The sequence below is a fragment of the Rousettus aegyptiacus genome, unplaced genomic scaffold, assembly GCF_014176215.1.
Source record: "Rousettus aegyptiacus isolate mRouAeg1 unplaced genomic scaffold, mRouAeg1.p scaffold_m13_p_2, whole genome shotgun sequence".
NCBI classification, from domain to species: domain Eukaryota; kingdom Metazoa; phylum Chordata; class Mammalia; order Chiroptera; family Pteropodidae; genus Rousettus; species Rousettus aegyptiacus.
Genome location: NW_023416295.1, coordinates 132,813,670 through 132,957,848, shown reverse-complemented (window position 1 = coordinate 132,957,848; position 144,179 = coordinate 132,813,670). Strand labels below are relative to the sequence as shown.

The following is a 144,179-nucleotide window of genomic DNA, read 5'->3' as shown; positions in this document are numbered from 1 at the left end:
GAGCTCAGTTAAGTTTAGGGGAGTTCCTACTCTGACATAGTAAGGGGGTTTTGAGGTTAAGGCACAATCAGCAATCTTGTCCTATCTTTCTGGTTCTGGTTGTGGCTGGTCAAATGCTTGGGTTAAAGAGGAAAAGAGGAAAAAACAGAAGGTTATACTTATGCACACTTGAGTCTTAGTCTTAAGGGCCTGTCTTCTTGAGCTGTCCACTCTTGTGCTGCCTTCACATGGGAGTGATGAATCTATGGTGGAATGCCGTCTACTTTAACTGCAGTGGGCGTCATCAGATAGACAGTGACGGGTCATTTCCATTTGGGTTCTAGTTTCTTGGAAGTGAACTTCTGGATCCACACAGAGTCCCCAGTCTGAAACTGATGGGGAAGTCCGTCCCCCGGAGCTGAGTGGACAGCACAAACCCAGAACCAAATCTCCTTCTGTGCACTTTGATGGGCCTGTAAAGACTCAAGTAAGACAAGGTCACGCAGTTCTGCATTTTTCTCATCTTCTATTCTAGGTATTAAAGGTGGAAGTTTTCCAAAGAAAATTTCAAATGGGTGAATCTATTAATATATGGAGTACACCTGGCTCAGAGAATAGCAAAGGGGAGAAGTTCTACCCAGGTCCCACCAGTTTCTAATTCTAACTTGACTAATGTCTCTTTTAGGGTCTGAATTATTCGCTCTACTTGGCCTGAACTTTGGGGCTGGTAGGTGCAGTGGAGTTTTCATTGCAAATTTAGGTAGCTAGCCAATTGCTGTAATACCTTTGCTACAAAGGCTGGCCCATTATCTGACCCTAAGGTTCTGGGGAGACCAAATCAAGGGAGGATTTCTTGTAGTAGTTTCTTAGTAACTACTAAGACAGTCTCTTTCCTGGTAGGGAAAGCCTCTACCCATCCTGAAAAGGTATCTGTAAAAACAAGTAAATATTCGTAGCCCCCCACAGTCGGGGTTACCTCAGTGAATTCGACTTCCCAGTGGCCAGTTTGAATCAAGGAGAAAGAGAAAAGAAAATGTCATTTTAAAGAAGTGAAGATTTGCATGATTATATTTCCTTTGTTTTTACTGCGTGGAAAAAAAAAAGTGGTGCTATAATAAGTCACAAATTCCTAACTGGGCAGGGTGTGATGGGTAGTTATATCCCAAGCATATGACTTCCTTAGTAAAAGTCTTGTCTTTGCCCTAAGGAAACTGTATCCATTGTTTGTTTCTGCGTATCTAGGTTAACATACCTTTGAAATGCCTCTTTTCAGATCCCTCCTTCTAAAGCGGACTACCCTCAAGACAGCACATAATCTTAACTATCCCGTAATCCAATCTCCACCTTGCTTTCTCTTACCTTCATGTAATTTTCCTTATTTACCCTCCTTAACCTCAAACGCATAAAAGAAACTTCAAACTGATATTCTTCCGAGCATTTCAGATCTTACTCCCCGGCAAATGTCATCACTTTGGCTCAAACAAACTTATAAAACTTCTCCATAAATTTGGACGTTTCTTATGTTGACAGCTATCTTTGGGATTATTGGTGGTTTTGTTCTGGGTAAATGAGTTTTAACCGTAGGTCATTAATTTTTTTATCTTCTTATTTCTATTATAGATACGTTTAAGTCTATTAATACCCAAATACTACTTTAACTATATTTCATAAATTTGACAGCTGTTTATCAGCGACGACTGCAAATCCTCTGACTCAGAAACATATATGTGTCTTTGAGTGTCAGCGAGGAAAGCAATTGGACTAGACTCCAGACAATGGGATCAGAGAGGAAAAGGGTAAGATCATGCAGGGGGTTGTAGGCCATTGCAAGGACTTTGTTATTCTGATGGGAAGGTACGAAAGGATTTCGAACAGTGAAAAGACATGATCTCATGCACTTTAACAGGATCACTAAGAATGTGTTAATTCTGTATATGAATTTTATTATAAAAACTAATAAAGATAGGGAAAAAGTGCCTCTGCCATTTTGTCAAATAGACTCAGAACTTTCAAAATCAAGTGAAAGGGGCTAAGACAACTGACTTAGGAACATGCAAGGTGATGATTCATGATCTTCTTGGAAATGCATAGCTTAGGCCAAAGATGGTCTAGGTGACAATAAGGCAGATTAATGTAATAGAAAAACACCAGCTTTCCAGGTAGGTAGATCTGAATCCTGGCTCCTCCATCTCTAGCTGTGTGTGTCTCTGTTCCTTCATATACCTCAATTAAAATTCAAATGAGATAAAATATGCAAATTATCTGAATATTAGGTACATAACAAAAATGTAGCTGGCATTATTTATTATTGCATGAAAGCAAAAGTTCTAGCATAAATTAAAACTATTTACATGGAATATATAAACTTTTAATACTCATCGTAGTATTTTTTATTTTATCATACAAAATAATTCTATCGACGTAAACAATTATCATAATATGGGCTTTATTTGCACATATTAGCATGGGGTGGTGTACTGTTAATGTGAAAATGCATTCCACTCCTGCCATTGCTGAGAAATTGGATTATCACTGGCCCTTTCTGCTCTGTTTCACTTTCCAAACAAGAAAATATTTTATATGCATGTGTGTTAAAGGAAATATTCTTTCTTTCTTTGAACAATGAAATATTTAGGAAAAATGTATTCCTATAATTTTAAAAAAAATATCAGAATGCTCTCATTAGTTTTAAATTATTTTTGCTGGAGTGGGTCATAAATCAGCTTTCTTGCTACAAGGCTTTATTAAAACAGTATGAAATTGATGTCTGATTATCAAGTAATTCAGTCACTTTAGACACCTTAAAAATAGCATAACATTTAGTGACTTAAACAGGGCCAGTTTTTTTAGCTTCATCTTGTTGGGTGACAATTCTCCATGAATCTTAAGTCTGCTAGATAGTCTCTCAATGACTGCACACCTTGCAAACAGAGGCATTGATTGCCTTTTGTTACAAACTCTTTTCAAAGATGTCTGTATAGAGGAAAATCCTTGAAAGATAAAGATGTTCCCCATTGCAGCAAAAGACAGGCATATCAGCTATGCAGTATAATAAATATAATATCTCTCTTTGGAACAAAAAACAGGTGTGCTAGCTGTTCATTATAAAAAAATTCAAGCCAGAGCTCCTCTCCTGCAGCACAACCCACTGTACGCGCAGGTATCATCTGGCCTTTTCCTGTTGCCCCTTGGAGTTGGGTTTTAAGGAACTGGTGTACAAACGCTAACATTCTGGCTACTACTGTTCCTATATATAATAAACTTCCTTTTGTCTCTGAACAGAAGACTTGTGTCTTCTAACAGTATCAATGAGACTATGGCAGGGAAAGCAGTTAGCTTGCAGGCTGGTAAAATCTTAGGCCCTTTACCATTCTTGATACATATCTGAAACTTTTATTTGATCACTAACAGAAAGGACTAAGAAAAGGCACATAGTCTAATTAAGTGAGTGGGAAACTTGGGAAGTTCTTTTATTAGTTTTGCTAAGTTCTCATGGAAAAACATGTCTCAATTATTTCTATCTCTATAATATTAAAGACTCTGTAAGAGGGCAAAAAGAATGAGAAATTCGTTGTAAAGGAGAAAACCTTTGTTAAAAAGATCTTTGCACTTCAAACAAGGAATTTCAGCTCCTTGGATTCAAATCCTAACTCTGTCAGTAGAGCTTTGCACAAGTCACTGAGCCTCTCAGAGGTCAAGTAAAGTCACCTCTAAGGTTCCTTTTCAAGTTCTAAAGTCTATGATCATCTATTCTGAAAGCTGTCATGATGCCTTTAAAAGAAATTTTAGCCACACGATTTCAACTTTGTGGAAAGCTATGTCTCTATTAGTTGCAGTTATGGTACCTAAATTGTTACAATGCCCTGTATTGGATATCAGACTTTGCTACTTACACAATGCCAATTACTAGGAACCCTTTTGGTGACCTGAAAATAATCTATGCCCTCAGTATGAAGCCATGCTCAGAGTTAGGTACTAAACTACCCCAGTAGTCGGTAATAATGAGATTTGGAAAAAACCTTCTTTGCTGAAGGGTAGTATAGTTTAGTGGTTAAGAATACACACATTCTAAAGTAAAACCATAGGGCTCCCTAACTTGGCTTTGGCTTGGCAATCTTGGGCAAATTATCTAACCTCCCTGCGCTTTCATTTCCTCATAGATAAAGTGGAGATGATATTCCAGGTAACTCGCATAAAGCATCAAGAACAGGTCCTGGTACAAAGTAATGGTTGAATTAGCATTAGTTATTTTTATGAGATCATGTTCATGTCATAGGAAATAATTAGTCCTAAAATCTTAAGGGAAATAAAGACACAAATCAATAATTGTATTGTGGTAAACCATTGATCCACTGATCACCTTCTCAATAGCTGATGAGCCTAAGGGGATGAAGAAATAAACATTTTCTTCAGCCTCATCTGTAGCTGGTGGAGTGGGAGAGAGGGATGAGACCCTGACTTGCTACCAAGTCTGACCTCTTCCTTTCTCACTTTGCCAACCACCTTACATAGGTAGAGGCAAAGTTAAATCTGGGAAATCTTAAAGAGCACTGAAAATAAAACCCTTATACTGAATCAAGAGATTCAGTAAGTGCCTTTCCTCTCCCATCTAAAATGCGCCCGCCAAGTGGTTTTTCAGAGCAGTAGAGTGAGGTTGCCACCCTCTCATGTTCTGTCAATCATTATGCCTTAGGGTCACATAGGATGTGGGACCATCTCCTAGACCCACTACAGTGTGATAATACTACCTAGCATGGCTGGTTTGCAAAGCTCTTTCACATGTTTCACATTTGAGCCTCACAACAACACTGTGAGGGCAGGAGGTAGAAAGAGCACAGGACTTGAAGTTAAAATTCGCTTGTTTGATAATTCACCAAATGTCATAAGTACTCACCATGTGCCAGGGATCTCCCAGGGGCCTCAGCAATTTGACTCTGAGTTAAGGCTCATCATAAGCAAGCCTGTCTTGTTTCTAATCCTTTTTTGTCCGAATAGCTTTGTTTGAGAGGAGATTGAGGATTGGGTGGTTACAAGTATGGTAGGACTGGGAGTTTCTGTAGCATTCTGCTTACAATACTTTCTTGCTGGACTTTTATATTAGCAATCCGAGTGGATAAAGATGCATAACTCAATGACACACATTCTAGCATGCCTAGAGCAGACCAGTAAAGAGTGTGACAATTTGTAAAGTTGTGTGTGTGTGTGCATAATCAATTATACATTTTTAGAAACAAGAGGAGTGCTTAACATCTCTAGAATATGAAATTTTTCTGAAACTTGGTATTGAGAGAGATAACACTTCATATCAACTCTTACAAATTCAAAGATATCAAAACTGTAGTAAATGATGTTTAGACAAATAATAACCATAATGTTATACCTGAAAACACATGAGAGACAATAATAGCTATAAGCAAACAAATAACATGGAGGATTGGCTCTCAAATCAGCTCATAAAGTGAAAATCACATGTAGTAAAAATGTATCTTGCAAATACCTGTAATTACCCATATAGCATACTGATCATACTGACTTTTTGAAACAAATAATGTATTTCATTGTTTTGTCAATGGTTGAGAAAACTTTAAAATCATTCCCATGTTCTTTCCCTGGGTTTCAGAATTCCTGCAGACAATTTTTTGACTTGACTATATCCACTGTGTGTGTCATAGTATTGGTAACCTTGAGGAATGTCCACTTAAGGATTTTCGGTTAAAAAACTTTAAATGTATGCATGAGATATTTTCATTGTACCCTTAAAGACTTTCATTATTAAACACGAGAAGATAAAAAACAAGCCTATGGATAGAATTTAACGAACAGCAACAAAACAAACTTAAGGAAAGGAGGAACAAGAAAACAATAAGGCTAAAGAGAGATATTAATTAGAAAACAGAAAATAGTTGATTTAGTAAATCCAAGAGGCGGCTTCTGAAATAATACAATAAAGTGAAAAAAATCCCTAGAACTCTCAAATTAACTAGAATGTAAGCCTGGCATATAATGGACACATAATAAAGATTGTTTAAATAAATGAATGGATTAGAAAACAAGATATTGGAAAACAATTTTGGGGTGTGTGTGTGTGTGTGTGTGTGTGTGTGTGTGTGTTTGACATTTTCATATTCTTGGAATGAATAGAGGAGAAAGAGGGAATGAGAACCAGTGGACTATCTAAGGGCCAAGAATAATGGTGGCGTATATCATTTCTGTCCATATTCCAGAAGCCAAAGCTGTTACTCGATTCTTCCTAGAAGCAGCTGGGGGCTGGGAAAGGCAGTCTCCTGCATCCAGGAAGAAATTGAAATGGTTTGGTTTCTGTGCAGTAAACAATGCTTGAAAATCATCTTCTCTCCCTCCTAACTCTGAACATAGTCCATCCCTCTATTAGGCTTTTTACCACTCAATGTTGTGTGGATCTTTTTTTTTCATGGCCTATCTTTCTCAACCAGAAGGTAAATCCAGGAGAAGAGAAATTCTTGCCCTAAACAACACCCAGCATGAAGCCCTATGTGCTCAAAAATTCCTCACTTCTACAGAGTACATTTCAATTTACAGGATATTTTCACAGATTTGTCTCACTGTTGATTATCGAAGTGGAGGACCAGTATTTCTGACTTTATGAGATGCAAACGTTTGGATGAGCTGCAGAAGATTGAGCAAAGCAAATGTTTCCATTCCATCCCATTCAAGCAGGCCCAAATAACCCCTCTCTTTCACTACGAAAATAACCTCTACTGGGGCGTGCTGTATTTTTCTTTGATTACTGCTGGCATTCTATTTAAATCTTTGTATCTACATTCATAAGTGAGAAGGTGGTTTCCTTTTTGTGTGTTCTTTTCTATGTTTTGTTTCAGGGTTATACCAGTTGGAAATAAATGACTCTAGATGGGAAAGCCACACATAAGAGTCGCCATCTCTGAGTGTCTGCTTGGAGAACAGCTGCCGGAAGAGCTGCCTGGCCCAAACTGGACTGTGACATGAGAGAGAAATAAGCTTCCATTTTGGTAAACCACTGAAATTTGGGGGTCCTTGTCATAACAGCAAGCATTGCTTTTCCTGATTCATACAACCTTTTTATTCCAGGTCTTGACATCAAAGGTGACTTCTTTGTCCACATGGATGACCCTCATAACCTCATTAACCTTTATAACCCCATTTCCTTTATTGCCATTCATTGACAGCCCTAGACCTTATCACTCCCTAGAACTTTTATTCCTCAACAATTAAAATTTCCAAGAGCCACTCTCTACCACACCGCCTTTCCCACAGCGTAGCCGCTCCCTTGTTCTTTTACCCCCCTCAAGATCTTACACCTTTCTGCCTTCACTCCCTTCCCTACCCATCTATGTTAGTCAGCTCAGGCTGCCATAACAATATACAGTAGACCAGGTGGCTTAAGCAACAGAAATTTTATTTTTCATGGTTCTGAAGGCTAAAGGCAAAGGTCAAGGTCATTCAGTTTCTGATAAGAGCTTTCGTTTTAGCTTGTGGACAGCCACCTTCTCACTATGTCTTCACATGGCCTTTCCATATGAGTAGAAAGAGGGAGAACTCTGGTGTCTCTTCCTATAAGGAAACTTATCTTATCAGATCAGGGCCCCACCCTAATGACCTCATTAAATCTAAACTGCTTCCTTAGAGGCCCCATCTCCAAATACAACTACATCGGGTGTTAGGGCTTCACATATGGATTTTAGGGTAGCACAAACATTCATTCCATAACACCATCTTATTCTCAGTCACTCTTGGGCTAACTAGTGCTCTGACTTCCCTGGCCACTTGTCTTTCCATCATACGTGTTTGTTCTTCCATCATATCAGTATCCTGCTGGGTATTGTGGTGGGGGGAGGGGGGAGGTCAGGAAATTCACACGAATGTGTAGATCTTCACCTCGAAAGCCCTTTCCATTTCGCTAGTCATCCCTTTCTCTTATTTCCCATGAAGGGGTCCAGAATATGCCACTGTGGCATAAAATGTATTTTTAACTGAAGGAATTTGAGAATCAGCAGATGCAGAAAGAGGTTTTTTTTCTTAACTCATTATCTGCTTAAAAGCAGAGCCTCCCAAAAGGACTTAACTGCTTCAGATCCCATTCCCAGGATAGAATTGACTCCTATCACTGGAGAAAAATGGCACCAGGATAAAAGATCACCTATAAAGATGTTGCCACAGAACTACCATATCTCCCATCTATTCTCCTAAGGGTTCATTTATCTTCCTTAAAAGTCATTTGTTTTCCCATAAATGCCCTTCTCCACCTCCCTTCCCCTGTAAAGATGGCATAGAGGCTCCAAATTCTGATCACCTCCTTGAATCACATTTTTCTGTAAATGTCTGAGAATTTTCTGTGAACCAGTCTCCCCCACCCCCTGTACCCATTGATTTCCTCCCTCCCTCTCTCCTTACCTTCTTCCCTCTCTTCCTTCCTTTTGTTTCTTACCTTTGCTTCATTCTTTATGCCTTTTCTTAGCTAGATCTTCCTTCTCTCCTCTACTGGCTTATCCACCCCTGCATTTAAATATGCCCAAACTGTCTGAATTTCAACAGCTCTCTCTTGACTCTACATTCTCCCAGCATAGTTCAGGCTCTATCTTTTCTTTACCTCCCTCACATCCATGCTTCTTGAAAGAGATGGCTCCCTGTCCTTATTTCTCATGCATTCCTAAACCTGCAGTCATAGGTCTTCCTGCTCCACTTAACTATTTGTGCCAAGGTCACCTGCTTCTAAGTCCAGTGAATGTTTGCAGGCTTTCTCTTCCTTGATCTGACACATTTGGCCCTGCTAGACGTCTCTTCTTTCTCATTTGGCTTCTGTGATTCTATCCTCCTCCTCTGCTTTGGCTCTTTCTTCTTCAGTGCCTCCTTTTCTGGATCCTGCTCTTCTAACTACTTAAATACTACTGTTTCCTGTTCTGCCCTCTTCTCATCTCTTGCTACACATAGTCTCTGATTTATTTTATCTACTCCCATTGTCACTGTTGGGAGCAGTCTAAGTCCGTTGCTGCCTCAGTGGCACTGGGTGGGACTCAGTTCTTTCCGCCAATGCAGTAAAGAATTACAGATCAGCCAAAATTAGGAAAAGATTTATTTAAGTGTCTTTCAAGAGAGAAATAGGCTACACTAGAGAGGGCTGTAGCTTTGTAGAGGTGGGGAGGTCTGTCTTATATCCGGGCTGTGATAGGAGGTTACAAAGGTGGTGCTACCTGACTGATGTATGAAGCCATTTTGACTGACGGTTGGCTGTTTTATAACCTATTGTCAACTGCACATAAACCTTCCCAGAATTCAGTCTGTTATAATTAAATTCATGAACTTTCGGGCATATGCATGACATTATAACGATGGTATAATGAAGCTGAGGTGAAAAGAAGGTCAGAGTATTCCTTACTGCACAAACGTTTGTGGCTGTCCTTAACTGGTTGCTATGCTATGGTCAATTACGTTATTGCCTTGTACTCCAGGATGTAGGGGTATTGTTAATTGAAAAATGACTTTTTTTCTGGGAGGTCCTAGGAACGGCCTTTTGAGTTGGGCTGTCAGTGTTATCATTTCTATGGTTACAGAGCTGGGCCTTTGCTCCTGTCACTCATGGTTACCTGTCTAACAGCATGGCTTGAACTACTAACTAAATGCTGACTAACCAACAAAATCTAAATCCTTGACTCAGCTCTTTCTTCTTAGCTCCAGGCATCTTCGTCCATCTTTGTATTAGATGTTTCTTTTTTGATGCCACATAAAATACCCAAACTCAGCAAGTCCAAATGAAATTCGTTTTCTTCTCCCTCTAACATATTCCCCATCTAGAGAATGACACCATCCTTTATTGTACCACCCAGATTATAAATCAGGAAGTAAGTCTTCATGCTCTCCTCTCTTCTACCTTCCTCTATCTGACCAGATAATAACCTGTCAATCCCAGCATTTTAACATCTCCTAACTATATCGCCTTCCCCATCTTCATTAGGGTATCTCAGTTCTGATCTTCATCATCTCTTTCTTGGATTACTCATACAGTACCCTAACTTGTCTACTACTCCTCGTTGTTGTTAGAAATTTCTTTCTAAATTACGTAGGAGGAAAAAAATTATTTTCCCTCTACCCATCTTTTAGGTTCATTGCCTGGGGCCCTGCAAATTAGAGTAACAGAAGACAGATGAGCAAGAGAAAAACAAACAAAAGCGAATTAACATGTGCAGCCTGCACACGCATGGGAGTACTCAGCGATGGGTAACTCAAAGGGGTGGTTAGAATTCGAGCTTGTATAGCATTTTGATAAAAGAACAATACATTTTTAGAGAAGTTACAAGATAAGGGAAAAGGACTTACTTAGTTTCTAGGGCAACAAATTGTGAGAAGGGAGAACTAATGAGACATCAGGACTAGTTAGTAAAGTTTGTTATGTAAATTCTTCTGGGGCTGTCTTTGGGCTGATAAGACCCATAGTTGTCTCTGGCAATTTACTTCTGTCTTTCTGGGTAGAAAGGGAAAAGGGAACGCCTTACAAATTTATGTCCTGTTTTTAGGCACACTGGGAAGGGCAGAGAGCTTTTCTGATATCTGCTTCTTCTCAATTGCCTTCAGCTCAAACTAATCCTTATGCCAAAATGGAAATTTAGGGGTGGCATATGTGCAACCTCGATTGCAAATCTGTTCATATCACTCCAGCTGCTGAAATCATTTACAGGCCGATCTCATAACTCTCAGAATAAGGTTGAAATGACTTGGGGTGGCACACAGGACCCTTCATGATCTGACTTTCCAGCTTTCCTTCTGTAGAGTTTCTGGCTCTACCCATCCTCTACCATAGTTCTGGCAAAACCAAATTGCTTGCCATTTACTGGATGCACCACATTCTCTCTAGTCTCTCAGCCTTTACCCATATTACTCCCTCAGACCAGACTGGAATTGCCTTCCTCCAAGTCCATTTCACCTTAGAAGCCCATTATTTCAGGTTTGTCTTGGGCTATTATAACCTTAGGAAAAGCTTTTCTGGACATTTAGCATCACCACTTTTCTTTGTTTTCCTCTAATGCTTTGTGCATATCTTTATTAATACCATTATGTGAGCCTGAAATGATTTATCTGTCAATCGGTGCAGACCTAATCAATGCAATGTGCTTCTTTAATCTAAAAGCCTATCCTACTCTTGCTACTGGGCCACTGTAAAGGCCTCTATTTTGTTTCCCTGCTTCTATTCCTGCCTTCTCCACATACCTAACTCATTTCAATGTCTCACTATCAGGAGGATCACCTTCAAATGCAAATTCAATTAATATCCTTGCCTTGCTAAAGAAGGATTTTTTAAAATTAAGTTTATTGGGGTAGCATTGGTTAATACAATTATATAATTTTCAGGTGTACATTATAATTTGACATCTGTATATTCTATTGTGTGTTTACCACCCAAAGTCCAGTTTCCTTCAGCTACCATATATTTGATCCCCTTTACCCACTTCACCTTCCCCATACCCCCTTATATTTGACCCCCTTTGCCCTGTCTAACTTCCCTCTCCTCCCCTACCTCTGGTAACCACTAGTCTATAGTCCATGTCTATGAGTCTCTGTTTGTCCTTTGTTGCTTTTAGGTTTATATCCCATATATAAGTGGTATCATGTGATTTTCAACTTTTTCTGTCTGGCTTATTTCACTTAGTATAATTATTTCAAGGTCCATCCATATTGTTGCAAATGGCAGTATTTCGCCTCCTCTTATGGTTGAGTAATATTCCATTGTATATATGTACCACAGCTTCTTTAGACAATCATCTATCTTTGGTTACTTCCATGTCCTGGCCACTGTGAATAATGCTGCTATGAATATTGGTATGCAAATATCTTTATGGATATGAGTTTTCAAGTCTTGGGGTTAAATACCCAGTAGAGGGATTGCTGGATCATATGGTAGATCAATTTTTAGTTTTTTGAGGAATCTCCATACTGTTTTCTATAGTGGCCGTACCAATTTGCAGTCCCACCTGCAGAGTATGAGGGTTCTTATTTCTCCATATCCTTCCCAGCATTTGTTATTACTTGTCCTGTTGATTATAGCTATTCTAATGACTTCAAATTATACTACAAAGTGACAGTAATCAAAATGGCATGGTATAGGCAGCAAAACAGACACATGGACCAGTGGAATAGAATCGAGAGTCCAGAAGTGAACCCATATTTATATGGGCAAATAATTTTTGGCAAAAAAAGTCAAAAACATACAGTGGAGAAAAGAAAGCCTCTTCAATAAATGGTGCTGAGAAAACTGGAAAGCCACCTGAAAAAGAATGAAATTAGACTCTTGTCTATCACCACACACCAAAATTAACTCAAAATGGATTAAGAACCTGAATATAAAACCTGAAACAATAAAATGTATAGAAGAAAACATAGGAACTAAACTCAAGGACACTGGACTTAAAGAGGATTTTATGAATTTGACCTCAAAGGCAAGAGAAGTAAAAGAAAAAATAAGTAATTGGGACTAAATCAAACTAAAAAGATTCTGCTCAGCAAAAGAAACCATTAACAAGGTAAAGAGACAGCCATCAGAATGGGAAAATATATTTGCAAGCAATACCTCCAATAAGGGCCTAATATCAAAAATATACAAAGAACTCATATGACTCAATAACAACAACAAAAAACAAACAATCCAATCAAAAAATGGGCAGAAGACCTGAAAAGACACTTCTACCTAGAGGAGTGAAAAGATACTAAACATTGCTAGCTATTAGGAAAATGCAAATCAAAACCACAATGAGATATCATCTCATACCTGTTAGAATAGCTATAACCAACAGAAGGATTTTTTTAAGGAGGGCTTAAATGAGAACTGTTTCAGAAAATAATCTGAATAAATGAATGAGGTCAAAGATGGTTTCATAAAAGTGGGATTTTTGTTAGTTTTTTAAGGATCTATAGATTATCAGTCTATAGATCCTAAAATTGCTAGCGAGAACATTCGACTGCCTCTTTAAGGACACTGAGTAGGCCAAATTGGAATGCACTGTGTAGACAGAAGAATTGTGGTAGTAAACACTGGAAAAATTGCCTGGAGCCAGTGCAAGGAGAATTTTGACTGCAGCACTAAATGTGTTTTATGCAAGACAAAATTGAGTTCTGCATCTAATTTCCCTACTTCAGACTAACACAGTTCCCTAACACAGCTTAGGGAACTTAAATGTAATGCGAAAGGAATTATGTTTAATTATGATTATTAGGTGACAGGTTATGCACAGGGTCCCCAAAGACTGAAAATTCAATGTCACAGTGATGCCAAAGAAAAGCCTTAAGAGCTGAAAGGGCAGATAGAAATAATTTTAAGAGCTGCAATTTTAATATCCTGATCTGAAAATTACTGAGATATAGACTGACCTAGGAAATATTTTTGGAAAGAAAACCAGTAGTTGCTGTAATATTTCACTAAAGCCAGTGCCTGTTTAAATGCTTAATGTTTAAATGTATATCAATGCTATTTTAGATAATCATATTCTCAAAAAGTAATTTAACCAATATTTTAAAATGTTAAATGCCATAATTTAAAATGAAAAAAAAAACAACTCTATAAAAGCTTTTTGTCTTCAGAGAAAGCAATAGATTGTTTAAAAGAATATTCTGTTGTGTAAAATCTTGTTTATCAAATTCAAATGCTTTGGAGAAAGATTCTTATTCTGTGTACCACAAAACCAATAGTTTGCATTAGGGAAAGGTGCCTCTTAATGGTATGGATCATCTTTGATTGGCTAATAATTAAACTAGGGATTTTTAATTTTTTTAAACTACTTTAAGACTGGGAAAGATTGAATTAATGTAGTTTCTGTTATTATTTTTAAAGGCTTTTTAAAACTATGGATTGAGAATGGGAACACCTGGATTAAATGCCTAGACCTATGACGGTGGAAGAACTTCCTGCTGTTGCATTATGTCAGTCAGACGACAAATATTCTTGCCATTAAAAAAAAAAAAATCTGAGTAACAATGTGCTGCTAATGATCTATATATTTTGCAAACCTAGTTTAAGGTCATACAGTTATTTCTCAGGAACATATTAACTATTAGCTATCATAATTCTGAATGTGAGTTATAATTATATTATGGGATTTTTTAAATTATGCCTAAAGGAACATTTAAGGTTAGATAAAATGGAGGTTGGGTGAATTGAATGTGATTATCTCCTTCCTCCTCTTGTTAAGATGACATTTACTGAAATGGCATTAGCTTTAGGAGTAACACAGAAAGGTATCCCTACTGAATATATACCACTTAAGAAAGACTGATATTAGCAGTGAGGTAAATCTAATGTCAGAAATTGAGCTGAATGAGAAAACATGTTTTTAGACTACAAATGGCACATACTAGCAGACTTCAAACTATGAGATTCTAAAGAATATGTTATTCTATGAGAGTGATACTAAAGCTTTTCTCGACTAGAACTAAAATTATTATAAAACAGTTAATAATTTAATTAAAAAAGAAAAGAGAAAGAAAAAGTGAGAGAGAGAGACAGTTGAGAGGGAGAAAGAGAAAAAAAGGAGGGAAGAAAAAAGAGACATAGGAAAAGAAGAGAAAAAATTTAAAAGAACTACTTAATACTTGGTGCCAAATTCAGTGGGGTTTTTTTTCCCATGAGAACAAAACCAAACACTACACTATAAACATGAGTAATATGAATGAACACAAATTTTGTAATCGCTGTCAAAATGATAATGCTGTTCCTATTTTCAGAAATATTTTTATTGAACACATTCTGTTAATTTTATCCAGCTGTCAGTAAATACTTTCTGGCAGTTGCCAGAAAGTAGGTTGAATGTGAACATTTAAAATGATGGATAAATAATCATAATACATTCGTAAGGAAAAAGAGCCTGTGGGCCATAAAACTTTAGTGTGTCTACTTTTTGGCATCAGTTTCAAGGTGCTGCTAGACCTGACATGTGTAGGCTATGCTCTCAAAATTGTTTTTCCAACAGAAATGTTAGATTTATGATGAATATCTTCAATCGTAAAGGGTCTTCCTAGTGGCTAAGAGTAGCATCTTTTCCTGAGATGGCTGGCTAGGACCAGAGAACCTGCTGTCTGTGATAAATTGATTCGGACAAGCTCAGGTAGGGACTGGGCTATTGAGGTCACATCCCTCAAGTTCACCAATGAAATGACAAGTATTCTTAATTTTTTTATTATAAGGGGGGGGTGCAGGAATGGTGCGACTAAATTGTCTAGGTATCTGGCAGCACGTTGCCTTTGTACTGACCACTGGTAGAGAGAAGATAGAAGGCCAACCAAGCACAGGCTTTGGATCAAGAGACATGGAATCACATCTCATCTGGGCTACCTACTAGCTGTGTTATGTAATCTCAGGAATTTTTTTCCCACCTGAAAATATATCTGTCAATGCCTAACTGACAGGGGTGGAATACCTCTTTGAGATTATGTAAGCCACGCTCTGGGACTGTGCCAAGCACACAGACCACAGTCGCCAGGGCCCACAGCAGTCGCTCTTTGCAATTCTAACGTGCCACTGCTCAGATTTTGATGATCGACTTTTTTTTTTTCTAATGGCGTTAAAAATTATACCATCTTTATCTAACACTTAGTGATATCTGGACGCCTACTTCCAGCATAGGTTATGGTAATTAATACCAAATTTAGAATATTAATAATGAATTTAAAAATGTGGGCTTGACCCAAGAAGCCCATTAAAGTATAGCCAAGGGCTTTGAAAGCAGACAAACTTAGGTTCTGATATGAATATCTTACTTAATAGCCACATGGCCTTAGATGACTTATTAATTTATTTCAATTTCCTCCTATGTAAAATGGAACAACAATACTTACTTCAGTGTGTTTTTGTCTAGACTAACTGATACAATGTATATGAATACCGGCTCTGCTACTGACCCGCCGAATAACCTTGGGCCAGTTTCTAAATCTCTCAGTGCTTCTATTTGCTCAAGGGTCGAGTGCCTTTCACAGAGATCCCTACCTCAGAGGTTGTCATGAGGATTAGCTCATGGAGAGCCCTTAAAACAGTGGCTGGCACCTGGTAAGTGCTCAAAAAATTTTAGCTATTTATTTTTCATTGTCAATTCTTATTCATCAATGTTATTATTAATAGCCGGAAATTAGGTTCATGAGATAACAATCAAACAGATCTAAAAAAAAAAAAAAAGATTTACAATAGAGAACATAATATGGCAAGAGCAGTAACCTACTGAAAACAGAGTTTACCCTGTTCTCTCTCTGGTTTAGCACTGCACAGATTCTCAATGGAAAGGAAAGAGGGGTCCCAATAGAGGAGAGGAACAGTAGTTGTTCTGGAAAACACTGATGGAGGTGAGAGGGCCACTCAGCAGGTGTGACCCATCTGTGAACCACTGAAACGGCCTAGTTGTCATTTTTTTTTCCAGCTTCATTGAAATATAACAATTAGTTGCTTGTATTTACATTGTACAATTCAGTAAGTTTTTTTTTTTTTTTCAGTTGTAGTTGGCATACAATAATATACCAGTTTCAGTTGTATGGGATAGTGATCAGAGATCCACATAACTATCGTCTTGCATTTCACAGTTCATAACAGCTCTTCACATCCAATGTTACGTACTTGACTCTCACTCACCTGGAGTAGGCAGATATTCTGAGTGGCCAACCCTTATGTTATGTACCCCACTCACTTTGGATTTTTTCTTTTGCCTGGTTTTCTTCATGGTAATGTAATTTTCAATTCATAGCAGGAAATAATTCAGAAAATACATTGCCATGGAAGTTGCTGGAAGTTTCTATGTATTGACAAGAAGCACAGCTAATTGGCCTGTCAGACCACAGGACCTCTACAGAGGTCATCTTTGACTGCACTCAGATGTCTCTGAGTAAACACAGCATCTCTGTCATTTATCCCCTAAAGCAGTCAGAATTTCTCCTGACAGAACTAGATTCCAAAAAACCTAGTCCAAAGGTAGGAGACAGCTTATTAGATTTGTGTCAGGCCTACTGCCTAATACCTTTTAAGACCATTCTGATTCTTTTCAGGCCCTTGACATACGCTAATTGGCATTACTCTGTTAGCAGATGCTTAGAGGAGACACGCAGGCTCCCTTCCTGCTTCTCGAGTACTCAGCATGACATCTTTTCATAAATATCAAACAGGAGGCCTTAAACAAGTGAGAAATATATGAGAAATGGGCACTTAGATGTACTTCTACAGTTTATTCACCACCAAATATGGCCATACCATACCTGTGTCATTTTCAGGGGTGAAGACCAGCATCGCAAACCATGGGACAAAGCAGAAAATGTGCCACATGGAAATCAGCCATATCGTCAACAGTATGTGCCTGTGGTCGCCTTTCCTCACACCAGAGTTCATTACAGTGGGCAGTCCTCCAGCTCCTTCCCGAGCAAGTATCATTCACTAGATAAATATTTACTTGCTAGGCCAGGTTCTGTTCTCAGCACTAGGAATACAACACCAAACAAAACTGATAAACATTCCTGCCCTAGTGGAACTTCCCTAGTAAGTAAAATATATAGGGTATCAGATGGTGATAAAGGAGATGAAGAAAAATAAAACAGAAAGGGAGATAGGGAAGGCGAACTTTGGATGGGACCTGGGAATGTTTTTGAAATCTCCACATGTGCCTCCAGAGAGTAGTCAGGGGTCGAGAGACACTGAGTCTGACGGTTTTAACCAGATGAAGGGCAGGAGCTGGCTTATGAATAGGGTCATGGTGGCTGCAGTTCTAAGAATAGACCCTGGGAGGGCCAGGGTGGCAGCAGGGAGATGAGCGAGGCCACTGCAGTACTGTGGTGAGGGCTGCTGGTGGCTTGGATGAGGATGGGGTGCAAGTGGTGAGAAGTGGTCAGACATGGGATGTATTTTTTTTTTTTCCGAGAAGAGGAAGGAAAGTCATTTATTGACTAGGAAAGGGGCTGGGAGGCTAGGGGAAGGCTGTCGGGAGAGAAAGTGTGGGCTGTACAGTTAAAGGATGGAAGGGCAAAGGTAGGAGAATCTATAGGTGAGGAGGAAGCAATTCTGAAGAGTATATCAGAGTTTCTGGAGAGGATAGACATATTAGGGGCTCAGGACTCTTCTGGAGACACTGGGAAGGAGTGTGAAAGGCTTGGGGAAGTCTCGAGCTTTATGGGGAGAGTCTTGGGATAGGAGTTGGTATGGAAGATGTAGAAGGGATGTGAACACAGAGGGTCCCAGGAGGAATAATGTCTGGAGACTCATTGTTTCAGTGGGGGGGGGGGGGGGGGAACTGCCCTAGCCAGAGCAAGTGGCTTGGAGGTTCAGAGCTGTCCAGGAGGCTCTGAGATTGGGGTGGAGGAGTCTTCTGAGACTGTGAGGGCAGCGGGTTCAAAAATAGCTAAGAGAGTCAAACTGGGGGGAGGAGGAGCAGGGAGAGAGGCAAAAGGAGAATCAAGGAGGTGTCGAGAGAGCCTAAGGGACTGAGAGCTGGTGAGGGGCTGTCGAAAGGTCTGAAGGTCGGCCAAGAGATGTGTGAAGGGGTTCAGAGGGGCTCAGATGGTTCTGAGACTTGGGGAAATGTCTTCTGGAGATCTCTGAGGGGTCCAGGAAAGGTGCGGGTGAGGTTGTTCAGAGGAGACCAGGAGGAAGTTTTTAAGGGTCTGGGATGACTTAGAGAAGCAGGGTGGGGTTTGTAGAGATCTGGAGTCTTCTGAGGATCTGGGGACGGCCAGAAGAAGGAAATGTTTTCAGAGAAGTGTAGGACATTCAGGATTGGGGTTAGAGGCTTCGAAGAGACTGGGAGGCCGAGAGAGACCAGGAGGGGCTGGGATGGGCCAGGGGATTCTGAGGATTGAGATGGGAACCTCCTGAGGGTCTGGGAGCATGTGGGGAGGGGAGAGGGATGGAGGCTCTGACAGCATGCCCGCCCTGGTGGCCGGCGACGAGCAGGGGTCCTTGAAGCATGCCCACGCACGGGGCTGCCAGTGGTGCCACCACGTGCCACCCACTCCGTCCACATACCGTATGTATTTTGAAAGTAGAGCAAAGGGAATTTTCCCACAGATCAGATATGGGATGTGACACCAAAGTTTTGGGCCTGAGCAATTAGAAGGATAGAGTTGCCATCTGACCGAGATGAGAAAGGCCATGGGAAGAACCATGTTTATGCAATAACCCAGAAGGCATTTCTAGGTCAAATATAAACTCGTTGCATGGAAATGCCCATAGTCAAGTGCTCAGTGCCTGGCACTTTGTAGTGATCAGTAATGCCCTCAAGAGAGAGTATGGGCTGGAGGGTGAGCTTCTATTGCTGAATATCTTTACGGTGGTTTGCTAGCAAGTAATACACACATGTTCCAAGCATTTTCCAGAAATAAGTAGAGGAGATGAAGACGTAGCCAGGAAAAGCTTCCCGTAAATGCTTCTGCCTCCATCTCCTCTAAATCTTTAGACCCCGTGGGAAGAGGCTTCATTGCCTGGCAAGACTCCTGGCAACTGCCCCTAAATTCAGAGATGTATGGTATGTTTGTCACTGGTAGAGGACTCTCCCATTTCTCTTGAGCATGAGGTACTTAAAACAAATGGAGTTAGAGAATACCTAGTGGCAAATGGCGGGGGAGTTAGTCAGCCACCCTGTCATTATGAGTAGAAAAATCCCTAAAGAACAATGTCTAAGCCCAGTTCCTCTGGGAAATCTCAGACCCTGTATGGGGCTGCATATGATTTCACTTTCAAAAACCCTGCCAAATTCCTAAGATACTTAATGTTGGTCAATTAAACAAGGAAAAAAATGTATTTAACATTGGTCATTCAAATCATTACATGCTATATAGCTCACTAAGGTTCTCTTTAAGGTCTTTATTACAAATTTTATGTTATAATTAAGGATATGATTTTTCAATTGAATCCTTATATGAATAAGTTTTATTAACACAAATAGTTCCTGACAAACTTGGCCCAAGATCAAGAACCACATTTCCTTTGGGTTTTAGGAAAAAGCCAAAGTTATTATAAATGGTTGCTTAGGGGAGATATTTGCTGTGTTCTCCATCGATTTGAAGTAGGTCAAATTGAGAGCTGAAGGCTTCCCTGAGGTTGTAATTAAGTATGAATATTAAAAACTGAGAACAAATAAAAAAGTAAACAACTTTTCTCAGGCTTTCACATCCCAGACCTTTCATTATGTTTCCATCTAGGCAAGATGCTTTTCTTTAGAAAAAGGGATATAGTTTTAAAAAAATAGATAAAAAAAATTTCAATAGCTCTATAAGTCTAGATGTTGAGAAACATTCACTCAAGCATGAATGCTGTTCAAAAATATTTAACCAAGCAGGGTTGTGTCAAAAATACCCACAAATGCCCAGTAAGCAGCCTGAATTGTTGTAATTTAATTCTGCAAGTAAGTCTGATGCTTTTTTTTTTTCTTTTGAAAATCACATCTTTCTTTCTCTCTCCTCCCTAATTACTCTTATAAAACCGGTTTAGTCAAATCAATTTCTAGGCTAGCAGTGTAGATTTAATTACAGTGGGGCTTGGATAAACATTAGCTTTAAGACATTTCTTGGTTTATAGAGTAGTAACTGAATTAAGTAGGATTATTTCATCATTACCATGTTAAACTTATGTTGTTACATGAGAGAAGTTAATATTTCTAACTCTTTTTAACCTATAAAATATGCTATGTGCATGAGCCATTTTAATATGTTCCTCCTGAAGAGCTGTGAACTCGGACTACATTGCAGCTATACTGTCAGGGCAGAGTAGAATGTGAAATGAGGAAAGTTCACACTGGACCCGTCCACAGTGGTCAAGCGACCAAAGGGTCCATTATAAAGCAGTTCTACAGGCACTGATGTCCTTGTTTCCTACAGCCACTTTAGCTAAATCCCCACAGAGCCAGGGTACATGTGCTATCTCACCTTCCACCGTGTCTGCATGTCCCACTGTGGAAAAACTAGACCTCTCTAAACATAGAGACCTTCTTGAAGCCTCTACTCAGGCATTTGTTTGTCCAGGAATCTTCCCCTAACCTCCCTGTCTTTGGACATTTCTAGATCAGGACATTTGCCTCATGATAAAACTATGTCTGCCTCTCTTCAAAGCCTAGGAGTAGCTTGATCACCTTTCGCCCCCAGGTGAAGCTCAGTATGTTGAATAAATGAATGAATATAATCGAAAAGGTAAGACATACAAGCACCTACTATGTGCTAGGTGCTGGATAAAGAGCTAGAAGATATATTCTCTAATAGCTAAGGAGCTGGTCAGGAAGATGGAGAATGTAAAGAGAGGCAGAACAAGAAAGCCAGCATTAGTTACAGGCCAAAGCATTCCTGTAAGAAATAATTTAGGTCATTTTTAATTTAAAAATGCTGCCAGGGTCAGGGGAGAATGGCTTTGGGACAAGGCTATGAAGCACAATCTTGAAAGCAGAGCCAGGGCGCTGAAGGAAAGGTAGGCAGCAGCCAGGTAAGAGGCGGCAGGAGGATAAGGGGCATGATGAGCAAAGCCTTCTTATGAAGCAGAAAAGTACTATAATTTTGTATTATAAGATAGAAAATAAGAGACTGGATTTTGATGTATCCAGACAAAACTGGATTCAAAGCCTGACTCCTTTACTGCATATTCTTTGGGCAAGTCACTTAACATTCCTATGCCCCAATTCTCCCATCTGTAAAATGGATGTAGAAATAATAACTGCCTCATAGGAATAAGAAAAAATAAAGCATAGAGCTTACATATAAAAATATTGTTATTGTTATTGTTGTTGTTCTCATTTCTCATGACATGGCTAGGATACATTCAGAAGCCTTCATCCTAACTGTGATGGAGGTGAGTTTTCTGGCTGTGAGTGCAGATAGAGGGTCACTGTGAAATTTTAAGGTCTCTTTCTCCTTTAGATTTGATCACAAATGATTGACCAGCAGTAACATTATAAATAGAATTCTTGATATTCCTATCAGAGCACTATTAACTAGCTTGTACCACCTCTTTATAGGAAACAGCTTCCTGCAAGTTAGAATCCCAGCTAATGCAGCATTCAGGGTATCTATGAGATGGCTATCTAGTGTTCAAGCCTGTGCCATTAGCCTAGTTGGTTAAAGCAAGGTCTCTGTCAATTTTCTTCCTCTTTTCACTTCCTATTTGTCAGGATAGTCACTAGTAGACAAATCAATTTTTACTCTTGAATTGTTTTAGGTTTACTTATTTTGTCTCTCAATCATGCTATAATTTCCTTTAAGGAGAGAGAGTGGTTATTATACAATGTTTATAGCCTCCACAGTATCTTAGCAAAGCTCAATAATCTTTTCTTGGTTACTGGCTATTCATTGCCAGGGGTTTGACCCTTGATCCTATGATACTTGACTCTATGACACTAAGATCCTATAGACACTACAACATTCCCTGGGAATATGATATTTGATACTCTGTTGACATATTATCAAATAAAGAAGTTCAATCAGGTAAGCTAGTGAGGCTGCCTTGTGAAATAATTTTAAAATTATTTTGAGAAATTTAATTTTAAAATTAGTTGGAAAATCCCCTCTGGGGTCTACATTGTACCTACCACTCTTCTAGAATGTAAAACAAATTATTAGAGACCCCCTCCAATAGAACTATTTACTCTATAAATTAGGTCATTTTTAATTTTAAAAAATATTGAATTTATTCATTTACATATCTTCAATATGTAACTCATGATTATAAGGCAGATATTTATTTTGCATATTAAGCAATTTCATGTGTGAGAGGCAACCAGACTAAGAAGAGCCAGTATACTGGAGGAGGCCTGGTCTATTAAATCTCAATCTTCTCAGATTTCCAATTCTGCTAATTGTTACACACTGTGTTTTACAGTGGAAAAAATAATAATTTCCACCTTTATTATGCTTGAATGACTTCTGATCCCCTGACCTTCTCTTCCTCTTCTCCAAGATTTGCTGTGAGCATTCATTCATTCATACTCTGACATTTATAGAAAGTCTATTTACGACCCATGCTTTACAAAGTCATTCTACTGGTAGAACACCCATAAGAATACTGTGCAGAGATATTTTTTTAAATGATTATCAAGATTAACAACTGCTCATTAGCTGAGTCACTCAAGAAAATTATTTCTCCCTTTTGAGCCTCTTTTTCCTGTCTATAACTGGGGGTAATACCATCTTTCAGGGCTGCTGTGATGAGAAATGATAATAAATAGACACCACCTTTCACCGTATGCTTGACACTAAGTAGGTACTTACTAAATTAAAGCCAAGATAAATGCCATATATATCAAATTTTATAGTTTAGGAAGGGCCTGTTTTCCTATATGCTGCTGACTCTGCTCCTCGCTGTAAATACTGCCCTTCCTGGAATCTACCCACAGGCAACAATGGTCCTGTAAGCAGTCCTCTCAATTATTCAGGAGGTTATTGTAAGTTTTTAGTTCCACTTTTTATATATTGCCATCCAATAATACTTGCAGGGGCCAACTAGTCATCACCTTTTCGCACTAACTTTCATAGTGTAAAATAGGACAATTATGACTTTGGGGGCTGGCTCTTGAGCAGAGAAGGATGAAGGAACCATGAAAAAAAAAATCTTAGCACTCTCATTATTCTCATATATTGAAAAAACAAAGGAATTTGGTTCTCAGTAAATAAAATCTGCACTCAAACATCCTTGGAAAATGTCCTCGCTTTATTATGATCTAATCAAATTTGAAAGCTCCAAGGCTGTTGCTTTTCAACCAAAAATAATCAGAGATTTAGTCATCTTAAACAATTATTCTGTATTTCGTAACTTAGCAAATATAAATCATAACTTACAGCCAACAGTTTAGAGTTCATTTAGTGTCAGAGAATCTAACTCATTTGTTTTTATAACATATTAGAATTTTTTTAAAAAAGAGCACCAAGATTCTTCTTTTTACTAATAAATCCAGTAGCAAGTAATAATAATGTATTTTGACATAGTCCAAACACAAAATTTACCACGGTCTCATTTTAGGATGGATTTCATCAAAATAGGCAGAATCAGAATAATGTGGAAAATTTTTTTTAAATATGATATGTAGTCCTTAACCCAGACCGTCTGAAGCAGATCTCTGGTTAAGGAGGGAGGATATCTGCTAAAAACACTTGCTTATCTAACTTTTCCTGGTTTTAGAGAGATTGCTAGATCACTAGGTAAACCAGATGACACTGAAAGGTGATGATAACCAACCAGCAGTTACGGCAGTGGAAAAGCTATGATGTTTGGTCTGTATCCTGTTTTAACAGTGCTTGGCAGGATGATCCAAATCAGATGTCTTTTTAGAATTTGAACTGACAATGTGTCTTCTTGTCTCTCTTACGTTTCCACTCCCAAAAGTTTCATCTACATCCCTTCTGATTAACATTTTAGAAAAATAAAAAAACTTTTTTTCTGGGCAAAAAAAAAATCAAACAATTAAAGCTAAAAATAAATGTATTTAAATCTCTCCCAGTCAGTGAGGATTAATGCAGCAGTTAACTATAAATAAGAAAATGTTTTAGGCCATTCTTTTAGATGATAAATCTTGCAAGTGTATTTTAAAAATTTAACTCATGATTAATTAGAGTATATTATCACAAACTAGTATCTTCTAATTAAAGTGAAAAAATATTCTAAGCCCAGAAAAATTTCATGTCTGTGATCTTTGCTTGTTTTCTCCAGAGTAGCCACCTCTCTCACAACTATGAAATAAAAAATACTAAGTAGTTTAAAAGAATAATCCAGTTACATAAATCCAAATTATTATTTGGAAGGAAAATTACATAAAAGCTTTGAGTGAGACAAATTTAAAAAGCACAAAAATTAAAAAGCACATAATAATATTCAGTTTTCATGCTTTTTCATCACCACACCTTTCTACTTTTGCTTAAAATTCACTTTTCTTTTCAGTATTCAGAATTTTTTTTAAAATTTTCTTTTGATTTATTTTAGTTTTGATCTCAGTTCAGCCTGTCCTTTACCCAAGGAGTATTAGGACCAGCCAAGAAAAGGCTCTACAAACTCCCTACTTCTAGCACTGTTCATGTTCCCCTGCCAAATGCAACATGCATTTCCTAGGATCAAGGGTTTGAGGACTGAAGGATTTTCAAGATCCTGTCCAGAAAAGGTTCAATTCAGAGATCCACTCTGCAACATCTCTGTCTGCCTTCATATGAGCTCTACTTATTGCACCCCCAAAGTCAGGGTCATCATGGCCCCTGGACGCAGCCTTTCGTTGCTGGAGAGTGTCAGTTGTTTAACAGTTTTTCCTTGTGTCCAGATCAGCTGTATGAAACTGAACAAATCACAGCATCTCTGAGTCTGAGTTTCTCTAGGAAACTCCTGGAGGAAGTTCAGAAAATTCTGAAGGAGAAGGAAGGAAGGATGATTTCAAAAGTCATACAAATCACAGAATTCTTAATTGCATAAATGACGGTAACTGGAATAAAATGTTTGCCTGTAACATATTTGGGTCTGAAGGATCTTATCTAATGGGAGAGGTCTGAGTTAAAAAAGCAGAGGCAGTAATTTTTTTAATACCATGCAAAAAGGAATTTTCAAAGCTACTGAGCAGTGGCTTTGCATTCTATTGTCTAAGGGACACATCCTGCCCACCCGCTCACTCCTTAATCTCCTGCTGACCAGTGTCTGCCACTGGGAGCCTGGCTTGGCTCTTATTCAGCTATTACCAGGTGTCCACCATTTCCCCAAAACCACCATTGACAAAGGCAGTCTTCCCTCCTCATCTACTTCTCTGTAGCATTTGCCACCGTTGACCACTTCCGTTTTGTTTTTTTTTTAAATTCTCTTCTCTCTTCATTAGGGGCAACATAACCCTGATTCTCCTTTGATACTTTCTGAGCTCTCTTTTGTCTCATTCTTTGGCTCCTTCTCTATGCCCACTGTCAAAAACGACATTCATTGACTCTCTTACCTTCACCAGGAAGAATCCCAAACCTGAACTCTACTTCTGTCCCACTCGCTTATTCACTGTGTGGCCTTAGACAACACACAACCCTCTCTGGGCTTCAAATTGTTCCTGAGAAAGGGAAGTTGCTGGACTTCATGATCCAAAATGTCCTTTCGGGTTATGCAGTGATATGCTAGTCTATCCTAATCCCATTCCTATATGTCACTGGTATGTAGTACAGTTTCAGAGAGCCAGTGCAAGCCTGTGATAGAGCTAAGACCACCAGGAAGTTATCACTTCCAGTGTGGGAAGGAACCTTGTACATCACCTAGTCTGAACCTTTCATATTATAGCTGAGGAAAACCTAGGTCCAGAGTGAGTACTCGATTACCTCATAGCAGATATGAGGATAAGAAGCAAGTCTCCTGGGTTCTCACATGTTACAAAACTGGAGATTATGTATCTTCCAAAGCTGGTTGAAGTGCATAATGGTATCAGAGTAAAATGTGATATAGAAGGTGTAAATTGGTGTAGAACACTTTAGAGCCTTTTTTACCCTTAAAAAAAAATAAATTATATTGTAACTCCAAGAACTCTGGAGAGATATTTGCTATAACCAGTGCTTTACAAAAAGTAGAAAGATCCGATCACATATAACATCTTAGATTTATGTTTTTAAATAGCCAAATAAAACAGAACATCAAGTCATAGAATACATATACTTACATTATGTCGTATGTTCAAAGCACAATTTAATAGTTCATATAATTTAAGAGTTACATACACACAAGCATACTAGAACAAAGCTTTAAGAAGACATTTTGGTATTGACATCCACATATTTATGGCAACAAATAATGATGACTTTAAATTTTCAATAAGATCTTTTCAAGGATAGGAAATTTACAGCACGAAAAGATGGTCAAACAAATGTACCTTTATTGCGCTATTTCTCTAACATGATGAGGGACGCAGCACTACTAAGTAAATTTTATCAGTGAAGTCTGTTTACTCTGGTCTGAAAGGATGAATTTAGCTGAATTAGTCCAAAATCTAACTTTATTTTATGCTTTATAAATAATTGCTGTTTGATTCTTCCAAATGAAATAGGACACTAATGCTTTTCTTGAAAGTAACTCAACTTTTGTCCTAGTAAGTTAGTAAAGTCTCTTTTTTAAAAACGCCAATACACAGAACTTAATTTTTCTTTCAAGAATCCTGAATAAAAGGACTATGTCAGTTAAATCACCTCTAGGCCAGCTTTGAAATGATCAGTGGTGCTAAAGACTTGCTATCATTATCTAGAACTTTAACTTTGGAGAACAACCCTATCCTTCTCTGGCACATTGAAGAACCAAAGGGCTATACTACATTTCCTGTCAACCATTTAGAGACCATTTGGTTGTATTTCAAAAACCAAAAACCATTTCTGTCCTGCTGTTTCTTTTGTAGACCACACACAAAGTTAAAGATCATAGAAATGCAGGCACGAAACTAAGTGGACCCCACAAAGGGCGTGTCTGAAAACACTGAATTGACAGAATCTGAGTCAGATTTCGCCCTCGTGGACTTTAAGATGCCCTCAGCTATAACCGTTTCGCTGGGAAAGAGCCTGACTTTCCCATTCTGCCCTGCTGTGGTGTCCTTCAGGGGTTCCAAAAACACCACTCTTTTACCTGCACCTGCCTTCCGTTCATCAGCGGGGGCATCGCTAGCTGGGCCGGGATTGAGAATAGATGAATGGGCATTGCTTTGGTTTAGCACATTTTTTTGTCTCTTGGCTTTACACCTGCAGGGACACGGTGTCAGATACAGGTACAAAAGTACCAAAACGATGCTGGCCACACAGGCGGCAAGAGTGGTAAAAGCTGTGTTAAATGCTTCATGGGCATGGGATCTGTTTACAGTGAAATTGCTCACGTTTATTGTGACATCCACAGTTTCATTTAACAGGCGTTGCCTATTCATTGCAATACAGGAATACACTCCAGCATCCTCAAAACGAGGGCTTTCTATAACCAGGCTTCCATTGTGAAACACATGAAAGTTTTCCACCTCTTTGTCTGGCTCCAGCAGTCTGTTATCTGGACTGACCCACATGAAATCAGTATTTGAACTACCAGTCTTGCTGTCGCAGTGAACAATCAGCCTTTCCCCGACTTGAGCCTCATGAATAAAGCCAAGTGCACGGAAGGAGCCATTGATGATACTGTCAGAGCAATTCATAAAGCTATCCTGGAGCAGAAGCACCTGATGGGAGTGTGTAGAGTCAGACCACAGGCGACAGGTATAGTCATTCTTAAAGTCCATCACTGAGCTAAAGTGCCTACGATACCAAAAGATCAGCAACGAGTTAAGGGAACAGTCACAGACAAATGGGTTTCCATGAAGGTAGATGCCTCTCAGCTGCTTTCCTGGCACTAAATTTATATGGTGCATTGGCAGGAAGGGGATCCGGTTATAAGAAACATCTAGAAACATCAGTTCTGCCAGTTTGAACCTTCCTACATACAAATCCATGGGAAACTGCGTGAGAAAGTTTCCACTTAAGTAGAGTTTTTGCAATTGGGAGAGACCTCCAAATGCTGACGGATCGAGATAGGAAATGTGATTGTTATAAAGTAGGAGCACTTCCAGAACCTTCAACTCTTGGAACACTGCACTTTTCACGGTCTTAAGCTTATTGGACGATAAGTCAAGACACTTCAAATTTGGAGTTGTGGAAAAACTGCCCGCGGAAATGCTGGTGATGTTGTTATGACGAATAATTAGGGTGTTCAGTTTTCCAAATGATACTGGAATCCACTCAGAATCCAGAAGACCAATTCTGTTATAACTCAGATCCAGTCTCTTAATCAGTCTGAAAAGGTTCCCAGGCACCTTGGACAGGTTTTTGTTGGTGCAGCTCACGATGTCAGTGGCACAGATGCAAGCTGTGGGGCACACCCCTGAGGCACCAGGGCTCACAGTCACTGTAATAACCAACAAACACAGCAGTTCCCTGCAGCCGGGTCTGACAGCTCCAGGCAGGGTGAGCAGTGTGTGTAAACGCAAAGACATTATGGTCGCCTCTAAGTCTCTTCCAGGCGCCTTTGCCACCAGCTCAGCCTTCCACCAGTGAACCTGGTAAACAATCAATATTTAAAGAGTGGTAAATCAAGCGAAGTTAACTACCACCAGTTAACTCGTAAGAGGCACATCTTGCTTTCTTTCCAGTAACTTTGGAAATGGAGGTTTTATTTCACCCTGGGAACCTACGTAGGCTTTTTACTGCTAAATACAATCTTTCCTGGGTTAATCCTGCTTACAAATATCCACAGCCACAGTCTATCAATACAACCGTCTCAATATCAGAAACTCAATATTTTTTAAAGGTGCACCCTGCTTTGTTTTTTTTTTTTAATTCCCTCCAACTGACCAAAAAAAAAAAAAAATACACAAACGCATGCTATAAACAATTAAAAGGAAATACTTAGCAAGCCACCAGCCCAGAACACAACTCACAGAACTGAGGAGCCTTAAGGGCTCTGGGGATAGGCCGCCGACGGTGGTGTCTTCCGAAGGTCCGTGCGTCTGTTCTGTCTTTGGCTGTCACTCTTGCATCTTCCGAGTTCCTTTCCCTCGAGCTCCCGGCGGGCGGCAGCCTCTCGCTGGCTCTCAACTTTGGGAGTTTTAAGCAGCCGCGGCGGCAGCAGCAACCCCGGGCGCAGGAAACGTCTCCGGCAGCTCCAGTGGATTCTCCCGGACTCTCTTCATTGCTGAGCTGCAGGTACAGCTTCGGCGCTCTGGCCGTCGCGTGTGCCCGCGCGCGCTGGGCACCCCGCTCCGGCAGCCGGGTCCGAGGGGCGGAGGCGCGGGCAGCCGGAGGGACCGGCCCCGCCTCTCCGCGCTCCGGAGGCTGCCGGACCCGGGGTTCCCGCACCCCGCCGAGGGTTTTATCCTCGCGCGCCCCGGCTCGGGTGCGAAGCGAGGAGACGGGTCCCGCCCCTGCGCGTCCCCCCTCCTGCAGGAACCAGCTCCGGGGCTGAGGGCGGGAGCTGGCTGGGCGCGTGGCTGGGGGCACGCGGCGCGAGCAGGGGGCGGCGGCGCAGCCAATCGGAGCGGCGGCCGGAGGCCCCCCCAGCAGTCCCGCCGCCGCCGCCCGCCCTCCTCCTCCAGCTCTTCCGGGACCCCAGAGAGCAGGAGCTCGGGAGGTGCGGGGGTCCACACTGCAGGCTGGGGCTGGTGTTCCCTGGGTGAAGATGCGCTCACCCACTCCCGCCAGCCGCGTCTATCCACTCCAGAACCTGGTGGCGGTAGGCTGTTGAGAGGTTAAGGGGGACACCCCTAAAGACCCCACTTGGTCGCAGCCGCGCAGGTCCACTGAGCTTTCCGACCTCCCACAGCTTTCTTTGGGCGAGGGCCAAGTGGGCTTCCACGGCGCTAAGTGCAGTCGGTTTTAAAGGTTTATAAAATAAACACAGAAGCAGCCTTCCGTCTCCGCCCACATTTGGGGAGATTTGGGGGAAAGGGAAATCGAGCATGTTCCCTGTAGTGCGACAAGGATCTTTACTTGAGGAATCGGGAAGGCACTACGGGGACACTCTGAAGCTCCCTGAGAAAGTTCTACCCCTTTCCTAACTCAGGAGGCGGCATCAGGGATGGTGCCCATTTCGCGAAGGAGCAGCGCAGGAAAAAAGGCTTGGAGCTGACCTTCCGCCTGGAATGCAAAGATAAGGGCATTAAGCTTTAAAAAATACCCGGCTCGCTCCGGACAAGGACTCCAGGACTAATCTGCGGGGAGATACTTCAGCCTCCTAGAGACGAGGGCAGAGGGGGCGGGGCGGCACCTGACTAAACTGTGCTTTGGCCCAGCAGGCAAGGAAAGGCGCAAGCGCGGATAGACCATCCGCCTCTCCCCCTGACCCCCAAAAAGCCAGGGTGGACAAATATCAGATGGAGGGCGTGGGGCTGATGAGCTTTTAGATTAAAAATCCATTTTTGTTTAATTCTGAGATCAATTTTAACGATAGGATTTATCTGAACCAAATGGCCCATTTGTCCATTTTACCCAGCTTAAAAGAGAGAAATTACTGCCCTGACAAGAGATACTAACCCAAGCAAAAGGGACAGGGACGGGGAGACTGTAAAGAGAACCAGATTGAGAAAACAATGGGGGCAGGGCTCACTCATAACGTGTAATATTAAAGAATGAAAATGATAACAACCAACTCCCTTACTCCCCCCGCTCCCACACACACACTTGAGCAACCTGAATTTAGTGAGAGTTGGTCCCTCCACTGTGCATGAATGGATTCATGTGGTAGTAGCACAGATGTACAGTGCCATATTTACATAGAATTGTGTGCATTATTAATTTAGTTAGCCTGTTTGTGGAATAAATCTGGAATCGCACTAGTAAATCAAGAGTTTTCAGGTGAGAGCAGCTTATCAGGTGAGTTTCAGTTTCACGAAAAGTTGAATTTCACCGTAAGAATAATACAGCTTCAAATGCTTCAGGAAAGCATTCTTTACTGGGAGCTCCCAGGGAGGAGGCAGAGGTTGAGATTTTTCTTATTAAGAAACATTTCCTAGGCTTCTCAAAAAACTTGGTCTCCAGACCTTCATTTTACAGTTAGAATGGTTAACACAAAGAAATGGAATTAAAATTACTCAGAGGAATACTTTTAAATGACTAATAAATGACCAGGTTTTTGCAGTATTTTACTATTATTCTATTCACAGGAAACCATGAAAGCAGAAGAAAGACCTGTATTTAATACAAAAACAGTCTAAAAAGAATAAGTGACTTTCAAAAATGGAAACAGAAGGTTATGTTATTATAGCTGCAGGCACATCATAGAAACATTATGCAAAGATTACACAGCACAAATAAATGGACTCAAAATCCATAGACGAGTTTATTTCTCTGTTTGAAGACCTGATTTGGAGGATCCTGCACACATGTCAAGGGGAAAGGAGTCGTGAAAGGAATAGGTTCAGTTAGCTTGGAAAAGGGAAAGCTAAGAGTTGACCTTAATAATGGTGTAAGGTGCGAACTAATTTTGTAGAGGATAACCTTTTATCTTTCTAGCATCCCTTCACTTTCTACCTGGTCCTCTCTTTCCACTAGAAGGGCAGCAACTTTATGTCTTGGTTGCTGCTCTTTTCTTAGCTCCTAAAACACTGCTTGACACTGGGTTGGCATTCGAGATTTTTGATAATAAACTGATAAATGGGGCACCTATTTTAGGCTTACCCCACCTGAGTCTGCAGGTTGCCGACTCAGTCTATTTATTTTGAAAAGTTTCCGCGAGAGATGAGGGGAAGATGGGGGAAGAGGAACCCTGCAAACATTGTTTGAGTCCTAGATCGAGTAAGACCTGAAGGCCGCCGCACATTTTACTTCCTTTTTAGTTACATCCTCCACTCCCTTCCTTTTTTAGCTGAAATGATTTTGAGTTGTGTTCCTGTCACTTGTGACTGAACGAGCCCTGGTACATATAATGATGTTAATAGTAAATCTATATTGGGCCATTATGATGTGCGAGAGACTAAGCTTTCTGTTTTACATGCATTATTTCATTTACTATTCACCATAACCCTGTGACATTGTATAATTCTATAACCCAGATGGTAATTGTGTTCCAAATTATTTGAAAATGGAATGAAATGAATTTAGCTTGAGGCTCCATTTGAAGGATTTAGATTAGACGGAAGAGACGTTTGTGACAGGGTAGTTCCAGCCTGGAATGGGTTACCAAGACAGATGGTTGAATTGCCTTCTCAGGAGTTTAAAAATAGGACAGATAGATATTCCTCTAGCCTTTTCCACGTGGCACAATCTATTGGTATTTTTGACCATTCAGTAATGACTCCAACAGATAGTAAAAGGGGGATTTACATTTGGTATAATTCTGAATCTGGCATGCTGAGATGCGTATTGTCCTGGGAGTATCTGGCCGGGTTTGGAAGTAACTCCTGTCTAGGAGCAGGGATTGGAACAGATGCAATTTCAGGTTCTTCTGGCCCTGTCATTTCCAGAATGTCTCAGGCTGCAATCAAACACTTAAGAAATTAGAGATATGAGACAACAAATTGTTAGAGCTCTAGCTTGGTGATTCGGAGTCATTTTTACTAAGAATGAACACTTTGGTATCACTTTATATCTTATGAAGGGCTTTCGGATGCCATATCTCATTTGATTATAGCATGTATCCTATAATCGGGTGTAGCTGGGACACCAGCAGATATGTAATGTCGCCTCTTTTTAAACCTGGGGTACACATTGGTGTTCTTCAGGGACAGTGCTCACTGAGGTTTCTACCACTGTAGAGCCTGATTGTTGCACACAGGAGCTTTCTGTTGAGGTGTCCTCACCCTGGGGGTGGCACTCTTGGTAGGGTTTTTACAACATGACTGTCACCTTGGCCCAAAGGAAACACATATTTTTGCCCACCCTCTCTGGAAGTGCACTCTGCTCCTGCAGCAGCCCGTTTTTTTATTCGGTCTACTCCAGTTGCTTTTTTTTAAATTGCCCAAGATTTGTGGTAGAACCATCTCTCACCCAGTACTGTGTTTCTCACTATGTGGTGACTCGGGCACCAGCCCCTGTGCTCTCTGAATTCCAGGAGGCATGTGGCAAGTTGTGGCTTCGTCCTGGAAGCTCCCTAGGCTAAAAATGGAGGGAACTGGGAGGACGTGCAAATAAGACCCACATGCCCTCTGTGGGAGAAGCCCATAGTGCGACGGACAACTCTTTAAGCAATCGCCACTCACCCATCTGATCTTTCTCCTGTTTTCAGGGACACAGACCAGATAGGTTCTTTTAAAAAATATATAGTTGAGATAAAATTCACCATTTGATCATTTTAAAGTATACTATTTTGTGATTTTAATATATTCGCATCATTGTGCAACCAACACCACTATCTAATTCCAGAATAATTTCATCATCCCGCTCCATCCAAAGAAGTCCTGTACCCATTAAGCAGTCACTCCCATTACCCCCCTCCTCCCAGCCCCTGGCAACCACGAACCTACTTTCTGTCACTATGGATTTGCCTATTATGGACATTTTATATAAATGGAATCATACAATATGTGGCCTTTGTGTCTCGCTTCTTTCACTTAGCATGTTTTCAAGGTTTGGTTGGGGTTTTTTGGCTAATGGTTGTAGAACCAGTTGGAAATATCCCTTTGAAAGTCTCGCATGGTTGGTTTAGCACACTTGAACTTAGAATATGGGGCATCAGCACCTTATTATTTTCAGTCTTGAGACCTAAAGCCCCATTTACCCTGAGTCTTCAATTATAAAAGTGTTAAACCCCTGTGTAATTACAGAAACCTAGGAATTTTATGAGCTGAAGAGATCTAAGTTTTATTCTCGGGGAAAAAAGTACTTTAATCTCTCCATAAACCCCAAGAAATGATAAAGCATATGACAATTAATGATTTCTTAAATGGTGTTGGTTTCACAATAATGTGAATTTTATCTCAACTATATATTTTTTAAAAGAACCTATCCGGTCTGTGTTCCTGAAAACAGGAGAAAGATCAGATGGGTGAGTGGGGATTGCTTAAAGAGTTGCCCGTCCCACTATGGGCTTCTCCCACAGAGGGCATGTGGGTCTTATTTGCACGTCCTCTCAGTTCCCTCCATTTTTAGCCTAGGGAGCTTCAAATTAATCTGATATCTGATAACAATGTGTCTGCTATTGCCCAGCCCCAGGAACACGGACTTTTAGAACACAGGTACTAATCAGAGCAGGTCTAGGTTTAATTTCCTCATCGGAGTCAGCTGTCACTGTGCTTTGCAGACACAAGCTCCTCCTCCTCCCTGGTGAGTGGTGTCAGTACCATTCCTGCTTCAGGAAAAGTAACTTAGAGGAGGTTCTCGATAGTTTTAATCTATTTTAATACTATGTGATCATTTTAATCTATTAAGTATTCAGTTATGATAGGGGTAGCACACATTCATTGCAGCATCATTTCTAACAGAAAAAAATATGGTACCTCCTTAACGTGCAACGGGGATGTGGGTGAATAAATTAGTGTACATCCATCTGGTGTCGAACTATACTGTCATTAAAAGTAATGTGGCAGAGAAATATCTGGTGCCACAGCAAAAAATTACAAAAAGGTACTATTTCAACTTTTGTAAAAGAAAATATATATAGGAATTATACGTATGCATAGATCATCTGAAACAGTATGTATCTGTCATAACAATGGTTTAAAATTTTTTTCTCTTCCCTTATCTGCATTTTCTATACTTCTGTAATACTTTTATGATAAGAAAAAGCACAATGAGAACTTAAAACTGTTCAGAGTTACATATGACTAAGTCATGGGCATCGATGTTTCAGCTTTATTGTGATTCCTACATAATATTCAGAGATTTTAGTTTCAGAGAACAAAACTCTCTTCTGACTTCTCAGGCAGGAAGTGACTCTGATTTCCCCTGATCTGAGGTATAATAATTGCTGTTCCCTCTTAACATTACAATTATTTATTTGGCAAATATTTACTAAGCATCTAGTATGTGCTGGGCACTATTCTTTAGTCTGAGAACTACAACAACACATAAATGCTATGATAATCATGCAAGTCTTTTCTGGAATGAGGCATCTATAGTCACTGACATATTTCTTGTTGGCCAGTTGTCCACATTTCCAGCTCTGGGATTCAGCGCGCTTGGTTGAGATCAAGTCTCAGCAGCTGTGAATCTTTCTCCACAACACATTCTTAGATCAGCCTTTGTGAAGGTACCATAGTCCCCTGCCCCAGATCACCATTTTTTTTTTCCAGCGAGAGACAAAAATAAACAACTGAAAACCTTTTTTCCTAATTCTAAAAATACTATGTGATCATTGTAGAAAAATTGGAAGAGACAGGGAAAAAAATGTAAAGAACCAGAGAATGCCACTCATTTTATTGGTGAATTACATTTCTCCATTGTAGTGAGGAACCTGGAAAGTTTGCAAAAGGATGATTTTCTCTTTGTCACGATTATATAATGAGAAAAACAAGCAGACCCTTTTTTTTAATACTCCGAAATTCTCAGCCCTCAGGATGAAATAAGCATATGATAATTTGCTTTATAATATCCAGTGTGTCAAAGCCCTGCATCTGGCATTACAGTTACCTCTTGTGATTTCGGTCATGAATGATAGGTGCTCTGATTTTCATTTTGCTCATTATCAGCCCGAAGGGATCATCTAATTGAATTCCTAAATGCTATTATCTCTCTCAAAACTGAGGCTAATTTTGTCTCTCTGATAAATACAGATAATATTTAACAAACGCGGTTTAGAGAACTATATGCAGCATTCGGACTCCTATTTCATGCTTTCCTGTAGCAGTAATTAATTTATCGTATCTTTGTAAAGGTGCTATCTGATTATTCAAGGAAATATCTGATTTGAAGCCATCATTAATTACTAACCACATTAACATGAAATAAAGAAAAAATAATAAACTCTATTATATGGCCAGCATTATTGCAAATACTTATTCAATTATTTTCAGCAAATACAAGGCCCTCGTGGTAGATGTCCCATGCATAATTTGCTCTGGAGTTCTGACCTTTCAGTTTGTAATAGTGAAAAGAAACATCACATTCATAGAGGGAAAGATAGAAAGACCTCTAGAAAGATCCAAGAAAGTGGGCTTGGTAATGAGACACAACATTTATGGCATTCTCACTACACACCAGGCTTCTTATTTAATTCTTACAAGGGCACGAAGAGATGGCCATTAACATCCCTATTTTCTAATGAGAGAAGTGGGGCTTAGCTGTTTTCTATAGCTTCTTCAAGATTAGCAGTAGAACCAGACCTTTCACCCACATCTGTCTCATTTGATCTCATACTTAACCATTAGCTCTAATGTTTCCCATTAGGGAGTAGAAAGGTTAGCCATAATTTAAATTCCATTCAGCAAATATTGTCAGTCCTGGCCACACTCCTAGAGCCATGATAGGGTCGCTCTCCTCTAGGAATGTGCAGTGTTATTTGAAATAAGTATAGGATATAAGACAGTATACAATTCAATTTCAAATTGGATATAACCAAGAGCCAAAATATTTGCAACAGAAAATATGTACTCTGGGTATTCAAAAATATTAATACGGCAGTTAGATATGTGAGAAACCATTTGAATGGTCAAGGATGAAAATTATCTCAGAATTAAGCAATGATAATATAAACTGTATGGTCCATTTTATCCATGGCATTCATAATAAAGAGAACTATACAAAATGAAAGTAGTATCTCTTTCCCAATACATACAAAGGGTCTGAAACATCCTCCAATTGTATGCCAAATAGCAATATTTAAAAAAATAAATTAAAAAGGGCATAAAGAATCAAATCCCTGGGTTCTGGTGCCAGAACTTTCACTTATTAACTGTACGTATAATTTTGGATAGATGACCTGGTCTTTCAGATTCTCGGCTTCTCCATTTGTAAAAAGGAAATGTAGTACCAATATAATCACTGTTTGATTTCACAATGTTAACTGAGATAACGCATATGAAAAGTGCTTTGGAACTATAAAGCTATAAGAGTATTATGCTAAGTCCCTATCATGTGTTATTCATCTTTATTGCCCTATGCTTTGGAAATGATCTGACACAGCACAGATATTTAACAAATGTTTGTTGAATCTAATGGAACCGAAGCTTGGTTTATGTACAAAATAAACAGAGCTGGAGAAGTGTCTCACTACAGTGATTTCTGTACTTATTATGTGGCTCCCTTGAGTCCAGTTGTACCATAGTACAGCAGGTTCTTGTTTGAAGGACCTGCCATTGGCTTAGCCCTGCCTTACTCTTCATGGTGCCCTCTCAGCTGCTTCAGGCTGCAATGAGCCACGAGTCTGCATGCCTGGGCTTCTCAAAGTCCCTCCTTAAAGCTGGCATGTTGTAGGGAACATCCAAGGTGGAGCCCTTTAATTAAGAGTGATGATTGGCAATCTCAACACACACTGGAGAGTACCCAAAGGGTTTCTGAACTACAGGGAAAAGTAAAATAAAAAGTGATAGTAATAATTGCTCTCTCCAGAGAACAGTTTTTGACATGCTGCTACTTGCTTCTTGGATTGTGATAGAAATGCACGGTAGGAAACCAAGGAAGATTTCCTTGGAAGCTGTTGTGCAGAAGAGGTCAGGTGCAAATCTAAACAAGTTACTGGAGTATGGGTCTGTTCATGGACATTTTTTACTTTACAGAAACAGCAGGATAATGGAAAGAAAAAATTCTGTTGTGGCAGTAGTCCACATTTATCTCAAAGCAGAATTTTCCATTGACTCAATTAGATTTATTAAAACTATTGGACATTTAAATCCCTCTTTTCTAAATCTCTTCTTCTGGGAAAAAAACTGAGAATCTTAGTTCTATTTTCACAAGCAGAATATATGTTGACCCAACAAGAATCAAACTGTTGTTTGTTCATTTGTTTGTTTGTTGAATATGTCTGGGGGAAACCTAAATAGTGGGATCCCCAGACGGGGTCACCTTAATAATATCAACATAGGTCAGCATGGCAGATCCAGAAACTTAATATTTTTGGTGTCCCAGAGTTAACTTGATGCATGTAGAATGATTTATAATATAAACCAAAATACATACCTATTAATTTAAAGCAAAAATCAAGTGAATCAGAACTTGATTATCAACCTAATCATATTCTCTGCCTATCAGAAAGTTTAAGGAACCCAAGTTTATAATCATACATCTTTGGTAAGTGGGAAATAATAGAAAAGAGTATATAATTAATTTGACAAGTTTAATGTTTAGTGGTATCAAGCTGTTAGACAAATCCATTGCCACGAAAGAGGTATTGTCAGCTGATAAGACCACGTATTCAGGTTGACTGATATGGCACTGTCATCCCTGGGCAGGAGGTGCCAAGTAGTTAATCAATGAAATCTTAAGTTACACAAGAAAAACAGTGACCTCATAACTCTGCCCCAATTAGAAAATCACTCTTTCTATTAAATATAATCTCTCCTTCTTCCTTCATTTATACAACAACAGAGAATGCAAAAGCAAAACAACATTATAAATAAAGCCGACGGTGATCAAGCAGAAGAGAGTCAGATGGACAAAGAACACAGAACTCTTATCAGAAAGATATCAGAAAGCTGCAGAGCCACCTGGCGAGAAAAGCCAGTCCTGAGAAGCAGGCATTTTGCAGAACCTCAGTAAAACATGACAAATACGTATATTGAAAGTAAACCAAATAACTACACGAGCATAAATTGAGTTCTGTCCAACCATTTGCTGAAAAAAAATTCCACAAACAGTCATGAGACAAGGATCATGCAGCATGCACAGAAAGAGGATTAGCAGAACGAGGGCAATGTCACCCAAATCAAGGAGCAAAACATTTGCTAGCACTCTATATGTGTTCCCTTTCAGTCACCAACCTCCCAATGGTGACCACACTCCTCACTTCTAACGACATAAGTTAGTTCTGCCTGTTTTTATACTTTATATAAATGAAATATGTAATCTTGGCTTCTATTGCTCAACTTTGTGCTTGAAAGAGTCATCTACATTTTTGCGTGTGGTGGTAGATCATTCTCACTGCCGTATAGTATTACACCGTGTGACTATATCACAATTTAACTAGTCATTTTGTTGTTCATGTGGGTAGTTTACAATTTTTGTCTATTACGAGTATTGTTGCCACGAACATTCTAATACATATCTTTTGAAGGAGACAATTTTATACGTATCTATTGGATATATATGTAGGTGTGTATTTGCTAGGTCACAGGTTATGCATTTATTCAACTTTAGTAGTAACTGCCAGTTTTCCAAAGTGGTTATACCAATTTATTCTCACAAGCAGTATTTGAGAATTCCTATTCCTCAACATCCTTGTCAGCACCATCTTTTTTATCCTAATAATTTTGGTGGGTAGGTAGTGGTATTCCATTGTGCTTTTAATTTGCATTTCCCTTATGACTACAGTAGCCTCTTCCTCGCCCCAGTCTGTTTTTTCCTTTTCTCAGTTTCAATCACCTGCTGTCAGCTGTGATCTGAAAATATCAAATGGAAGATTCCAGCAGTAAATGACTTATAAGTTTTAAATTATGAGTTATTCTGAATAACATAATGAAATCTCAGGATGTCCACTCCGTCCTGGTCGGGATGTGAATCATCTCTGTCCAGCAGGCATCTTTACACGGTCCACGCTTTTTGCCCCACAGACACTTAGCAGCCATCCTGGTTATCAGATTGACTGTCACAATATCTCAGTGCTTGTGTTCACATAACCCTTATTTCACTATCTTTGAGAATTCCTTCCCATTCACAGTCTGCTGTAAAGGACAGGCCTAAGTGGCCCTAAGCTCATCCCATGTCCACCTCACCCTATTCTAAATAGATGAGGAACAGACTTGTGGACGAAAATAAGACTCTCAAGAATTTGAGCCAAATTACAGAAACCACAATCAGTGGTTGTGGATTGGCACATCCAGTGAGGGCTAAGGTTGGCACCAGTGCATGCCAAAGACAAGTGCAACAAAATTTACTTGAGAACAAAATTTCAAATAATCAGAGGAAGCTAGTACTATTGAGAAAAGAAATTAGACATGCTTTAAAAGGCAAGAAGAGTCAAAAGAGAAAGAGTCAAAAGCAAAAGAAATAGAACAGAGACAAACAGACTTGTGTTTCTGACTTACTAGTTTGCAGCTTCAGTCTCTCTGAAGTCCATCTGGACTTTGTTTTCTGCTTCTGGACATCTGTAGGATTACTGGCTTTATCTTTACAGTTAAGTCCTCTTTTTAATTTGAGTAATTTCAGGAAAATTTGATTCCTAGCAAAGAATAATCTCTTGACTAATGGGTTTTTCTCCTCCTCCAGGCACCCAGTGCTTTGGTGTGGCCCTGCTCTCCCAGGTAAGAGAAGTGATCTGAAACTTTTATGTTACCAAGTACTTGGTTTTCTGACTTTTCCAGTAACATCTTAGGAAAGCAGTGTAGGGAGAAGGCAATTTTAGATACTAAGAAATAACAATTCATGATATCATTTTTAGCATCAGTTAAAATATATTTTAGGAGTCTTCCCAGAGTACCATCTATGATCTCAGTAGCTGACCACTTACTCTGCTTAAAAGGGGTTCATCATTACACATAAACCTTTTCTCGTACCCACATTTTCCACACACACACCATATCAACTCTTCTGTCAAACTGTAAGTGCTTTGAAAAAAGGACCTATGTCCCCACCATCTTCGCACACTTAGCACCTCAGTGCAATATCTAACAACCGTAGTATTCGTTTGAATGGATACATGTCATATATGTAATTTGAACAAATATTCTTTCTCCACCTCATGAATATATTGAGAATGCTGGGGCCTGATATTCAGATTTCACCTCTTCAGAAACTTTCCTTTTCCCTTTACCACTTTTTCTGATTTCCATATATCCTTGGACTTGTGTGAGCACTGCTAGAATTGTTTGAAGAGCACGAGGAGGAGAAGAAAACAATATTAGACTTTATTTAGCTCAGAAAAAGAAGACTTAGCAATGGCCCATTCACATTCATAAAGTTGTGATTAAAGATGTCAGTATAGGCAATTGAAAGGGCAATTTTCTGAGGCAATTTTCTGAACCTCCCATTCCATCTGAGTTCTCCCAACATTGACTCACAAATCCACAAGCTCACATCTATTACATGCGAGTCACAAAACTGACTTTCGGATGAAGACACAGTAGGCGTGTAGCATATTTGCATCAGTGCAGGTGTAAGTATATAAACCCAGTGACTCCAAAGGGCTACACTGTGCAGTGTTTAACTATTTCCTTGGAAAAGAGGCCATTCTCACAGAATTGATCTAAGGCCATACTAATAGAAATTGAGGGAATACTAATAGAAATTGTCAAATACAGGACTATTCATAAATACTGTTTTAGATAAATTATTTCAATGCATAAAAGACAGCTTTTTCTGAGAGACTACCATTAACATTTATTTCCCTTTTCTATGTCATTAATGGTAAGAGTAATATTCAGAAAACTCAAAAGTCACATATGGAAATAAAAGAAAATTATGTTTTGAGCATGTTTGGTTCTCTAGCATATTATGTACTTTTCTGGTACAATAGTATAATTTAGTTTCTAAACATTTCAATTTTTACAGAATGAATCATTGTTAATGTAGAAACCAACTAGATCATTCATTCATCAATCATACTTGCTTTTCTTTTTCTTGTATGTGTTTATCTTTTTACTAAAAAAGATATTAGGAATTTTTTCACTAGAAGTACTTTTTCCCTTTGGTTGTTTTGTTCGGTTTACAAGTAATGTGGTAAAGCTATTATTAACTTTGTGCTGGTTCAGATTCCTGTTCATAATATTGAGTAAGAAATTTGAGTCTTGTGCAATCCTCTAGTATCTCGAATCCGATGCCTTCCATACAGGAGATAAACAGAGAGCCCAAAAAGGGTGAGATAGAAAGGAAATGTTTTCTGGCCTTGGGAAAGGCCAATTACACTTTAGCTTATGGTGATAAATCCCTAAGAATTGACTGATTTTTATTTAATCATCTTGTTTCAACAAATTTGAAAAACCTAGATATCTGATCTTAAATAGAATCACTTATGATATTAAGTTCATTTTAAGATATTCATTTATTGAGCACATCTTTTGTTATATGTTCCAGAAGTTTCCGAGGAAAAGAAATATAGGTAGAAAAGAACAAAATATTATTTAGAACTAAACTATGATTATAGAAGGAAAAATCATTGATGTGGGGAGTCAAGATAGCTGAATGCTAGTCACTGTGGTATTAACAATGAGTGGAATAGTTCTGCCATTTATTTGGCTTTCTTGTATCCCTGGTTTTCCTTTAGTAAAATGAGATTCTTCCCATGACTGAAATCTCATTCTAAGACTCATTAACTTTTTTTTTTTATCATTTATCTTTTGACCTATACTTGTGACACAAAATCTTCTTAATTATTATGCATTTAATAATCCACCATTTAGTATCCATCATATATTAAATGCCAAAATTATTATTAGCTGCCTTAATATTTTTCATTCTAATTATATCAATGGAGAAAACTGTGAATTAAAAAGAAGACTTTGGTTTATTGTGCTTTATTTTTAAGAAGAGAACTCGGAGACAATAGCTTTTATCTAAAACCGCTATGCTATTGACTCCCAGAAAATTCTCAAGAAACTAAATTGCTCTTAGCAATTATCTTTGTTAATATATTTATATTATAGACTCACAGGCCACTTGCTCATTAGAAAACATGGTCTACCAAAATCATATTTTAATGTCATTAGCTTTTAAACATGAGAAACGATTTCAATGCTTGGAAAAGTCTGGCGATCATGATGATTATGTGTGGAAATTTTCAAGTAGAATGTATCAGGGAATATAAGTAGATTAAAGCATTTTGACATGTCTTACTATTTTTTTTTTGTGCAGTTTCACATAGTGACTTGTAATAATAATAAATAATGTAAAGATAATAAATTATTTTATCTACCCCCCCTGTCCCCACCTACTCCTCCAGGACTTCATTATACAATTATCTAATCAACATACCACCAGTCTGCAAGAAGTCTTTGTGATGTCAGGAGGAGATTCTAGGTTTTCTTTTAGGGCCAATGCATTGTAATGATAGGTTGAACAATAAAATTCCCATTATTGGTCAGAAATGATTGACTACTGGCAATTTCATATGGCTCAATCTAAAGAGCCTTGAATTTGAATTCCAAATAGTTAATGATACAATATTATCATCAATGTAAATAACTTAGAGAGTTTCTTCAGTTTCTCTTTAGCGATTTCGGCATATATGGCAAAGGGAATGGTTGCTATGATTGGGAGAAATGGAAAATGTTTGTTAAGCAAGCATAATTTTTCAAACCCCAGTAGCTTTAAAGGCCTTCCATTCCTGTCCTGTATGCTCTGGTATGTCCTAGTAAGGTCACAGATAAAATTTGACACATACTTGGTGGAGTATCTAAATAGAAAATGTACTGAAGCAAATCAAGAACAGAGTACAAAAAAAAAAAAAATCAAAGCACTGAGCAAACATTCAGAACTTTTGGCAGAGGAATTGGATGGCTTAAATCCCCATGACTCTTTGAGATATTAATAGTGATTCATTTTGCCATATTTTGGGCAGTTATATATTTATATATCATGCAGTGTGTGTGAGGCTTTTAAGGCTTGATGCCTTTTTGAAAAATGTGTTTCTTTGGGATAGAGTAGGGCAAGGAAGTGCCATTTTGTCATCTGTGTAGCATCCACCATACTGCACTCATTATATGCTAAGTAAAAGATGGGGGCTGCAGCAATGCCTGGAATGTGACTCCCATCTGCTCTGCCAGAAGCCATAATGAAGGCAAGAATTGCACAACAGTAGTAATTCACAGCTATTTATGATCATTTTAATAGCCAAGATCTAGATTAGAAGGCTATGTTTACATGCCATGCACCAGAATGGTTCCATGAATCATTCTCACAGTAACTTTCAGTCAAACCAATCAACCAGTTAATGAAAAACCAACCAGTCGGTCCTGAAGCTATGACTAACAGGTCTCTAAGTTAGCCTCTACTTTTTTGATGCTCCATGTATCAGAAACAGAATTGACTCTTGCCTCATCCACGTAGCCTCCCCTCCCCTGTCCTCTCTACAAGCCACGGCCCTACAACCCTTTTTCCACCCACGCTCAAAACCTTGGGACCTCAGGTAAATCAAAGGAGCTTTGGAAACTTCTGAAGAGCGCCTGTGAACATAATTTTAAAAAATGTTTATTTTTAGCACATTTATTTTCTCATTGTTCATTGCCCCATTTTGTGACTTCAATTAGTGATCCTCATAGCACATTTGCATCAAAATCAGTAGAACACTTTCCATTTGTCCATTTAAACTGACTTGAGGTTTTAGTTAATTATCACTTCCTGAGAGTCTGAAGGTCAGACTATTTCCTTTTGTTTCACATGGCAGTTAATCCTCTCATTAAGGGTGATGGAAAATGAATAATTAAACTCATGCCATTTTCTTATTTCAGATAATGAGAGGAACTGAGATCCTAGAGATATCATATGAGAAGACAGGAAAGTGTTGAAGACTACTTCCTGCAAATGGGTAAGTTTCTTTCCTCTGGTTTTATAGTAAAGATGGTTCAGCTAAGGCTCTTCCATCGAATTAAAATAAAACAAAATGAAAATGGAAACAGCTATTGGGCTCACTTTTGCCAATTACTGGCTGTGTGATTTAGGGAAAGGCAGCTAACCTTTTGACATTAATGGTTTTCTTACTTGTAAAATGGAGATAATAACCAACTTAGAGAACCACTTGCATTAACTTGACCCACTTTGTGAGTCATTTTGACCCACTGAGTTAAAGATTCAAGTTAAATTGTGTTGGGCCCTGGGAAAAAACCCAGGTAGCCATGCCCTAGGAAATTCGACTTTTACCCATCATCTTCTAATTACTCTAAAGAGATGTTTTTGGTGGGTGGAGGCCATAGAAAGACACAATGGATGACACCCAAGAGAGCACACCTGGTGAGGGACGGTATCTCTGCTCTTCCTCTGGTTTCCCATCTCGCTGGCAGCTGCTCACCCTATGCCTCCCAGTCCTGTTCTAATGAGACTAGTGAGGGGACTACCTTTGTATTGTGACTCCGGCCTCACCTGACCATGTTTTAGGGGAAACTGAAGCTCGTGCTGACTAAGAGTGGACCCACCCCCACTGAGGAAGTCTCGGCCCCCTGAGGGAATACCTCACAGGCTAACATGGTTATTTCTTTTGTTGCACCAGGCAGTGGACTGTACAAAGTAGAGATAGGGCCCCGCAAGATGCAGAGTTCAGGAAAGCTCAAGAGGAAGGGGGATTCTGGCTTGGTTTTGAAAGACCAGTAGCTTTCAGATTCCCAGAGAGAAGGAGAGAAGATGTTCCAAGTCAGCAAGGAGAATGAGCAAAGTGGGAAGTGTCTGGGATGAGCCTAGGATAAGAACTCTTCCCAGAGGCTGGACTATAGACTACAAGTGTAAGGAAGTAATGGGAGCTCGGCTGATCAGATAGGGTTGGGTCAAGGCCTTAGACTTTATCCTGTAGTCATTACAGACATTGGAGGGCGAAGGCAGTATTTTAGGGAGAAAAGTGTGTAGTGCTGTGCATGTGGAATCAGTGGGGATAGATTTGGTGGGAGGGTCGTAGAGCCTGAGGTAGTAGAGACTGGGGAATGAAAAAGAAAAGAAGATGCTCTGTGGCGATTACATGAGTACGCGCGTTGATTACACGCAAAGGGGAAGAAACCTGCTCAAAACTTAAATTTTAACATTTAGTTTGTCAATGCTTTACCCAAAGCTGTCATTCAGTAAATACTGATTGGATTTTTGTAGGGAAAACATTTTGTCCCTTTAGAAAAGGTTCTAGTAAGAAAGAAGTAGCTTTAAAATTGCTTCTGGAAGAAAAAAGTCACAGGGGAAAGCAAGCGGAGCATGAGTGATTGAAAGAGTGACAAAATGCTGGTGTCTTTCAAAAGAAAACACCCATCAGCTGACGCTTAAATGTGACAGGTACTTTCTTGCAGCTCTTTTATTTCCTCATAAATATTGGAAAATACTTTCTATATCTTCCCATAAAGTGTAGAAAAATATCCTAATAATGATGCTATTATCGTTTTTTAATTGAAAACCATATGAAAGTTAGAAAATTAAATCTGGAAGAGAATTTAGATATCCTCTCATCCTTTCACAGAAGCAGAAACAGACAAGAGGGTGAATGACTCACCCAGAGCTGTCCAGCAGAGTCTGCAAGACCCATTGCTAGAAAGTTATTGCTTCAACTCCTGGTCTGGCGCTCTATCTGCTTTGCCACAAGACCCTCCAAATACAATCTTGTTGCTGACAGAGAAGAGCTGGCGCTTTCTATTTTCTCTTTCTAATAGCAAGTACTGTTTTATAGGCTAAAGTCCTCACATTTCTCCTTACTGTGTAATTTTCCCTTGTTTATGGAATTAAATAATTAACGGTGAGGTAATCCTTGTGGTGAAGATACCCTCACCCAGGACAGGGCAAGTTGTGTAGAGGGAAGGAAAGTGAGTGTGCATAGGAAAGTACTCTGGCCAGCCTGCTCAACCGGGGTTCAAGGTAAGGTAAATTCACAAAGCAGCAGCAAATTACTGGCCTTGAATTCACATGTGCCCATGTGGACTATCATCCCAGACCTTTAAGCAGAGGCATGAAGCTCCCTGTCAGAGAGTCACAGGAGTCACCTCTGTGTGAGTCTCTTCTCCATTTTCATAGGAGGTCTAAGATGATTCAGTTACCAGTTCCAAAATGGAGGCAGGGTTCTCCACAGCACCAACCAATTCTCCAATACCTGCTGGGTATCCTACAATTTAACTCAATTCTGACACTATTTACCCAGATATAGCATCAGATCCGACTGGTTAAGTGCTCAACTCTACAAGAGTGCCTCCCTGCCTCCATTCCAGATGCCAATCACAAGTCTGGTTGTTACCTGGGCTTCTGACCCACTGACTATTCATTGGAGGTCACAATTACCACCTCTTTAATTTGCTAGAGCAGCTCACTAAACTCAGAGAAACATTTCACTTATTAGATTATTGGTTTGTTATAAAAAGATATAATTCAGGAACAGCCAGATGGAAGAAATGCATAGGGAAAGGTATGAGGAAAGGACACAAGAGTTTGATGCCCTCTCCCCGAATCTCCACGTGTTCATGCACCTGGAAGCTCTCTGCACCCACCTACTTTGGGGATCTATACAGGCTTCCTTGTGTAGGCATGATCAATAATAAACTCTATTTCCAGCCCTTCTCCCCAATCTGGAGCATGGAGGATGCGGCTGAAAATTCTAAGCTTCTAATCATGACTTGGTCTTTATGATAACCAGCAGCCCCCATCCAGGAGCCCACCCAGAGTTGCCTCATTAGAACCAAAGATGGTCTTAGGGCTCTTATCACTTAGGAATTTACAAGAGTTTTAGGAGCCCTGTGTCAGGGACTGGGATGAAAACCAAATATATATTTCTTATTATAAATCACAGTATCACAGGGCCCCTCCCCTGACCTTGCCGAAGTCTCCACTTCCTACAGGGTACCCAGCAGCCTCAATTTCCTGTTCTCTGCTTTTCCTCTAACCTTTTTCATTCCTTAGGCCCAGCCTCTCATCCAGGTTAAATTGCATTTCTCCACCATACCATACACAGTTCAGGGCCCTGCTTCCTCAGCTTCCTGTCCATGGCACCTTCTCCCCCAGACCTGTTTCTCTCCATGTATTAAGAACCTGTGCTGGGGAAGAGGTGCCCCAAGAACCTCCGCAGATAAATGCTGCTGAATCCTTCCCACCGTCTCAGTGACCTGGCCTGGGCTCAAGCACAGGGAGTCCTATCAAGGGCAGCTTCGGGTTTAATTAACAGAAACTCAAACAGTTGTATTATATTAAAGTGTACATAAGGTAAGAACATGTGCAATTGAGGCCTTTGAAAGTCCATAATTGTTAGCACAACCTGATGACGTACTCAAGTACAGCAGGTTCTTGAATAATGTCGTTTCTTCAATGTTATTTTATTATAACATTGATGAGATGCTGTAGGAACTTTACTCTTGTTTATATCAATGAGCCTATAGTAAAATTGGTTTCTTTATACGTAGTATCACCATAGTTCCAAAAACTAGCCGATGTTGAGTGAGGACTTACTGTTGTGCGTTTTCATTAGGACGTTTTTCCATTAAATACAAGCCTGTGAAGAGATCTATTTGGATGTCTGGCTTTATGATATTTTCATTTCAAAATTGGGTCAAAGAGAAATATAGTAATAGGTTGTAAGTTTCTTAAGCTTAGACCTATAAATGTCGACTTTTCTGTAAACTAAAATTTTCAGAATTAGCTAGAATTTTTAACCTTCTTCTTTTATGACCATTTTAAGTTTTCGATGTTTAGCTTATCAGACACTTGTTCCTTGTATTACCATGTTTCTGTTCTACGGATTCCCTGTCAAGCCATGAATGGTGAGGATAATTAGATCTTCTGATTGTAGGCATTCATCTCATTTCAGCTTTCTTTCTGTCTTTCTTAACTTGTGTTTCTTTAACTTTGTAATTATTTGGTGCTGAGTTATATTGAATCTAGCATCAAGGTTCAGGTGATGCTTCATTCATTCACAGGATGTGCTGGATGTGAACTATATGCTAGGAATGTTCTAGGTGCTGAGAAAATCATTGTGAATAAAAATACTTGTCATCCTTGCTCTCATGGAGTTTATATTACAGTTGAGCAGACAAGCAATAATTAAATGATCATACGATTAGTGTATAATTAAGATTGCAATAAATGAGATAAAGGGAAAAATATGAATAATGAGTTGACAATTTCTAATAGTTACAGTTTTATCAATTGGAATTCTTTCTGTGGAAACCTATTTAAACATTCGTTTTAAAATTTAAAGATGAATATTAAAATAAATGTATATTTTACAAACACTTATTCATTATGTAGAATTATAGTGACCATTTTTTATTTTCTGCCCAGCACTCCTTCCTCTTTCTTATTGTAACGGTTATTACAGGTGGTTACATGATTCAAAAGAAGACTATTTGAATCTTTCCCCAGAATTTTTCTAAGCGGAGCTGCTGAGAAGGTTTCCTCCTTGTTGGTTGTGCAGTGGAGGTGATGTGACTCTGGGCTGCTATTGTCCATGCCCATCTTCAAACTCCCATTAGCACCTCAGGTTTGGATACAGGAGAATTTAAACTCCTATTTCCAGCTCAAGTGAGTTTGATTCAGTTTCTGTCCCTTGCTAACTATGAGTCCACATTAATACAGAAAGCAAGCACTTAATGCTGTGAATATTTCTTAGTATGGATTATTACAAGAGGCTGGGCCGCCTGGGCATATTTTCAGATTAATCCACCAAGGTTCTGATATTCTTGCTTAATATTCTCGAAGCAATTCTTCCTTACTCCATTTGCCTAATTCTTTGTTCTGAGTCAGTCAGGAGAGGAGGGTGGAGTCAGTCTTGATGTTCTTCATTATTGATCCATATTCCTGAAAGATTCCCAAAGTGCCTGTGTCAGATGTCATAAGTCAAAGGAGTCACCATGGTGCATCTGTATGAAGAAGCCAAGGATCTTTTCACAGGTTTATTGCCCATTTGCATTTCCTCTTAGGTTTCCATTACTTGACTCGTACAACAGAATGGAACCGTCTTTAGAATAAGTCCTGTTATTCATCTCTATTTCTTCTCTTCTTTAAACTTCATGCCTCTGATTACTCTATTTTATTTTAGATGAGTATAACATCTCAGAGCTCACATGGACTTTGTCTTCCTTTGGCAGATTTCTGATAATAGGTAGAAATCTTTCAGCTTTTGGTTTCATCACAATTCAGATATTGAAATGAAAACTAAAACAAAATTTTCAGCATGCCTTTAATCTCAGTTTAAATCAGTCTAGGTTAAACAAAAATTACCTTTTTATAATACTTGACTTTTGCACTTTCTGAAGAACAGAATTAGAGGCAAAATATTATAAAAGGAAGTTTCAAGAAGTTTGAGTAGTAGCTTTGGGATTTAAAAATCTCTGAATTCTTCTACTATTTTCTGTGACACTTTCAGCAAATCATTTCCCTTTCTTTCTCTAAATGAGGATGAAGAAGAGAGTTAAGCTATATCCATGATTCTCAACCCTGGCTGCACATTAGAATTACCTGAAAAAACTTTTTAAAAATATTGATGCCCACCCAGGCCAGTTAAATCAAGATCTCTGGGAGTGAAATCTATGTGTTGGTATTTTTTTTAAGAACCACAGGTGATTTTGATGTGCAACTAAGAATAGAAATGACAAACCTGATCATCTCTAATATCCCTTGCAGCAAACATCTTTATGATTCTAAAACATGCTGAGATTTGGGCAGTGCTGTAAAACCCTTTAGTGATTTGTAATGTAGTAAAACAGAGATTCTACTTTATTTTTCTACATAATGCGGTAGCATTTAGAACTGACCTAAACAGATGGCTTATATGATGTTTGCTAGTATGTGAAGTCATTCATGAGTCCTCTTGCTTTTCCCCCTCCTCCTGTGGTATTTATGTCTCTAAATAAAACATCATTATGGGCTTTTGTTGAGCTAAAAAGTAAATGAACATGCACTCATGTTTATAGCAGCATTATTCACAATGGCTCAAACATGAGAGCAATCTAAGTGTCCACCAACAGACGAATGGATAAGCAGAATGTAGTATGTATATATACAGTGGAATACTATTCAGCTTTAAAAAAGGAAAAAAATTGTGGCATATGCTCCAACATGGATTAACCTTGAGGATGTTATGATATGTAAACTAAGTCAGTCACAGAAGATAAATAATGTATGGTTCCATTTATATGAGGTACTTAGAATAATCAAAATCATAGAGACCAAAAGTAGAATTTTGATTGTGAGTGGTTAGTGGCAGGGGGCCGGAGATATGGAGTTATTGTTTAACTAGTAAAGAGTTTCGGTATCACAAGATGAAAAGGGTTCTCTGGATGGATGGTGGTGATGGTTGCACAACAACATGGATGTGTTTAACGCTTCTCAGCTGTACACTTAAAAATGGTCAAGATGGAAAGATCATACACAGACATTTGTGGCCTTTTGTGAGTATTGCTCAAGGCTATGTAAAAAATATCTATGTTTTAAAAAATATATAAGGGTTAAGATGGTAAATTTTATGTTATGTGTATTTTACCACAATAAAAAGAAAATTTCTTTTTAAGTAGATGAACAAATAAATGATAAACAAATGGTCAATCTGTCATGTGAATCACTAATCTAGAAGACAGCCAACAATAACTTCTTCTGTCCTCACTTTGAGATTAAAAACAAAAACATTGGGTTTAAAATATATAACATGAATTTTGCATATATGACCATCAATGAAGAGGAAAGAACAGAGTAAAATAAGACCTACTTCATTAAGAAAAATTTATTCAATCAGTAGTCATTTAGTCAACCAATTAGTTATGACTTACAAGCATACTTCACCCAGGAAATGTTTGATAATAGTTTGTGGTTGACCAAGACAGTGTGTCTAGAATGGAGTTCCAGCCCAAATTTACAAACAAAATTTGATATCTCTGCTGCACAAGGAATTTAGAATATTACTGGGGAGACAAAACCTTTAAGACACACAGAGAGACCCCACGAAACCCTTCTTTATTGCATGACAGAGACCATAAGTTCAAAATAAGAAGTCTTAGCTTGAACTTCAAGTGAGAAATATTTCCAGGAGCCTGTTATGTCACCATTTGGGAGCATAATCAATGAAAGAGTCTGAGGCTTCCTGAGAAGCTGCTTTGATCACAAAAACATAAGCTTCATTTTTAGATCAAACTACTGTTTTTGTTTTGTTTTGTTTTGTTTTTGTTTTTTAAGGAAATTATTGATTAGGCTCTTCTTTGCTGAGTCAATAACCAATCGACAGTTAGCAGAGGTTGGTCAAATGTGAAGTTTGATTTCCCAAGCTACAGACACAGGGAAACATGAGGTCAGAGCACCAAAGGTTTGAGCTCTTCAGTTAAAAAACCACATGGAGCATGAAAAAATGCGCTGGTGTTCTTTGAAGTCTGACTTATATAACTTCAGATTCCAAAGAGAGATACATTTCTCCTCCCACTGAATTCAGTTGCTTTAGAAGCAGTCTAATTTTTTTTTTTTAACTAATTTTTGGTAGAACTAAAGAGTATATTTAACATTCAGGTTGTCTTAATAATATAAGCCCAGGGCCACTGTAAACTTCATATTTTGAGTCACAAGGACATAAAGGTGAAGAAGGCATCACTCCGCTCTGGAAAAACTCACTCACGCTCTAGGGGGGATCCAACACCTTCATGAAAGCGGAAGACCGCCTTCAAAATGCTTCGAAACGCATCTGCTCTAATTTTATGCTAGGAGGAGCATCTTCATGGTTTCCACTGACCCTGAGAAGAAATAAATACTCATTAGATCTTTATTTATATGTTTATTGTACATAGTTTTAATTGTGGTAAAATACACATAAACAAAATTTACCATCTTAACCATTTTCATGCATACAGCTTAGTGACTTTAAGTACATTCACATTGTTGTGTGACCATCACTCATCCACAGAACTCTTTCATCTTCTCAAACTGAAAGGGTACCCATTTAACTGTAACTCCCCATTTCCTCTTTGCCTACCCTCCAGCAATGACCCTTCTACTTTCTTTCTCTATAAATGTGACTATTCTAGAGACCTCATATAAGTGGCATCATCCATATTTGTCCTTTTATAACTGACTAGTTTCACTCAGCATAATGTCCTCGAGGTAGAGTTGGTTTTGTTTGTTTTGTTTTTAAAGCTAATACTTTCAAGGGTCTCATAAATAACCAGCTCTACTTGTTCTCACTGAGGTCACCGTTTGTTTACAGATCTTATTAGAGAGTCGCTTATCTCTGTGGTAAAGGGAGCTAAGATGTCATTTTGCATATAGTTAAGGGAAATCGCTGTCATTCATGAATTGTCTGGGCCCATCCAAGACTCTGTGAACTCTCAAAAGCACCAGCACCTCTCCTAATAACTGTTCGTGGAGGTTGTGAAGCTTTTCTACAAGAGGGAGCGAGAAGGCAGCCAGCCTGACTCAGAGCGGCCACGCCAGCCCCCGGCCCACATGGCTCTACACTTGATTATGGGTGTGTATAACCATCTGGTATGTGGGTTTAGCAATAAGAATGAGAGACTCAGGCTCTCCATGTCACATGTTGCTATTATTTTATTTAACACTGTTCTCTGGCCAACACTGCACCAAGCACTGCATAAACCTGAAATTCTTCACTACAGTCTTTATTGTACAAGGGACACTTCGCCAAACTTGCTTCAGGGGGTTGAGTCTCCAATCTCTGGAAAAGTAGCCATATTTCCTAATGCCTTTCAAATACAAAATCTTGATTGTTTAAACTCTAAAAGCTGTGCTATAATTTTTCTTTTAAGTAAATGCTATTTCTAGGCAAATTTCACTATATTTCATTAGGCTTCTGTCTTGGAGGAAAATACATCCCTCCGTATTCCGTGGTGCTAGGGCAGGAAATGAAGTAACTGTTTTTGTTCACTATATCCTTTGCTGTTTCTATTTAACATCCTGATTTTAGCTAAAAGTTTATTTGTAAATCACAATTCTATGTGGTGGACTTTAGGAAATAGAAATTTGTGCTTTATTCAAAAGAAAGTCACTTCCAAGTTACATTATTTCACCATAATACCTTCCAATGCTGTAATCCCGTAACAAAAATTTTGTAAAACCATTATTTGAAAACATTCATATCAGACATATTTGCCTTTCTCTTATGCTCTTAAAAGACTCCCCAATTCTCCCCTGGGCTCCAGCATTGAGATATTTAAATGCTTCTACCTTCTATTAGGAAATTTAAGTTCCATTTCTACAGTAGAGTCTCAATCTGCAGCAAACTACTCAGGCATGTAAGAGATAGTCTTTGATCTGCCCCTGGCATATCCTACTGCCCTTTTAAGTGAAAAACTAAAAGGACATTTCTTTCTCTTTCTCTTTCTTCCTTTTTAACACATTTTATTTTAAAAATAAAAAATTTTATTTTAAAATTATAGTTCACAGAAAATATATTATTGAAGTTATACAACGTAGTGATTTATATACTTTGCGCAGTGATTACCACGATAAGTCCAGTAACCACCTGTCACCACACATAGTTATTAGGGTATTATTTACTATAATCCTTATGCCACACTTTACATCCCTGTGACTAATTTTTTAACTGGCAATTTGTACTTAATTCTTTTCACCTCTTCACTCATTCCTTCACCTGCTTCTCCCACAACTATCAGTTTATTCTTAGTATCTATAAGTTTGTTTCTATTTTGTTTTGTTTATTTTGTTCAGTAGATTCCATTTGTAAGTGAGATCATATGATATTTGTCTTTCTCCATAAGTCAGTTTCACTTAGCATAATACCCTCTATGTCTATTCATGTTATCACAAATGGCAAGATTTCTCTTCATGGCTGAGTAATATTCAGTTTATATATCTTCTTTATCCATTCATCTATCAATGGACGCCTAAGTTGCTTCCATATATTGTCTAATTGTAAATAGTGCTACAATGAACATAGGAGTGAACATATCATTTCAAATTATTGTTTTGATTTCTTCAAATAAATATGCAGTGTATGTGTGTGTATCCCTCTATTATTTATTGTAGTTACACATGCTCTTATTTTGTCTTTTTAAACAAATTTTATTTTTTAGCCATCTTATTAGCTTTATAATTGGTTGATCCACTGCTTTTACTAAATGTTTGCTTTTGCCAATGAGATTTTTTTCTTTTTATATTTTCTTATTTTTAGTTTTGGCTTTTTCTTTTCCACTTGAAGAAATCCCTTTAACATTTCCTATAGCGAGGTTTAGTGGTGATGAACTCCTTTAGCTTTTGCTTATCTGGGGAATTCTATATCTCTTTTTCAAGTAAAGTTGATTGTACTTTTCTCCCTTTCATCACTTTGAGTAATCTCTGTTGTAGTAATCTTGGTTGTAGGTTTATGCCTTTCATCTCTTTGAATATGAAGTTGTGCCATTTTTTTCTGGCTTGCAAAGTTTCTGCTGAAAAATCAGCTTATAGGCTTATGGGGGATCTTTTGTATGTAACTAGCGGCTTTCCTCTTGCAACTTTTAAGATTTTCTCTTTATCTTTAACTGTTGGCATTTTAATTACAATGTATCTTGGTGTGGCCTTGTGGGATCGTCTTGTTTGGGAGACTCTGTGCTTCCTGAACTTAGATGTCTTTTTCCCTCACTAGATTAGGGAAGTTTTAGCTGTTATTTCTTCAAGTAGATTTTCTGTTCCTTTCTCTCTTCTTCTTCATCTTCTGGGACCCCTATGATGCAAATTATTGGTATGATGTTGTGCCAGAGGTCCCTTAAACTATCCTTAATTTCTTAATTTTTTTTCCTTTTTTTGCTATTCCAATTGGGTGATTTTCACTACCTTATCTTCCAGATTGGTGATCTGTTCTTCTGCATCATCTAATCTACTATTCCCTCTAGAGTATTTTTCATTTCAGTTATTGCATTCTTTAGTTCTGATTGATTATTTTCTGTATCTTTGTTGAATTTCTCACTGAGTTCATCTACTCTTCTCCAAGGTTGTTGAGCATTTTTATAACCATTGTTTTAAACTCTTTATCTGGTAGATTGTTTATCTCTGTTCCATTTAGTTCTTTGCTAGAGTTTTTCTCCTGTTCTTTTGTTTGATACATATTCCTATGTATCCTCATTTGCCTGTCTCTCTTTGTTTCTATTAGATAGATCTACTACATCCCCTGGTCTTGAAAGAGTGGCCTTATAAAAAAGTTGTACTGTTGAGTCTAGTGGCATAATCGCCCTGGTCACCAGAGCCAGGTGCTCCAGGGGTGTCCCCTGCCTGGGTTGCATGTGCCCTCCTGTTGTAGTTGGACCTCAATTGCTGCAGCCATGCTGATGAGTGGGGATGATTCTGAGTCTCACTGTTTATAAAGATTGGGCAAGACTGCTGTGCATGATCTGGTATATGAGGGTGGACTCCACTGAGTGAGAGTTGCTTTGGAGGGGACCTAGTGCTAGCCACAGCCATCCATTGGGTATGTGTGTTGTGGAGCTGTTTGGGTGGAGCTCTGGTGCTAACCTAGGCTGGCCACCACTTATGCTGGGCCCGGGACCACTTGGTAGTAGCTATGATGCAAGCTAAGGCCAGCAGATGCTTGTTTGGAGGATCTGGAGCACACTGGCAAAAGACTCTGGCCAAGGTGATCAGGTTGAATGGGGTGAGACCTCAGGAATGAATGATGTTTACCAGGATAATGGAGAGTGACAGGTTTGGTGCCTTCCTGCTCCAGGCTAGCCAGGTGGAAAGAGAGCACAACAAAATAAACAAAGGAACAACGACATCCACCAGCACTTCCCTCCCCAGAGAGAGTTCCCATTGATCCCTGCCCCTCCGGCTCTCCCCCTAATGTTATTCTTCCCCTTAATTTAATTCCTCCTCATATGACTCAGGCACTTGTTGACCTGCTGCCTCTGTGTTGAAGCTTGAAACAAGTAAGTTTGTGTGTGAGCCCTTTAAAAGCAGCATCTCGGTCTCCTTCAACTCCTCCTCTCTTTCAGACATAATCTGAGCCAGATGTTAAGGGAATTCCTCCTCTTCTCAGCACAGGTGCCCTGGGCTGGAGAGCCTGGTGTGGGCCTGACACCCCTTGCTTCTCATGGGGGACCTCCACAGATATCTGTCCTGATTCTTAATTGCCGCACAATGGGTGTAGGACCTGACCAGACCACGTCTCTGTACCTGCTACCTTCAATGTGGTTTCTTTATATCTTCAGTTATAAGGAGTCTGTTCAACTAAACTTCAGGTGGTTCTCAGCAGTGGCTGTTCTATATTTAGTTGTAATTTTGATGTTTGTGGGAGGAGGTGAGATCAAGATCTATTTACTTCACCATCTTGACCCCATACCTCAACACTATCTTGACCTCACATCTCAAGACTTTCTCTTTCTCTTGACTAATATTCCCCTACTCTTGGGAGGTTTGCCTTTACAGTCTATTATCAAAAACTTGCTAATAGAACTAGCTTTCTTCAAAATTGCAATTTCCTCCGAGTTATATGGAATGTCTTATTCGTCCCATAAGTGAATGCTGAGTACTGAGTCAGGTCTCTGGGATGCACAAAGATGGACCAGATGCATTCCATGTCCTGAAGGAGAAAGTAGAGGACTCACATTCCCTTTCTATACTACAAGTCAGGATATGGTATGTGGTATAAGAGAAGGCTGTGAGGATTCAGATGGACAGATTTAGGGTTCACAGACGAATGAAAATAACCAACTTTTCTTCAACATATACTATGTATTGGGCACTGTGTTAGGCAGCTTATGTGTATTAACTAGTTCAGTCCTCACAGCCATTAAGCATTTTCATCCCTAATTTAGAAATGAGGGCACTGAGGTTTCATTAAGTGTGATTGTTTGCTTAGTTGTTACGCTTTTTACTGCACTATCCCATGATAATAACACTTCTTACTTCATGTCCTGTCATGATCCCAATCCAACTCCCCCCTAAAAAGGAAGAGAAAGACTGGAAGGATTGAGTCAGTTCTTACCAGATCTGAACTGCCTTCTAGTTTACATCAGAAATTTGTGAAATGTATATTCAGAGAAATATATGTGCCCAAATGGTAGCCAAAAATGTAATTAAAAAAAAATATATATATATATATGGTTTTGAGAGCCACATATTTTATTTAGAGAAGTACTCTGGTGAATCCCTTCATGAGTGTACTTAATTCTTTCCTCCTCCTGTGATTCCAATTAGAAGGGAAAAAACTAAGTTTGAAACTTGAGTAATTTACTAAAGATTTTCTGGCAATAGGTAGAGATACAAAGCCATAATAAACACTTATGTAGATAAAGCATCAAGCAAAATTCAGATTCAGCATACTTTCTTGAGTGTCTACTATGCACCACTACCTTAAAGGCTTATTTTTTACTATTTTATCTTTATTGCAAACTTGGGAGCTAGATGCTAATCTCAATTGACACAAGAGAAAACTGAGGCCCAGCTAGATTAACTGATGGAATTTAGATTCAGACTCAGATCCTCCCCCTCCAAATGCAGCTTGTGACTTGAAAGGAGATATGGTTGAGATATAGGCAAAAACTTTTCAGCTAAATTACAAAGTGATCCATCAAAGCTGGAAATGCAGCTTTCTCCACACTGGGTTGTTGCCTTAGCACACCAGGCAAGAGACAGAGAACATTACCCCTGAGAACAGATCTGTGCCAGGCTCATATAGCACATACGCACATTCTAACTCAAAATTAGACTGCCCTGGGTTAACAGAGGCTGCCTCCCGCTGCTCCTGCCATCACTTGACCTGTAGAACTTTCTCAAGAAAAGAACAAATGTTTCTATCTGGAAACCCTTAAGGTTGCTACTACCAAGCCCTTCAGGTAAAGCAGGAATGGAAGCTATTATCAGGGACTTCCACCAAAGGACAGGCCTCAGGGCAAGTAAGTCTTAAAGAGCTAGGTAATGCCAGCATCTGGCATTCCATCCAGATCATCTTACTCCAAAGCACAAGTTTTTAACAGCTTCTGCTTTCATGTTTCCCTCCGTTATTAAGCAAAGTTTAACAACACAGTCTGGAGATAGTAGTGGGGAGAATGTTTGGGAAGTTAAACTATGTGCGAATTAAGACTTTAACTTTTGTTTGAATTACTTCAAAGTTCATACCTTTTCAGAAAGAAAAAATACAGCAAATTAAGTCAGTCGTAGTCTAATTCACTGTGGTCCGAATATAATGTCATGCTCACATCGGTTATCAATAAATGTTTGTAGGAATGAATAAATGGATAGTGGTTTTAGAACCTTGCCAAAACCAAAGGTGGCAACCTTCTCTGAATTAAGTCAAATTTGGGATCTTTACAGTAGTGATGGAGGAAATTTCAGGCACAAGAATCAGAGAGCAGTTAAAAGCTTCTTTGAGTGCTCCTTTATTCTCTGCCAAAACCAGTATTAAACTACCTTCCCATGGTGTCTGCATTCCATTCTGGCCCCTTACTCCTCTTTCAATGTCTGCCACTCTCTGGACCTTTGGTTTTGCAATTTCAGGGGGTGAACATGAAAAGATTTTGTCTGCAAGTCATAGTCATGCTCCCAAGGTACATCAGCAAACTGCTTCTTAAAAGGAAGGTACTATGAACACTGAATTACGTCCTCTTGGGCATAATTCTTTTACCTAATTGGAGGTAGGTTCAATAAGCAGGTCCTTCACTTGGACACTAAGAGAGTTTTCACAGAAATTTTAAAGGCATCACAAGTTCTATATGTTGCAGTAAGTGTAAATGCCCTCCGTAAAAGTGTTCGTGAAACTTTAATGCAATTACAGTGGTCTCATTTGTTAAGCACACTTGTTTCTCAAAAGAGGAAAGATATCACTCATTGGGTCATATGTGTTAGGGGAGTCAGGCCTATAAAGGGAAATGTTACCAAAAGTCTCCCAGAACCATTGGTAAATGAATGAATTAATAGGTGAATGAATGAAACTGTTAAGTAAAGTGTATAGCATGGCTTTATTCAACTAGCCCATAGAGCCTCACACCTCCTTAGGCAAATCTTGATTGGGAATTTAAAAATCTTTAGTATTTTAAAGAATTTCTCAATGGCTTTTTAGCTCCTAAACTTTCGATTGTTAAGATTCTTCCTTGGATTTCATTGGTTCAAGTACATTGTTGAAGTTCCAAAAATAGCTTCCTTTTTTAAGATTAAAATTCTTTTTTTTGAGTTGATTAAATTTCTTTAAAATATTCAGTCTTGGGGCTCTTTTGTTTCAGCCACACATGAGCTCGCGTGGAACATTTAAGTTCTTAGCCTAATTGTATACATAGCACTTGTATTATTTGAATCACCTTTCCTATATTGGCATTTAAATACTGTGATGTACTTTTTAACTTTTTAAAAAGCCATCTAATGCCTACAAACAAACAAGAAAAAAAATCGTTTTGTTTTCTCACTTGTTCTTCTTGTTTTTCTCCTCTTCCTTCTCTCCTCCTCCTTCTTTTAGAAATATTTCAATTAGAAAATAATCTGTTTCATTGCTGTTAAAAAATGTGGTATGGACTGAATCTCATTCATCTTAGAGATCGAACTTTATATTCATCTGTCATGCAACCATTTATTCTCTAAGTGATGTGATGATTCTCTAAGGCAGTTTGGAGGCACCCTTTCTGATTTATACCTCCTACATCTTTATATAACCCTTTTATTTTAACTACAGTGAAAAACAACTATATACAACTGTGTGAACTGCTGAGCTATGTTCTAACCTGGAGAAATTGTTATAGATTTTTTGGGGGGCATCTAAGAGCATGTTTTAGCTTAAACTGCTATAACAAAATACCATAGACTGGATGACTTAAACAATAGAAATCTGTTTTTCGTAGTTCTGGAGGCCGCGTAGACTGTATCTTGTTGCTGGTTGATTCAGTTTCTGATGAGGAATCTTCCTGGCTTGCTGATGGCTGCCTTCTTGCTGTGTCCTCACATGGCAGAATGAGAGTTCCGGTGTCCCTTCTTCTTCTTAGAAGAGTACCTATTAGATTAAAGCTTTATCTTAATGACCTCCTTTAACATTTATCACTTTGCCACAGACCCCATCTTCAAATATAGACACATTGGGGATTGGTGCTTCAACACATTTATTTTAGGGATACACAGCTCAGTACATAGTAGAGCACTTGAACTTTTGTTCAATGTCAATAAAACCATGTACCTTTAAATTAACACACTAGAAATCTATATTAAATAGACTCATGAAAAATTTAAATATACAAGGTATAAGAAGAAAAAAAATTTCTCTGAATCAATCCCTCTGTGATTTCTATTAGCTTACTTACTTAGTGTTTTGTTTCAACATGTAACAATTATTCTCTCAATATGGTTCTGTTTTAATATTACCTTTACTAATAACATTTTTTTCTTGGGTCTACCTAGAGCCAAGTATCCAGAAGACAAATACAGAAAAAGTGTCGAGGTCTGTTTTTTAATCTGTAAAAACAAAACCAAAAACAAATATATTGTCCTAAATAATATTTAAGTTTTTTTTTCCAGTTCCAAAATTGCATAATTTTCTTTATTTTGAGAATTCGGCTTTCTAAAAGCACAGTCAGATAAGAAAGTTTGACTTATTTTTGTTACATTAATTTTATCTTAAATGTAGTAGGTAGCAAGCAACTTTATAACAGTTTACTACTGACATAGTATAACGTTTTAATAGGTAGTTGAGCCAAAGTATTAGTCAATCTAAATGCTAGTTAATTATTAATTGAAAATATTGGAGTCATGAAGTTCTGGACTGTGTCCACTGAGAATGTTTGCAAAATGTATTCTTTACAAAGCAACAGTACTAACACAGTAGTAACATTGGCATAAGGAGAGATATACAGATCAATAACACAGAATTGAGAGTCTAGATATAAACCAACGTGTCTATGGTCAACTTATTTTTGACAAGTATATCAAGATGATTCAAGAAGAAAGAATAATCTTTTCAATAAATGGCACTGGGTCAACTGGACAACCACATGAAAAAGAATGAAGTTGGATACTTAACTCACGTGATATATAAAACTTAATTCAAAATGGATCAAAGAGCTAAACTAAAGGATTAAAGTATAAAACTCTTAGAAGAAAACAGAGGGTTAAAACTTTATGTTCTTGTATTTGATAATGGATTCTTAATATAGCACCAAAAGCACAAGCACCAAAAGAAAAATAGATAAATTGGACTTCATCAAAACTAAAAACTTTTGTGCATCATAGGACACCATCGAGAAAGCAAAAAAACAACCCACAGAATGGGAGAAAATATTTGCAAATGGTATATCTGATAAGGGACTTGTGTCCAGAATACATAAAGAACTCTAACAACTTAATAATAAAAAGACAAATAACTCAATTACGAAATACACAAAGGATTTGAATAGACATTTCTCAGTAAAACATTCTGCAACTGCTTAATCTTTCAGTCGAAATACATAGTATGAGAAACTAGATTGATGGAGCCTCTCTCCTTCCAACCTCTGCCCTCAACAACTACCATTCTTCTTTAGAAAATGAACATTTCTCCAAGGCATTGAGGAGCTTCTCTCTAGGCTGTAGTTAAGTCTCTCAAATCTAGAAAATGAGAACCTGAAGACAGGTACAATCCTTGGTGCTCGGATGATAAGTGATTTATAAGTTTATCTCGTTCCCACTTATACAGAGTGGTGGTGCAGTGAAAATCTTATCAAAAACCAGTTCAATGATTTAAGATTTATTAAGAGCTCTACAATGTCCTGTCCATTTTTGAAAAGTCACAAAAGAAGTAGTCACTGACCTCTTGGAGATTATTACCCCATATATCAAAAAGAAATACCCATTTTCTTTTGTTATTTTCTCATTAGAGTAGGGGACATCTGAATTTCACAGGAAGCATACCATAGTCTGGGAAACAAAATGCAGAAATAAGGTTATTAGATTCAAGTGAAGAATTTAACATTTAATATTTGATAGAGAAATCTTACTTTCTAGGATAATTACACAGTTATTCATAGCCTAGATTATTTAACCAAATATGAAGCTAGTTAATTTTGCTACCTTTGATAGCCATCATATTAAAGAGATTCATATTCGGTTACAATTAGTGGTCAAAACAAAAACTTTCCTACAACTTTTATTAGGTAAAAATTTTTTCATGTTTCTGAAAACTAAAAATTATTCTGTAATGTATAACAGCATTACTCGAGCTTTAGAATGACCCCTTCTTAACGGTGTATGAACACAGCCTCATATAGATCTACATCTGCCCATGCATAGTTGGATTTTAACTATACAGAGGTCTCTGGAGAACAGAAATGGCAAAAATAGCAAAAACATTGCCCTTTAAAAGTTCCATCTGATCTATGGTTAAGATACATGTACTTTTATTAAAATCAGCAAAACGATGCACCAAAATTCTATAATTAGTCCACCAGGATATTCTATCAGGGTGGAGTGATATTACATTGTACTTTTAATTCGCATTTCACTAATGGAGCTGTCCTTCGAGGCATGTGAGCAGCACCAGTGGTCTGGCAAGGTCACTCTGCAACAGGCATCCACTGCTCCCTTCTTTAGTGCTCTGCCATTGTAATGACTTAGCTGCCTCTCCTCCTCATTCTCTACTCCTACCATAACAGACTAACTCTAATTCTCTTTACCTCGAAGCTTCTGCTTTCTGCCTTCTTTCTGTATATCTCCTTGCTACATTCCTCTCTGTACAGCTCATGTTCAAAGTCCCCACAGAGAGTGATAAATCAAAGAGTGACCCTCCAGAATGGTGTGCCCCCTTGGACAGAATTCTCATACCAAGTTACTTAAATGTCCCTGGGCAGCCTATAGATAGTGGTCCTTAGATCAAGAGCCCAACCCTAGTCCAGTCACCTGTGGCTAAAAATCATGAGTACAAAGGACAAAGAAGAGACTATGTGTCTGGCAGAATCCCAGAAGGAGGCAGTATACCTCACAGGCATGGAACACGGCCTGTCTATTACAGCCATCTTCAGCAGTAGAGTGGGCACTGATTGGATTTGCTTGGGATCAAATGAAGAACAAATTTCCTTATGATGGGCTCGAGCAGTGGTTTTCAGACTATGCTTGGCATAAAGTCTTAAGTTCCTCCCTTAAAGAGAAACTTAGTAGGTAAGACTCTGAGCTCTCTATGCCCTTTTTCAATCAGAACGGTTTTATATTATTCACTTTTACATGTTGGATTTTCAAATAAAAATCTCTCTTGAAGATAAGATTCCACTCTTCACAAAAAGTGAACTGAGAACCACTGAGCTACAAGAGTACAAAAACTTTATATGGGTAATTTTTTTTTAAGGGGCTTTCATTTTTAAAGAATAAGGGTTAATAAGATAAATAATGAAATAAAGATGTCACTGAATGTATTTTACCCAGGTTTTTTTGTAAAAAGCTTCTGGGAAGAGTAAACTGGAAAATAGAATAAGATCATATAACATTATATTCTTCATCCCAACGATTTTTATGTCTTGGATGTTATCATGGGAAATTGTTGAATTATTATCGTCAATTTATTTGATGAGTAGGATAAATATTTTGTTACCAATGAGCAGATTATAAATTCAAAAGGTTAAAATAACATATTATTACAGCTTGTTTGATTGTGTTTACAGACACAGAACTGTCACATCAGGGTAAAAGTTTATATTGACCGCTAGTTACATTAGTAGTTCACTATGTCAAATTTGGAGACATCACAGCAATCACACACATTACTAACATTTTAGATCAATGTATACATTATATTTTATTATAACAATCCAATCATATTTGTTATGCTTAGTCTTTAGCATAGGATGATCATCTGCCAAGAACTCTTTATAAAATTGAAGACATCTCGATGGTATTTATAAATATAAATTTGAAGAGCTATGTCCTTATTCTATGAGTTGGGACATCCCAATACCTATCATTTACTTAAAAGATGACCCGTCTGATAAAAAAGTCAAACCACTGTTACTTGTTGATATGACAAATAAAGTTATCTGAAACTCTTCTAAGCATTCCACTCCTTAGGCTGAACAAATGTATCCCCAGATCCTTCTCTTTAAAATGCCTTCTTTCACCAATGCAAGGCATCAGCCTTCCTTCTCTTCTCAGAATCTTAGTATATCTCTGGTTTAAGCAGAAAACTATTCACTAGTCTTATGTCCTAGAAACTTGTTGGAGTGAATGGTCTATGTGAAGTCGTTAGGCTAAGGGACAGGCTTCCTCTGACAGTGAAGTCAGTTTAGCCATTGAACTGTGTTGTAAGGGAATGGCCCTAACTAAACTCTTAACCTTACACAACTACCTCAGAAATTGTGCTGTCAGTTGGAAGGGAGACTGGAGAAGATACTGCACATGACTCAGCCCAAATGCACCATGTTACTGGAATAAAACCCTTCTGAGGCTGGCAAGTAACAGTCCTCTTAAAGTTGAATGACAGCATTGCTACCAACGGAAAACCAATACCCAGCTGGTGCACAGTCAACATCTGTGCAATTCAGGTTGGAAGTTCTTTTCGTTAATGATTATCATTAGAAATACAGTAGTATTCAGGGAGGAAATATAGTACATTTGGGGAAGGAAATGAAAGAAATCCTATAACACTGATGGGTAGATAGCGGTTCGATATACTATTCTACTTTTATTTGTTTAATAATTTTTTTTATATTTAAAGCTTAAAAATACAATTTCAAAAGCAATTGCCCCTCTTTCTTATAAAGGAGGATCTAGAGACTATTTTCTATACATGTAGTTTCATAAAATAATACAAAGTTAATTTAAATCACTGAGACACAAACATTATTTGTTGACTATTTTCACATTTATAAGTCTGCACAAAAAATTTTGGAATTCAATCCTTGATAAACTATATAAGGCAACATGATATCAGCAATCCCATTTTCCAAGTACCTTAAGGTCCATGATTTCTGTAGCAGAGATTGCAGTAAGAGACAAAAGACGGCTTCAACCCTGTCCTAAAAAGATTTCCTTAACTGATGCCCCAATATGGCATCCCTCATACAGGGCCCTGAAACAACAGAAACAAAATGGGTAGATGATTGGACCAAAGGTAGTTATGTGATTTTCAGTTCAATGATAATGGCTTAGGTCTAATTATGAGAATGGACTAGTGGGAGGAAGCGGGAGTGCCCTTCATGTCAACGAGATTTGGAAGAATGACTGTGGGAGTTCTGGGTTCAGGCCTGATAACCTGATATTTACTGAGACCTGTTACTAAAGATAAACAAAGCCAGACATTATTTGAAGTTGTGAGGATAGATTTTGCTCAGCACTACACTATTGCATTAGGGAAGAGGATTCAGCATGAGCCAAATTCAACTTTGCCAAAATAAAAGGCAGGAGACTTTTTAAGTGCTGAGGTATGCTAAGGGAAAGGACCATAGGGTGTAAAGGGGGTTGATCCATATGACTAGATGACCTGGGTTTGTTAATAGATGCTTATCCAGAAGATAAACAAATGTTTCCTATCTTTAGGACAGGAGGCAGTAGTGCAAGCAAGGCACCCACTAAAGTTAGGTCCTGATCCTCCCACAGAACTGTAGGAGAGTTATATTCCTGAGTGTTTGCATTTCATAGACTCTCAGATCTTTGAACAAAACTGTTTTGGGTAATAGAATTACATCTCAAAGGCAGAGAAAAAATTTCTAATTACAAGCTTTCTAAAATCTGTTTGAAGGTGGGGATTTCAGAGGCCTATCTGCCTATCTGGTTTTGGCTTGGATGAAAACAGTAAATTCTCATGGAAGCTTTACATTTTTTCAGGCAGGTACATTAAGGGGGCTGGAGTCATCGTAAGTGTGCAGGCTTGAGCTGTTAGAAACTGCGCTAGTGTTTGTTCAAGCAGGGCATGAGTGGATAAAATCATTTGTGCCAAGAGTCCGTAATTTTTATAGGCCAAAGTTGAAGGTCTAGTCAAGAAGAGGGCGCAGAGGAGCGCAACTAGAATTTGGTCAGGAAAGAATCTTTGTCATGGCTCAGAGTATGCACTAATAAAATCCTGTTGTATATTAAGTACCTCACAGCTCCTTGAAGATCAATATCACAGTACAAGCATAAGATGCATCACAACAGGTATCTTACTTGTCAGAGATAAGAAACCCTAGTGGTGATTTTTTGGATATAATTTCCAGCGACCTAGATTTCCAACTGCTTCATGATGTGAATAATCAATTCAGATGTAAAAGTGTTTTCAGATGCTCAAGGATGCATTTCATAACATAATGGAGCATTTTGTGTCACACCAAAGAATAAAGAGGAGATTTAGGAAATGCAAAGCCTTTATTAGATTGAGACATGAGATATTATGAATTCACTTTGTAGACAGGATTATTTATTTGTTTGTTTTCCTTATCAGCATGGAACCCCTTCCTCCCTTGCTTTCTCCTTTTCTTCTTCATTTTTTTTTTTTTTTAGTTTAGTAAAAGGTAGAGAAGACATCTCTTATTAACACTTAAAGTAAACAGAAAGTATTACATGTACCTGGTTAGAAAATAGGAAATTGAAATAGGGCAAAAATCATACAAAATGAAAATTACAAGCCATCTCTCCTCTCCTAAAATGACTCCTTCTTGTCCAATCTTTCACCTCACAGTGACACAGCAGAATACATATATACATGTATGTGCATACATGTATTCATGTTGTTACAGTAATCCAAGTGGCAAACATAATATGATTTCTTGTGTGTGTGTGTGTATGTGTGTGTGTGAGTGATACAAGAATTTAAAAGTTGTATTTCTCCCTGTTGCTACTGTTGCAGTGGTCTGTGTGTGTGTAACCCAAATAATGCAAACCCCCCCCAAAAAATGTCTTAGGTACTCGAAGTGTGTAAGATAAACAGACACCCGTGCGGCTGGTTGATAAGACACCAAAGACATCATCATAGAGTATAAAGCAAAAGGGACTCTAATGCAGACTTAGAGAGCGTGGTCCCTATCCTACCGGGACTACGTTCCTCCGTCTCTTGGTTCCTGACTGCTCTGCTTTGAAGAAGAGGCCTCTGCTGATCAACCATAGCAGATTGAGAGCCTCCTAGCCATCATCCACCGGTCACCGCTTAATACGTGTCTTGTCTCTGCCAGCACTGCCGGGTGGTCTGCTAGGACTAAAATCCATCAGGATCTGGTATGATTAAACTTGTGTGATGCTCTGGCAACTATTTGTGTGTGTGTCACCTTGCTTAGTTGGTTACTCGCTGGGCTCGTTATATATATGTATCTCAGACGAAGTGCTCTGCGACGCTCATACTGGCTTGGCCTTAGGGAGCGAGTGGAGCCACCTGTGCACACATCCACAGAGAAGGTGGACACATGTGTATTTTAAAATTTATTTTTCTTCTTTTCAATCTATAAAATAAAGATCATACTATTATCACCTCCTTACTCGTTTTGGGTTTTTTTACTTATTACCAAATATTGAAAATTGTTCCATATACAAGTTTACATTATCTCTTAGACACTAGTATTTGCATTAATGGATTTATCTTTCTTTTATTTCACAGTTCCCTCATGATAGAAACTAATTGTTTGTATTTCTTTTTTCATTACAAATAATACTGTTATTAATGAAGTTTGATGTCTCTAGATCTGGGCGAACCTTTTGCAATATATCCATATAGTAAGATCCATGTAAAGCAATTGCTTCTTCAAAGAATATGTGCAATTTGAATTTTTGTAGATGATGACAAGTTGTGCTCCAGAAGGTATTCAAATTTACACTTTCACCAATAGGATACAAGAGCCTTTTTCCCCTTATACCTTTATCAGGAGAGAGTACTATCCAATTTTTTTTTTTTTTTTGAAGTTGATAGGTATCTCATTATTTTGCTATCTATTTCTTCTATCATAAGCATCTTTCATCCATTTACTGGCCATTGTATTTTTATATTACAAGATTCATGATAGTACCTTTTACACATTTTTTCTATTGGTTTGTTAACCTTTTAATTTATTTGCAAAATCAAGAAAATTAGACTGTCCATATGTCAAAATTTCTAATGATAAAAATAAATTATCTTTCTTTATTATAGCAGATGGAATTATTAAGCCCTCTTATAGAAAATTTCAGCCCAATTCCATTCGAAAATGAGATATAGGAGATGACAAAAAACAAACTCTTACTTAATTTAAAGGATAAGAGAGTAGTAAAAAGCCAGCGTGATGTACCCAAGAGAAATCTGATCTATCAGAGTTGGGAAAGAGTCCAAATATTCATGCCTTTATAATCTGCATGTAACTCACACACAAGAACTTCAAAGAGATGACTCTTTCATGTAGCTTTTCAATATCTTTCAGAATCCTGAAACTTCCAAATTTTGAGTGATGCTGCTTACAAATTTTAAGTTCTGTTTTGAGCATCTCAGCATCATTATAAAATTATATTGAGCAACTTTTTAAGTTAAAATGATATCATACTAGAAGGCAAGGCAAAGTATAGCAGGAAAAGCATGTTATAGAAAGAGCATCATGATTAGGGTCACTAGAGTTGAAGTCTGGACTTGTCTCTGTCAATTTCCTGCCATGTAACCTTGGGTAATTCCCTCAGTTTCTCTGTGTCTCAGTTTTCTCATTTATAAATAAAAATAATAACATTTCTACCTATCGAATAGGTTGTTTTGTGAATTAAAAGAACTCATGGTAGAGCATTTTGCAAACTATATAACACTCTCATTTTCTTTAATTGTTGGAAAGCGACATATCTGTCTGTTACATTCAGCAATGGCTTTCTGTTTGTTCTCCAGTGAGTGAAAGTTGGTGATACTGATTACAAAACTTAACATAAAATTTTCTCGTGGAGTGGGTATAAACATAGCCTTAATTTCATTTTATTTCCTTTATATTTAAATAATAACATATTTTGATTAAAAGTGCCCATTTTAGCTTCTTATTTTATCATGATAAATATATGCCTTCAAATATGGAAATGATTAGAATTGGAATCATCAACAAATTCAAAGCAGTCCTTTGCAAAATTATGTTATAAATTATATATTACAAATTAACATTTATGTGTTATAGCAAATAAAATATTTAAGTTACATGGAGTAAGAACTACAAGAATGCTATTAGAGAGATTTCTTAATAAGGAATATTTCTAAAATGTTCCTATTCTAATTTCTTAACATTTAGAAAAATAAGTACAGAGTTTTCAGATTCATTTGTTTGTAACTCTGGTAAAAATGTTTGCTTGAGAGCCCAAGTTTTCTGACCTATATTATTGAGTCTCTTATGCCCCTGGCATCTTGGACTGCCAAGAAATGTGTATCAAAGTGTCAGAGACAGCAAAATATGTTGTCACTTTCAACTCTGTTTTGTGTATTAATATCTGTACCCAAAACCTCTCTCTTTATTTAATCAGTGAAATGAAATGATATACTGTCTTTATCTTGACCCACATAGAAAAACACAACTGAGATTTCAGTTATCTCAGAAGACTATGGAAAATGCTTCACATATTTGACTGATGATATATTTTTCCCTCTAGTCATGACTGTGGTTGTGGCATGCAAAATGGAAAATCTGCCCAAAATACACTGGTTGAGCAGGGAGAGGGGGCAAGAGCAGTGAATCCTCCTCCCCTTGTATGTCGATGACTGGTGTGTCCTTAAGTGTGCCAAGATATATTTACTTGCTGAATATCCTGACCCAAAACAAAATGAAATAAAACAAAACTTTCTTAGGTAAAACTGGTGCATTTCCTAAAGTGGCCTTGATCTAGGGGTTGTGGTACTTTCAGATGACAGACTACACATCTTGAAGATGTTTCATACTTAAGAGACTGATGTACTTAAAAGGATGGAATTGCATTGTAAAATGGTTGATTGCTTGACACTGCAATCAGAAGACTATGGCTTGAGTCCTGGTTTTGCTCTTTACCAGTTACAGAGCCTCACTAATTTCTGCATAAGATACAGCATGAGGCCAACAAGAGAGTGGAGATTAAATGAGTCAGCACACATAAAGTATCCGACACAAATTCAGCACTCGGTGTTAGCAATTGATATTCCACTTTTGTGTAGTTTTAAACATGTCTATAATACCTAATAATGAAAAGTCTATACAGTTTTCAAAGTGTTTTCACATACATTATCTGATGTGTTTCACATGACAACCCATCATTATAGACAGAGCAGAAATTGTCCCATTTGGCAAAAGGGAACAGCTTAGAGAAGATCTGTGACTCCCTCCAGTCCCCACCATGATGTGAATCCAAGTCTTCTAAGTCCCCATGCTCTATCCCACAGGACGATCAACCCAGTATAATATTGAGTTGACACATGGCTCTAGAAAGAATGTTTTAGGTGTCTGTGTAATGGGAGTGTTGGGGATCCCTTCAATCAATCTCAGATTAAATGATTCATTGGAAGGGCTCACAGAACTCAGAATAGCTGTTAGACACATAGTGATGGTTTGTTACAGTAAACAGATATAGATTAAAATCAGTAAAGGCAAAGAGGCATAGGGCAGAGTCCAGGAGAAACCACGCACAAGTTTCCAGTTGTCCTCTCCCGGTGTATACAGGTAGTACTTAATTATCCCAGCAACAATGTGGGATAATGCATACAAAGTGCTATTGTCAACCAGGGAGCTCTCCTGAGCCATGGTGTCCAGGATTCTTTTGGGGGTCAGTCTCCAGGCCTCCAGAGGTCAAACCAATACAGTGCATTGGCCCCAGGCAAACAAAACATGTGTTCACCATAAATCACATTGTTAGCACAAATTACGTGACATGACCCAAGGTCTTGGTTATACAAAAATACTCTTATCAGAAAGGATATTCCAAGAGCTCAGAGCTTATCTCCCAGGAGCCAGTTAAGGCCGGTCCATTCTTTAGCATGTATAAGGTTTGAGCACCTCTATTCTGCTGAGCTAATCCTTTACTGCACAGCAGAGGTAAACTGTCTGAGCATCCTGACGATATCAGAGCACAGCAAGAGGTAATGCAGAGGCAGACCTAGCCCACGTGAGAGCCTAAGAACCAGTTTCTAAATTCGGTCCTTATATCAATCCTCTGAGCTAGCTAATGGGCATTTTCAGCTATTGCAGTGGGTTACCAGAACCTAGAAAGTCTGCCTCCAATCCCAGCTGTGAGCTCCATGTCGCTACTTTGGGCCCTTTGGCTTTCTAGGAGTGTCACACTGTCCCCCTGTTTGGGAGACCTCCCGCAGAGTAAAAGGGAGAGGGGCTTTAGTATCATTCAATAATGTACGCCAAAGTAAGGATTTTATTAACACATTCAAAATTTCATTTCAAGAGTAAGAAAATGAAATAGGTAGGACTCAGGTAACAGAAAACTCAACTTGGAATGGCTGAAATGGCTAATGGATTCATTGTCTCATATAATAAGAAGCCCCAGGGTTGTACAGTGCTGGAGTTACTTGATTAGCACCTTGACAGCATCATCAAGAGCTCGGGGTTTTTTCTGCTCTTCCATCCTGGGCACGTTGGTTAGCTTTCCTCATGGTTGAAAAATGAGGTCCAGGCATTACATCTTCACACTTCATTATACAGACCCAAAATGATTTTTCCTTGTGTCTGTTTCAAAGAGCTAGGAAACGTTTCCCAGAGGCTTCCCTACCAGCCTCGCTTCATGTCCAGATGGCCAAAACTCCTTCTTCACAAGCCAACCACTGGCAGAGAATGACATTTTCTCCATTGGGTTAGTATAATCAAACATCAACACCCAGAGCTGGGAATGGGACCAGCATTCCCTACCTACAGCCCATGCTTTCTTGGAAAAGTATAAATACTAGAATAAATGCAGGGTGTGTTCAAAGAGAGGGAGTAAGGAATTGCTATTGAGTAGGCAACCAAAGGGGTCTGCTGCAGCACATTCACAAGTAGGAGGACACAGAGACAATTCTCCCCAGCTTTTGAAATCTTTAGTCCTCATGGGGGATTCCAGGGATCACTTATTGTCTCAGTTTCTCAGAGCTGGTTTCCAGCAGAAAAAATCTAAGGCCTAAAAAACCATGTTTAATGCCCTTATAAACTTTATTTTCTCACTTTTTGTCCAGTCGTCCTCCACAAAGGAAAACCCTAGACTTTAGGAAAGAAACAACCTTCATTTCACAAGTCTATTTATCATTAACTCAGATGTGCCTGCCACATTAACCAGATTCAGGGGCTGCTCACTAGAGGCCTTTAAATCTCAGACATACCTCTATTAGCAGTGGAACCACAGCTATTTTCAACATTTGTCACCCTTAAAAGTCTTTCCCTTATCCCATGAAATTTTATCAAATTAAGACTTACTGTCCTTTTTTCTCTTCCCCTCACCTGTTACATTTTCCATTGTCTACATACCTTGAGGCTCAGTAACATTCCTGGGAAATGGGGTTGCCAAGAATCTTCCCTTTGGAACATTCCATTAATCTAACAATCTCTGGTTATTCCCAGTCTTTTCAATTTACAGAAATAAATCTGTGCTCTCAACTAGTAGAAACAACTTTCCAGCTCTTATTTCTTGGTTTAGAAATCACTCAATTGCTTTCATAATTTGATATTTTGTATTGGTTTTCAAACACTCTAACGTAGAACTGATAATACATATCACTTAAATCTTAAATATTTTCCCTCCAGAGCTATTCCAACCCCCATCACCTTTATTGTGTTTAAATGCAGGAAGAGACATTGACATCCTTACCCCCATTAGAGCTCAGTTCCTTTTTCTTCACACCTCATTTCCTCATTCTGCCCCTCCCTATTAAATGATTTGGGATAGCTGTCTTTTTATAGTCTGGTTTACACAATAGTAGATGGCTTACCTGTTGGTGCAAATATGCTGCATGATCATTTTTTTCAGACAGAAGCTTTAAAAATTGATTCTGGAGGCTGTCAACATGAAAAATTCCTCAGGAGAATGAGGGGTGAGAAAGGTATCGTAGTAATTCTACAACAAGGACTTACACTTTAACATATGAGCTTGTTGTTTTCATAGCTCTTGCTTTTTTTTTTTCTTGGTTATAAAAATAATACATGTTCGTCGTAGAGAATTTAAGAGAAAAAGGCAGCTATTAGAAAAGATGTGGAGGAGTATATTGAAAGCAAACATTCTAATGAATAAGACTGAGTCACGTACTGTACTTGCAGTTATTGTCATATGCATTCAAAGCAGAAATACAGATTGTTGGTCCTTATGCCATCAATTTGTTAACAAATTGACACATCTCACTGACATCTAAAACATGGGAGATATTTTCTTAAGGAAATATGAAGCAGGTTAATTTAATAAACATTCAACAACAAATATAAACAAGTTCCTACTAAGTTCTAGGTCGGGGAGTATGGCAGTGAACAGAACAAAGCCCTCGCAGAACTTATATCCTTGTAACTAAGACAGACAAAGAAATAGATATATCAGGTGAGCCTTGAACAGAAACCTGAAGGAAATGAGGTCCTCGCCCCTGCTGATAATCTGGGAAAAAGCCAGCACAGAGGCACTGAGGTGGAGGTATGTATGTGATGCTGAAGGAACAGCAAGGAGGCCAGTGCGACTGGACTGGGGCTGGAGGTGGCATGGTACGGAGATGGGCTCAGAGAGGGATAAGGAGGCCAGATCATGCAGGGTTTAGACCATGGAAGGACTTCCAATTTGATTCAGAGTAAGATGGAAAGTCCCGGAGGGTTTCATGCAGATATGATCTGACTTAAATATTAAAAGGAATATAAATGATAACAAATGGACAATTACGAATGAACAATATGACTAAAACAAAGGGACTACAGAAGAAAGGCATTAACCCAAGTATTTTGGAAAATAGTATTTGACTACATACTGTGTATTAGTAGTCTGAGTTCTCCAGAGAAACAGAACCAATAGGATAGGTATAGATATAAATGCAGATATAGACATATATACCATGTGGTTTATATCTATCTATCCTATCTAACATCTCTCTCCTCTCTCTCTCTCTCTCTCTCTCTCTCTCTCTCTCTCTCTCTCTTTCTCCTTACCCCCCCCCCCACCTACTGGTCTACCTACGTATCATCTCTCTATCTGTAATGTTTATAAGGAATTGGTTCCCATAGTTATGGAGGCTGAGAAGTCCCAGGTTCTGCAGTTGACAAGTTGGAGACACAAGAGAGCCTTTATAGGTCTCCAAAGGCCTGAGAACCAGGAGAACTGATGGTATAAGTTCTAGTCTAAGTTCAAAGGCAGGAGAAAGCCAATGTTTCAGCTCAATGCAGTGAACCAGAGAGAAAGAATTCTTTTTTATCTCATCCTTTTATTCAGGCCTTCAGCAGATTACATTTGACCTCTACATTGGGAAGGATGATCTGGTTTATTCAGTCTACTGATTCAAATGTTAATCTCATCCAGAAACACTCTCACAGACACATGATGTTTAGCCAGATATCTGGGCACATCATGGCCCAGTTAAGTTGACGCATAAAATTAACCATCACATATTGTAAGACTAAAAACAAAACTATACAGAAATATTTTATTTAAATTGGTAAATTTGTTTTTCACAGAGGTATAGGTTAACAACTCTGAAACTATTTTATGTACATTATAGGATTGTGCAATAAGTAAGTAGATTGTGGATAAATAAGAACAAGGTATCTTAATAAAGGAGAAATAAATTACAAATAAGGAAAGTGGAAGACTACAATAAACCCTATCAAGTATTTATTATATTAAATTCAGAGTTCAATGTGAATCAGTGTTATAGTGTTAGAGAGAGAGGGTGTGTGTGTGTGTGTGTGTGTGTGTGTGTGTGTGTGTTATTTCTTAGCTCTGTTTCCTGAAAGGGCCTGGAAGCGATGATAACCCAGTAATGATGAGCGCACGTAGGAACCGAAGATCTCGGTTTCTAATCATCATTCTCCAATGAAAGGAGCTGGGCTTCTTGGAGAAATGGCTGATTCTGAGCTGATTCAGAGGGAAAGCAAAAGATGAGCCTGGACCCTTTTGTGGTGTCAGAAAACAAGGAAGCATTAGGAGACATGATGGGAGCATGTCACAAGAATATAGGAGCTCCCAACATCCCAATATGAGACAAATTAAGCAAGAAAATGCTCAATATTCATGAATTTGTAGTGATAGAAATAATTAATTGAATATATTGGTCAATTCTTCTTTACAGTAGAATTCCAATTAGTATGCTGCAGAATAATGGAAATAGAAAATCACTCTTTGCTAAATACCATGGTAATAACTGCAGCAGGCTAGCAACATGGACGGATGCTAAAATCAGTGGGCAAAACTGTGATGAGAAATAGGATATTTATGTAGTCTCAAAGTATCTTCCTACAAGATACTTATTAGTCACAATGAGAAAAATCATAACTTTACAGTGGAGAAAGCTGGCAGACACCACCTTAACCAAATGTTCAAAGTCAAAGTCACCGATTATGGGACTTATTGACATATGTACCTCTTGTTATGCTGCACTTAGAAGGACGTAATATCACTTCTGTAGTTTTCTTGCCAAAAACACATAACCTATGTTTAATCATGAAAAATGTCAAACTAACTCAAACTGAAGGACTCTTCAAAATATCAAGGTAATGGAAAATAAAGAAAAACAGAAAATATTTCAGATTAGAGGAGACTAAGGAAACATGAAAACAACTTGCAGTGTGGGATCCTGGACTGAGTTTTGTACCAGAAGGAAGACAATTGGAGAATTTGAATAAGGCTTGCATCACAGTTAAGAGCATTATATCAATGTTACCTTCTAAAATAGCATTAGGCTGCCAGTTAATAAAAGTTATTAAGAAAATGATTATCACATAGAAGGCTGTAATCAAATATATTTGTTCTAGGAAAAGGAAAAAAAATGCTTGGAATTTAAAAATTGAAGTTATAACTGAATTACACACTTTAAAATTACAACAAAATGTTCCAATCAGTTTGACATATAAATTCAAAATGATTCAAGTTCCATTCATCTCAAATCTGGTAACTTGCTTTATTTCCAAATTAAATCTTTCGGATACAAGGACAAGGAACAGCTAGATCTTGCCAAAAGAGAGGAAGAGTCACCTATGCTGAAAGAAGAAATAAATTAACTCTTCGTAACTGAATTTTGAACCCTTGAATGGTCTTTAGGCTAAAATTTTCCGACAACTTTTAAGCATTCGCTTTTATTTTTTCTTCTGAATTATGACATATATAAAATGCATGACTCTGAAGAAAGAGAAAAAAGAACCATTCTTTGTTTCCTTTGTCCTATGTCCTTCTCCACGAATTGACCTTTTCATTTAAGCTTATTGCAATGAGAAGACTAAACCTGCACTGCTCAAGGCTAGTGATGGACCACATAAACTTCCCATTCAGCCTAATGCTCTACCTCTTCACACTCATATTCTTTCTCAGTATTTGTTTCAATATCAATATCAATTTGTGTTCAATACATTTGTTTAGTCAGGTGGGAACTACTATGCTGTACTATATTTCACTATGTCACATTACTATGTCACTGTCATGAGACGATTTGCCAGGATCTCATGTTTCTACACATCTTGTAAGCAAGGCACTGTCTGTTCTTTGTTCCAAATTATCTGACCCCAGAGACTTGTGTCATCTACCAGCATCCATGAAACAGCGGCAGGTTAGCTTATTAGCTTGCAAGGAGTGCAAAAATCTCAGGTTCCTGGTAGTTTTGAGTAGTCATTTTAACTTACCACACATGCTAATTTCAGGCACAGGATCATAGGGTTGGTGTTCGATCCCATAACTCACTATGTGACTTGCTTTTGTGCCCAACAGAAGTACTCACTTACAATAATATTAGCACCTATAAGGAGTTTTGTTTTAACTATTTTTCCTAGAAGTCAGTGTCTCCTTTAGTGGGAACAGAACCAACTTGAGTTTCAGCCACCACGTAGAGTTGCTTTCAAAAACCTGAGTGAGCTGGTATCATAGTACAGATTTATGCCCATGATATTTTAGTACCCTTGTTGATTGGTTCCCCAGGCAAGTGCCTCCTAAGCCACTTCATAATCTGGTTCTGTTACCTATAAGAGCAAGTGTGTGTGTGTGTGTGTGTGTGTGTGTGTGTGTGTGCGCGCGCGCGCGCGCGCATCCTCCTACTTCCTCCCCAACAGTAAGTCTTGCTGCTGTGATCAACATGTTTCTGCATGCCCAGAAAATTACATTCATTACATTCTTGCCTGGTTTCATTTTAGAAACAGCTTTAAAAATCTCTCAAACTAAGGATTTTTTGTTTAGTTTCATTTTTAGCAGCAGCACATGTGGTGGGACAAGGACAGTTGAGGAGACAGGGAAAGGTGACACCAGATGGTATGGATCACATAGGAGACAGAAGGCGATGATTCTGATGTGTCTTCTCCTAGGAACAGATGTGTTACCAGGTTGCAATAGCTCAGCAAGATGAGATGGGTACTTGCCACGAATCTTATCTTTTCTGTCAGAGATTTATTGAACAAGAGTAGGGTTTGGCTCCTTTTATCTGTTGGCCTGCGACCAAAGTAAAATGCTCCATATGCCGAAAGGGACTATCCTATTTCATCTAATCCAAAGTTTCCTCCACTATCAGATGCTCCATTATTTTATGAAATACTAAGAAAGAAAAATCTTTGCCAATTGAACTATGACACATCATGCATCGTAAGACACATCCCAATTTCAGAGATATTAAAACAAGAAAAACAGTGTATCTAGGAATTGATGAAATGTGATGCATAAATTGAGGGTTACAAACTTTTTGCCTAGGCCATTTCACAGTGTTTTGTTATCTGACTTATCATGTGAGTTTATGACTCTGAATAAATAATAATAGCTACCAGTCGTTAAGCACATATATGTGCCTGCAGCATTCATTATCTCCAGTCCTTTAATCTGTACAGCAAAGGAGTACAAATCCCATTTCAGAAAGCAGGAGACTGCACTCCAGGAGGTTAGGTAAGGTATAAAGGAAGCTGCTTAGAAGGAGTGGGAGCCGAGATTTGAATTCAGCTGGGTCTCCTCTCCAAGCTGAGAAGCTTTTAGTTACTCTAAGGGATTGCCTATTCGAAGAAGCTGAGTTGAGAGTTGTTTTGAGAACGATACTAAATCTAAATATTTGTGGATTGCTTTAGAAACAAGTTCCCACCTGTCACACAGCTGTCACACAGCAATAATTGCGAGACTCAGCTCCTCTCTTTCAGCCAGAGTTAAAAGTGAAAGGAGGAGTGAGGGGGTAGCTATTCACCTTCACGGAAATCATTACAGACATAATGGAACTAATGCTTTGTGAAGCTACAAAGTGCAGCATCATTGTTTACTTCCTGTCAAGTCTTTACACTTGGGAAGAAGATAGCCCTTCCAGAACTCTCCATGTTGATATGGTTTTTGGCCTTTTCAAGGGCCTGAAAGGTAAGGGCTTCAAATTCTTCAAACATATGCATAATGTATTTCTAGTACATTAAAATATACCTCACTTTTTTTTGAGGGGGGGAGTAATTTGAAGAAGTCTTTGCCATAGCCAAGAATAGAATTTTAACTGATGGCAAAAATATAAAGCCTTGAGGTAATGTTTTATCACTGTTTATTATCATATCCAAAGAAGAGGCCTTGACAAGTGTTGGCTGCTGCTGGGTTACCATGGCAGTAATCAGTCAAATAGGAACAGAATTTTTAAAGGCTGCTTAACCCTTTTTCTTACCCACCAATGTAAAACTGGAAGAAAAATTTTCATTTTGTGCAATACTATTGGATGAGACCAATATGTCGCTTTGTAACGAGGTCCCAGCCTTGCTCCCTGGGTTATCACGTCCCCTCACACCCTTGCTCCTGCTGCAGGGAACCACAAGCATTGCCTGAGTGTGCCACTATCTCTCAGACCTCTGAGCAGAGGCACACAAGACTTTTTTAGCACACACACCCTTTAGCACCTATCGTAGACCCAACTCCTATTCACGATCTACTCTGAAAATAGCACTGCCTCCAGGAAGCCTTCCCCATCCTTTTCTTCCCTCACTATAGGTCAGAAATATGCCTTCAGTGCTCCAATAACGCTCTGTATTTACCTCCATCTTAACACGCATCCCCTTGGTTATAGTTGTTTGTGACAGTCTTGGTGAAGAAGGTCCAGAACTGGTCTGCTTGGATCTGAAGCTCCCTTTCATTACTGACTAGCTGTGATTTTGAGCAAGCTACTTAACCTCTCTAAGTCTCAGTTTCTTGCTATGTGAAAGGGGAATAATAACATCTACTTCACAGTATTATCGTAGGGATTAAATGAAATAATATCAGCAAAATTCTTAGTCCCAGGGAATGTTCAATAAATGTCTAAGCTCCATGAGGGCAGGGGCCATGTCGTTTATCTTTGAATATTCAGGACTTAGCAAACATCAGGCACATGGTGAGCCTTTCCTAACAGTCTAACAGTATGGTCAAGGAATGGGTTTCTCTACATAAACAAATTTTCCATAGAGCTAAAGCTTAGCCTTGAACACACACACAGAAAATCCCTTCTTGTTTCTGATTATAAAATTAATTTATAACTACTGGTGAAATTTTGGAAAATCCAGAAATATAAGGAACAAAATAAAAACCATCAGTGATCCTATCATTTACTGTTACTATGTTAGTGTATCTCCATGCGTCCTTTTTTTATGCACATGTATGCATTTATATTATATTGAAATATTCTAACATAACTATTAAAATATTTGTTGGACTGTATTTCTCCGTTGATGGGCAATTTTCATTGTGAGTGTTAATACTGCCATGACCATCCTCGTGTCATATGTCTTTGTAGGCATCTTGCACTATTTAAAAAAAATTTTTTTTGAACTGTTCCCACCATCCGACAGTTTATAAGCAAAACTATTTTGCTGTGCCTTTACCAGAACTGGATTTTATCTTAAGAAAACATCTTTACCAATTTGATAGATGAAAAATGGCATCTCATTTTTCCTCCCTCTCTCTGTAATCTGATCACACAACTCCTCATTTAAACCTGATGACTCACTGTGGCCATGCTGACCATCAAATACTATGTCCCTCTAAATCTCTTTGCAGCTCCCTAGGAGTCATGGCGTGTGTGGAGCATTTTGTCCCTATATTGAATGGCCCTAGATGGCTGGGCTATCTCATATATCAGTCCTGCGATTTTAGTTTCTTTCTATACTGTCAACAACCATAGATGACTTTTAGCTGCTTCCAACAAGATATCAACTCTTCTAATCTTTTTGATTTGTTGTGTTTAACGAGCACAACAAATCAGTGTGCAAGGTTTTTGGAAAGATTTTAAAGGCAAGAGGAATACAAAATATTAATTGGACATAGTAAGCATCTACCCTGAAAGAGGAGATAGAGCTATAAATAATTATATAAAGGAATCAGCTGGGGAAAGAGGAAGTAGTCCTGAAATAGGACTAAAGATAAAAGCAAACAGGTTCCAAAGTGGGATCTAGTATTTCTTAAAGCATGGTTGCTTTAAAATTCCACCCTCAAAATTAATGTTGTATAGAACCCTTCTAACCTATTGGCATAGAAACCAGATAAACAAAATTATTTAAGTCCTGTGCTAAATGAGATTAAATAAGCTTTGATTAGAGGCTCAGGATATTTCTTCTATAATAAGGATTTTGAACCTGCTGGCTCTGACTCCAGGAGCTTCAGTTGGCTCTTCAAAAGGCATCCTTGCTTCTTTCTTTGGTTTCTGCTATGTTCCATAGAGGGGAGATCTGGTGTTGTGGGTATCCAATTAAATGCTTCTGTGTAACAGTAGAAAGGATGATATTGCTAATATGGCTTCTTTGTAATTGAGCATTCTGAGCTTCTTTCCTTTTGTCATCTCTTTGAAAAAGATGCTTATACAAGGGTGATCCAACCACTTATAATGTAAATGTTACTTTGTATCTTAGATATTTTAGTTACATGTGGCCGAAATACACATTTTGAAAACTCCACTTTTTATTGCCTGAATGCCTACTGTGTTCCAGGCACTAAATATTTGAAATATTTATAGGTTTGTAAATTCCTAATTAGAACTGTTTTCTTCAATATTCACCCAGATCTGCTGACATCATAAGCCCAGATGTGATCTGTAATAAGATGACTTTTTTTTTCCTGTTTGACCCTCAGCCTACAGTACAGAACCAACTTCACCAGAGGACTATATGATTTATCAAAAAAATTATTCCATTTCCCTATAGCATATTATTCCATGCAGTGCTTCTTGTGATTGCAAAGATAAAGGCATTTTATGACCAATAATGAATGAATTATGGGCAATTTCTCTAGAATTGCTTTTCATTTTGTCAGCTCTAAGAAGGTTTTCACATTTTCACATTCATATTTCCAAAGAGTGTATGTGTATTGGGAAAACATTCTGATAACTAATTTGGAACATAATCTTTTAACAACTCCAAGGAGAACACAGATGATTTATTGACAGTTGTTTCTATAATTTTTCTACAATGAAAGAATTCATGAGGCCAAAAAGTTCCACCTTTTAATTACTTGTTCAAGTTCCTAATTGTAGGTTTTTGCGACTAACTCTTTGATTTTCTATTACCACTTAAAGTTGGTGGGCAAAAGTTGACTATTTGAGTTATGCACCCACAAAACTTTGTTCCTCTATTTTAAAAATGTTTCCAGGTGGCTGACCTACGGCCATCCTTTGGAGCTGGTTATGTACATATGCTGTTATTTAGCAATGTCTTCATAAGCTACTGGGGTATAATGTACAGTTAGTCCTAGACTTAATTAAAAATATCAATGCATAGTTATTAATTTGATTTTATATTAGTAAATGAAATTATAAATTTAGTGACAACGAGGAATCATACAGTAACAGCTGGATATATTAAGATCATTATTGTAGCATGATTTCTTTAAACTGCTCTTTATTCTCATCACAAACAATTTCATCTATTCCCTGCCCCACCCACATAAAGATCTTAAACAAACACTAGCTTGGCTTCTAACCGCTTAAGGAGAGTCCCTGGAATAACCTAGTCCCCCTTCATTTCCTGCCTGGGAAAGTTCAAGGCTGACAAGATAAGGCCTTTCCCAATCTCTGTGGGAGAGTAAAAGCCTCATTTCCATAAGTGCCAATTAACCAACCCAAATGGCCTGATCACATTGACCAACCTCTCCTACCTGCTTTTTGTAATTTTCCATCTCCTTGACTTTGCTCTAGCCCCCTCTTAGTCTCTATATCTCTACACAGTGTAGCTCAATTCCATACTGAAGTCCATTTCTCTTACTGCAGTAGTTACTAAAGGAAGTCAGTTTTTTCACCTTTAGTGACCAGTTTTGTTTTTCTTTAACATATGCAGCCAAAATCTTGAACCAAACCAATTAAAATATGGATGCATAGAAACTTTTAGCTCACCTCCGAAACATGTTAATAGCAACAGCCTCTGAATTAAGTACGGTAGAATGGCATCTGCCCAGTCATGAAAACAGGTGATATATATTCCAGTCTTGTAAGAGAATTTGAAATAATGCTCTATCTCAATCATTCTCACTAAAAAATGAAAGAATCCAAAGAAGTCTTTTTTGTAAGCAAGTAACTAAGCAAGACGAAACATGGTCAGAAATAAAGGGATCTCCCTTATCAAAAGGTTGATCTTCCTGTTGGTGATGACTTCTACTTCTGTTGAGCATTCCTGGTGGTGGTGACAGTGGAGGGTGGTGGGGCGGGGAGAAGGGAGTGCTGTTTTTCCCCACTGATCAACTGGGGAGATGAGATGGGGGCTGAAGTGGACATTATGGCTGGCTCTCCAACTGTCCCTCCTCAGATGATTCATCAAAGCCATTTCCCTTGCTTGTGATTGAGCCAATGAGCTGTGAGGTGTGGTTTGCTGGAGTTGTCTAAGGAAGGAGCCATTGGTCTTTGCATCTGGCACCTGGACAAGGATGCATGTGGACCAAGTCATGCTGGTAGCCCCAGGGAACAAACCTTAGGATGAATGAAGTTAGTGACATAAATAGCAGAGTGGGGCAATAAAAGGAAGCTGGATTCCAGATGATATTACTCCAACCCAGAATCGACCACCCTTTCAATCTGTCCCTGCTTAGTTATGTAGATAACAAATTCTCCAACTATTCATATTTGAATTGGCATTCTGTTACTAGAAGCCAAAAACATCTTAATTGAAACAGGAATCTGCATGGTGTTCTGCGAGTTTTCCCTCTCTGCTGGCGGAAGACGAGCCCACAAGGGGGAATGAGTGTTCTCCAAGGAGGGAAATGGGGCCTTCTAGCTCAAGGGTGCCCCTGCGCCAGGGGGCAAAACTGTCAGTGCGATCCGAGCAGGGAATGATGGGCCCCCTAAGACTCAGCCTGGTCTGCTGCTAGATAGAGTACACAGACATTTTGATGAAGGAAAGTGGTTGGGGAGGAAAGTGGTTGAGGAGAAGTAATTTTGAAGCTGGTAATTCTGTGAAGGCAGCTAATTGTGTGTGTGTTGGTGTTGAGGGTGAAGGCATTTTGGGGAGAGCTGGAGGAGGAGATGAACACCAAAGAAATGGATAATGATGAAGAGTACTGTGTACTGTGAGGGGATACTAAAGATTTTTTTCTATTCTGGAAAGATATGTTACATTTAAATCACCTAGCTTATTTGTTTATTTTTAAAGATTAGCTAGAACTTAGCTCAAAATCCATCTGGTCCTGGTGATTCTTAAAATAATAGGTCTTTTAAACCTCTTCCAGTCTCTTCTATGGCTTTTGGTCTTCTATAAATAGTCTGTGGTATATTCAAGTTATGTGTTTCCTCTTGGGTCAGTTTTGTTAAGTTATATTTCACACCAAAAAAAAAATCATTTATCCCCTCTCGATTTTTTCTTTTAATGTTGCCATTGAATCTAATGTTCTGCCATAAAATTATCTGTCTTATCCGTGATGGTCTCTTTATCATTCCCTATCGTGTATGTGTTTCCCTTAATCAAGCTCCTGTTGGCCTACCTTATTTGGTTTATTTATAGCCTTTCTACTATTTTGCTCGCTTCTTCGCTTTTTTGGTCATTATTTTCATTACTTACTATTTCAATTTTACCACTTTTGTTTGATTTTCTTCTACTATTTTTTTAAAGATAAGTATGACTGTTCTTTACTTTTCAGTCTCTAATCTTGACAAAGGCATTGATAGCTATAAATATTCCTCTCCGAGATTTCTATATGTCACTGGTTTGACATGAATAGTATTTCTTGTCATTGCTTTTTTTTGCCTTTTGTTAATTAATTTATTTTAATTAGTTTCAAGTATATAGTACATTGGTAAAACATCTCTATAGTTTGTAAAACAATCCCCTCAATTGCTCCCTCCCTCCCCTGGCCTAACACCTAGCCTACGTATTAATGCTAACTGCATTCCCTCTGCCATGTTCCACAACCCCATGACCATCCATCAGCTACTAATTTGTACTTCTTTAACTCTTCACCCCATTCTCCCAGCCTCCCAAACTCCCCTCCCCTTCATCACCAAATTGTCCACTATATTTGTGAGTCTGTTTTTGATGACTTTGTTCTTTTTGTTCCTTAGATTCTGCATTTAAGTGAAATCATATAGTGTTTAACATACGAAAATACAAATATTTTCTACTCAATACTTTCTACTAAGGGACATACAGTTTAATTACTATTTGGTTTTTATTTGTCATTACTACTAATTTTTTTGTCATTGCTCACTGAATCTCCTTGATTCTAAAAGAAGTTTATTAAAGAATTAACTTTTAATTGTATTTTTAATGAAATTCTCCTTGTAGTTCTAACACTTTGCTTTATATATTTAGCTGCTATATTATCTAACACATACAGGGTTATGAATAGTATATCTTTCATGTAAATTGTACTTTTTATGATTATATAATCCTCACCTTTATCATTGCTGGTGCTTTTAAACTTAAATTCTGCCTTATCTGATATTAATATTAGTTGCTCTTTTCTCTTTGTGGTGTCTCTTTGTCCATCCCTTTATTTTTTTTAGTCTTTTTAAAAAATCATTCTTTTTTCAAAAAAATCATTGTTTTAAGCATTAAAAAACAAATAAACAGTGTATGCTGGGTTTTGTTATTTAACTCAACCTGCTAGTCTGTTTTACAACAGAAAAAAATTAGTCCATTAAGCATAGTAACTATTTTATTAATGCTATTTACTTAATGTTTACTCTTGGTCTTACTTTGTGTGATGTTGTACATCGCATCCCAAGTACTTATTTATATTATAACTGGAAATTTGTACATGTTGACCATCTTCATACATTCTCTGCATTTTTGACTCAGGGTCAGGCATGTAGAGAAGACAGAGCAAACAGCACAGAATGAACCATCAGGGGTTAAATTGAATGATTTAAACCATGGCAAGTCATAGAAAAAAGAAAACAACCATCAAAAGAGGTGTAAAGAGATCTTCCCAAAGCTAATATGTAACTTACAGTACCCTTTGGGAAGTTCAGAATTATTATTTGTTTAGCTTTGTACACAAACATATAAATTTTTCCCCCATGAACATGGTGGAAAGAAAGCAGAATGTCTACATTTATAATGGAATTTGAGACATACTGCCTGAGAAGATTCACAATCACTAATTTTAGGATGAATATGATTAATCTCTAAAATACTAGAAGAAAAAATGTAATGCCCACATAAGAGACACTATTTTCATCAATTGTTTAAACATGACTCATCTAAAAGAAAGATTTCACATCTTAAAAAAAATGATAAGAGCTTCACCAATATGTCTCAGGTTTTTAATATATTTTGAAACATTGAAGAAACCATCTGTGGGAAATGCAACAGATGCATTAAAGAGTATTTATATTGAAACAAATTAAAATAAATATATATGCAAAAATGTCCAGTAGGTCCAGCAAAAAGATAAGGTCAATAAATGTTAGAGGAATCCAATTAAATCCTTTGTCCAAATTTAATCCAAGGCACTATTAGACAACGCTTGCTTTAGAGCAGGTTTTGGTCCACAAACGCAGCTAGGGTAAGCCTTGGAGGTAACCATTGCTAATTCAAAGCTCCCAGAGATAGCCTGAGGATTATTTGAAATTCATTCAATTTTTCAATATGTAGTTTAATGGGTTACAAGGAGAACATTTCCATTGCTCTTTTTAGAAGTCCATGATTACCTGAAGGCATGGTTGATTGGAAGGCTGTCAGGATAAAGATGACATCTCATGGAAAAATGCAGTGATCTATCCACAAAAAAGAGGGGATTCCACAGCCTCCTTCTCTCTGAAGTCTTGGCTGTCTGTAAGATGTATTAACTAGAGATCATATTTTTGTGGACACATTCCTGTGTATTGAGTTATTATATGTCAGGTACTTTGCAGATATTTTCTCATTTAATTCTCATAACCCTATGAGATAAGTACTATTGTTATCTTCATTTTACATATGAGAAAACATGGTCAGGATTAAAAGCAATGCAGTGTCAGTAATTAAGCAGAATTTGAAATCACACTGACCTCAATTTAACATCTTGGCCCATGACTTTGTCATTTCCTACCCTTAGCAGGTATCAGTTTACTAATTCTACCTTTTGTAGAATAAACTCTTAAAAGACTAGATGTTGAGGTTATAATTACTTAATAAACATTTTTTAATATCTGCTAACAGCAAGTCATAGATACCAAATGCCCAACATGCAATGTTTGGGAGTAATTATCTCAAATTTGTTTTATTCATCAGGTAGCTTGGCATCAAGGATACCTAGTTTGAATCTACCCTTCTCCGTGGTCAGGAACTAGTTATCCCTAATGGATTCAATGACTTCGCCCTTGTTTCTTAAGAATCCTCTTCCCACCACCATCCTCCTCCATACTATAAGTTATTTTACACTCTACCTACTCCTGAAGGGAAAATAGAGGAATGTGTGCATGTGTCAGGATATTTACCTTCACATTTACCATTTCCAGCACTCTTGCTTCCTTCTTGAAGATCCTAATTCGCAGCTAGCAGCGTTCCTTAGTGTAGGTCTTTTGGTAATGAATTCTCTGTTTCCATTTATCTGAAATTTGTTTCACCTTCAATTTTTAAGTGCTTTAATTGAGAAACAATTTACCTTCAGTAGACTGTGCCAGTCTTAATGTACAACTTGATGACTTGTAACATATGGTCAATTCCCTTCTTTATCCCTGAGCCCTCAGCAATCACTGACCTGCTCTATGACTATAACTTTCCATTTTCCAAAATGTCATGTAAATAGACTCATACAGTATGTACCATTTTGAGTTGGCTTCTTTTCCTTAGCATGATACCTTTGAGATTCAGCCAAGTCATTGCCTGTATCAGTAGTTCATTCCTTTTCATCATAAGGATATACTATAGCTTGTTTATCCATATACCCCTAAAGGTAACTGGGTTATTTCCAGTTTCTATTTCGGATAGAGCTGCTATAAAATAAGGGTACAAGTTTTGTGTGGATATGATTTTCATTCATCCAGGGTAAATATCTAGGAAAAATAATGCTGTAAGTATATGTTTAAAGTTATAAAAATATGCCAGTTTTTCAAAGTGCTATACCATCAACAGTGTATGAGTTTCAGTTGTTTTGCAACCTCCCTAGCATATGATATTATCAGTTTTATTTTAACAGTTCTAGCAAGTGATATCTCATTGTGCTGTTATTTTGCATTTCCCTAATCAATAGCAATGTTGAGCATCTTTTCATGTGACATCTGTATATCTTCTTTGATAGTCTTCAGATTTTTTACCTATATTTTTACAAGGTTGTTTTCTTATTGCAGGATTTTGAAAGTTCTTTATGTACTCTAGCTACAAGTCTTTGATTAGATATCTGTTCTGCAAATATAGTCTTTGAGTCTGTAATTTGTCTTTTTATTTTCTTAATAGTGTCTTTCAAAGAGAAGTTTTTAATTGTGATAAAGCCAAATTTATTATTTTTTAAGATGATTTTGGCTTTTGCAACTTACCTAAGAAATCTTTTATTAACCCAAGGTCACAAAGGTTTTTTCTGTTTTATTCTAGAACTTTTGCATTTTTGCATTGTACATTTAAGTCAATGATACATTTTGAGTTAATTTTTATATCCAATTCAAAAAAAAATTGAAGTTTTTTTTTAATTTTTGTTTTGCATAGGAATGTCCAACTGTTCCAGCACCATTTTTTGATTCCCTGACTCCATGTGTTCTCTTGGCTCTCTATTAACAGTTTATTTCATCTTTATTATATCTTTCAGGAATTTTATTTCACACTTGCATTGGCTAAGAACTGTTTTGAACTTTAGTAATAAAACGCTTGAATGCTTTAGGAAGGAAGAGGGAAGGGCAGGAAGGAAATAAAAAGCAGAACAAAAAAAGTTATTTGAAAATCTTTGGGCTTCTGGCCCTGGCATGTCTCCTGGCTGAGGGAGCACCAACCTTTCATAAAGCCCAAGCTTGGAAAGGTCTGAGCCTGGGGTCCGGACTTGGGAAGTCATAGTTAGGTGCCTACCTGAGGACCAGCGGCCATGGACAGCCCTGGAAGGGCTGCCTAAGCCTCTCCTAGGGAAGAGGATGTCAAGACAGAAAAGAAGGCTCTGAATGGAGGCTAGAGACTAGAAAGAACTCTCTCCCCTTTTGGTTATATTCAGGTTTGAGTTATTATTTTCAGTGTAAAATACCAAGATACTCCACATCCGAGTAGGTAATCTCTTGTTCTTTTTCTAAGATTCAGATTAGTAAATCCGAACAAGGCTAGTGTAAAATTGGAAGTCTAGAAAAAACTGTGTGCAGAAAGTTTTCCTCCTCCTTTATTTCGTCCTCCTTCTATTTGGAGAGCAAGGTCAAGGAACAATTAGTCAACCATCCAAATAATTCCTTTAGATTCAGCTACCAAAAATTGTGTAATCCTGCATGGTGGCTGGCTATAAGATGCAGAAATCTAGAGAGGTGGCACATCTGAATTATTGCTGGAATTGCAAAGCAGTTAGCGAGCCCTCCTGCCACTGCCACATTCCTCCTTGCTGAAGGAAGCCCCTTTGCTTCCTGCTGCTTCCTTGTTACCTTTGCATTCTGGAAAAGGCAGCATATGTTAGATGGCTCTCTTAGGCACTCTCTCAAATCATTGTTGTCTTAAAGTTAGAATCACACTAAGTGCTGGTATAATGAGACGTATGTGTATTCCTAAGGTATCGGTCATGTCCATCAACATTCTTAGTAAAATCGAGTCCACGTGTTCCGCTGTGATCAGCACATGTGATGCAAAGTTCTCAGTCAATCTCTTGATCCAGTCACTCTAGGCAAACCTAGCTTCAGGTTGAACTGATACCATACCAACCAATTGGAAACTTGAAAAGAGATTTAGTGAAGATTACATATATAAGAACCTAAAACTACTAAAGCAATTTAGTAAGTTGCTGAATGCTCTATACCTCCATAGAACATTTTACTTCCACTTTACTCATACTGTATTGTACTTTGCCATATTCACGCCTGTTCCCCCCATGTGCCATGAACCCCTCGGGGACTAGTCATTTCTAGTTCATCCATACGTCATTAATACATCTCATTCATCCTCAAGTTTAGAAGAGTGGCTAATTCAGAATGTGTGCTCGGTAAGTATTTGTTGACTTCGATTTAAAACTGTTTAATTCACTGCCGACATAGAAGGTGCTTTGCCACATCTGCAGATTTCACAGAGCCTGAAGAGCTGACGCCGTCGAGGGGATGCTGGAATTCGCCCCCAGCCAGTGACTTGCAATGTTGGGCCTCTAAAACCACAAAGAAATTAACAAGAATACAGGCAAAGACCCGTGTAAAAGCTATTTTTTACTGGGTTTTCATTTTTAATTGGTATAGGATGGATATCTGGCTCGACAGCTGCCCTTTAAGTAAAAAGATTCAGTTTTCAATGGCCTCAAACTTAATACGAGTAGGATGTGACAGCTTGCAATGCCAATGCAATCTAAATGATAAGTAATAAAAGCTTAAGGTGCAGTTTAGGAAAGTAGCACTTATTGCACTCCCTGCTGGTCAAGCCGCATGTAGAATGAAATATGCAGTTTCCAGCACTACGTTCTAAGGGGAGAGCTGGCAGTTAGAGCACGCCGCTAAGATAGGAACAGCCGAGGGTTACCCCGTGGTATGGGCATGGCTCGGAATAATTTGTGACTCACTGAATTCGACCAGTGAAAGGGGCCCAGTAATTCACCATGTAGCTAGGAAATTTTTTCTGTGTGTGGGTTCAGATTGAACTGTCTCTGTAAACCGATTTTAGCCCTTGGAAGACATATGGGCATCATCTAGTAGAGCCCTATTAGAAGCAGTAATCGTCAGGGGTTGAAGAAGCGAAGCACCCTGAAAGTCATACATCCTGGTACTTACTTACCTGGTATCTTTCAAATGCAGCCTTTAGCCAGGATTTTCTTGTGCACAGATGCTGTGAATCCTCCTTCTGCCTCAGCGCAGTGCCTCAGACTGCCTGTTGCCACACCAATGCCAGAAGCCTAGACCGATTCTGCTGGGACTGGCTACCAACATGGGGAACTCGTAGAAAATGTAGAAGCAGAGACAGGACCAGCCACAACAAACTTCCTTGGTACCTGCTTCTGCTTTGGCTCCTCCTGATGCCCTCTAATCTCCTGCGACCCCCCTCACCCTGGTCTTGCGCACGACTGTCCTGCAGCAGCACCCTTCTGCCCTCCTCACCCTCTGGCACTGAATCCTGACTCGCTCAGACTTCTGCCTCCTCTGGATTCTGTGTTCACTGCTCGCTGGCATACTCTACCCACTGGTATCGGCATACACCTCCTTACTCAGACCCCCTCATCTTAGCTCCTCATCTTTTCTAGAATTTACTTTTTCAGATCTAGAGCTCATTTGAACAAATGTGGCAATTTTGAGAAGATAGAAAAATAATTTATACACTTAATCTTTTTTTTTAAGTGGCTCCCTGTCTTTTTTGTCTCACAGCATAGAGGTTAAGTGCATATGGGTTAGCAGTCAGGCGTGTGCAGGTTTAAATGCTGGGCCTACCACATAGAGACTATATTAACTTGGGCAAGTTAATAAAATGGAAATTAAAACTAATGCATAGAATAATGAGATAATGTAAGTAAAATTCTAGAAAGGTATCTGGTTCATAGTAAGCCTAAATAAATGGCACTTATTGTTACTTATAACATATAATTATATACCTTTTTATATACATTGTATATAAAACTATGTAATTTTATATATCCAGATACTACAACACTTATAATTATTTTAAAATATTCCTTTAAACATCCCTGCTCAAATTCTTTAATTCTTCATTTATGATGTTTGGTAGAGGAGAATAAATCACAAATTATGGAAAAGGTAAATTACTAGTTGAGCAGAATATTTATAGTTAACATACAGTAATGGCTTCATCTTGGGAATCTGATCTTAGAAATTTAATTTTATTTCTCTCTCTCTTTTTTCCTTTTCTTTCTCCGCCCTCCCCCCCCCCCCCCCGCCCCGCCACATTACATTATATTAGAAGCAAAGTTGCCAAGTGCCCATAATATCTGGGCAACAAAAAATTGAGTTTGATATAAAAGTATTTATTTATTCTTGGGCTCTCATATTATTTGAGTTGGTAAATCGATATTAACTTGCACAGTATCCTCATATCCATAAATTAAATTAGTTCAGGGCTTTTTTCCAAAGGGCCAAACCTCAAAATTAATTTTGTTTGGTCATTATCTAGACTATTATAATGATTTTTAAATGCTGGGTCATAAACATTTCTAATGTATAAAAATCCCATTTGGAAATTTATCAACCTATCTGCTGTCTTTTTAATATTGGTGTGTCTTGTCTACTGGCTCTTAAAATAATATTATTATTCATTACTTTTCCTTCTTAAAAAGTGTCTGGATTTCAGACCAGCTAAAATCAGGAACACATAAGACAGAGAAGTCAAAGCTATCCCCAGTGTGTATGTACAGCAAGAAGCTGAGTAAAGAAATGGAGGAGAGAAAGCAAATAAAAAGACCATCCTTTTGGCACAGGCCAAGCAGTTTGAGATGTAGTATCAGCTGGGAAAGCTGAAGGAAATTTCCACAAAGGCCCTTTATATTCAACAAAGAGCCGACTAACCCCGGTCCCAGGAAGGGATGGTGGGCAACGCCCACCTGAATGATGCACTGAAGGAAGTTGTATTGTGTGTGGAGCCCCAGGTGGTTGAATTTTGTTTCATCCCTGCAGAAACAGGAAGGAAAGATTTCCTTCTGAAGGAAGCATTTGGCCAGATATGCACATCCACCCATCATCACCTCGCCGTGCTCCCATCACACTCGCACTAAAACCACACAGCCCTGATATCCATGGAGCTCCTGCTTCGCGATGGAGAGTTTGGTTGGAGAGAGTGCCAAAGGAGAAAGGAGACATGAGGATTGTGGCATCTTTGCCCCAGCCTAGGTGCCGTGGGGGTGGGGGTGGCCACCAGAAACTTACGGAATTTTTCCAAAAGCATGTTTGAGACTCTGGCCAAGGAATGAGTGCCAGATACTAACATCATTATTTTCATGGGAGAATTCCTAAGATTCTGAGTGAGGGTAAAGGCCAGAAGCTGAAAGAAAAGAAAGGACTCTCAATGCACTGAGATTTGCTGAAGTGCCACATGACCAAGTACAGCAGGGAATTAAAGAGAGGGCCTTTCTTTCCTCCTCTGCACAAAATCTAGTACCGGAGTCACACCCAAGACAATGGCACCTTTGGCATGAACATTTGACATTCTTACTGGAGACTATGTTGTGGGCAGTGGTACGTAAATCAAAAAGCAGACAGGCAAAGACATGAAGTGTAGTCAGCAGAAGGACATGGTGGACACCATGTAGTAACTATGTCTGACAGACAGGTCTGTGGGCAAACTTGAAGCACCTCTTTGGGGAGTCTCCAAAATAAATAGGGACAATTGGTGGGAGGTGTGCTAAGCTACTATTTGTTAAGATGGAGTACTGCCACGGGAAATTCCATGGGCTGGTGAGGCCAGATAACATTAAGTTTACACTTTTGAATAATAGAATGGCAACAGTCAAATAAATATCATGACACCATCTCAGAAAATAAAGAAAAAAAATAGAAAAGAAGGAAGGTACTAGTATCAGGAATTTAATGTAAGATGGACTTCATGCTGAACGATATAAAAATTTATCACCATTGTTTACAAAAGTTCTCAAGGCCATTGCCTATCATTTAAAATTGAAATTACTATCACTGGAAAGATGTGTTAATGATACAAGTTGTTACCTAGTTGATACAAACTACAAATGGAAGCATTGCCATTATTTGCTTTATGAAGTGCCCAATTACCTGCCATGAGATTGCAACTACATTTAGACCTAAACAATTAGTCTCCGTCTTCCCTTCTCTGCTTCTGATCTTCTACATCTTCATATGGGACCTTCTGTGCCAATGTTAGTCCCAAGTAAATGCGAGAAAATGGATATTAATACGGGGTAGCCTCTTCTCAAAGGTGAATCAAGGGATCATCAAAGATCATCAGAACATCTGGGAATGCCAGCTGAGGGAGAGATTTTCATAAAGTTTTATTATCAAATGCAAAGATGGCACTGATTACAATAATTTATAATCTCAGTGTCTACACCTTCATTCTTTTTTTTTTTAATCTCAATTAACTGGAGTTGGTGGACCATTTAATGCAATAATAGTGCTGATTTATCTTTAAGTCTGCACTTTTCCAGCATCTTTCTAAATACTTTACAAGTGAACCGCTCTGCTTTGAGAGGTGCAGTCCCATTCTGACATAGCCGATATTACGTTGATCATTACAGACCTTTCAGTGCTTCTGCTTCATAATTCTGAACGATCACATCCCGTTTTTCTAGCACCAAACATATTGTTTTCATTCATTTATCAATCAACTTGACAAGTATTGACTGACTGTCTACTACATGCCAGATACTCTTCTAGAGGCTGAGGGCATAATAGAGAACAACACAGATAAAAATCTCTTCTCCCATGGAGATTAAATTCTAGTACAATGTTATATGTTTAAGGAATGAGATAGTGGGCTGACTTAACTTATACTAGCACATACCTTAGTAGCTGATTTTTGATTAATCACTAAGGTCAGCTAGCTTGATGTTATTTGATGTTTTCTTCTGAAATATATATTTCTTATCTATTTAAATCATGGTTCCAGGAAGTTGGGTTCTGGCTCTTGAAGGTATTTTCCACCATATTTCTCCTGATTGAGTACAATGAGATAGAAAAACTATATATAGTAGAATGATGGATCTCCAAATTCTTTTAAATCTGAATCTGGAACTTATTTTACCCCTTAGTTTAATTTATCCCCTCTAATAAAAATTTTTAAAAAGTAAAACAGCTCAACTTTTTGTCAGTGCTAACCAGAGGGACAGAACATGATTACCGACCATTATAACCCTTCTGCAATCTTAGTCCTGCCACAAGAAACATCCTGTAATTCCCTCCCTTCGAAATGAGAACTAAATCCAAGAATATCAGTACAGAACTGGATGCTAATAATAGTTTACTCCCACTGATAATGGAAAGGCTAAAGGCTTTACAAATCTTTTCAAAGAACAGTATGATGTAATTTTGAAGTCACAAATGCTTCTGTTTCTCCAAGCGGGCATTCTTCAGAGGACTGAGTTCAGTTAGAAATCCTAGAGCTGAAGAGAGCCGGTGAAATCTGAAGATAGTGCAGAAAAGAGCAGCTTAAATGGCTGAAAGCTTGGGAGCTCCTCCCCACGAGGAACTGCTAGAGGAACTGAATTTATTTCTCTGAATTGGTCGGGTAAGAAAGAGAGAGGCCTTAGAAGAATTCAAAGTGCATGGCAGGGAGTCACTGTAAGCAATAGACCTACGGTACTGAGCGAGCTAAAATTTTAATCAGAGTCGACATTGAGTGTTTTATGTGTTAACTTTTTTAAGCCTTACAATAACTCGGGAGGTAGATATTATTTCTGTTATTCCCATTACACAGTTGAGGAAAACTGAAGCTTAAGAAGTTGCACAAGGCCACACAACTAGTAATGGAAGAGCTGGGACTTGAACCCAAGGTGGCTCCAGAGCTCCAGCTCTCCGTAGCTCCAGAATACTGGAGTAGAAACTTCCATCTGTCATTAAGAATGTGAAAAAATGAGGACATATAAACAAACAAGATTTTGATACGCATCACTCCAAAGATTGTGATGTCCTTTTTTCTCTTAAATAAAGGACATCAAATTTGTTACTAAATTGTTTTAGTTTTGTCATTTGACACCTAAAATGTGCTCTGTGGAACACTAATTATAGATAATGCACTCAAAAATGCATTCCATGTATTTCACTATTATTCCATGGTAAAAATAAAGATTCACAAGCACGCAAGCATCGTGTTAAAAGCTCTGAGAAGTTTAGCAATAAAGAAATAGATTTAACTCATTTTAACAAACATTTCCCAAATGTATTGGCTACCAAACTCACTTTTTTAAAACACCTATAAACCATCTATTGAACTGGTGTTTTACAGAACACACTGCAGTGGTTGTTTAAAAGTCACTCCCGAGTGATTTTCACTATGTGAAATTGTATCATACTTTCATTACTTTCCTATTATTACTCAGCCATCTAAGAATGTGCACCACTGAGGACAGGAATTCATCATCTATAGACTTCCCTCACTGGTGAATATTCTCGTGTTATGACAACTTTTGCTCCCCTACACATTTTGATCACTATGGAGTCTCTGACTATGACTCCTTGGAAGACCAGGGCACCCGTGCCCACTCTGTGCTGTTATAGGGGATATTGTGTGAATAGAACAGACATGGTTCCTGCCAAGGCAGAGCCGAAACTTTAGTGAGGGAAATGGACTGTCAGATAATTAAACAAGCAATGAGAAAGAATATTTTTCATTGTAAAATTTTAAAGTAGTTAATGAAGTCCATCTCAATCTTGTGTTTTAGTTAGTGTGAGTTGTCCCTTGCATCCTTACCTCCTGGACACTTGCAAGAGGCAGGATCAAGGCAGGGGTGTCCTGGAAAACAACCAGCTGTGGGGGGAGAGGGGTTGATTTATAGCATTTGCAGGTTTCCATGGTGTAAATACTCCCACCGTGTCGAATTTCAAGCTACCAAGGTGATGTCAAGCTGCTTCCTGGAAATTTAAGCATCTGCTCTCATGAGCTGATGCCAGAGAATACAGAGCACACCACCAATTCTAGTCTTTCAAGGCAAGTTCAGCCAGAACTCTTCTTGTCACAGACTTTTGGATTTCAGAAGCTTAAAAAAAAAAAGAATTTTTGAAAATTAGAGAAAGGCTAACTTTCTAAAATTTTTTCCTCCTTCCCTCCCTTTACCAAACAAAGATATTAAAAAACAAATGCAATCTACAATCCCCATCATTTCATAACAGAATATTTTAAGAAAGAATATTTTAATAACAAAAAAGAATGACATAACTTTGGAATAAAGAACAGCCCTTTAAATTTAATGAATTTAGATCAATGAAAATTGTATTACCTTACTTATTTTTTTAATCTTATTATGAACTGAAGAAATTTGCTAGGATGTTTTTGAGTACAAAGAACAGAAAACCTGGCAGTGGCTTAGTAGCTCAGGGTCATTTTTTACATTTCAAGAGGGTTAGAGGTTAGTGGTTGTTGGCAGTAGTTCAACTGTGTTGTGATGCAATCGGATACTTACCTTTTCTTAGCTTTCCTTTCCACCACCTTTAGATTTTAGACGTTTCTCCTCATGCCTCATAGTCATAAGATGTACTTCTAGAAAGATAAAAGGAAAAGGGCAAAAGGTCTTTTTGTGGGTTGAATTATCTCCCCCCAAAAGATATGATGAAATCCTAATCCTGGGTACCTGTGAATATGAAAATGGGGTCTATGCAGATGTCATTAGTTCCGATGAATCATAGTGAATTAGGGTGTCCTTATAAGAAGACAAAACAAAGACAGACACAGAGAGAACACCACGTGAAGACGCAGAGAACACACGGAGGGAGGATGGCCAAATGGAGACGGATGCGGGACCTGGAGTAAAGAAGCTGCAAGCCAAGGAACATCAAGGATTGCTGACAACAATCAGAGATGCGGAGAAGGCGAGGAAGGGTTACTCCTCAGAGCCTTTGGAGGGAGTGTGGACTACGTCTTGACTTCAAACTTATAACCCCCAGAACTGTGACGAAATACATTTACGTTGTTTTAAGCCACCTCGTTTGAAGTATTTTGTTGCAGTAGCCCTAGGAAACTAATACAGGCCTTTTTGTCACAAAGTCTTATCTTTTGCAGTCTCCAGATTTCCCTTTATATCCCATTGGCCAGAATTGGGTCAGATACCCAAACTTAGACCAATAGCCAAGGGGAAGGAGATTTCCATATCTGGTTTAGACCTATCCTGTTTCATCTATGGGCCTGAGGAAGGGACTACACTCCCTGTGATCAAGGAATCTGTCCCCATCATATGAACACAGTTAAAGAAGGGGAAAATGGCCTTGGGGAGGCAATAAATGAAAGTGACCGTCCTACATAAAGAGGGACTATTTTGCTGTTCTGCAGACAGCATGCTAGAAATGCTGCCCTATTTAACAGTGTTTGAGATTCATCCCAAAACAAACCTTCACATTCTCCAGAAGTACTCAGAAATTTAGGGGAAGGATCCAAGTAGATGGTTCCAAGTAAGAAGCTGGAAAGTTAAAGGTATCTGAGAGGCACTTTTCACAAGGCGAGACCATGAGATCTCATGTAAAACCAAGAGAAGGATGGTAAACTTAAAGAAAATGAAGTGTCAGGAGACTGGAAATCTCAGGGAGATAAAAGGCAGGTGAAATGATCTGGTACTGATGAAAATCCCCCACACCTACTCCAAGGGAATTGTTAACCAAGTTTCAAAAACAGAGAAAAGGAGAGAAACAGTGATGTTGTTTTAACTGTAGACAGCAACATATATAATAACACATGCATTTTTAATCTTCAGTCAGTGACAGGTTTAAACAGTTAAACCCAGCACTAAATAGTAAGTGTATCAATGTTATTAAATATATTTTTTCACAGCTAAGATGAGGACTAAACATGGTCATGAATTCAGCTCCAAAGACCACAAGTAATGGAGTAACTGTCTGAGCATTCCATCCCCAAGGCAACTCCCAACTCTATACATTCTGGAATTCCTCTTGAAACATTAAATTGGCTTCATTGAGGGCATGTCCGGGAAATATAGATTTGTCATATGGAGGCCAAGTCTTGTAAAGTCTGAGGCTTTGTGGGTTAGAGGAAAGTTACACTTCCACTGGAGTTTTTCTGTATGTGCCAGCCAAGACCCATCTGCCACCTCTTCTACCTGGACTCATCCTGCATCTTCTTGGTGGCACCAACTCTCGGATCCGTGGTCGCTTGATTTTCAGTTTGCTATGCCTGGGAGCACCACTCCCTCCTTGGTGTCCCCTCTTTTCCCCCAGACATACATCCATCACAGCACCATAGCATTTTGTGGTGTTTATTAAATTACATGTCTGTCTCCCATTACTGAGGTCTTTGGAAGAAGTAGCCATGCCTTAGTTATCTCTGTGTTCCCAGCATCTAACACAGTTCGCGGGGCTATTAAATGTTGGAGGAACAAATAAATGATTAAAGGATGATCCCAAGAGAAACAGATTATGTTACAAATTCTTCAGCTTGAACACTTGGGATCAGTGATGTCCCATGCAAAAGCCTTCTAGGGACAAGAGTCCAGGAAGGGTATTGGCCACAGGTCTTCCTGGTCTGTGGAAAAGCATTGAATATCGTGGGAGCTGTAACGTCAAAATCCTTTGAACCAATCTGACTTATTTCTACAAAATTCTATGCTTAGGTGTTGTGATTTACTATTGTAATATGAAAAGTTTGCTTTCCTTAGAAGTTTCTTAGGTAGTTTCAAACCAAACTATTTCTCGGAGTTTCTGAATGTGAAACATAAGCCGTAGGCACCCAGTGTCACTGTGGTGCTGGAGTGGGCAGAGGAGGAAGGGAATTTGCATCAAGGTGAAAAGAAGTTCAGAGGACCATTGGAAACATATTCATACTACTTTTTCTTCCTAAAAGCGTACTCGGTGCCAGTAAAATGGACTTTATCCAGCTCTGGTTTATACAGTTGCTGGATTTAGGTATCAGCCTCACGTAGCTTCTCATTGCAAAATGCCTCTGCATTGCCTTTTGCCTTGTTTTGATTTCTGCCATTTATTAGGTCACTGCAAACTTTCCATGTTTACTCACAATACCAGAAACGTGAACAGGGTAACCTCCCGCTATCTTGGGACGGCCTACCGCTCTTCCTGCTTCACCTTGCTTCGCTGTTCTTTTTCATTTCTTCTATCTTTGAGATCATCTTTATCTTCTACTTTATTGCTCACACCATTGGGTTCTTACCCCAGAATCTGGAAGTGACGTTAAAAAGTTGTCTAAGCGGAAGAGCATGCATTGTGTTTTAGGACCTTCAGGGATGGGTTGCCACTCCTCTAAGGGGTGCCTTTGTGTGAAAGTGGACAAAAACGTTCCTGCTGGGCAGGTGCAGCCCCACACCAGGCCCAGTGAGCAGAGAACAGACTGACTTCTCAACCAGTCCTGTTGTGTCTTCTTGTGCCACGAACAGCTGTCCAACCAGGATGTGCAGCTGAAAGGGAGCAGTAGATGCTACCCCAAAATACACCATGTTTGCATATTGATTATTTTGAATTAAAGTTATTTAAGAAACAGCCAGTGCAAAAACATTCTGACCCTCTTGTGTCCCCCTGAAAGCAGAAAATGAATCTTCCATGCAAAAGGTACCCACCCTGAACAAAGAGGGTAAAGGCATCCTTATCACTAGAGATAGGGAATTCAGAACCGAGAAGGCTGTATAAACAAACCTCCTTTCTTCTTCACTAATGTACTACCTGAAGCCCAAATCCCTTTCTCTCGTCGATTCTTCACAAACATATTGTTTCTTTATCTAAAAGGTATAAAAGCTGCATGCTTTGGACACTTCTTTGAGTCTATGGGCTCCCTTACACAGGAATTTATTTTTTTTTCTCCTGTTAATCTGTCTTATATCAATTTAATTATTAGACCAGCCAAAGAACAGAAAAGTTTTCCTTTCTTACACAATCCTGTTCAGAAGAGTCCATAATCTCGCTATTATTCTTATGATGAACATATTCTTTAAAGTCCACTTCATGGTTGGGTGACCTGGGACACACATTTATTTCTTCAATTTTCATAGTTTACAGGTCCATAAACACCACTCAAGGCTACAGAACGGCTTTCTGCTGCCAGTAACATCAAATCCAACACCGTGGAATTATTTGCTAGGCCATCTCCCCTTTTTAGTGCTACATCACCATTGCACATGTTGTCTTCATTTCAGCAAACAATTAATGAGCCTGGACTCTGAGCCAAACTCTTGAATCGTATGTTTTGTTTCTCTCCAGCTTGGCATTTTCACTTCAACTAGCCCTAAGACAAAATGGGCGTCCTTAAAATTTCCAAACAGAAGGCTCCTGAGATGTTTGGCAAGCCCTTGGCATAACTTTCTGCTGCTCCAGACCTGGGATCCACAGAAGAGACGTCTTGGGTCAGTTCCTCCAGCCCCACCTGGCGCTCCTTTTAGTCACTCTCCCCCTCCCCCCTCCCAAACCTCACATACCCACTTCAATACAATGTGCTCAGAAACCTGCCGAAGTGCGCAAACTAGCTCAGTATTATTTGAAGCAGTCTCTAGGTATAAACTCTACACAGAAAAACAATAAGACTTTCTTCACGTAGTATTTTGTTATTTAGAGAATATTTTCACGTGCATTACTTCACATAATCCTGAATTGGAATTATCACCCAAAAAGCACAAACTCATAAATTAAATTATCTTTCAAGCTGTCTATCCCAGCCCGGTTCATAAAAGGGCACGAGGAAAAGCTTTGCCTCAACGCGGCCCCAGTTTCTGAGTCTCAGTCTCCAAAATGGGTGAGATCTCCTGCCAGTTCCATCTGCTCTGACTCACTTCCTCCTTGCCCTGGTCTCTGAGACTGTGGCCTCCGAACCTCCATACCTCCACTCTGGATCCCTCCACTAGGCCTTTCTTATTTCCAGCTCCCTGCAGGCTTAGGGTGAACTGATTTCTCTCAACTCCCTTTGTACTAGAAACATAAGGTCCTTAAAGTCTATACCAATTTCCAAGGAAAGCCTCCTTTCCATGCAAGCACTCAAATCTTGAGTCTGGGATAGATGATTTGTACATACAGACCTTTAGTCTTTTCAAACGACAGTAATGTTAAGTAATAATTATTGTCTGTGTGACAGGCACAGCACTCTGCTTCACACGTATTATTCCATTATATCTTTACAACAAACATTTAAGGTAGTAAGAATATGCCCATTTACAATGGAGAAGCTGAGACCGAATTTAAGCAACACTTGCCAAGAGCATCTAGCTGACTTCAAAGTCCCAAGCTGTCTGTTTTTGGACTCTCATCACTCCTTCATCTTTTGACAGCTTCACAATACCATAAATTTAATTAAATCCATCCACAGAGACATACAATTTTTTATGAGAACCCCCAGGTTTCTTCCTAATTCCGTACCCCAGTATAGCCTCCAGCAATCCTACTGGATCTCAGAGGATAACCACTGCCATCCTTGCTTTGATCTCCCCCAAGAGAACGTTAGCATAGCCACAGCCTAGTGCATTCACTTTACTTTAGTCAGAGGTAAATTGAAAGAAGCCATGTTTCCACTACGATCAGGAAAAAGAAATTTTCACCATAAGTCTACATCTCTTTACACATACATGGAAATATCTTTGTTTGTCACATGTTCTTTGCCCTAAAGCAGAGGTTCTCAGCCTTGATTGAACATTAGAATCATCTTTCAGAAAGTGTGGATACCTGGGTCTTCTGCCCCAGAGGAGCTGAAGCAGAATTTCTGGGGGCGAGGCCTGGGTGGGTGCAGGTTTTGTTTTGTTTAGTTTAGTTTTGTTTAGTTTTGTTTTGTTTTAGTACCAGGTGATCCTAATGAGAACCCCTGCCTGGCTTTCTCTTTGCCAATCCACGTCCATTACCATTTTCTAGAGCCGACTCAAAATCATCCAGATTCTATCCAGAGCACCTAGCACAGCACTTGCCAAAGAGATGGCTGTTTTCTCTCCATACATCCTCATTAGCTCCTGCCCAATAGAACGCTAATTTACTTTTTCTTCTCTGTGTATCCTGTCTACCCCGTATCACCATGGAACATCTATATGTTATTCTAGAATTATTGTTTTATTATTGTCTCATTGCATACAGATCTGGCTTACTTAAACAAAATAGTAACTATCTCATCAATGGAGGTTATTTTTTGCCTCTTTTAAAACTCTTTCCAAAGTGTTTTTAAACCTCCATGACAGTAAATGGATGTAGAACTTCCCCATTTTGCTTTCATTTTCCTTTGATATGAAAGTCAAATAGGCTGCAGAGAACGGGGTGTTGAGGGCTGAAGTAAGAGGAATATGTAGCCTGGAAAAAAAAACAAAGATGTCTAGTAAGCAAAAGTGATTTTATATATACAAATGGCAGACTGATTACCAGTCAAAGTGAGTAATCTTTTTAGACATGAGCTCATTCAAGCATTAAATGACTTCATTCAAAACTTTCCTTTGGGAAAAGATGCTGGAGTCTCTGTGTTATACAAATCCAACACTCTATTTGGACTCTTCAGGCGAAAAAAGTAGGATTAGATGAGTCCAGCGCTCTATTTTCGTTTTGAGCATAAAGTTGGCAGCCTGGATCCTGCTAACAGCTGTGACCTTGATATGTCATTGAGTCCATCGGAGCTCACTGACTCCCAGAGTTCTCCACAGTAATCAAGATAATCAAGATAATAAAGATAGCTAACAAAGGAGTACTTGCTGCACACTGGGCACTGTGCTGAGCATTTTCCACGCATTATTCTACTTGGCCCTCGCAGTCATTCCTTGGCATGGGTGCTATCCCCAACTGAGGAAACTGAGGCTCACAGAGATTAATTTGTCTGAGGTCACAGGGGAAACACATTTTGGTGAAAATGTATTCAAGTTTAGCTCAAATGCCCATCTCTCTCACTCCACATCTGTAAGCAGAGCGCATGATTCCCGGCTCCTCTGACACTTCATGCACACACATTTTCACGCTTCTCTCATTGCAGTGTGTTAATTGTTTTCACATGTCTCTTCTATCACACCGAGAGTATCTTGAATTCGGGGCTTGGCAATTAGTAGACACTCAAGATATCTGCCAAGTTAGTGCTATAAATTCTCATTTAGTTCTCACAACAACTTTGTGAGTAGAACTATTCTTGCTTTCACAGATAAAGCTCAGAGAGCTTAAGCAACTGGCTCAATTTCACACAGGAAGTAAAAAGTCAGGTTTAGATCCAGGCATCAGACCATCCCTACTCTATGCTGGCATCACCGTCCACTTACTTGCCAAGCCAACCCAGAAACCAGTGATAAATTAACTAAATGAGGAGACCATTAGACTAAAGTGGCTCTAGTGCTATGATAGCCTACTTAAGCAAACCAAAATCCAAGCCTATAAGTATCTCAAGGTTATGAAATCAAAATGCTAAAGACAACCAATCACAAACAGCCAGCCAGGCTTTAAGCTATAGCCAATAAATAACTTCCTTGGTTTGTTTCTTTTTTCTCTATAAATAGTCTCTCCCAGAGCTCCCTTTGGTAGAGCACTGCTAACTAACCACTTCTGGGTTGGCGCTGCCCCATTCAAATTGATTTTTGCTCAAATAAACTCTAAATTTTTAATATTCCTCAGTTTATCTTTTAACACCAGGAAGCCATTCTCTACAATATTTCTCTGCTCGTGATTTGTGCCCACTCCCCTACTTTACTTTAGTCATTGTTCAGTCCTTCACCTTGTCCCCATCCCCTCGATCACCACCGTAATTCAGACCACCTTTACTCACCTGGATTACTATGATAGATAAGGTAGAAGATTTGGAATTTTGGCTGACCTCCAAAATAAAAAAAATGTAAAATTATGGCTTACCTTTTTAAACTACATTTTTTATCATCTCCCTTAGTAATAAAGACATGCTTCCACGCACTCACCCCCAAGTAGCTTAAATCATGGTTCACTGGGAAGACAGAATTGTATTTTCACCCTGTGACATAAATTTCCTTATGAGGATCAGCACACTGCTCTAGTCCTATATAAGTCGTATGAGGCAACCAGATAGTCTCCAGCAGTCTAACTTCATTTGCTGATTGCGTTTCACCAGTTTATTTCAAAATCTGACATTTCAGACCCAATTGTGATAACTGCACTTGTTTTCCTGAGTTGTTGTTGTTGTTTTTTTAACACATTTCATTACTCAGTCTCTCCAGGGCTGGGCCCTTGCCTTGTTCTTGCCCTCACTAAGCTGCATCCACAAGATCAGTCAAACTAGATTTCCTGCCTATTTACCTTGACTGAATAAGTATCACATGCTATTGATGCCTTTTGCTGTGCTCTGCCACCTGTGGAAACACTTGTCCTTTGCTGCCAGCATCCTTCAGATAACTTCCTCCCATGCTCCTGAAACAGATGTCTTCCCACTGCCTGCGTCGTCTCAGGGGGTGGGTCTTTTTTACAAGTACTAGAACTAGTTTAGACCCAACCCATAAATGTCCCTTTGCTATCTACCTCTTGCAAACACAAGAGAAACTTCTTCAGAGCAAAGGAAGTCGGTCATTTTTGGCAGACTGATCAATTTTTTCAATAATGAAGCTTCTGCGAATATTAAGGTCTCCTGCTCTTCTGGGAACCATGGAACAAAGTACTCTAGTTAATATTCTCAGATGACCGCCAAGCAGAAAGGTCACACTAGTAGGAGTTCCATGTTCTATTTAAAGAACGGATGTTCCTTAGATGGGAAAAGCAGCAATATATGGCCAGGGTTTTAATGAGGCAGGGAAAGATATGCTGTGGCAATATTATATGGTAAATGAAATTGTTCTCTTCAAAAATGAGACTGGCTATTTATTCTGTTTTGCAATTCCACTGAAAGTTATTGTCTTCATTTTGAGTATTGTGAATTATTTATTAGCACTATATATTTAACTTGTTAAATGAAGAAATGTGTTCTTATATGAGAGAAAAAGAAACCTGTTTTAGTCTTTTGGAATTATTCTTTAGGAATATTTCTAAAAGTTGGAGCTATGTCTCAAGGAGCAAACGAGATTCATGAGAAAATGAAATAATCTCTTTCCATATTCATTATGTTTACAAGTCAATGCCATCTAATAGTTGGTAGCTGTAAGACTTTCTTTTCCCTCTACCTACACTCCTTTTCCTTCCGATTGTCTTTCTTATCTAGAGAAAAGAACTCGCAAAAAACTGCATGCCAGTGGATAGAGGAGGGGTCGGTATTATGTTATAGAAGATGTATTTCCTATAACATGTATTTCCTATAAGATGTATTTCCTATAACATGTTATAGAAGATGTATTTCCTATAACATGTATTTCCTATAACATATTTCCTATAACATGTTTCCTATAACAGAAAAGAGACTTCTTAGAACAGTCCCAGTACAGTTTAATATTATGTATTGGGGCAATAGTATTCACAATTTAATGTTGAATGCATTGTGATTATGTTTTGTTTTGTTTTTTTACCATTTTTTCCTGTAGTTAATCATTGTTTTTTAAAATTTGCTAAATTTTCTTTGTCTCTATTACAATTCTTCTCACACTTTCCAATATTCTATCAGTCCACTTTTCCACAAGATCAGTCGAATTAGGAAATGTATCAGTTCCAATTCCAAACTAAATGAATTTTTTTTTTTTTTTATTTTGCAAGGGTTAGCCATATGTTTTGAAATTTGGAAATCTTGACATTTTCAAAATAGAATGTTTATGAGCATCCCTTTAGAAAAAACATAAAATCCATTGAAAAATGTATATAAATCATAGCATATTCAAGTGGGAATGCGTTGCTAGGAGGCGGTAGAGTTTAGGGGCTAAGTCTCCAGTATCACAGTACCTAGCATCAAGTCCGAGTTCTGTGCTCACCTGAAACAGGCTTCTCACCTATTTGTGCCTAGTTTTCTCATACATAAAATGAGGATAATAGTACTTACCACAAGGATTGTTGGAAGTTTAACTTAGATAATATATGTAAATCACTTTATATATAATGCTTGATAAAGTAAATAATCAGTAAGTGTTAAGTTTTATTTAGCACAACAAAAGAAGAAACAATTAAAAAATACTGAAGAACTTTCTCTAAAGCTCGTGTATGAAAAATGTGAACACAAAATTAAAAGGAAAATAAAAAGCTGGAATAAAGCATTTGCAGCATGTACACTAGAGCAAAAGGTTAACATATTTAATATATAATAAACCTTGGATAAAATAGAAAAGCAGGCAAAATACATGAATTGCCATTTTATAACAGAAATAAAACTGGCTAACAGGAAACATATCTGCCTTCACTTGTAATAAAAATTGCATATTAAAATATAATGATATACAAAAAAAAAGAGAGAAGACACAAATTACTAATATCAGAAATGAAAGAAGGGCAATCACTACTGATCCCATAACCACTAAAAGAATAATAAAGGAATATTATAAACAACTCTATGACCACAAATCTGATAACTTAGATGAAGTGGACTATTTCTTTGAAAGATGCAATATTCCAAAACTCATACGAAGGAGAAATAGACAATCTAAATAAACCTATATCTACTAAAAAAAAAAAAAAAAAAAAAGAATCAGTAATTACTAATCTTCCAAAACAGAAAGTACGAGGCCAAGATGGGTTCACTGGTGAATTACTCCAGACAACTAAGGAAGAACTGATAGCAATTCTGTACAATCTCTTCCAGAAGTAGAAGCTGAGGCAATACTTCCTAATTCATTGTATAACTCCAACATTCCTTTAACAGCAAAACTCGATTAAAGAAAGGAAAACTATAGACCAATGTCTCTCATAAATATAGATTTAAAAATTCTCAACAAAATATTAGCAAATCAAATCCAACAATGTATAAAAAGATTTATAGACGATGATGAAGTGAGATTTATTACAGGTATATGAGCTAGTTCAACACTTGAAAATCAGTTAATGTAATTGACCTCATGAATAGTCTAAAGAAGAAAATTTGTGATTATATCAATAAATGTAGAAAAGGCACTTAAAAAAAAAACAATACCTATTCATAACTTTAAAAAAACTTCAACAAAGTAGGAATAGAGGGGAACTTCCTCAACTTGATAAAGAATATCTCCAAAATACCTGCACTTAATGTCATACTTAATGGAAACTAGATGCTTTCTCCCTAAGATCAGGAACAAGGCAAGGATGTTTGTTCCCTCTCACTACTCCTTTTCAACATTGCATAACAGTCCTAACTAATGCAATTAGTCATTGTTGTTTTTTTTTTTTTTTAAGGAAAGAAAAAAACATACGGATTGAGAAGGAAGAAATAAAACTGTCTTTGCTCAAAAATAACATGATCGTCTATAGAAAATCCCAATGAACTGACAAAAAACAATTCTTGGAACTAATAAGTGATTATGGCAAGGTTATAGGATATAGATTAATATACCAAAGTAATTACTTTCCTATATACTAGCAATGAACAAGTGGAATTTGAAATTTAAAACACAATATCATTTAAATTAGCACCAAAAAAAAAAAAGAAAGAAAAAGGAATACTTAAGTATAAAGCTAAAGAAATATATTCAGTATCTATATGATGCAAACTATAAAACTCTGATGAAGAAATCAAAGATGATCTCAATAAATGGAGAATTATTCCATGCTCATGTATAAAAATACTGAATATTAAGATATCAGTTTTTTCCAAGTCAATCTGCAGATTCAACTCAAACCTAATAAAAATCCCAGCCAAGTTATTGTGGCTATCAACCAACTAATTATAAAGTTTATATGGAGAGGCAAAAGACCAACAATAGCCAACATAATATTGAAGAAGAACAAGTTCAGGGAACTGACACTATCTGACTTTAATTCTTATTATCAAGCTATAATGGTGTTGTGTTGGTAAAAGAATAGACAAACAGATCAATGGCACAAAATAAAGAGCCCAGAAAGAAACCCAAACAAATATAATCAACTGATCATTGACAAAGGAGTAAATGTAATTCAGTGGAGAAAGGATAGCTTTTCCAACAAATGGTGCTGGAACAAATGGATATGCCCATGTAATAATAATAATAATAATAATAATAATAATAACAATAACAACAACAGCAACAACAACAATGAAAGGAATGATCAACACAGACCTTACACCTTTCACAAAAATGGATCATAGACCTAAATGTAAAATATAAACATGTAAAACTCTTAGAAGATAGGATAGGAGAAAATCTAGGCGACTTTGAGTTTGGCGGTAAATTTTTAGATTCAACAGCAAAAGCACAATTCATGAAAGAAAAATTGATAAGTGGGACTTCATTAAAAGTAAAAACTTCTGCTCCACATACTTGTATCCAAAATGTAAATAACTCTCAAAACTCCGTAATAAGAAAACAAACAACCCAACCAGGCAAAAGATCCGAACAGATATCTTACCAAAGAAAATATAGATAGCAAATAAGCATATGAAAAGATGCTCGACATCATGTCATTAGTGAATCATGAACTAAAACAACGACACAACTACCAGATAGACCAAAATCCAAAACAATAACAAAATCAAATGCTGGCAAGAATGTAGAACATCAGAAACATCCATTCATAGCCGGTGGGAATGTAAAATGGTACAATCACTGCAGAAGACAGTTTGACAGTTTCTTACAATGTTAAACTTAGTCTTACCATACAACCCAGCAATTGTGCTCCTTTGGTACTTACCTGAATAATTGAGAAATTATAGCCACGCAAAAGCCTGCATTTGAATGTTTACAGCAGCTCTATCATAATTTCAAAAACATGGAAACAACCAATATGTCCTTCAATAGGTCAATGGATAAACAAGCTGTGGTACATCTACACAATGAAATAGTATTCAGTGACAAAATGAAATGAACTATCAAGCCATGGAAAGACATGGATGAAGCTTAGAGGCATATTACTAAGTCAAAGAAGCCAGTCAGAAAAGGCTACATACTTAATAATTCCAACTAGATATATGACATTCTGGAAAAGGCAAACTATAGAGACAGTGAAAAGATCAGTGTTTGCCAAGGTTGCTAGGGGAGAGAAGGATGAGTAGGTGCAGCACAAATATTTTTAGGTTAGTAAAACTATTCTATATAGATACTGTAGTTGTGGATATATGTATGATATAGTGTTGCATAATGATACATGACACTTTGAAATGTGGTGGGTACAAACCCATAGAATATACAACACAGAGTGAGCCCTAATGTAAATTAAGACTTTGGTTAAAATAATATATCGCTATTGGTTCATCAGTTTAACAAGTGTACTACACTAATGCAAAATTTACTAATTGAGGTATTTGGAGGGATGGAGAGCATATATGGGAACACTATATTTTTTCTATAAATCTAAAACTGCTCTAAAACAGTCTATTAATTAATATATATTATACAGTATTATATATAATGATATAACATGTTTCACTAATGACATTTCAAAATTATTTTTATATTACAATATTCACTGCTAGTGAATATTCTTCATTTAAGGCTAGTTATCTTTTTTAAAATTGCATATATATTTATACATATATATATTTCATACACACACACACACACACACACACACACACACACACATATACCTTCTTTAAAACCTCTCTTTGCTTCTTAGTGCCCTCTACTGAGAAAAAAGAATTAATATTTATTCCCATATCTGTAGACCACAGCAGTTCCTAGTACATATGTACACTATAAATATTTGCTAAATCAATGTTGAATGATATGTCAAATGTTGAATGTAGATGACTGATAATAAATGCACTAAATATGCTGTTATCAAGCCCATATGTATTTCTCCATCTTATTTATAAGGCTGTGATGACAGGCATTGCCAAATGCCTTGCCAATATCAAGATCCAGTGTGCCTGTGGCATTCCCCTGCTACATTAGACCGATAACTATCTTGTTGGAAAATAAGTAGAAAAAAAAAATAACGACAGTTAAACAGTAAAGGGCACATGAGATGTGGGTTAAAAAGCACAGTGGTTCATTTAAATTCTATTTCCCAAGTGTCCTTAAAAACAAAATAGATATTTGTTCAAAGTTATCTGGAAGCCTTGCTAAAGTTCTAGGTAGTAGGGTTATTAATATGGCCCTAAGAGTATTTTATTATTATTATTCCTTACAAAGGAAACAAATATTTTTAAGTTCATCTTTGAGTAAACCTGAGAACCTATCTGAAAACAGGCCACTGAGTTCTGCCCAATTGTGAAGAAATCTTAAAAGCCATCAGATCAACTACAATATCAGTATATTCGTGTTAAAAAATACCCAATCATCTGTATTCATTGTAAGCACCACAAATAAAATAAAAACAACTAAAAGATATTATGATGTGTTAAAGCTTTAAGAACCCGATATCAATGAGCTACTAAGAAATGAAAATTCATTAAGAATTCTGTACCTAAGAGAAGTGTTAAAATTTGCCATGACAGGGAGCTGCTACTCAATACACCATCTTAGCTTCCATTCTTGGCTTGGCAAGACTCTGAGAAATTGTGCCAAAATTGGCCTATCAAAAAGAGATGCTGCATTGCAGAAGCACATACATTTTCAGGCTATGCCAGACTGGACGTTGCCTGGGAAACTGGCTTCTGCTACAGCTAGACAGGAAAGTGTTCCTGAGGCAAGGATAGTTTCAGAATTCTCCATCCCTGGCCCTGTTGTAGCTTCTGCTTACCGGTCTCCTATTCACTGCCCCAATTTGATCTGATTCTGTGTTGTCCCTGATTCCCAGATGTTTGCTTGAATTTGACTCCTTCACTGTCTAGACAGAAGTAAAAAAAAAAAAAAAAAAACCAATAACTGCAAAGATGTTTGTTTTTGTTTTTACCAATATGGTGTTGTGTGCGTGTGTATTTTTTTTTAGCCGATGTTTGAAAAACAAAATATATCTCATAATGATCTATATTTACAGCTTTTCTTTTTGAAAAATTAGAATAGCTGGCAATACTGAGGCCATATTTCCCCTTGAAGCAATCTGCTAGAAATGGCTACTGCTCACTTAAATAGCACATGTGTTCCCCAGTTTGCCACAATCCCCTCTATTCCCTATTGCACCAACACTGGAGCTGAGCGTTAATGTTCGTTTACCACTATACTTTTTATTTGTTTTTTTCCTTGTGGTATAGAGGTATTTTTTTCTTCCCACAAAAAGCGGCAAAACAAGAGATATAATAAGAACTTGAAGAATGTCAAGAAAAATATACACTATAATCTTGGAGGAAGTAGAGACAATTTATGCATGTTTAATCTGCAAAGTGAGCGTACATACAAAGAACAGACCCTACTCATTTATTCTCTTATATTTTGTATCTCATCTCTACAGCTTTTGGAGTTGCCCAATTCTTGCTCTAGTTCTCGGACATCTGGGTGTTTTTGGAGTTTGTATCATGCTCTGGATTTATCCCCAGTCTTAGTTCACTGCCTAGTTCTTCAGTCCACTACAACCTACAGACCAGAAGAGGCAGATCATACAACTAAAATGTAAAGGTTCTGGTGGTTCTAATTGCTCCTCCTCATTTGCTGCCTCACTGTCTGCAAATAAGCTGATCTGTTTAGACGAGCCAAAACATTTCCTTCTAATTTAGCAATAAATGCTATATATTCAGTCATTCTCAGTATAAAAGAATCTGAATATCCTAGCTCAGTTTTCTCCCTAATTTAACTGATAGTTTTTGTTGTCATTGTTTTTTGTTTGATTTATGAAAAAGAAGGAAAGGGAGGGAAAGAAGGGAGAAGAAAGGAAAAAAAGGAACAGAAAACAGTCAGTCAACTTTAACTATGATGTTATCAATAGTTGGTATCAGGCCTAGGATTTTTGCTCTACCTCCTCTCTCATTCAGCCTACTGGAGACAAGGCAAAAGTTCCGTTTCAGTTTGTGCACTCTCTCTTTATATGAACTGATTTAAAAATCCTGGATTTCTTGAAGGACCTTATATGTTTAAAAAAAAAAATGAAGAAATAGATCTGAGTGTGGTCATGAGTGCTGCACCCCCAAATTCTAGTACTCCCAGGTAACTAGATGACTTAGCCAGTGTCTGCTCCCCCATATGGGAGCAGTTGGATGTCTGAATAGCCAGGGACTTTGACAGACTCATCCAGAACTGGAGCTGAAGCTAATTTTGTTGCACTGGAGTAAAATGTTGGAAGGGGCTTTGAATGTTCAAGTTGGAAGGTGCTTTGAATGGGATGTTAACAAACAATTACCAAAAAATCTCATTAGGAGAATGTGTAGATGAGGTTACCCTGGTGGTTTCTAATTGAGGACCTTCAGGAAAAAAATCTTTTCAGGTCCTAGGTGGTACCCCATGGTCAAAGCACCAACAAATAAGGGACTTTAGCCTGAAGGTGACAGATTGAGAGCTAAATTAGTTTTAAGTCTCGTCCTAAATATGTAAAATAAATGATTAGCATAATACCAATGTTAGTTTGAGTAAGCAAGTTGGATTGGTTAAGAGAAGTGAGGGAGCTGGCAGACAATACGTGATTTCTTCTGAAAGAGGAAGCCCTGAGCCACCTCTACAGAGCAGTCTGAGGCCACAAGGGCATGCCTGCCAGCTGGCTGAGTCTGCTGCCCCCACCCAAGCCCACTGACGGAAGTGCTGTCTCTCTCCTGATAGGACAAGAATGACCCAACAGATCGGCAAGTGGCCAAGAAGAACTCCCAACTGCCTTTTCCTCCTCTCAGCACGAGTGACAGTGGGGTGTACCCCCTGACCTCTCTTCCTTCCTCCTCTGGACCAAGCGATGAAGGGACATGACAATAAGGAAATCGTCCTTGCATGAACATGTAAGTATGCATTCCTCATTATCAGACACAACCACAGGTAAAGATTGCATCAAGCTCATGAACTGGGTCCTGGTCCCTGGCCATCAATGAATACATTCCCTATCTGAAGACAACCACTGAGAGAACTTATTTGGACAAAATATTTGGATATTTCCCCCCATTTGGAGCTTTTCCATTTAAAGAAATAATAAGCTCTTTCTCTAGTTTTCTTTAACAGATTAAGCATATGATGGGCAAAGTTTGTAGATTTTTTTGTCTACTTCCTCCTAAAATTGAAGTTTGTGGTTAATCAAACTCTGCAAAACACAGATTCTTGTTCAGACTGTGGGCTAACATAGCTATCTGAATAATACCCCACATTTTGCTGTTTTTTGGGGGTTTTTTTTCCCCCTGAGGAGTATAAGCAATCAGAATAAAATTTCCCAGGGTCTCAAGGACTTCTGAGTCTGCCGTCACCAGACACTTGCTTGAAACCAAAGCAGTGACATGCCGTGATGGACTTGGTGCTGTCAGTTCAGCCCCAGCTTTCATTCCCCTTAAGGCAATAACAAAACAGCGTGCTTGACTTTGCCACAATGTTTTAATTTCCATTCTCTATGTGGCGCCACTATAAGCATGAACCATGAAAATGGCACCTGTCTGGGAGGCAGTGAGGTGCCCAGTGTTGAGGGTGGGCAGAGAGCAGGGGCAGGTGGACCTGGGCTACATCCAGACCCCGCTACTTCCCAGCTGACTGGCCTGGGGGCAAAATCTGACCCTCTGGGAAGCCCTTTACCTCATTTCATATTCCTCTTGGAGACAGGAATACCTACCCTGCAGGATGTTTAAAATGGACATATGATGTCTGGCACGTAGACTCCCAATAAATGAAAGCAATAATTATTATTGTCGATTTTGTAAAAAGAGTTAATACACTTAAAGGGCTCAGAATAGTATACTAAGTAAGTGTTCGTTATTATTTATTATCGTGATCCAAGGGAACCCAGATGCCTTGTCAATTTGGGATCTTCAGCCCTCACTGCGGTAATGCTATATATTTGGCTAATATGTCTGATTAAGAAAAGGCAGAAGGGTTGGTATTTTCAGAAAGATTTTGACATGATTTAACAAGTTAATTCAGTCTCTGAAAGGGAAGTGAAATTAGACGATCTGCATCTTAGAAACAGCAAAGACTGCAGGTTAGAAAATGGGGTGGAGGAAGAAAAGAACATATGTGGGAAGATAAATTAGGAAGCCACAGTAGGATTTCAGATTTGAACTAAGGTAGAAACTGCAGAAAGAGAAGTGGACTTGAGCAGAGAGCATTTAGAAGATAGAACCTACTCTGCTTCTGGTGGATGAAGGCAAGAAAGGAATCACAGATGATCTCGCCATTTTTGTCGTGGAGCAACTAAGTGAATATTGACTTCACTTACTGAAAAGAGGAACAAGCTTGAGGAATAAGATAATTAGTCTCAAATTTATTTTAAATTGGATCTTGACACAGTCACAGAGTTTATTCAACCAGCGACAAAGAGACATTTCTTTATTCTTAGCTATTTTTGTCATGTACTTTAAAACTACTTGATGCATGTATTTTAAAACTACTAGCATGCATCACCAAGAATAAATGCATATATACAGAGTCTTTTGTTCTGAGACCAAAACATAAGGTGACTGTTACATGTCACTTAGAAATCATGCCTAAGAAAATAGAATACTGACGTATAGGTCAAAGATTTACAGTGAGAGGTTAATTAAACTGGTAAACATCAGATTCGGAGAAGTGAAAGTAATTTATAGTTCTCCACCTTCATTTATTTAAATGTATTTCAGAGATTCTATGATGAAATATATTAAGGAAACAATTATCCTAAAAGTGAAAGGAAGGCAATAAGAAAATAACCAGTAAAATTATTTGTGCAATTAATTTGGAAAAATATTCTAAGCCTGGTATTTTACCAGAAGAATGAGACAGTGTTACACAACTGATTTATAAAACAAATGATGCAATTTGAGTCAATCATTTTATTTACAAAGCAAATATTTATCTGAAGAGAGCCTGACCGGAAGCCACTGCTTACAGTGTTATTTTCAGTCATTTTCAGTAAAATTTTAAAAATCCTATTTAGAAACAGAAGAGATACCCTAACATAGGCCATTATTGCATCTCCAACATTGAATATTCCTCTGTTTTGTGTTTTTCCCCTCACTGACTGTGAGCTCTTGAACAAAGAGACCATGTTTCACTCAACCTCATATCCTGGGGGTCAACCACTGGATTTGGCTGATGGAAGCACTGAGCGAGAGTTCATCTAATGAAGGCAGAAAAAAAGAGTAGTGAGCATCAAAACATTAAGCAAGTTCCACCTCCCTTTCAAGAATTTAACAATTAATAACATTTAAAATATTGGAACTTATTCTTTATAAATGTTGTATGACCGAATTTCAGAGAGATTTGAAAATGAAAATTATTGCATCCATAATCTCTCCATGCAAATATATGAAGGTTAGCATTTTGGTTTTAGCAAAACATAATGTTATCATGCTTAGAATTAATTTATAATGCTACTTAGAAGTATGCTTTTTTTTTTGAAATATCCAGATTTTAGAAGCTGACAATGCTGTGAATAGCGCTTTCAAATATGACGAGTTGAAAATAAAAAGGCATTTTAAAAAGAAATTTTAAAAATGCAGATCGTGGTGGCTCTATGGCTTAGTTGGTTAATGTGTCTGTCTCATAAAAATGCAGATCATGAATGTGAAAGGTAAAGGAAGATTGTTTGCCACCCTCTCTGATTAGGAAAGAGACGATGCTACTAACATATTTCTGGGCTATGATGAAGCTTCTTTATTTTTGTATAGCTTATGCTAATGTGGATTGAAAAAAGGAAAATTTGTTGCAACTAATAAATAGCTAAGTCAACTAACTGGTAATATACAACATAAATAGAGTATCTGAGAGCTCCTGGCTCTTAGAGATGTGGTCATCAAGTGAACTTTAGAGAACTGAACTGTGGAATATTATCCAGACTTAAAAAAGAAGGAAATTCTGTCACATACTACAACATGTATGAACTTTGAGAACATTATGCTAAGTGAAATAAGCCAGTCACAAAAAGACAAATACGGTACAATTCCCTTCTACAAGGTGTCGAAAGCAGTCAAATTCATAGAAACAGAAAGTAGAATGCAATTGCCAAGGGCTGGGGAGAGGGACGAAGGAAGAGTTGTTGTTGAATGGATATAGAGTTTCAGATCTGCAAGATGAAAAATTTCTAGAGGTCTGTTTCACAACGATGTGCATACACTTAACATTACTGAAGTATAGACACTTAAAAATCATTAAGAATGGTGAAAGAGATAAAGAAAGAGAGGGAGAGATGGGAATCAGAAAACTAAACCAGCGGTTTGGAGTCTTCTGACAAAATTTAATATTATTTAGAGGTGAGGGAGTTTGCTGAATAATTCAAGGCCAAATTCTGCTAGAGTATTAAATTATTCTTTCTGAAAAGGCTTATAACCTTCCTTTTTTCCCCTGAAAGTTATGAACTGTGGTTCTGGGACTATGGGACCAAGACCCAGGAGGTGGGTTCTTAGTCCAACAGCACCTTGCTCCTCAACAGCACCAAAACTTGCATGCACTGACTTAGTGCAGAATTTAGTTCAGTTACTAAAGTGAACTCATGAGAAGTTCTAATCCTGAGTCTCAATATTCTTTGTGTACTATCAGAAAAGTATTTGTGCTCCAAAAGAAGCAAATTACTCATATGTGCTTGAAATTGCTAAATGCACGTGCTTTGAAGAGAAATTATCAAGAATACGTAGACCATTTCAAGTCATACAAGCAAAGAAAACACATATTGTTTTATGATTTGCCAAATTTAGTCCTTTTTTTAAAGGTAGCCAGGCATAGATTTTAACACAAACACATACCAGTTGGCTGAAATAAGTTCATCTTTAAGTAAATATTTAGTGGTTTGATTTCTGGCCCACTTGAGGCACTCTGTTCCAAGAAGATAAGAAAAATAATAGTAATCCTTGAAATAGAAAATGTGGATGATAGTGGCTTTATAAAGATAAGTTTAAATTGATCTGTGGCTGGAGCTATTAAATAGTTGTTAATATAAAACAGTACATTATTTTTGCCCTTATATTTAGAATATTTGTTGCTGACTAAAATATTTGGCTTTTATGGGTTTGGTTTTAAACAAATTATGGCTTAAAATAAATTATAAATTTGCAATGGCATTTAGCATACAATAATAGAAACTAAAAGGCAAAACCCAAATCCTGACTAAACACGATTTTTGCCTATTCTGCACCTGCACCCATGTGGCTGAAACAGGCTAGCAAAAACCAAACAACCATGCTGCACACCCTCAGTTCAAATAAGGGCTCCCAGGTTTAAGTGGGTCGTCATGATGCTCAACAATTACAGCCTCTCCATCTCCTAGGTGAGTATTCCATATCTTCTTGTTCCTCAAACCTCCTTCCCCAAGTTCACTCTTAGCTGATGACCTTGCCCTTGCCCTTGCCCTTGTTGGCATGTTTCCCTGAGAAAACCCAATCAGGAAAACCCCCACAAGCTGGCACCTCCACCCCTACCCCTGCACCAGCATCATGTGCCTGTACTCGGTCTTCCCCATAGTTTCTCTGGCTGAAACATCCGTGTTCCTGTCCAAAGCCAATTCCTCCACTTGGGCACTAGATCTCACCCCATTCACCAACTCAAGGGATATTGCTCCAGCAATTTTCCCCTATACTTCCTTCATCATTTGTTTTTCCCTATTTACTGAATCATTCTCATAAGCAATTAAACATGCTATTACTGTAACTATCATAAAAGAAATTAAAACTCTCTTAACCTCATTTCCCCCTCCAGCTGTTTTCTCATTCTCAGTTTCTCTTTATAGTAAAACTCTTGGACAGTGGTACTGTCTTCAATTTCCATATTCTCTCTTAACCACTCTAATCAGCCTTTGTCCCCAACATCTTTCAAGGTCACCAATGTCTTCTGTACTACAGTCAATGGTCAAACATCCTACTTGACTTATCAATTATCTCTGACACAGACAACCCCTCTTGTGAGTCCCCCCTTGAAACACTTCTGCTCCTGGCGTCCAGAACTTCGCACTCCACTAGTTTTCATCCTGCTTCACTGACTCTTCCATCTCAGTCTCTTTTACGGGTCCCTCCTCATCTTTCTGTCCTCCTGCACCTGGAGTGCCCCAGGGCTCCATATTTGGACCTCTTTTCTGCTCTAGCTTTACCTTCACCCCTGGCGACAGCACCCAAATTAATTTGTTATCTCTAGTCTCTCCCTTCAGCTCCACACCTGTCTATCCAAATCCCCATTCAACATCTCAATTCAGATGTGTACAAGGCATCTTAGATGTAACAGGCCCAAAACCAAACAGTTGACCAGTCCCCATGAAACCATGGAGCTATTTTTATTTTCTCTCCTTTTCTTATACCTCCTCACCTTCTCTCCCCAGGCAAATCCAATCACCTCTACCTTCAAAACATATCCAGAATCAGACCACTTTTCATTACCCAGATAATGTCACTTTTAAGAAGGAAGAGAGAATAAAATATTTCAGAGAGATTTAACAGATCTGTATAGAATATTTCCAGCAGAATAGACAAAAAGTCAATGGCAGTATTGCTTCTCGAAGGAAACATGAGGAATTAGGGAACAAGAAAGGGAGGGAGACTGACTTCTCATTCATGCCCCTTGGACCTTTTGAAGTTTTCTGCCATGTACATTAAATGCCTTCTCACAATAAGCAAAATAATTTAAGAATGACAATAACGGCAGTGTGCCTCGTCTGGCCTCCCGCTTAGAAGGCACGGAAGACGACACACTGCAGCCAGAAGCACCCCAGGTCCCTGCACGGCTTCATCTAGGTGACAGTCATTCCAACCCTTTCAGGGCCTCAGTTTTACTATCTGCAAAATAAAGATAATAATTAAAGCTCGCCTTACTTTATGCAGGGAGATCTGTTGTGAGATAGCACATTCTAAGTATAAAGCATTATACATGCATAAGTTTTCATTATCTTTTGGGGAAAAGCCAAGTTTGGTGGATAATAAAGAAAGCCAGCCCACTGAGCTAAGGAACAGGAAATGGGGCCAGAAAATCAATAGTTAACTGTCTCCATTTATCATCATAAGTTCTTGGAAATAAGAAAATCAGTAGAAAATATGTTGCTTGGTCTTAACTTTATTTTAAAGAGTATAATCAAGATTATCATTTGCATTATTACAGCCCCTCCGTTCTCTGGTCTTGCGATGATTATGTGAATGGTAGTCGTCCTCCCCTAGATTGCTCTTTTATTCTCACAATATACCGACTAGCTGGAATCTAAGAAACTGGAAAGATCTGCAACTCATTTACAGAAATGCTAGAATCAAATAATGGCAAATTTTCAGTTATGTAATAGACTACTATGAATTTTAAAATACTAAAGTTATCAGTTGGGTTCTGGATGAAGCCCTGCCTTAAGACACAATAATGACTGTATTAAAATTCATGAAAAAATGCAAAAGACCTTGATTTATGGCTATAGATAGGGAATCAAAGCAATGTGTAATACGTAGGACTAATTTTTAAGTCGCACATTGAGTAATTAATGAAGTAAAGTAAAATGACATTTTTCAAGAAAAGACAACCGTGTTGCTTTATAGGCCAGCTTCCTCAAATAGCACAGTAGTTAAAAAACAAACAAACCCTGAGGCATAGGGCATGCATTTCCCAGCTGTTTGGAACCTGTTACTCTGTTAGTTATTTTATACCATTTAATGTAATGGAGAAATGCTCTATCCTACAGTGTTTAAAACACCTATAGAAGGTTCATTGTTTAGGAAAAACTTTTTTAAGCTTCATTTCTTCATTTTTTTTTTCTTTTTTTATGATTTATTTCTTCCTTCTCTTTCATCTTGCTATTTATAGGGGAGGGGATATTCCTCCTCCTCCAAGTCATATCCTTCCAAACAAAAGCAAAGAAAGCTCCAAACTTACCTATATCTCATCAATCAGAACACCACTTCCCTTTCCCATCTCCAGTTACCTGTTGGAATCAGAAAACTGTCCTGGCCCGCCACTCTCTGCATTTACCTGACATAGTTTTCTGAAGCTGTAGAATGAGCTGTTCTCCCGCTTTTGGGAGGAGCGCCACACAAAAATACAGGATTAATTTAATCTAAATTAATTTAAAAAGAGAGCATTTCCCCACTTCTCTTTTCTCACTTCCCCTTTCTCTCTGTTCACTATCTTTCCCTCCTTCCCCACACTAATAGCTTTTTCTTGTTATGAATACACCACATAAGCTAGGGTAATAAGAGCCAAAGGGGCTGAATTGTGAAAACAAAACAGAGTTAGAGTCAATATAAGTTACACTCAAATTATTGAGAAATATGAAATGAAAACAAGCTCAGAGTTAAATTCCAGGAAGATGCTATATTTTGGATTTACTAACCACTTTATCTTTTCATATTTGCCGATTATTAAAGCTTCAGTCATTAGTCTTCCGCTTCCTATTGCAAGAAAGTAAATGCTGACTCGTGTTATTTGTGCCAGATGCCACCGGAAATGGCATCCTCTCCCCAGACGGTGGCTCATAAATGTAGCAGCACCCAGAGGTGAACTTAACTGCCTTGCAGCTCAGGCTCTCTGGACTCTTCGATCTACAGCCAAGAAAGGAGTCTGTCTAGGGACGAGATCTAGAATCAACTGAGAGGTACATTTTAAATCACTAGTTACCTTAATGATTAAGTACATTCCATTTTATTTTAAGCATTAATTTTGCATTTCTGACTGGCCTTTCTTGGCATCCTCATTTCTTGGGTACTTACTGTAAGAAGGAATCACCATCCTAGCCCACTCCACCCCACCTCACTTAACAGCCCTGAAGAAACAACCATTATTTCATGAGAACGATTGATAAACTACTAAATCTCTGAAGTACCATGAAGAGAAAAAGTAGATTGTGAACAAGAAAGGATGTGAAACATCTGTTGTATGTACAATCTTGTATGTTGTGGTTGACCACAAAGGCTTGGCATCAGTTTTGACTCCCAGCTTTGCTTTTTATAAAATGGATGACCTTGGGCAGATGACTCAATCTGCCAAACTTAATTTTCGAATGTGTAAAATGGAGAAAGAAAAAAAAAATGAACCAACTTCATAGCATTCTTAAGGGAAATAAATAAGTAAGCAGGTGAAATGTGTAACATGCTGTTGGAGAGGGTACTAAATAACATTACCAAATAACCAGTTAAATTCGTGTTACTAAGTTAAAAATTCCGTTTAACTCGAAAACTTCTTTGACTACTAAATCCCATCCCCACAAAATGCTGAGGGGGCTCGGAATAACAATAATTAACATTTGTATAGTTTATGGAGTATTTCCTTTGATTTTCCCAATTCACTCTAGGATAGCTGTTGACTTATTTTTGTTCCTGACGGATTAGAGAGAAGCTGAGAGCTCTGCGGGATATGGCAATACAAAGAGAAGCTCACAGGTCCAAACTTAGAGCTGAAGTAAGGAAAGCAGGATTTGGGAAAAGCCTGTTGTCAGAAGTTAGTTTGTGCGTCATTTTCCGAGTGTGGAGGCTTGTTTGGTCAGCTTGCTCACCTCATGGACCTTGTCCCTTCTCCTGGTCCCAGCCCTAGGGCTTGAAACTGGGGAAATCCTCCATCCCACCGATAACACTAGAGCGGTGGGAATCCAGACCTTCTAGATCCCTCTGAGAAACAGTGTAGGTGAGAAACAAGGCAGAGACTGGCCCTTAGAATCTCAATTTTAAATTCAAAAACTTTCCCCTCCCACAGAAACACTACGGCACTTAGTATTCAGATATTACACTGTTAACAACAATGATGATAAAATAATATCCATTTTAGAAGCTCTCTTGTGTCATCTCCTTAGAGGAGCGTAGGGATCATCTCTCCCATTTAAGGATGAAAACATGAAGTGAGCACTGGGGCTGACAGAAACTCCAGCCTGCTGATTCAGCCTAATGTTTGCTGGTTAAATGGGCTTTTGTGGTCGTTCTCGGAGACAGAATTTTCAGAATCCAACCTGTTCATCAGTTGAAAACAATTTAGTCATTATTAGCTCTCCATTGCCCTTCCTTTTCAACCATGGAGACTTTTTATTCCACAATTGGTTAGAGTCTAGAGTAGTCAGCATAAATATAAAATATTTTGAAACACGAATATAGCTTTAGTGTAGCACTGAGTTTTCCATTGACACATTAATAGAAATTAGCTTAGTGTGATGCAAATTGACCTAAGCTGACTTCATACCTTCTCTGTTTTCTCAAGAAAAATTTAAAGCTGTGCACAAAACATTGTTTTGTTTTTCAACAGAGAATAAAATAGAAAACTACATGCATATATTTTTTTCTAGATAAGACTGTTTTTTTCCCTCTTAATTTCAACAGATATTTATAGTTAAGGTTAAAAGCTCACACTCTGGAGCCATATTTCCTCCTAAAGGAACAACAACAAAAAGAAATCTTAAACGTACCTAATCAATCAGAAGATTCGCTGTCACTAACAGACCACATCTGCCTTCTCCCGCTGAACGACCTTGGGCTATTTACATAACCTCTTCCAAGCCTCAGTTTATTCATCCATAAAATTAAGATAATAGTTTCTACCTCATTATATTGAGAGAAGAGACTAGGCCTGGCACAGAGTAAATGTTCAATGAATGCTATTATGCATAAAATACTGGGCTGTGAGGGGTACAAGGATGGGTGAAATCCACTTTTGCCACTCAGGACTGGTATATACTGGGGTAGAAAGACACTTGGGCAGTTAATTATAGCACAAAACAGAACCACGTGATAGAGGCATCTGCTAGAGGAAGGAGAGATTTTTCTGTCTAGGAAAATAGTGAAGGCTCACAGACAGAATTGCATTTCAGCTGGGTCTTAAAGAAGGAACTGAATTTCAGTAGAGGAAAGGATTAGGAAACTTTCAATGCTGAGTTGCAGTGCAAACATAAGAGGTGAGAAAAAGCCCTCTGGATATATACAAGCTCTGTAGTTCACCCATAGGCTTTGGGGAGATGCATAAAAGGAAGGATCATAGCCGAGGTTAAAGAACAAAGTCTATGAATGCAAAACATTGGAATTATGCTAGTATATCAAATGAAAGTGAAGATATGGAATTTGAAAACCTAGACGATAAAATTTTATGAGAGAAAACATATAAAATGAAAACAATACCATTTTAGAAAGTGTTTCAAAGTCAAAAGCTTTCTTAAGGCTTAAGAATAACTTACGGAAAGCAAAAAAGTTAACTGTGAAATCTAAAACAAAAGTGAAATTGGTCATTGCGCTCGGCTTCCCAAAATATATTGCAACATGTTCCTCTCTAAAGTATATTTTCAAGAATGATATCTTAATTTGTATTGCCAAGAAATAGTTGAACTGTTCTATATCCAAGCTATCATTCAAGGATTTTGATGTTTTCAGAATAATGGAAACAGCCACAGTCGTGAAAAATAAAAATGACTTGATCCAAACATTTCAGAAGCAGAGTTTATTTTCACCTCCTTATCGCCAGCCAGTACTTCAAGCATAAATTATATAGCAGCTATCCAAAAATGCACAGCAAGAATATGCTGCCATCATTCCCACTGAGAACCAATATTTACCTTTAGGAAGATCGTTCAAAGGTCGCAAGATTATCTTAGGAATTCAGCCACAGTTTGATGGGAGGATAAAAGGGCATCTAGAGAATTTAGAAGTGATAAGAGACTAAATTACTCCGTGCCCCTCCCCCCTCCCCCCCCCCCACCGGAACTTTTTTCTACTCACCTGAATATGTCTGGAACTCTGAAGACAAGTTTGGGCTAGCTAAATTTATTGAGCACTTAAAAATGTCCCAGACCTCACGCTAACGACTTTACATATGTTCATTTAATCCTTACTTCTTAAGAAATCCATAGTGTTATTCCATTTTGTTGATGAGGATTCTGAAGTGCAGAGGGATTACTTAACCTGCGCAAGGTCTCAGAGGCTAGTAAATAGTGGGAAAGGATATAAACCCAGGGGGTTGACTCCAGGGCCCACCCTCTCAGCCACAGTGCTTTAATACCTCAATTCGATCATCTGCATACAAATGGTAATTGGCAAGGGGACCATATAATTTATTTGCATCTAAACTGGGATGTGGGGGAGGCACTATTAATTATACTGACAAAATAAGGGTAAACCATGTGACCATCTTATTGACTGACCCCATGAGCGTGGATGAATTTACCGAAGGAAAGAATGTTGAAGAAAAGAAGAAAAGAGCTGATTAGTGGGCCTTGAGAAAGACCAACTTTTGGGAAATTGCCAGAAAAGGAGAAACTCACAAAGGATACTAGGGGAGGTGAGGCAGGCAACGAAGGTGTCAGACGCCCCAGCTGTTTTTCAGAGAGGTGTGGTCACCGATGTCCCTGCCCCCAGAGCTGGGAATGCAGCAAGGACCATGAAATGGCCATTGAAAGGAACAACAAGGAAATCACTGGTGATTTACTGACAAACATTTCTTCAGTTTGATGGAGTTGGAAGCCAAATTAAAGTAAAAAAGGAGTGAGTGGGAGGTGAGGACCCAGAGACAGCCAGAGCAAACAAGTCTTTTTAAGAAGTGGCCTTGAAGGGGAGGCAAAAGATAGGACTGTCCTGGAGGTGGAGTCCAAGAAGTTTCCTTTCTTTTTTAAAAAAAGAAACTAGAATCTGTTTGCATGCCTAAGGAACCAGCCAGAGGAGCCTGAAGAAGGTGGACTGCATAATCATCCCTTTTCTGGGGGGACATCCTGGAGCAAAAGTCCTGAGGCGATAGGAGGACGAGCCACCTGAGCTGAGGGATTACCTTCGCAACAGAGGAGGTACAGCTCTGCTCTGCCGCTGTGGAAGGCAAGAAAGGGGAACTTCGGGTCTGAGGATTTGAGGGAGGGAACTAAGAAGCAAGGTGCTTGGCTTTTCTCTAGAGCCACCTCAGGGAGGGATTGCTGTGGCAGAGGGTGAAAGGTGCCTGATGAATGGCAGGCCCTGTATTAGGCCCTGGATAGACTTCAATAGGCTCTCTTTTCATCTCACTATTATTCAGTGATGTAAGTGATATTGTCCCTTTATGACACAAGAGGAAACTGGCTCAGAATGTTGGGCAGCCAACCCAAGAGCATACAGCTGTTCGGGGCCAGAGTCCTAGTCTGACTTCAGTCTCTTGGAAGTGAAAGCCAGGTCACTGCTTTCTGGTATCTTTTCATTGGTGTTAGAGAGTAATAGGAAATTAGCACATGTACTTTAAATAATGGTTCGAGACTATAATATGGAAGTTTGTCATAGTCATTACATGATTGAAATCATATTTTGTTTATGTGAATTGATTTGATTTTTTACTTTAAGATATCCTGTGTAAAAGGCTTTCTTTTTTTAAAAAAGGGGGATATTTGAATAAAGGCTCCATAGTTTATTTTTTGTTTTTATAGAAGTTACTTATATACTAGGTATTCTGAACCCCCACTTCATTCATAAAGGATGCCACCTGCATTTCTTTCTATAGTTCATAGGAAATTTTGTTAGACTGTTACTATGGGAAAAATATACACCCTTAAGGATTTCTAAACGGTAATTTTTAGACTCTTAAAGTGTGGGAAATTCTTGCATTGATATTTTATTCCAAAAGAGTCACAGATTTAAGATGGTGGCTCTGAAGAATGGTACAGACACAAATTGGATATATCCACAGAGATTCCTGCCTCCACAAGGAAAACCTGTGGTTAAGTGGAGCCCCGTTTGAAGATCACTAGTGATGTTTCAATTTTCTATTTATGTCACTGTATCTGAGGTTCTACATGTGGTGTGTGAGGACTAACTGAATAGCCAAGTTAGAAATATGGGCCACACACGTTGGGGTAAGGTTGAGTGACTTAGGGGTGGGGTAGAAGAACCATGATAGTTGTTGGAGGTGTGAGTCAGATTTGCAGAATGACATCTGTCACAGCCCCAGATAGGCACAGGTGTTCTCTAAATTTTTACTGAATTACTTAATGGGCTGCGAAGCAGAGGCCTGTTTTGGAGGTGAGGTTATTTGAGATGGGAATTGGAATTGGTCTCTCCGTTGACTTTTTGGAAATAATTTTTGTTTCATTATTTACCATGTGCTTTCATGGTTGTTTTTTGTTTATTCGTTTTGTTTTGTTTTTAATTTTGCTCCTAAAACCCCTTTTTAGAATAGTAGGCCTGCATTATTTTCCCCATTTTCAGATTATGTAGAGGAGTGAATGTTAACTGAATTGACTAAAATCAATCCCCCATCCACAGGCCATTCATTAAGCTTTCCCAAAGAGAAGTTTGAATTGTTCGTTTCTGTTTTTTCTTTGAAAACTTTACGTGTGAAACTCGGTTTGATTTTTGACAAGTTTAAATTCCACTTAGAAAACTAACCAAATGCCAAGACATAGACAGCTAAGTTGTAGAGGTAAGTTCATGAAAAATAATTATTTTCTTATTTGTACTATCTATTGTGTTAAAATTTAAGGGGATATGGTAAAGTTCAAAGTATTGATTTGATCAGCAAAAATGCAGTTACAAGGAAATGAACTATTTATATTCTTAGTATAATGTCACATCATTAAGATGGTTAGTCATATGCAAGGAACTTCTAAACTAGTTACAAGTACTCCCTACAAGTAATCAAAACAACATCTAATTGTTACTGAGTACTTCTGATTTAAGGCTTCTCTGCAGGGTCTCTGGAGCAACTGGCCTATTTAATGTGTCACTCTTCCTGTAACTAAAGATCAATAAGAAAAGAAAGAAAATTAGCCTAATTTCTACAATACTTCGATTAATGAAAAACAAATGCTATGTGTTCTGTTTGTGGTAGTTATAAAGCAGTAGTAGTCAATGATTTATAAGCCATCGCTTAGGAAACTATCGAAAAATTAATTATCCCTGAACAGAAATCTAAGTAATTTATTATAGTAGTAGCCATTATTAATGCATATTTCTGACAGAGTTTTAGCCAAAAGCCAAATTTTCCATTGCAAACAGAAAAACATGGCACTGGTAATTATTTGAGGAATCATCATGCAACTCTTCAAAAACTGGTTTTCATTTGATGTTGGAATCACAGATTGCAAAGATCGTCTGTATAACCTCTCTCCCCCTTGGCCTTCCCTTACAGGGTTTGGTGCTTCATTTACATACATCAATTCTAGCTGCTAACTCCTCCTTTGATATTTTTACATGTCCACTTCCACGGTAGTCCTCTCGAGAAAAAAGACTGTGTTTTTAATCCTACTTCTTCCACCAAGCACCATATCTGGTTCTCAGAAATCCTGAATGAATGAATGAACGAATGAGGCAATCTATCTATAAAACAGCTACCAAAACTAATAAGTGAGTTTAGCAATTTAGAAGCAAAGAAAGAAGCCTAGGCTAAAAAGACCATTGATCTGTTTTCAAACCTCTTTTTTGTTTCAGTTTTATAGAGAAAAAGAGCTTTGAAAATATTTACCGACCTTTTTTTTAAGATGAGAGAAGATTTAGCTCTCCAAATTATTCTCCACTTCCTGCCTTAAAAAGTCCCCCCCCCTTTTTTTTCGTTGTTTTTGGGTTTATTTTTAATGTTTGGCGTCTTAGCTTAAAGATTTCTTTTCCACACCGATCGTCCTGAGGGTGTCAATCCTGCTAAGTTGTGGCGCCCTTTATCAAGAATTTCATGAATTTCCTTTCAGTTCCAGCTTCTAACTGGAATGTTTCTTCCCAGTCGCTTTCCCTTCTCATCTTTTCTATGGTCTTATCTGCACGTTCCACTGCAGAAGAGCAATAAGAAATTCTCAAGTGGACATTTTTGCCCCATTTTGGCTCTGAGCCCTTGGAGCAGCATCTGAGCTGGTTAAGTTCACTAATCAGGATACAGGGCAGCCGGAACACCTCAAACACCATGAGGCCCAGCTGTAGAGTTTTGTTTTGGTTATTCTAAAATTCAGATCTCTTAAGTTTGCATGTCTCTTGCTTGAGATTACCAAATAGGAGGAGAAAAATATACTCTTATTCACACACACCCCACCTCCACCCTCACTCCCTACCCCGCCCCCCAACACACACACACACACACACACACACACACACACACACAGCCAAATAGATATGGACCACCTCTCCTAGGCAGACTAAATGGTTGCCTGCCTATGCATACAGCACACCAAAAGACCCTTCTCCTGCCTGTCCCCCTGATAGGAGCCAAACTTTAGGATTCAGACTGGCCCGCAGGAGTTTCTGGTCTAAAAGAGGTCTCCTACAGAGCCAGATTTTGGAGTCAGTGGTTTTAAGTCTCAGCTCCATCACATCAATATCCTTTCCTATAAAAGGAGAATAATAAGAATTATCTTATAAATAAGATAACATTTGTAAGGCATTTAGCATCCAGTAGCCATTCAATAAATATTAATTTTGTTTTATTCAAAATCTTTCATTTGGATCAATCTCATTCAATCTTCACAGAACGCTGTTAGACAAGCAGCAGAAATACTGTAATTCTCTTTTTACAGATGGCTAACCTGGTTTTCTGAAACTTGCTCAGTAATAATAATAACTCTTTCCGTGCTTACATTGTTTTAAACACTTTACATTTAATATGAAGTGGGTACTAAAAGTCCCATTCAATAACTAAGGGAAATTAAGGCAGAGAAAGGCTGAATAACTTGTCCAAGGACAAAGAGATAGCAAACAGAAGAGCTGGGGTTGAGACCCAGTGTGTGTGGCTCCAAAACCAATGTTTTTCATCAGTATACTTAAGTGCCTCCATATCCCACTGCTTTTTTAAGTAATGGATTTGACTCACATTTGTGACTCCAAGTCTAGGGTACTTCACATCTAGAGAAGAAATCCATTAGGCCAAGTTAGCAAAAATAGCGCTGAAGGAGACAGCACTAGGTTATCAGATCTGCCAACCTTGAAAAGAGAACTCTAATAGCAGGAGTTATGTTCAATACCCCAGGGGACTAGGCACAGAATATGACCAGAGTGTCAGCCCACATAGGAGGGCGCACAGAGCTGGTGGCATAGGAACCCTGGTAAAAGGTCTCCCCTGCACCTTTATACTTTAAAGGCTTAGGTTTGGGGTAAAGAAATTCTGTTCACAAAGACTCATGAAATTCCACAGCCCTTGTTCATTCTGTTTTCATGGCACTTAGCACTCTCTACTTTGTGTTACAGTTATCAATGAATATTTCTGACCTGCTTGTGAAGGAGATCAGGTTTAACTCATTTTATATACCCCATGTGGAGCATTTAGTAGGAGCTTAATAAGTGTGAGTTGGACAAACAAATAATTATAAACAAATGAACATGACCGCATCCCAAAGGGATTTGGAGTTTGCTTTAATTAAGTTTCATTTTGTTGCACCACAGTGAGCTAAATCCTATTTTTATGCTTTTTTTTTTTTTTTCTGATAGCAAAAAACATTTGAATAAAGATTCTTTGGGAGGAAATAAGAATATTTTCAACTGCTCTCTTAGGGCAACTCTTACATGTAAGGTAAACGTGGGACACCCCGAGAAGTTTTAAAAGCAAGCCTTTATTGGGAGAGCACTCCCGGGCGTGGTTCGCTGGTCCCGAGAGGAAGGGGGCCAGGGAAATCGCACCCTGAGACGGGAGGGTGTAGTTTTTATAGGGCTATGTGGGGATAGGGTACAGAATTGGACTTTGAAGCCCATATCAGGGAGTGTTAATTGGGCCCAGAGGCTGTTAGGGTCGTGGCGCCTGGGCTTTAGGGTGGGCCTAAGTCAGTTGAGCATCTGGATTCTATCTCAGTCGGGAGTCTGGATCCTTGTACCAGGCCGAGAAGTTCCTAGGCAGACATCTGTTTATCCCTCCCTCCCGTGACCCAACATTACAGTCTACCAATTTTCATGTTTTTATTTTTGTACTTATACCCATTTAAAACCACAAATAGTATAGCTTTTAAAAACTGAATGTTATTTAATAATAGCTATCTACCCACACCTATTAAGATGTTTACTAATGCATAAAAGCCTACGAATATCAAGCCGCAGTGAATTTTAACAGCTTTTGTGTAAGTATGCAGTGAGTGCCATCCTTCTCCCCATCTGAGATGTGTTAGTATTGAAGTATGTTTCTACCTTTTATTCATTAGTGAATATGGCTGTAAATAGCAGCTTGCAATAAACTCCATCTTAAGTTTTGAAGATGAGTTTAACTTTTAACATTTTATTCAATGTGCTGAGGAGGAAAAAACATTTCCTCTACCCTATTAGGTTCCGTTTTTGGGGCCCTGTGACTAAACTAACAAAAGATAGGTTAGCAGAAGAAAAGGCACACAATTTTTATTAGTATTTATGTGCACTAGAGTTCGCAGATAAGAAATGAAACTCAAAGGAGCAGTTAGATTCAGAGGCTTATATACCATTTTAACAAAGGGAAAAGGGTTTGAGCTTCAAGGAATGATAGATCGTGGAGACATAACTAGGAAATATATGGAGGAACTAATGAAAATCAGGGCTATTTTAGTAAGATTTGTACATATAAACTATTTTGGTGTTGACAACTCTCTGACTTCTACCTTGACCCTTCTCTCTGGTGGGAGAAGGGGCACCTCCCTCTAAGGGAAATTTATACACTGCTTTTAGGCAGATAAGGGGAGTGCAGAGAACTTACTGTGGCCGTTGATTCCTCCTCTCAAAATCTTCTTTATGCCAAAATGGCATATTTTGAGGTGGCACAGTCTGATCTCCTTCAAATGGAAAGCAAAGAATATTACAGCTGAAACGTGAATTATTTCAAATTTTATTTATTTTTTACAAGTCTTATTGGTAAGCAACAGCTGCTTCCTTGTTAAAGAAATCTGTTTTTATAACGTTTTCTGACCTGGCACATGTACTCTTCCTACCTGCTGCATTTCATTGAATTCTTTCTATGTCGTTCAAAGTAATATAAGGTTACATAAGGAATATTTACAAAAAAAGGAGGAAAGCAAATCCATAATCCTACTATTAACGGCTGTGTTTTTTGCACATATTTTTCAATGTTATCTATGCATACCTATTTCATATAGTTTCACTGATATGGGGCACACATGTCAGTAAGTTCTGTAAGAACCGTATCACAAACATTCTCCATATTTATTCCCAGTCCTCATTATTTGGCAGCTGTGAAGTTTGCCTGACCATTCTCTAGTTGTCAATACATCTGGGCTGCCTTCCCAGTGGTGGATTGTCCCTCCAGTGGGGAGAGGGCTGGCCGGGTTGGCCCCTCCTGGCTGGTGGAACCTGGGCCTCCAAGAGCCGCCGGCAGTTCAGTGATCAAGTCCCAGACCTCAGCTGAGGACAGGCCCGCAGGGCTTCTGGCTCAAGGCTCCAGGCTCCCTCCTTGTTCTTTCTCTCCCCACTCCCAGCCTTAAGGCGGAGTTCTGTCCTGCAGGCTTCCTGGGCCAAAACTCCATTCCTAGTCCCAAGTCCTACCCACATAGCAGGCCTGCCGAGGGTGGGTCCCTCCGAGGGCGGGTCCCTCGGGCGGGTCCCTCCCAGCTACTCTCTCCTTCTGTCCTAGCTATCTGCAGACCCATCCGTGTTCAAAGAAAGGAGCTAGCCCGCTTGCCCTGGGCATCATGGTCCACTTGCTGTCCTCCGAAGTGCGGCAGCTGCTCCACAACAAATTCGTCGTCGTCCTGGGAGATTCCGTCCAGAGGTCCGTGTACAAGGACCTGGTGCTCCTGCTGCAGAAAGATTGCCTGCTCACTCACAGACAGCTCAAGGTCAAGGGGGAGATGAGCTTTGAACAGGACGAGCTGGTGGTCGGAGGCCAGAAGAGCCCCATGCACAACCGCACCAGCTACCGCGAGGTCCGCCAGTACTGCTCCGGCCACCATCTGGTGCGTTTCTACTTCCTCACGCGCGTCTACAACGAGTACGTTCAGGCCGTCTTGGAAGAGCTGCAGGCCGACAAGCACAGCCCGGACGTGGTCATCATTAACTCCTGCCTCTGGGACATCTCCAGGTACGGACAGGACTCCGTTAGGAGCTACCGGAAGAACCTGGAGAACCTGTTCCGGCACCTAGGCCAGGTGCTGCCGGAGTCATGCCTCCTGGTGTGGAACACGGCCATGCCGGTTGGCGAGAAAATCACCGGGGCCTTCCTCCTGCGGGAGCAGCAGTCCTTGGCCCTCCGCCTGAGACTCGGCGTGATCGAAGCCAACTTCTACAGCTCTGCTGAGGCGCAGAAGCACGGTTTCGACGTGCTGGACTTGCATTTCCACTTTCGCCATGCGGAGAAGCACCGGCAGGGAGACGGCGTGCATTGGAACCAGTACGCGCACCGACAGCTCTCCCAGCTCCTGCTGGCTCACGTGGCCGACGCCTGGGGTGTGGAGCTGCCCACCCGCAACCCGGTGGGCAAGTTTGTCAAGGAGGGCCGCGCGACGGGAGAACCTGGCCTGGGAGTCCAGAGGCAAGGCCAGGCCAGCAGAGATCCACAGGTCTTGCTCCCGACTCCATCGTTGCCTCCCCGCAGGCTGCGCCCCCTGCTCCCGCTCCCGACTCCCCGCCTACCCCTGCCCCCACTCCTGCCCGCACAGCCCCGACCCATTTCCCCGCACCCAGTGACGTCCCCCCAGTTCTTGCTCTGTCCCCAAGATACCTATTTTAATTCAGACCATTCTTTCCAGTCAGATCAGTTCTTAAACTATTTCCATTCAGATGTCCCCTCATCTACCCAGACAGGATTTGACTTCGAAGCTGACTTTACGTTTAGTCCCCAGCCACCCAGGCCCTCCTTCCCCACACCTTATCAGCAGTGGGCCCCTGTGGTTCATAGGGGTTTTCCCCGGAATCTACCTCGTGGCCCCTTTGTGCCCTGGAGACGGCGACCCAAATCTCACAGGAAGCGGACCCCAGCCCTCCCAGAGCCGAGGCCTCATTAGACTGACTGGGACCTTTTTCCTCCGCATGAATATGGACTGGACAGATCACCTCGCTCTCCGTAAACCGACTGATCTTGTTAATGTAAGCCATTGATCCATACTTGGACTTCTTTTTGTTCTTTGCTGTTACTAGCAATGGCAGGGAAGAGCAGTCTGACCCGGTCTTGTTGGCATGGCCTCTTCCTCTACTCTCTAGGGGTGACCACGTGTTATTCCTGCCTCCCCACTCCCTATTCTCTTGTCATTTTATAAGCATAAAATTAAAATAAAGGAGTGGTTTCACAAAAGTATTTGTGGGTTTTGTGTGTGTCTTTATTTAATGGTGCCTTTCCTTACCATTAAATAATTAGCCTCATAAGAGCAAGGACAATAGCTGCTGAATGAATAGCCGGGGTGTCTACTTGGTAAACTACCCAGAATGAATTTGTCTATAAAATATTCGAGGGTTTCCATAAATTTGAAAATCATTGTAGCACATCTGAAGGATATTGCCAAAACAGTATCATGATGACATTCCAAGGATTCTAGAAAGGTAGTGACTGCATGTCAGAATTTGTCAGAAGGTCCCAGCAAAGTCAGGAGCAAGATCGCTGAACAACTTAAATGTTCTAATCTGCAGGGGAGACCAGTGCACCAGACTCTGTGATTTGGTGTCCTCAGCCTTTGAGATGAGCCAGTTGCCTTCGTTCTGGCTTTCCATTTCCCCAGTAAGACAAAAGCAGCATTTAACTGCTGGTGCAAGTAAGCTGATACATTTAGTATTTATATTTTGTGGATAAACCAATAAACTGCTGTTTTGGTTTATAGTTGTCTCTCGTGAGTTATTATGTATTATTCCTCCTTAATCTGATTTCACTTGATGAACTACGGGGAATGAGTTCTTAGATACACAGTGCTGAGGACCTAACACGGAATCAATGAGGAAATCACTCTTACAGATTAAATTGCACCAATTACTTAAAATCCTGTTTCTCACAGATGGGTAGAAGTGCAAGTAGACTCAGACAGGGACAATCTTTTCCTCCCCAGGTATGTTAATTTCCTATGGCTGCTGTAACAAGTAACACAAATTTGGCCGCTTAAAATGACACATATATATCTCTACATTTGTGAAGCTTCAAAGTCCAAATTCATTACCCTAGAGTACAATTACTATGTCCTACGCTGTCCTACATGATCAGGCTTCTGTCTGCCTCTGCAATGTGCATCTTAAAAAAAAAAAAAAAAAAAAAAAATTATTGTGGTAAAATACACATAGCATAAAACTTAACATCTTAATCATTTTTTTAAGTAAACAGTTCAGTGGTATTAAGTATATTCACATTGTTGTACAACCATAATCTTCTGGAATTCTCTTCATTGGTCCTTATGTTTTCAACGACATAGGACTTCTTACTGTTCGTAGAACATGCCAAGCTCTTTTATAACTTGGGCCTTTGCACTTGCTATTCCCTATGCCGAGAATGCTCTACATCCCCAACCTGCTAGTAGTTTGGATATGTAATTCTTCATCCTTCCATCCACACCTCCCAAGTCACCTCCTAAGAAGCCTTCCATTGTCATTTAATCTAAAAGTACCTTTAAGATCTATTACAGTACACTTTACTTCTTTTGTGCTGCAAACCCTGCTCAGCAGTGTCTTTAGTAGTTGCTTGCTTGTTAGCCTCTGCAACTAGAATGTAAGCTCTATGAATCTAGGTCACTATTGAATTCCCAATGGCTACTAGCACAATGCCTGGCAAAGAAGATGTCCAAGTATATTTACTTGAGTTAAATATTCGAGAACATAATTAATTCATATTGTGTACTCAAGTAAGAAAGCAATTTATATTAAAATCAAGCTGTATTTGATTACTTTTCTTAAGAAAATGTCTACAGAACTCTCCCATAACTTTACCTAAATCATCCTGGGTGGCCAATGTCCCCAAGACTATCCCACCCTCGCTAGGGTAAGAGCCTGATAGCACTTCAGTGGGTGCTTGCATTTAATTTCATACATATCCTGTCCTTTATCTTCCACTTTAGAGCTTTCTTCTTTGCTCATTTTTTCTATTGTCATCCTGCTCCTTAAATCAAGACACCTAGCAATGCAATCAAGCTATTGTCTGGTAAAAAGAACCTAAATTATTCAAAACTTATGAGAGAAATTATTGCTTTTTTGTTAAGACTTAAAATGCAGGTCTCACACAGCCTATCCTCCAACCTCGACAAATGACAGCACTCAGAGCTTTTTATACTTGACTCGTCTCAAGTTTTCTGGAAAAAGAAAAAAAAAGAGTGAAATTAAAGATTAAATTGACGTTATCCAAGCAACATAGGTTTCTTACAATATTCTTCCTATAATAAACTATGTTACACCGAAGGCTGAAACTTTAAAGCTGTAACTATATTTTTTCCGTAAGTACAAGCAAAGCAAAGCCCAGCACTTGAAAATAAGTGGAATCTGACATGCTGCCATGGGAGCAGAGTCGGCCCTCTCGCCCATGTTATTCATGCAGGGCCCTAGCACTGACCCCACAGGCAACATTACATTCTGGAGTGGTACGCAGTAGCAGCTCCATCTCTGACAGCTTTGTGTTCACGAATTCTGCAAAGGTGAGTTGTTCTGAAAACTTAAGATAGTTGGACTCATGTCAGAAAGGATTTACTGTTGTTTTAAACTATTTTATATATGTTTCTACAAACTGTAGAAACTATTCTCATCCCTACAACTTCAAGAAAGTCCTCTGTCTCTGTATGCTTAATTTATAGATATATTTTTCATAAGGTTTATCCATTAATCTTTAAAGAAACATTTTCTAAAACATGTCCCTTGAGTCATAATCTTTATTCATGCATTCTATGGGCAAAGATTCTTACAAAAGGATTTATTCTATAATTGCCCCATGTGGGAATTCACAATGAGTTTTAATGGATTAGAGGCTCTGAGAAGTTCTGCATGAAATAAACTTGATTAAATGTGTTTAACCAAGCATTTCCCAGATTTAACCACAGACCATTTTCATATGCAGCATCTTTTAAAACATGTTTTGGGAAGTATTGTTCTAGAAAATACCAGATAATATAGTTGGAGTAAGTGAAAAGGTTTGTTAATGACATTTTATATTCTAATCCCTCTTTCAATTGATTGTTATAATAATCTGTACCCAAATATGGGCTAATATTCGCTAGGTAAGCTTAGCACAAGCCTTAGATTCGCTAGTTAATTGAAGTGGGATAAAACGAACCAGGAATGATTGACCTTTTCCTCTGAGGTGGGGAAAGCAGGGGTCAGTACACCTTGATTACAAGTATTGGGGCATGTCCAGTCCAGCCAGCAGAATGTGGTGTGGAAGGAAGGTGTGCCACTCCAGTTGCTTGATACATGGCACAGTGTGAAAGATTATTCCAAGATGTATTTCAGGGGAGCATCGTAAGTAGTGAATAAACAGCATTCTGAAACTGAGCAGACAGTCATTCAACACAGCACCCGCTGTCATCATGTCACAGCTTTGTTAGGAGCAGGACTAAATCCCTAGGAAAGTGCTTGTCCTTGAAGAACAAGAGCACTAACAAGAGCTGCTGTGGCAGAGCCAGACATCTCCACCAAAGAGGAGATACAACCAGGAGATGAGGTGTGTGGCAGCCAGTCTGGGCTCTGGACTGGCGCCCTTCATCATGCTCAGTGCTGCCTTTCAGACCCAGCTGGTACATGCCTTACTGAGCTTGGCTTCTTATCTTCGCTTCTCTCTTTCTTCGTATCTTCACTTCTCACTTTCATGTCTACATAGCATGGACTAATTTTTGATCTTATGTTTTGTCTTAGTAATTAATCACATTGATCCTTTTCCTACCATCTACTCTTCCCTATCTGCACCATGTATTAAGCCAGTGGTCCTCAAACTTCAGGGTGCATCAGAATATCCTATCCTGGTGGGCTTGTCCAAACACCACTGCTGCTGTCTTCCCCCAGGATTTCTGATTCAGTATGTCTACAGTGGGGCCCAGGAATATGCATTTCTAGTAAGTGTCACACTTTGAAAACCACCAAAGAAAAATGTATAAGTCATGTAATTCTGGTCATATAGACAGAACCTAAATTTATAATCATTGTTAATATTTTACCACTTTTTTTTCTTGTTTCTGAAGTAAATTATTTCATAATATTTCATCCCTAAATATTTCAAATGTGAGAAATAAGGACATTTTCCTACATAATGCAAGATAAGTATCATATCTATCAAAACTAACAATATCTTTTGGCTATCATCTGATAGACTGAATGTTTATGTCCTCCCAAAATTCATATGTTGAAACAGTACCCCCATAATGTGATGGTATTAGGAGGTGGGACTTTTGGGAGAAAATTAGGATTAGATGAGGTCACGAAGGTGGAGCTCTCATGAATGGAATGAGAAACCTTATAAGGTTAAAAAGAGAGCTTGCTTCTTCTCTCTGCTCTGCCATCTGAGGATACAAGGAAAAGTTAGAAAAAGAGGGCCCTCATCAGAATTCGACCATGCTAACACCCGTGCCCTTGGATGTCCAGCCTCCGGAACTGCGAGAAATAAATTTCTATTGCTACTCAGTCTACAGTACTTTATTATTATAGCAGCTTGACGTGACTAAGACAGACACTCAGTCTCAAACATGTTTTCTACAGTCATTCGAATTGGGATCCATTAAAGAATCACACGTTGCATTGGTTATTATGTGTCTGAATCTCTTAATCTTGAAGAGAACTCAAAACATGCTCTCTTTTTGTCACAACATTGATTCATTGAAAACATTTGTCCTGTAGAATGTTCCACTTTTCTGAGTTCATCTAATGATTTCATCATAATGTCATTTAACTTTTACTTTATCCCTTGTGTTTTCTGTAAAGTAAACATTAGATTCAAAGTTTTGAGTAGATGTAAGTTAAATATTTTTGGTAAAATATGTCACAGGTAAGGTGTTATACAGGAGATATATAAGGTGGCTTCCCAGTGTTCTATGCTAAGATTGATCACCAAAGGGTGACAGCTGGAAGCCTGCATTTTAAAGCTGGGTTTTCCCATTTGCAACTTGTGTGATGCACTGGTACCATGTATGGGTGATGCACTGGTACCATGTCGATATTCCAGTTCTTCATCAATCTTTTACTTAATGACTTTAGCACCCATTGATGATTCTTTCTTGAAATTGTGATTTCATTAAGGGTGGAAAAATGTTAATTTTCTGTTTTTCCATTCCTCGTACATTTCTTAGCTGACATTCTTTTGTAAAGAAGAGATTTTTTTTTTCCTCTACGAGAGCTATTGGGTTACTCTGAGATACGTTTCCTATAGAAAAGCCCAGCCACCATGAGATATGACAGTGAGTACAACTGGAGTCTACTCTCAGACTCCTCCTTTCAACCATCAGGGACTCTACAAACAAAGACCCCTCAGGTGCAGGGGAAAAGACATGATACTGATCATCTGAAATGTGGTTTTTAGATAGATGCCAGGTCTTTGAAACAACCCAAGAGCCCTAATATCAACATTTGGAAATAAGCTCAGAGTTAGACGGGCAGCAAGTGTACTGACCAAGTGAAGAAGAACCTGAAGATAGAGGACAAGTTGTCTTGGTTTTCCAGATGGGAAGAAGGAAACATCTGGGGATTGGGTAAGACTCAATAAAACCAACCCAGAGAACCAGATGATAAATGGACATTAAAAGTGGGAAGTGCTCCTTTGTGAAGTCATCTTCATCTTGAGAATGTATCTTTCCAATCGACCAATAAATAAATTACACATCAAAGTGAGGGTGTTATATAACAACGTCAATTGGCAAATGATATTCTAGTCTCTTATTAGTTTATTGGCAAATATATATTTAACTAAATGAAAATGTTTATTAAGTAGTACATTAAATTTTCAGGGCTAGAGATAAAATTTAGATAAGAAAGCCATATTATATAAGGTTATTTAAGGAAATTGTTACTTGGGTCAATTAACTTAAGAATGCTTTACTAAGTTATTTCTTAATACTATGTTCTCAATATTTTCCTCTGAAATACTTCTAATGGTGGAAGACACTGAGTCTGTCTCTACAGGTCAGCTTGCAGCAGCCTATCACAAAAGTTACATTTGTTTCATGTCTCATATTAAAATATTAACTGGATAATAGAATCAGTGCTACAGATACAATGGGATTCAGGATCTTAATCTATGAAATAGGAGGATGATAGCACCTACCTCATAGGATTATTATGGGTGGACATAAGCTGAGTTAATATTTGTAGAGCCCTTATAACTGTGATTGGCACACAGCAATATAAAAATATTTGTTAAATAAAATTGAAGATTTATTTCAAATTCATCCTATTGTTTTAACTAGCACCATATATTCACTTCTCAGAGTATTAATTACCCAGTTTGAATGTGATTTTAGTATTTAAGGCCATAATTATGGTTGGAGTAGGAGAAAAAAGAGAATCTGAATGTTTGAACTTGGTTAATAAAGGGATCAAAGACCTGGGGAAATGAGCATGAAGCCATGGAGCTGACACAGGGCAGCAGAGCAGCCAGGCAGGTTTGTGGTATAGCAATCTAGCAAACATTTCAGAGCACGGGCCATAGGCCAAGTACTGAGGACTGTGGGAAGTATAAACAGTTGTTGAGATGATGTACAGTGTTCCTGAGGCCATTTTCATCAGAATCACCTAAGGTTGTTTGTTAAAAATGCAGAGTATGTGGCTCCACCCAGGACACACATGGTCAGAATTGCTAAGGACAAGCCAAGTAGCCAATTCCTTACGTAACTAGTATGTGAAAACCATTGTTGTAAGGGATATGTCTTAGGGTCAATGCTCTTTTCTCCTTACAAAAATAAATTTAAAATATAATTTTTAAAAATGTAACCTCTTCATCATGACAGAATAGCCTAGAATTGGGAGCCGGGGGAAAATTTAACAATCATCTAGTCCAGTAATTCCTAACTCTGGTAGCATGTTGCAGTAACATGAAAAATTAAAAAAGAAAGAAAATACCAGTAAACAGACTCTATCCCAAACCGATTAAATCAGGAATTCTGAGGCAAAAACCTATACATGAGGTATTTAAAAACTCACTAAGTATTTTTCATTTTTTATTATTACGATGGGTGTGATAAAATCTTTCTAAATATTTGTAATATGCAGCCGGTATTAAAAATCACAAATGGGACTCAATCTCCTCATTTTGCAGATGAGATAACTGAGGACTTAGAAATTAAATAACTTGCTTAAGATGGTAGAATACTCTTAAAAAGGTAATTGTAATGGATAGTTACAAAATAGACATGGAGATAAAAGTGTAGCATAAAGAAAATAGTTAATAATGTTGTAATAAATATGTGGAGGGGAAGCGGGTACTAGATTTAGTGAGATGATCACTTTGTGAGTTATATAGATCTCTAATCACTATGCCGTACAATTGAAACTAATATATTATTGCAGGTTAACTATAATTGAAAAAAACTCATTGAATTGTAAAATATAAATATGAGCAACTAATTGTCTATTACATTTCAATAAAGCTGGAGGGAAGGGGGAGGTAATTGTATAAAATAGACTAGCTATACACTAGTGCTATCTTTATCAGAATAAAGATAATGACTCATGAGTAAATTGTGGAAACGATCTAGTGCTTCCTGACTAGAATTCTAAAAAAAAAAAAAAAAAGAAATAGAATAAGACATATCAGAGTACCTATTAAGTAGCAATGATATTAATTCATCATGAGGTGTGTGTGAGTGTTCTGTGACTTGACGTTAAATGTGATTTTTATTATAGGTTGTTGTCAAAAAAAAGTCGGAACATCCTGTTCTAGAGTTTCCTTATAATTCTATTATCTAAGATTAGCAGCCACTGTCTGGATACTTCTCGGTACAGGAGAAACATAGCTGCCCGCTCCGTCTGGTAAATAGCTCATAGAGAGGGTTTGGGTGGAACTGAGGTAAAGAACATGGGCTTAGGGACATAGACACCTCTGGGTAAATTGATTCTATGCCTTTTATTGGTGATGAGAGATTGTGCAAGAACCTAAACTCTATGTAGCTCAGCTACTTAAACTTTAAAATGAAAATAATAATGCTCACCTCACAGGATTGCTAGTTTTGAATGTCAAAATATCTATAGAGCACATAGCATGATGTCTGGCATATAGTAAATAGTTAAAAATATGAGCAATTAAAAAATATATCTGTTATCTATCATTTCTTGACTCAGAGGAAAAGAACTAAAAATGTACCAGGATTACAATAGTCTTCGGAGGGATGTGCGTTCTTGGGTCTAACATTTATTTTGGAAGCACAAAAGCCAAAACATAACTAAAGTAACTGCTATACCAGACAAAATATCAACAACAAAAATTTTCTGTTTTCACAGAACTGAAAATTCTGGTGCCAAGAAGATACCGACTTATCTTGGAAACAAAATCTTTTTTTTTTTTTTTTTTTAAGAATGGCCTTGTCTTACAGAGAAGCACAAGTCAAGTATGCCATCAGCCATTCGATGTGGTGGCTTGTTTCATTTCATTCTTATAGTTTCCTTCTTTCTAGAAAGAAACATATTGATCAATACCTGCACGAAAAAAAATTTGCATTTTTTTCCAGTGGCTGGATCCCGAATAAAAAGAAAACTTGGGCTATTGGCCCAAGGCCTCCCCACTGTTGCTCATGGACCTCACGTTCCTTTCTTTGCTCAGATCCCTCAGGTGACCACAGAGGTGTCTCGGGTTCAGCTCTCCACTTCTAATATGCATCTCCTCAATCAGGGAATAAATTCCACCATACTTATTCATTCTTCAATCTCCATTTTGTGAAGTTTCAAATGCTCGAGCTGTTCCTAATTTCTTTTCAGTGTGATAATTATATTGTAGTTATATTTTTAAAGAGTCCCTACCATTTATAGATATACTCTGAAATATTTATGGGTAAAATGAAAATATATATATATATATATAGCAATAGTAACCATTTTAAATAGATATTTAAAGATGTGCCTTTAGATCAGAACTGACTTGACTCCTGGTTCTATCCAGCACTACTTATTAGATTTCTCAATTGAAATCATAATTCTCAACATCATCACTTGATAAAATATCTAGTATATGGCAGGTTTTTAATTCGTTCTTTTACATTAATGATAGTGAAACAGGTTATATGGGATTAGAAAGCAATTTCAAATCTTTTTCTATAGCGTCCTGACCAAGAGAGTACTACTCAGAAATAATTGACAAATTTATACACACTTCTAGAGTATTGTCCTCACTACTCAGCCATTCTTGACTTAATCTTTTGTTGATTTCTCTATTATATTTCCAAAATGGCTATTCTGAATCTCATCTACTTTTTAAGCCCTCATGTCTTTCCTAAAGACATAGTAGAGACAGGGCAAAGTCAATCCAAGTTCCTCATTTTCTCTTCGTATGCTTCAGAAGTCTATGTGATCTTTTACTTATATTTTTTATTCATTTACTCATTTATTCATTCAAAAATGTTTATTAAACACTTATTTTGTTCCAGGACGAGGTGCTGAGGATACAACAGTGAAAAGATGGACACAGCTCCTTCTCTATGAGTACTTAAGAGACCTTTTGAACATCTCTTGGTAGATTTACCATCCTTTCATCCTTTCCATCTCTCTCTTCCTTTCAAAGACCAGTGGCCTCCATAGTCCTTGGAACTTGAAAGATTAAGTCTCTTCAAGTTAAAATAAAAAACAAAAAACAAAAACTACATGTTTAAGGTTAAAATTGACCTGGGCTCAACTCATTGCTCTACCACTTAGTAGTTACATAACTTTGAACAAGTTAAGGACTCCCTCTGAGCTTATGTCCTGATCTGCAGAATAAGAATAATAATGTCCCATTCATAGAGTTGTGGGAAGATGAGAGATAAATATAGTACAAAGCTGAGTAAAACACCTGGCATTTGGTAGACACTTGAAAACCGTAGTTGTCATTATCATCACACCATCAATTCCCTCCTCTTTCACATACATCTTTAATTTTTTTTCTCAGTTGTTTTTCTCCTCTACCTACCATGAAGATGCAGCCACACCATAAAACCCTGCCCAGAAGATCATGGGGGCCACATAGGGGCTTTTCTTCCCAGATCTCGGTAAACCTAGTTCCATTGGAAGAAAGGTGTTCCCTTCCCAAACCATCATCAGAAGTATACCTTTTTCCATATCTATTTCTGTCATAGATGTGTTTTTCTGTGTCTCTCATTCTAAGAATGAGATGCTGATGATGAATGTATACATACAGGACCTATACGGGCCCTGGGACCTCAGAGAAAGAAACTTTACTTCAACTAGCTCTCACCACACTCAATTATCAGACTTGGCCCTTTTTGGTTGCATTGGGAATAATGATCGGCACATAAAATATAGGGATTTAGCCAGAAAAAAATAATAATA

At 38.4% G+C, this 144,179-nt stretch overlaps 2 protein-coding genes and 1 long non-coding RNA gene across 16 annotated transcripts; 1 reads left to right on the top strand and 2 right to left on the bottom strand.

Moving 5' to 3' along the window:
* Positions 1–24,821: 24,821 nt before the first annotated feature.
* AMIGO2 (adhesion molecule with Ig like domain 2) lies at positions 24,822–29,667 on the bottom strand. Its single transcript, XM_016124476.2, has 2 exons — positions 29,355–29,667; positions 24,822–28,973 (listed from the first exon to the last, which is right to left on the bottom strand). The coding sequence occupies exon 2, from the start codon at positions 28,908–28,910 to the stop codon at positions 27,345–27,347; it is 1,566 nt and encodes a 521-aa protein (XP_015979962.2). The 5' UTR covers positions 28,911–28,973; positions 29,355–29,667; the 3' UTR covers positions 24,822–27,344.
* PCED1B (PC-esterase domain containing 1B) lies at positions 29,534–142,622 on the top strand. 14 transcript variants are annotated; one of them, XM_036236582.1, is made up of 4 exons: positions 29,534–29,619; positions 44,880–44,956; positions 113,668–113,837; positions 132,403–134,975. In XM_036236582.1, the coding sequence occupies exons 3-4, from the start codon at positions 113,830–113,832 to the stop codon at positions 133,769–133,771; spliced, it is 1,377 nt and encodes a 458-aa protein (XP_036092475.1). In that variant the 5' UTR covers positions 29,534–29,619; positions 44,880–44,956; positions 113,668–113,829; the 3' UTR covers positions 133,772–134,975. The 14 variants fall into 14 exon arrangements, 13 of the variants coding, with proteins under 13 accessions (XP_036092475.1, XP_036092476.1, XP_015979967.2 ...); XM_016124481.2 differs by lacking the exons at positions 29,534–29,619; positions 44,880–44,956 and adding exons at positions 118,165–118,273; positions 121,399–121,558 and having other exon boundaries at positions 113,282–113,837; positions 125,549–134,974; XM_036236585.1 differs by lacking the exons at positions 29,534–29,619; positions 44,880–44,956 and adding exons at positions 118,165–118,273; positions 121,332–121,558 and having other exon boundaries at positions 113,282–113,837; positions 125,549–134,974.
* On the bottom strand, positions 94,517–120,936 carry LOC107499889. The gene is made up of 3 exons (XR_001594398.2): positions 120,841–120,936; positions 97,576–97,652; positions 94,517–97,152 (listed from the first exon to the last, which is right to left on the bottom strand). It is a non-coding gene; the product is annotated as an uncharacterized LOC107499889 (long non-coding RNA).
* Positions 142,623–144,179: the final 1,557 nt, after the last annotated feature.

Coding starts and splice junctions, on each gene's coding strand:
- AMIGO2 (XM_016124476.2), bottom strand. CDS start 28,910: ATGTCTTTGCGTTTACACACACTGCTCACCCTGCCTGGAGCTGTCAGA.